General features: G+C 50.8%; 2 protein-coding genes across 9 annotated transcripts in view; both read left to right on the top strand.

Moving 5' to 3' along the window:
* RFX2 (regulatory factor X2) overlaps window positions 1–63,509 on the top strand; it is a 129,562-nt gene extending 66,053 nt beyond the window's left edge. The window contains exons 2-18 of one of the 3 annotated variants that reach the window (XM_032169386.2): window positions 8,480–8,577; window positions 10,614–10,703; window positions 12,778–12,857; window positions 15,614–15,875; window positions 29,919–29,993; window positions 39,824–40,005; window positions 42,997–43,116; window positions 45,885–46,000; window positions 47,892–48,010; window positions 48,292–48,404; window positions 48,919–49,073; window positions 51,962–52,059; window positions 53,375–53,524; window positions 54,223–54,431; window positions 59,334–59,487; window positions 61,039–61,081; window positions 61,735–63,509. In XM_032169386.2, coding sequence (XP_032025277.1) covers window positions 8,488–8,577; window positions 10,614–10,703; window positions 12,778–12,857; window positions 15,614–15,875; window positions 29,919–29,993; window positions 39,824–40,005; window positions 42,997–43,116; window positions 45,885–46,000; window positions 47,892–48,010; window positions 48,292–48,404; window positions 48,919–49,073; window positions 51,962–52,059; window positions 53,375–53,524; window positions 54,223–54,431; window positions 59,334–59,487; window positions 61,039–61,081; window positions 61,735–61,850 — 2,172 coding nt within the window. In that variant the 5' untranslated portion in view covers window positions 8,480–8,487 and the 3' untranslated portion in view covers window positions 61,851–63,509. Of the gene's footprint in view, window positions 1–8,479; window positions 8,578–10,613; window positions 10,704–12,777; window positions 12,858–15,613; window positions 15,876–29,918; window positions 29,994–39,823; window positions 40,006–42,996; window positions 43,117–45,884; window positions 46,001–47,891; window positions 48,011–48,291; window positions 48,405–48,918; window positions 49,074–51,961; window positions 52,060–53,374; window positions 53,525–54,222; window positions 54,432–59,333; window positions 59,488–61,038; window positions 61,082–61,631 lie in introns of all 3 variants that reach the window. The other 2 variants (XM_032169387.2, XM_032169388.2) reach the window with 2 other exon arrangements.
* A 14,704-nt stretch (window positions 63,510–78,213) lies between these two features.
* Window positions 78,214–139,853, top strand: RANBP3 (RAN binding protein 3). Of its 6 annotated transcripts, none has more exons than XM_032169398.2 (17): window positions 78,214–78,364; window positions 98,702–98,757; window positions 105,186–105,389; window positions 114,981–115,017; window positions 115,109–115,195; window positions 123,256–123,321; window positions 124,197–124,289; window positions 125,210–125,322; window positions 129,050–129,169; window positions 131,312–131,415; window positions 132,146–132,224; window positions 133,135–133,237; window positions 133,759–133,868; window positions 135,753–135,873; window positions 138,529–138,671; window positions 139,187–139,373; window positions 139,514–139,853. In XM_032169398.2, exons 1-17 carry the CDS (start codon window positions 78,343–78,345, stop codon window positions 139,555–139,557), a joined length of 1,689 nt encoding a protein of 562 aa, XP_032025289.1. In that variant the 5' UTR covers window positions 78,214–78,342; the 3' UTR covers window positions 139,558–139,853. The 6 variants fall into 6 exon arrangements, with proteins under 6 accessions (XP_032025289.1, XP_032025288.1, XP_032025292.1 ...); XM_032169397.2 differs by having other exon boundaries at window positions 78,215–78,364; window positions 125,210–125,337; XM_058425120.1 differs by lacking the exon at window positions 78,214–78,364 and adding an exon at window positions 90,486–90,564.
* The last annotated feature ends 1,283 nt before the right edge of the window (window positions 139,854–141,136 follow it).

The following is a 141,136-nucleotide window of genomic DNA, read 5'->3' as shown; positions in this document are numbered from 1 at the left end:
ATTATGATTTTTTTTTTTTTTAACTTTAGTTTTAATCCACTCTACTCATCTACTCTTTTGGACTCAACTTCTTTCACTCAGCGTAATGATTTTGAGATTCATCCATGCATTGTGAATTTCAGTAAGTAATTCCTTTCTATTCATGAAGAGTATTCCAGTAGTATTCCTCTATTAGCTTTTTAGCTATGCCCTTCTTTTCCATTTTTAGTGGTTGTTTTAGGGTTTTCAATATGAATCTTTAAATCATCATAATCTGCAATTTCTCATCCACTCTCCTGATGAGGAACATTTGGGTTATTTTTACTTTTTGGTAACTGAATCAAACTGCTATGAATAAGGTCGAGGCAGGCAGATCATTTGAGCCCAGGAGTTTGAGACCAGCCTGGGCAACATGGTGAAACCCTGTCTCTACCCAAAATACAAAAATTAGCCAGGTATGGTGCTGCGCGCCTGTAGTCCCAGCTACTTAGGAGGCTGAGGTGGGAGAATTGCTTGAGCCCGGGAGGTTGAGGATGCAGTGAGCTGTGATTGTGCCACCGTACTTTATCCTGAGTGAGACCCTGTCTCAAAAACAAAAACAAAAACCAACAAACAAAAAGCTGCTATGAACATGCTTATACAAGTTATTATTATTTTTTTGAAGAGATATGTTTTCATGTCTCTTGGATAAAAACTACAAGAGGAATTCTGGGTTAAAGGGTAGGTTTAACTTTCTAGAAAACCGCCAAACCTCTTTCCAGTGTGGTCATATCATTCATATCTACACATGGGGATGTGTGAGAGTTTTAGTTGCTCCACGTACTTACAACATTGGATGTTATCAGACTTGTCAGCTTTAGCCATTCTAGTGAGTATTTAGCGATATCTTGATATAGTTTGAATTTGCATTTCCCTAGTGACTAATGAGGTTGAACACTATTCATGTACTTTTGGGCATCTGTATATCTTGCTTTGTGAAGTGCCATTTTTTTTAAGTTTGGTGTCTTCTTATATTGAATTGTAGGAGTTTAGATAGATAGATAGATACAGATATATTAGGATCAAAGCCCTTTATGAGATACATGTTTTGCAAATATTTCTCCCAGGCTGTGGCTTACCTATTCATATTCTTAGTAAAATCTTTTAATGAGCAGAGGTTTTAAATTTTGGTGAAATCTAATTTCTCAAGTTTTTCTTTTGTGCTTATTTGTGCATTCTAAGAAACCTTTGTCTAACCTCCTATGTTCTCTCTGAGAAGTCTTATAGTTTTAGCTTTTATGTGTAAGCTTATGTTCTAACTTGAAATCATTTTTATGTATGGTGTGAGGTAGGGGTCAAGGTTCATTTATTTTCCCCAATATGGATATTCTGTTGATCCATCACCATTTGTTTAAAAGACTTTTCTTTCTCTGTTGAATTGCCTTGACACCTTTGTCAAAATCCTGTTGAGGAAGAAAAGAGCTGAGGCTCCCATTAGAAAAGAAAAAATCAATTGAATCTGAGTGTGGTTATATTATTTATATATTGCTGAATTTGATTTATTAATATTTTAAATTATTTTTGCATATATGTGCATAAGAGATATTAGTCTAAACAGTTTTCTTGTAATATATTTGTCAAGTTTTGGTGTCAGGGTTTACTGACCTCATAAAATGAGTTGTGAAGTATTCTTTTTTTATTTTCTGATGGCATTTGTGTAATAATTCCTTTTTCAGTATTTGATAGCATTCACCAGTAAAACTATATGTGCCTGAAGTTTTCTTTGTAGGGAAGTTTCCAATAACATATTCAATTTTTTTGTTATATGTATTACATTCACATTTTTTATTTCATCTGTGTCAGTTTTGTTATGTTGTGTTTTTTAAAAAGTGTTCATTTTATATGTTATTGAATTTATGGGCTAAAGTTGTTTGTAATAGTTCCCTATTATCATTTTGATTTCTGTAGAATCTCTAGTGATATATTTCATTTCATTCCTGATATTGGCAATTTGGGTTTTCTTTTCTTTCTTATCAGTCTTTCCAGGAGGAAGTTGTTAATTAACTTTTTTTTTTTTTTTGAGATGGAGTCTTGCTCTGTCACCCAGGCTGGAGTGCAGTAGTGCAATCTCAGCTCGCTGCAACCTCTGCCTCCTTGGTTCAAGCAGTTCTCCCACCTCAGCCACCTGAGTAGCTGGAATTACAGGTGCCTGCCACCACACATGGCTCATTTTTATGTTTTTAGTAGAGACAGGGTTTCGCCATGTTGGCCAGGCTGGTCTCGAACTCCTGACCTCAGGTGATCCACCCGCCTCGGCCTCCCAAAGTGCTGGGATTACAGGCATGAGCCACCGTGCCTGGCCAAGACTTGCTTTTTTAAAGAGCAGTTTTAGGTTCACAGCAAAATTGACAGGAAAATACAGAGATTTCCCATATACCCCATACCTCCACACATGCACATCCTCCCTCATTATCACCATCACCCACCAGAGTTGTACATTTGTTACAGTTGATGAAATCTGCATTAACACAGCATTTTCACCCAAAGTCCATAGTTTACTTGAGAGTTCACTGTTGGTGTTGTACATTCTATGGTTTGGACAAATGTATAATGACATGTGTCCACCATTATAGTGCCATACAGAATAGTTCCAGTGTCCTAAAAATCCTCTGTGCTCTGCCTACTTATCCCTCTCTCTGATCCCTGGCAACCACTGATCTTTTCATTGTCTTCATAGTTTTGCCTTTTCCAAAATGTTGTTTAATTAGAATCATACAGTATGTAGCCTTTTCAGACTGGCTTCTTTCACTTCATAGTATGTGTTTAAATTTCTTCCATGTCTTTTCATGGCTTGATAGCTCCTTTCTTTTTTTGAAAAAATTTCAGTTTTGAAGAAATATTGCTTTTGTTCATTTTCTCCATTTTTTATGGAGTTTCTAATTTCATTAATTTTGTTCTTTATTGTTTTTCCTTCTTTCTATTAAGTTTAGTTTGTTTGTCTTTCTATAGCTTTTTAAGGTTGAAAACGTTCTTAAATCCTTCTAATATAAGCATATAAAGCTAAACATCTCTTTCTAAGCACTGCTTTAGATGTAGCCACTTTTTTTCTTAATAATTTTACTTCTTTTTTTCACCCACAATATTTGCACCAGTGCCCACAAATTTTGACACAAAGTGTTTACATTATAATTCAGTTCAAAATATTTTCTATTTTTCTTTGGGGTTTATTATTTCACCCATGGATTATTTTGAAGGTGTATTTTAAGTTTTCTAAATATTTGGCATTTTTCTAACCTTCTTACTGATCTCTAATTTACTCCATTGTGGTCAAAGCGCATACATGCTCTGTATAATTACGGTATTTTGGAATGTATTGAGGCTTATTTTATGGCCCAGAACATGACCCATCATAGTGAATATTCTATGTGCATTTGAAAAGAATGTGCAGGTTTTGATTGTAGTGTTCTCTAAATGTCAATTATATCAATGTGGTTGATAATATAATTCAGATATTCTGTATCCTTAGTAATATTTTTGCTTAGTTCTTCTAACTTTGATTCAGTAATCAAAATTACTGAATGAAGGATGTTTAAAATCTCCAATTATGATTGTTTATTTCCTCCTTTAGTTTTGTTAATTTTTACTTTATGTATTTTGAAGCTGTATTACTAGGTACATACACATCTGTAATCAGTATGTCATCCTGATAAACTGATCATCTTATCATGATGAAGTTTTATCTGCAGTAATAGTCTTTGTCTTGTCAATGTCTCTAGTATTGCTAGTAATATTTCTCATCTCAGGGTCTATTTTGTCTGATTATTACAACCGCTCCAGCTTTCTTAACATCAGAGTTTGCAGGCCGGGTATGGTGGCTCATGCCTGTAATCCCAGCACTTTGGGAGGCCAACGTGGGTGGATCACGAGGTCAGGAGATGGAGACCATCCTGGCTAACACGGTGAAACCTCGTCTCTACTAAAAATACAAAAATTAGCCAGGCATGGTGGCGGACGCCTGTAGTCCTAGCTACTCGGGAGGCTGAGGCAGGAGAATGGCATGTACCTGGGAGGTGGAGCTTGCAGTGAGCCGAGATTGTGCCACTGCACTCCAGCCTGGGCAACAGAGCGAGATTCCGTCTCAAAAAAATAAATAAATAAAAATAAAAAATAAAAGATCAGAGTTTGCACAGTGGATCTCTTTTTATTCTATTACTTTCAACCTATGTGTGTCTTTATTTTTAAGGGGGGTTTCTTTTAGGGAGCATATAATGGGATCTTGATTGTTATCCAGGCTGATCATTTCTGCCTGTTCATTCAAGAATTTAGTCTATTTACATTTAATATAATATTAATATGTCTAGATTTAGCAAAGCAATTCTGCCATTTGCTTTCTATTTGTGCCATCTGTTTGTTTGTTTGTTTGTTTCTCCATCCTTTATTTCTTGCCTTTATTTGGATAATCAAATATGTTAAGTAGGATTTCATTTTATTTCTCTATTAGCTTTTTAGCTATACCTTTTTGTATTTTTTTTTGTTAGTGGTTGCTTCAGAGGTTACAATGTGCATTGTTAATTCATCACAATTTACAGAGTTAACATGTTACTACTTTAGGTAAAATACAAGAACCTTGAATGTATAACTTAATTTGTCCCCATCCTCTGTGTTATAACTGTCATGGAGAACATCTACATATGATATAAACCCCACAATGGAATGTTATAAAGTTTTTGTTAAATAGTTTTATGTATTTAAAATAAATTAAGAGAAGACAAGGAAAAATATAAAATATATAAAAATACGGTTTTTAATAATTACCTGCGTATTGATCATTTTAAGTGATATTTACTCCTAATAGATCCAAATTTGCCATCTGGTATTAATTCCTTTCATTCTGAAAAACTTCTATTAGCATTTCTCATGGTAGGCAGAAAACTTTATCAGGTTTTGTTTATGCAAAAAATGTCTTTATTCCACCTTCAGTTTTTCAGAATAGTTTTGCTGGAGATAGAATTCTGGGCTGATAGGGTTTTTCCCCCCCAGCATATTAAAAATGTCATTCCATTGTCTTCTGGTTGCCATTGTTATTGATGAGAAGCCAGTCATCATCTGTGCCCTTGTTCTCTGAATCTAATATGTAGTTTTTCTCTGACTGCTTCTTTTAACAGTTTAACTATGACATACGTACCTTGGCTTTCTTTGTATTCTTTTTAGGGTTTGTTGAGATTTTTGGACCTCTAAGTTGATATCCATCACCCAATATGGAGGTGTTTGGCCATTTTTCAATATTTTTTTCTCTTACATTCTCTTTTTCTCTTCTGGGACTCTTGTTACATATATATTAGACAGTTTGTTCTATTCATGTTTCTTCATATATTTTCTCTTCATTCTTCAGATTGGGTAAATGCTTTTTATCTATCTTTAAGTTCACTAACTCTTTCCATTATCTCTAACCAGCTGTTGAGTGCATCTAGTTAAGTTTTTATTTCAGTTATTGCTCCAGAATTTCTATTTGGTTCTCCTTTTATACTTTCTGTTTCTTGATTGAGATTCCCACATGTTCATTCATTATGTATATAATTTCCTTTAAGTTCTTGAAGTTATTTTTAGTAGCTGCTTTAGTCCTTGAATGCTATCTGTATCATCTGGGTTATCTTGGGTTTGGTTATAATTAACTGCTTTTCTTTTTTCTTTTTATTTGTTACTCTTTCTTTTGAGTGTAGGTTACACTTTCCTGTTTCTTTTCATAGCTCATGATTTTTACTGGGTCCTGGACATCATTAATGATGTACTGTAGAATCTGTAGATTCAGCTGAGTTCCCCTGAAGGTAAGTGGCTTGGCTAGATTCAAATTCTCCCTCCTGCAACAGGCAGCAGCTGAAATCTTCACTTAATTTTTTTATCTTTGCACTGCTGGTTTTTCCCCAAGACCCCTGGTATCTCCCCCACACCTTTGTGGTGTAGTTGCTTAGCCAAAGATTCAGGTGTATTTTGTAGGAAGATTTGAGGGCTCACCCCTTCTGTGGCTCTCTCTCTTCCAGAATCTCCACACCCCAGCATTCAGAACTCTGTCCTCTGACCCTTCAGGATAACGACCCAAGCATTTGTGGATTGGGGCATGCCAGCAGGCAAAAAGCCACAAACTCATTGGTCTGACCTATAGACAGCACATGGTAAATAGTGTGTTAAATTAGGGGAACAGGCTTGGCGCCGTGGCTCATGCCTGTAATCCCAGCACTTTGGGAGGCTGAGGCAGGTAGATCACCTGAGATCAGGAGTTTGAGACCAGCCTGACCAACATGGTGAAGCCCCGTTTCTATAAAAATACAAAAATTAGCCAGGCATGATGGTGGGTGCCTGTAATCTCGTCTATTCAGGGGGCTGAGGTGGGAGAATCATTTGAACCCAGGAGACAGAGCCAAGATCATGCCATTGCACTCCAGCCTGGGTGACAGAGCAAGACTTCATCTCAAAAAACAATAACAATAATTAATAAAAATAAATTAGGGGAACACATTCATGTGTACATGCCTGTGATGTGGAACAACTTGCTTTCTGGAAGGTGAATTCTGGCCATGGTGGACAGACCACGGTCCCGCCATTTATCCCCAACACTCTCACGGCCTCCTCTTACTTAAATAAGGTCTGGAGTTTGGAACAAAATTATTTCCACCTGCGGAACAATGAACTGGTCTTACTCAAGTCAGCATTCTGACTTTATCACTGGTGGACTCCTTTCACAAAGAGTTCTAGTCAAATTATATCCTAGTATCACTGATGCTACCCCACTTGACTTCAGATGGGAACAGCATGGTGGATGGTGTGCAAATTTAAACATTTAAAGGAAACTGTGAATACAAGCAGCTTGCAACAGAAAAATTCCAAAGGTCAGTTCTGTCAAAGACAGAGAGAGTGAGTTGAGGACTCAGGAAATACACAATGGGAAATTTACAATCTTTTGAAAGAGTAGAAGGTAGGAGGTGCAGGCTGTTTAAGGTTTAGTTAACGCCCCAGCCAGTCACCATGTGGCTCTGGGGCCATCTAGTGGTGAGAAGTGAGTCAGGCTCACACAGAACAGAAAAATCCCCAGGCACTGGCCATGGGGCTCTGGGTCGCACCGAAAGCATTTCGGAGGGGACGGGGGCCGGGGGGCGGTGGTGGCTGAGGAATAGTCCCCAACAATACAGATGGGATTAATCCAGCACACTCGAATTCAAACACACATATCCCTTTCTGCTTTCCTTAGGTAAATTAGTTTAATCTATTGTAAGTTTGGCTTTTCATTTTTAAAAGTCTTAAATTTTTTTTTCACTCATTCTAAGAGATAAAAACTCTGGGGGTGATAGAGAAACGTAAAAGTTCTAGCAAATGTCTATTGTGTTCTGACTATGTTGTGGGCACCGCGATGTATGTCTGAGGTTCAGTCCTCACCGCCCCCAGCAGGCAGGAGCCGTGGAGACCCCACACTGGGAGGGTGACATGCTCAGAGCTGGTGCCAGGACGGGGGACTGGTGTGCCTGATCACAAAGCCATCTCCCTACCTAAGTGTGTGTACTTAACTATGTCTCAAATGCTCAACATAGCCAATTGCTTATTTAAAAGTGAAGACTGTTCGACTTTTAGCATTTTCATGGAACAAATTTGTATCATCTGCCACGATATTAAATGAGTTGTTTTATATAGAATTTTAAAACTACCTATTTGAAAGATGTATGCCTCTGACAGCAAAGAAATATATGTTTATACTTTCTTGTGGGCAAAGATGGCTTTGAACAGAAGGCAGTTTTTACTTACTGCCAAAATTAGTGAGGGCTTTTATCCAGCCCAGGATAAAATGTACCGTTTCTTTGCTCCCTCTGCAGATCACCTTTTCTCTCCCTAGCCAGTAGTTCTCACACTGCCCCCCAGGGGTCACTTGGCAATATCTGAACACATTTGTGATTGCCACAGCTTGGGGGGGCGGGGTGCTCCTGGCATGGAATGGGTGGAGGCCAGGGATGCTGCTCAGCACCCTGCCGTGCCCAGGAAGGGCCTCCAACAGCAAAGAAGTATCCAGCTCAAATGTCAATGGTGCCACAGTGGGGAAACCCAGCCTTAAGAGTTTCTCCCATTGTCATTTGGGGTGCAGTATCTCCCCAAATGGCAGTCACCCACCCAGAGCTTTTTATTTGCTGCGTAAATGAGGAAACAATTGAGCCCTTCAAAATAGTTCAACCTGCTCAGACTTGGGCACAGAGCCATTGTCCTGGCCTTCCGTTGAGGAATTCCTGCCATTGTGTGGTGACAGAGCTCTTTTTGGGTTTTATATTTGGAAAACTTTCTCTGGCCCCTCTCTCCTTCTGTGGGACGGTTGTGCAGCCTGTTCCCGCAGTTCCTCACTTAGGCGGTACCACCAGGGTCTCTGCCTTTCGACTTTGAAGAATGTAGCTGGTTACTCCTTCCCTCCCTTGAACTTGTTAGTTGCCTCTTTGGTTTTCAGTGCTTGCAGCCCTTGCCCACCCAATCTCTCTCCGCCTTTCTTTAGACCTGAGCATGCAGAATTCCGAGGGTGGAGCGGATTCGCCAGCGTCCGTGGCTCTGCGTCCCTCGGCGGCAGCCCCGCCTGTGCCAGCCTCCCCGCAGGTAACGCGCGCCTCTCAGCAACAACAGGGTGGCCACAGTGTGGACGCGATCCCTATGGGTTTGAAGGCTACTCGGATCTGCAAAGAGAGGAATCTGTATTTTTCCAAATGGACTTCTCAGCCCCAGTGCTGCTGCCGTTGAAATAGGCACAATTTCCTTAACTGTATTTGGCTTTTTCAATATTTGTTTAAAAGATCCCATCAAGGAAACGATGACACGAATGGAAAAGAAACCACTCCCCCAAATCTGACTTGGTCTCTTCTTAGCTTTCAGTGGAGGTTTTCTTGTACTTGGAAATGACCCTTTTCCACAGAAATGCTTTATTAAGAAGGCAGGCTGGGTGCAGTGGCTCACACTTATAATCCCAGCACTTTGGGAGGCCGAGGTGGGTGGATCACCTGAGGTCAGGAGTTTGAGACCAGTCTGAGTAACATGGTGAAACCCAATGTCTACTAAATACAAAAAATAATAATAATAATAATAAATTAGCCAAGCATGGTGGCGCGTGCCTGTAATCCCAGCTACTCGGGAAGCTGAGGCAGGAGGATCGCTTGAACCCAGGAGGCAGAGGTTATAGTGAGCCGAGATGGTGCCATCGCACTTCAGCCTGGGCGACAAGAGCAAACATCCGTCCCAAAAACAAACAAACAAAAAAAAAACAAAAAAACATACAATTCAGCAAAAACAAAAAGGCAGACAGTGAAGCGGTTTATTTGATGTAGTGTGTATGGTCAGACATCTTTAGCTTTTATTTCTTGCACATATGGCAGTGGGGAGGGTGTCTTAGAAGCCCGTCTGAGGTTGGGATCAGATGCTGTCACGCTGCCAGCAGTTGTGGCCTGTTCCCTTGCCCACTTTAAACTGTCCAAGAGGAGTCAGCCCTCAGATCTTCCTGCCAAGCCCCTTTCTCAGGCTCTCCCAGGCCTAGGTGGACTCTGCCTTCCTCTGCAGCAGCCACCGTGGACAGGTCTCAGTGCCACTCATGGCCACCACGTCCGTCCCAGGTTTCATCACTGTGGTCCCTCTCTGAGGCCCTGCCAGGACCCTGTGAATTCTCCAAGCACACAGCGCCCAGCTCACCTGGAATCGGAATGCCCTTGTGCTGGTGTCCTTATTAGCACCATCTTCATCGTTAGCTCCACTCCTGCAACACAGGGGATGGCGTGTCCTCACCCATCACCCCTCGTGATGTATATATGGCAGTCACTGCTACCTGTGACTTTCAGGGTTCATGCTGGGAAATCACAGCACTGCAGCCAATGACTCTGAAAGCCCCAGCTCTCAATAAACACACAAAACACTCCTGTTCCTCCCTCGACTCGAGTTCACTTTGACCCTTCCCATTTTCATAGCTTTGTGTGGCCAATCCGTACTCCCAGAAAAATAGCAAAGCCACACTGTGCAGACTTGACTTAAGAGGCTGGAGAGCAGTGGGGTCAGAGAGCGAGGGACCCAGACACAGGGCACCTGGACTCGAGTATTCTGTAGCCAGAGGCAGTACTTGAGCCCTCTGGCTTCATTAACCTCATTAGAAAATGGAAACAAGTCCGGGCTATACCGCAGAAGTGAGAGGCGCCACAGAGTGCTCTCCCAGGCAGTGGTGCGGACGGCTGTCCAGAGGGCCTCAGCAGTCCCCTCTGTACTAAGGATGGGCAGTGTCACCTTGCTGCAGACCACAGACCCACAGAGGCAAAGCTGCCTGGGCGGGTGAAGGTGCATGTGCCTCCGTGTATGTGTGTGTGCATACGTGTGTGTGTGCCCACAATTCGTGCATATGTGTGGTGCATGGGGTGAGTGTATGTGCACACTTGTGTATGTATGTGCATTGTTTGTGTGCCTGCACGTACCTGCCGTGTGTCTGCCCAGGTCGGTGTGAGTGTGCAAGTCTGACCATCACCCCGCCGTCCCCTCTGATCAGTCCTGCCTATGTTTTAATAAAGAGCACATGAACAGACAAACAGCTTCTTACATTCTGTGTGTATCCTCAGCACTGACCTCTGACAAGTCTAACTGGCCTTCTCTCCCTTCCCTTTTAGAGGGTGTTGGTCCAGGCAGCCAGCTCCGCTCCCAAAGGGGCCCAGATGCAGCCGATCTCCCTCCCCAGAGTTCAGCAGGTACCCCAGCAGGTAATGACAAGCACCACAGCACTGTGCACACCGGGGTGCAGTTAGTATTCGGCAATCCAGAACAATCTCTGAAGGATGCATCCTTTTCTGTGGCTGCTGTTCCTTGTTGTAAGCTTCAGTTTCTTAGCCAAAGGGCTTTTCCAGAAGCTGTGCAATTAAAAAAAAAAATCATTTACTGCAGATAGTTTTGCAACAAGCCAAGAAAGCTGGTGATCTTTCATTCATTCAGAAATTCAGCAAGCATTTGGGGAGCCAGTGAGCACCCTGCGCCTGCTGGGTGGAGCTCAGGTAGAAATGCAGACAGAAACAAAGGGCTCTCGACTGGAGGAACCTTCTTCTAGTGAGTGCCATACCCTCGGATGTGGGCACAACAGAGGAAATGCTTCTTATGATTTCAATTATCTAAGAACAAAGTTTGAAAGCATGGCTGATCAGCCAAGTAGCAACACAGATCATCAGCTTGAGGACACTCTAGAAGCATGGTTAGCAAACTGTTTCCAGAAAAGGCCAAATTATACATTTTTGGGGGTTTGTGGTCCAGGCAGTCTCTGGGACAACCACTCAATTCTGCCATTGTATCGTAAAAACAGCCATAAATGATATGCAACCAAATGGGCGTGGCTGTGTGCCAATAAAACTTTATTTACAAAAACAGGCAGTGGACCAGATTTGGCCCTCAGGGCCGGAGTTTGCCAACTGTGCCCTGCAGAATCCTGAATTAAAGTTAACTCAGGCTCCTCCCTAAAAGGAGCCCTGAGGCCCTAGAGGATGCATCACTCTTCAAGAGGGTCCTGCCTAGATTGGCAGTCTGTTCACAGGCATTTGTCAGGTGACTGTGTCCATGAGAACTAGGAAAGTTTGCGGGATCACAGGAAGGAAAAGGCTCCAGACAGGCCCAGCAGGGACCCAGGGCCTCAGGCCAATGGCTCTGTCTTAGCTACTGTCTGTCAAGGCACTCCCCAGAGACACCATGGAGAGGAGACAAAGACCAATGTATGATTCCAGAAGCTTCCACCACTTTTCTGGTGCTGGGCCTGCCCCAGCTCTTTCTGTAACTTCTGCATTTCACTTGGTCCCCCAGAATTCGACATTTGACTTCCACTCCTGGGGGCATCACCCAACAGATGTTAATCCCTGGAACTTGTGATTCTGGGGGTGGTGCGTTGGACAAGTGCATACCATGCTCAGTGGTCCCGGGAGGGGCAGGTCAGCCCCATCCTGCAGCTTCAAGCACAAGAGGAAGGTCACCATGACACCATGACACCCGAGCAAACCCACTGCTGTGGCACTCCATCTTCTCACCCCAAAATTCAGTGGACGTAGGCAGCCACTAAGATGCCCTCTGGGTGAGAGTTTGAAGTCCCATGTGCAAAGCGTTTGGCTTCCACTGCTCGGACTAGAGTCCCTCGGGGCCTGTCAGCTGAGGCTCTGAACTGATGTTTCAGCGAGGGGAGGGCAGGGCAGTGGGGGTGTGCTGGGGTCCCCCCATTGCCCCATCTCTCCAGGCACGCTGCTCCTTCCCACTCTGTTCAGACCATCACATTCTCTCCCCTCCTCTCTGCCAGGGAAGGGGCACCAGGGCCACCCACGGGGGGTGTTGGGGCCGTGTAGAGTCGAATCTGCTTGGCCCCCTGTGCACTGCAGCCTGCACGCCAGCCTGAGCTACAGAGGAAGACCCTGTCGCAAAAAAAAAAACAAAAACAGAAACCAGGGACAGTCCTGTGAGCCAAGGCTGGGCCTCTGTCCACAACTCTGGTTTCCACTGCACTGGAGGGGCGCTGTCATTCTCCTGGTCCTGCCCCCACGTATACAGAGGAGCCAGGGCGCACAGACACACTAGCAGAGCTCTGGGGATCAGTCGCAGCTCCCTGAACTGTGTGGGCCTGTTTGGAATATGTCGTCTGTACATTACTGTCTCCTCGGTGTCTTTCTAGGCGTGCCAACTGTGGGCGGGAACATTGTCATTTGGTACTAAATGTTCATAAAGGCAATAGAAGACACGTGTAGCTTGAATAAACTGCAGGCAACTCACGAGGGCGGGACTGGCGGTAACACAGCGTATCCGATGTTTCAGGTGCAGCCGGTGCAGCACGTGTATCCTGCCCAGGTGCAGTACGTGGAAGGGGGAGACGCCGTCTACACCAATGGAGCCATGTGCGTGCTTCTCCCGCGGGCCACGCCCAGAACCCTCTCCCTGACTCCAGCCTTTGCCACCTGGGGAGGCATTGAGCAAATTCCTCTCCCTTATGCGTTTGGCGATGTGTTCACCAAATACTATTAAAACGCTATTAGGAGGCCGGGCGCGGTGGCTCAAGCCTGTAATCCCAGCACTTTGGGAGGCCGAGGCGGGCGGATCACGAGGTCAGGAGATCGAGACCATCCTGGCTAACACGGTGAAACCCCGTCTCTACTAAAAATACAAAAAATTAGCCGGGCGTGTTGGCGGGTGCCTGTAGTCCCAGCTACTCGGGAGGCTGAGGCAGGAGAATGGCGTGAACCCGGGAGGAGGAGCTTGCAGTGAGCCGAGATCGCGCCACTGCACTCCAGCCTGGGGGACAGAGAAAGACTCCGTCTCAAAAAAAATAAAAATAAAAAAAATAAAACGCTATTAGGAAACTGGGCAACATCTCTACAAAAAATTTTAAAATTAGCCAGACATGGTGACAAGTGCCTAGAGTCCCTCCCAGGTAATCGGGAGGCCAAGGTGGGAGGATCGCATGAGCACAGGAGTTGGAGGCTGCAGTGAGCTATGATCACGCCTGACTGATGGAGCAAGACCCTGTCCAAAACAAAAAGGAGCGGGGTGGGGGGTGAGGGATTAGGACATCATAACACTGTGGAGATTTCAGAAATCACAGACTTTTGTATTTTTTACTTTCAGAAAAGGTAGTCTTGGGGAAAAAAAAAAAAAAAGGCTAATCCTAACCCTTCATTCTGAAGTCTCAGTCTTTGAGATCCAGAAACCATCCACCTCTGTGTGTTTTTCCCTCGCCTCTGTTAAACTCCAGCTTTGTATAATGTTGATAGAACTTGATTTTCCATGTTGCAAGGACGTCTACAGTTTTTTGCTCTGTAACTGTATGATGCTTGGGGCAGGAAAGTGTGCTTCTCCCGTGCAGCTCACTTTACTTTAGACGTGAGTCCTTTTGCCTGCTTGTCTGTTTCCATTTGGCCTGGATGGCTCCCCTCACAAGTGCAGGGGCTGTACATGAGAACCTGGCTGTGACTTCAGGGTTGTGATTGGTGGAGCTGTATGATTCTCTAAAGCATGATGTTGAAGGTTACGAAACACACAGAGACACAATAAGTGCATGTAAAGCCAGTGACATTGGAGCAAGGTCTGTAAGTCCTACCAAGGTCACGGTCTTGGTTTTGATATTGTACTACAGAGATATAGACCTCCCCCTGGGTTAGGGTTAGGGTACAGGAGTGTACACCTCTGAGAGGTCAAAGGGGACCTTCCTGCCACCCAGAAGGCCTCCCCCTAGGACGCATCACAAACCTTACTCACCGATAAGGGAAGGCCACTCCTGACCACCTTTACCACAGCTGCATTACTCAAGTAAAACTTCAAATTTTCGCTCTGAACAACGTAGTCACTCCTTTAATCGTTAAAGGAAGATTAGATGAATTATTGGTATCACTTAGAAATTCTTTTTTCTTATACAATCTCATTTATTTAAACTTTTTATTTTGAAATAATCAGAGACTCCACAAGAAGTTCTGAAATTAGTACACAGTTTGTGTACCCTTCCCCCAGCTTGCTCCAGTGGTGACACCATGCAGGATAATATCAAAACCTGGAAACCTACCAGCCAGGTGTGGTGCACACCCATAATCCCAGCTACTCTGGTGGTCCACACCCCTAATCCCAGCTTCTGTGGTGGTCCACACCCCTAATCCCAGCTTCTGTGGAGGTCCACACCCCTAACCCCAGCTACTGTGGCAGTGCACGCCTGTATTCCGAGGCTGAAGCAGGAGGATCACTTGAGCTCAGGAGGCTGAGGCTGCAGTGAGCTATGATTTTGCCACTGCACTCCAGGCTGGGCTACAGAAGGAGACCCTGTCTCAAAAAAACAAAACAAAAAAACCCCTGGAAATTGACATTGGGGTAAAACTGTTAACTAGCCCACAGGCCTTATTCAGTTCTACCAGTCTGTATGCACATGCTTTTGTGTGTGTGCTTGCATGTGGAGTGCATGTGCCTTTGCATGTTCATGTGTGTGCCCTTGCATGTGTGTGTGTGTCTATTTCTTTGCATTTTTAGCCCATGCGTAGATTTGTGTAACAATACCACCGTCAAGATACAGAACTGCTCCATCTCCATACAGGAGCTCCCTCATGTGACCAATTTATCCACTTAGAATTTTAAGTTTTATTTTATTTTTTTTAAGAGATGGGGTCTTGCTCTGTTGCCCAGGCTAAAGTGCAATGGTGCAGTCACAGCTCACTGCAGCCTCAAAGTCCTGGGCTCAAGCAGTCCTCCCACCTCAGCCTCCTGAGTAGCTGGGACTACAGGCACACACCACCACACCTGGCTAAATATTTTATTTTTTGTAGAGATGGTTCTCTCTATGTTGCCCAGGCTGGTCTCAAACTTCTGACCTCAAGCAATTTTCCCACCTTAGCCTCCCAAAGTGCTGGGATTACAGGCGTGAGCCACCACACCTGGCCTAGAATTTTTAAGTGGTCACTTTTTGATGAGTCAGCCTGTGGTCCTGAAGATTTTGCAACACGACAGCTCTGAACTTGCGCTGCATTTGAGTGTCATATGCCATGTCCAGATTGCTCCATATGTCTGGCCTCTCTGGGCTACAGCTTTTACATGATGTTTGGCTGGATATCTGTGAACTCAGACAAGGCATTTAAACGGGACAGCGTCCCATACGTGATTTCTCTCTTTCTAACAGACGAACAGCCTACACCTACAACCCCGAGCCTCAGATGTATGCCCCCAGCAGTGCGGCTTCTTACTTCGAGGCCCCAGGCGGCGCCCAGGTGACCGTGGCAGCCTCGTCCCCGCCAGCAGTCCCCTCCCACAGCATGGTGGGCATCACCATGGATGTCGGGGGGAGCCCCATCGTCTCCAGCACGGGAGCCTATCTCATCCACGGGGGGATGGACAGCACCAGACACTCCCTGGCCCACACCTCCCGGTCATCGCCAGCCACGGTATGTAGGAGGCTCTTGGGACCAGCGGGGTAGGCCATGAGTATTCTCACAGCAGCGGCGGCAGGGACCGTGAGTAAGAGGCAGCCGGAGGCCCGGAGGGGCTGTCGTCTGCTCTGGGCCCAGGCGGCCCCACAATGGAATTGGGCCAGCCTCAAATGGGCCACGCAACCCTAGGCAGGCCTGCAGAGTTCTTTGAACTTCAGTTGGCCATTGGTATAAAGAGGACAAGTCATGTGTCGTGGGCTATCATGAAAAGGGAATGAGTCAAGCATCTCTCCACTGGTGGATACTGCAGCCGCCTTTGCTCTTATTATTGTTGTCGTTGTTAATATCAAGCTCTTAGAGGCGTGGATCAATCCATCCACGAGACACCTGGACTGAATCAAGCAGGGGAAGTTTCCCTGCAGCCTCTGCCAAGTTCTCACTGCCATGCTCCCATGCAAAATAACTACTTATCTGCTTTTCCAAAGTCTCCACATTTAAAACTCGATTACCCGTGTTTACTTTTCATTTATTTTCCTTCTTAAATTAACACAAAGTAAAATCGACTTTTTGGTGTGCAGCCTTGTGAGTTTTGACATGGGTAGATTTGTGTATAATCAGGACACAGAACTGTGCATTGCCCTGAAAACCCCCTCGTGGTATTTCTTGGCAGTAACAACCTCCCCCATCCCCAGCCCTTGACAACTGCCGATCTGTTCCCTATTGCTGTAGTTTCATCTTTACCAGCGTGGTGTATAAATGGAATCATACAGATTGTGACCTTTTCAAACTGGCTTCTTGTACTCATTCTGGTGCCTTTGAGATTCAGTCAAGTTGCTGCATGAATCCGAGCTGCTTTTTTTTGTTACTGAGTAATATTCTATTACACTACAGTTTGTTTATTCATTCACTAGTTGAGGGCCATTTGGGTGGTTTCCAATTTGGGGCGATTATGAATAAAGAAGCTCTAAGTTTCACATGCAGGCTTTTGTAAGGACATATGTTTTCTTTCTTTTGGATATATACCTACAAGTGGAATTGCTGCTGGCTCATACAGAAGGTGTATGTTTAACTTTATCAGAAACCACCAGTTTCCCAAGTGGTTGCACCCTTTTGCATTCCCACCAGCAACATACAAGAGTTCCTCTTGCTCCGCTCCATCAGCAGCATTTGATGCTGCCGGTGCTCTTGGTTTGGGCCATTCTAATAGATGTGTGGTGGTACCTCGTTGTGGTTGCAACTTGCATTTTCTTTATAGCTAACGATGGTAGCAGCTTTTCATGTGAGTGTAGGTGCTGTGGTCAGGTGTCACTTCAAGTCATTTGCTTCTTTTTTAACTAGGTTGGTTGTTTTCTTATGGTTGAGTTTTGAGAATTCTTTATATATTCTGGATACAAGTCTCCTGTCAGATATGTGACTTGCAAATATTTTCCCCAGTCTTTAGTGTGTCTTTTCATTCTCTAAAAAGTGTCCTTTTCAGAGAAAAACAACTTTTTTAATTTTGATGATATCCAATTTGTCAGTTTTTCTTTTGTGGTTCATGCTTGATGTCACGTCTAAGAACTCTTTGCCTATTTGCACGTTATGAAGATTTTCTCCTGTTTTCTTTGAAAAGTTTTATAGTTTTACTTTTGTTTTGGGTTTTTTTTTTTCTTGTTTTTTTTTTTTTTTTCTGAGACAGAGTCTTGCTCTGTCACTCAGGCTGGAATGCAGTGGCACCATCTCGGCTCACTGCAACCTCCACCTCCCGGGTTCAAGTGATTCTCCTGCCTCAGCCTCCCAAGTAGCTGGAATTACAGGCACGCACCACCACACCCAGCTAATTTTTGTATTTTCAGTACAGACAGGATTTCACCATGTTGGCCAGGCTGGTCTTGAACACCTGACCTCAAGTGATCTGCTCACCTCGGCCTCCCAAAGTGCTGGGATTACAGGCGTGAGCCACCATGCCTGACTATAGTTTTACATTTTACATTTAGATCTGCTTCCTGTCAAGTTAACATTTGTATAAGATGTAAGGTTTAAGTTGAGGTTCATTTTTTTTGCATATGATACAACATGTTGTTCTAGCCTCATTTGTTAAAAAGACTACCCTTTCACCATTGGATTGCTTTAACACCTTTGTCAAAAATCAATTGGCCATATGTGTGTGGGTTTATTTCAGAGTGTCCTATTCCATCCCCTTGGTCTGTCTGCCTATCCCTTTACAAATAGCATAGTCTTAATTACTATAGCTTTATAGTGAGTCTAAAATAGAAGAGAATGGTTCCTCCCACTTTATTCTTCAGTATTATGTTGGCTATTTATATAAACTCAAAGTTTCTGTATAAGTTTAGATAAATTTATCTATATCTACAAAAAAATGCTACTGAGATTTTGATTAATTTGCACTAAACCAACTTGGGGAGAATTCCCATCTTTACTATGTTGAGGCATCCAATCCATGAACATGGTATGTTTTCTCCATTTGTTTAGATCTTCTTTGATTTCTTTCATCAGCATTTTGTAACTTTTACAAAATTCTGTACGTGTTTTGTTAGATTTATACCAAAGTATTTCATGTTTGGAGAGCTATTGTAAATGGCATTGTGGGTTTTCTTGGCATTGGTCTTTAAATTTCTGTTTCCAACTGTTCATTTCTAGGATTTGAAAATGGTTGATTTTTGGCTGTTTATCTTGTATCCTGTAATCTTGCTGAACTCACTTTTTTTTTTTTTTTTTTGAGATGGAGTCTTGCTCTGTCGCCCAGGCTAGAGTGCAGTGGCGCAATCTTGGCTCACTGCAAGCTCTGCCTCCCGGGTTCACGCCATTCTCCTGCCTCAGCCTCCTGAGTAGCTGGGACTACAGGCGTCTGCCACCACACCCAGCTAATTTTTTGTATTTTTAGTAGAGACAGAGTTTCACCATGTTAGCCAGGATGGTCTCGATCTCCTGACCTCGTGATCTGCCTGCCTCAGCCTCCCAAAGTGCTGGGATTACAGGCGTGAGTCACCATTCCCAGCCTGAACTCACTTTTTGGTTCTAGGAGCTTCTTGTTGCCTGCAAATATAACCGCTTTATTTCTTTCTTTCCAATATGGACAAAAAGAAATTTCATTTTTTTTTCTTGCCATTTTGCACTGACTAGCACTTGCAGTGAAATGTTGAACAAGGGTGGCAAGAATGGACATCCTTGCCTTTTCCCCAGTCTTAAGGGAAAAGCCATCAGTCTGTCACTGCTAAGTATGTCATGTTAGCTGTAGGTTTTTCACAGATGCCCTTTTTCAGGTTGAGGAAGTTCTCTTTTTTTTTTCTAGTTTTCTGGAAGTCTCTATCATAAATAGATGTTGAATTCTGTCAAATTTTTTTTTTACATATATAAGCATATTTTTTCTTCATTGGGGTGTTAATATAGTGAATTGCACTGACTGACTTTCAATTACACAATAACTTCTTATTTTGGTGTAAGGCTAATCTCCTGAGATAGAAGGTGGTGGTCTAGCCTTCTCTGTTTTTTTGTTGTTTGTTTTTGGTTCTAGTGTGTTCTGGGGTCACCTCGGCATCAGAGAGGCCCCATTAATCTTGCTGTCCTCTCTCTTCCTATGTCCAGAGTGACCCCCAGGACCTGGCTCTGAGGACAGGCATAGTGCCCCATGCCTCCTCCCTCTCTTCTCGGGAGGAGTCACTTGCTTTCTAGAGGCTGTGAAATTATAGGGTAGTGTCTGCTGCTTCTACCCCTAGCCGCTTAGTGCCTTGGTGCCATTAGCACCCCAGCCAGGCAGCCCCAGAAGACCAGACATACTTCTCCCCCATGGGATTAGCTGGGTGGAACTAGGTTTAGTTGTTATGGAACAGAAAGCTTTCCTCACAGACTACAGTAATTGTCACAAATGTGGCACATTTGACTTAGCAAACTGCATCAACTTATATCAGTAAAATAGACTAGAATTGCAAGTTACAGATTTACTGAGAAACAGTAATGTTCTCTGTGATTTCAGAATTACCTCGTTGCAGCAAACATGCTGCTCAGACCCTGGGCCACCACCCTGGAACCGTGGTTTGTTATGTGGGTTGCTCTGGAAGAACTGAATTATTAAATCAATTAGAAATCCATGAACAGGCTATGTTTTCACAGACAGACACACACACACACACACACACACACACACACACACACACACCCCACACCAAGCTCTGGGGGAGTCATCATCTTGGATAGGAATCTGATTCCTGGCTTCTGACTGCTCTGGTGTTGTTTATTGGCTTGTTGTTGGCATAAGAACATCCAACAAGGATGCCACAGAAATTCGAGAGACTTTCCAAGAGCCAAGATCAACCATGGCCCTGAAATTGCAACAGAAATACAGCTGCTGGACCCAACATTTGATGTCTACCAGTTTGTTCATGTCAGAGTTTTGTTTCTTGGGACTTTCACTTAGTCCTAAAGACAGAGCACGAGGACTGAAGCAAGTCCTCACTGGTAGGTAGCCTCGACAAGTGATTCCAGACTCTTGGTGACCAATTTTCTCGAGTATTTATTTCTGGTTAAAATGTCATCTGTATTATAAATCTTAAAAGTTAATTGCCCAAATGGTGAGTTTTTGATACACACATTTTCTATTGTGCTTTTTTTCACTACGTGGAGCAGGGATACTAAAGTGTGAGTTTTATTCTTCTCCTTTCTGCCCAAGTGGAGCCTCCTTTTTTACTGTTTGGGTTGTGTCCAGGGGAGGCTGAAGGTCACTCAAGGGGGAACAAGAAAGAGACCCCTCCACCCTGGGAGCTGCCCTCGGTGGGCCCTTCCTCCTGCAAGACCCAGAGGCCACATGAGGCCATGCTGTGAAAACACACAGCCTCTGAGGGTCACACGGTGGGCCCTGACGAAGATAAAAAGTCTTTATCTTTTTAATCTTTTTAAAAATTTTTCTCATACTTTAATGAATCTTTTCTCATTTTATTAGTTTAAATCTGACTAATACAGCAGAAGATCAAAAAAATCTAGTGGATTTTAATTGCAGCTGAAGTTAAAATGTCCTACTGTATTTTATTAGTTTAACAAGCTAAATATTCTGCCTTTGACAACTTTCTTTTTGCCCAAGAAGGGTGTCTCATGATACACGATATATAATACCATTAAAAGAGAAACTTTCAGTAAATTAAACAAGAGTCTATCTGAGCAAAAAACAGCTCTCCAGTCAGGCAGCCCTCAGAACTAGAAAGGTTCAGAGAGCACCCCTTCCTGGTGGTCCATGGAGGTGGCTCGCGGAGGCCCATGGCACCTCCACGCAGCAGCACAGCTCATGATAGAATCATGAGTCACACACATCTCTTCTTCTGTGGCCTGGCTCTTCAGTGAAGATGTAGAATGAAAAGTCACCTGGGCACAGTGGCTCACGCCTGTAATCCTAGCACTTTGGGAAGCTAAGGTGGGAGGATCGCCTGAGCCCAGGAGTTCAAGACTAGCTTAGGCAACAGAGTGAGACCCCATTTCTACAAAAATCTTAAAAATTGGTCCAGGTATGGTAGCTCACGCACTTTGGGAGGCTGAGGCGGGTAGATCACAAGGTCAAGAGATGAAGACAATCCTGGCCAATATGGTGAAACCCCCTCTCTACTAAAAATGCAAAAATTAGCTAGGTATGGTGGTGTGCACCTGTAGTCCCAGCTACTCGGGAGGCTGAGGCAGGAGAATCACTTGAACCTGGGAGGCGGAGGTTGCAGTGAGCCAAGATCGTGCCACTGCACTCCAGCCTGGCAACAGAGCGAGACTCCGTCTCAAAAAAAAAAAAAAAAAATTAGCAGTGTGTGTCTGTAGTACCAGCTACTAACTAAGGAGGCTGAAGTGGGAGGATCACCTGAGCTGGGGGAGGTTGAGGCTGCAGTGAGCCACGATGGTGCCACTGCACTCCAGCCTGGGTGACAGAGCAAGACCCTGTCTCTAAATAAATAAATAAAAATAAATCACTTGGGTACTCCTACCATCTGCCAGAAGCCTGCTCAGCCCCTGCATAGCAGAGCTTTTGTCCAATGATCAGAGCGAATTATTTGCCAGCCAACACACGTGATGATAATTGCTCTTCCCGCTGCCTGCCTTTGACATTCCCACACTCAAGATACTGTTTGATAAAGGAATTTAGCCAATGGCACATCTGCTTTTTCTCTCACTATGATATTTATCACCACTTTTTTTTAAAACTTCATAGAGTTCCCTTCGTAGTGCAGTTTGAAGTTGTTCGTTTGTTACATTTGTTGCAGCTGATGATCCAATGTTTATACATTATTGTTGACTACAGTCCCGTTCACATTAGGGTTCACTCTTGGTGGTATGCATTCTATGGGTTCTGGCAAGTGTGTGATCATATCATCACTTTTGAAGCTGGGTTTTTTTTGTTTTTTTTTTTGAGACGGAGTCTTGCTCTGTCTCCCAGGCTGGAGTGCAGTGGCGCGATCTCGGCTCACTGCAAGCTCCGCCTCCTGGGTTCACGCCATTCTTCTGCCTCAGCCTCCCCAGTAGCTGGGACTACAGGCACCCGCCAACACGCCCGGCTAATTTTTTTTGTATTTTTAGTAGAGACGGGGTTTCACCGTGTTAGCCAGGATGGTCTCGATCTCCTGACCTCATGATCCGCCCGCCTCGGCCTCCCAAAGTGCTGGGATTACAGGCTTGAGCCACCGCGCCGGGCCTCGAAGCTGGTTTTATAAGGTTTTTTTTTTTTTGCAAAGGTGGGAAAAGTACCCAGGTTCACACTTACAAGTAACCCTTTGAAAGGTATGCCTGAAGATTTAGTCTCCGATTTGCCTGTAGTGACAAGATTAAAGACTGTCATACAAAAAGCACTATTTTTCACTTATTCTGAAGCATTTCAATTGATTTACCAGATAAGTCATCCTTTGTCTGAAGTGACATAACCTCACTTGACAAGGTGTTAAGACAACCATGGAGAAATGGATCATTGATCTAATAATCGATTAGCTACTGATGGATCTCTTGCGTGTTGACCCATTTCTTATTTTCCTATTTTCTTTTATGGTACCGTATGCAAAATGATCACAGTATGTGATCCCAGATTGGGTCCTGGCCCAGAGGAAGGACGTTAGTGAGAAAATGGATCATATTCTATAACGTCCGTGGATTAGTTAGGAGTGTTGAAGTTAAGAGTGCGCAGTGGCTCTAGAAGAATCGGTCCTGCTGAGTGCGGTGGCTGATGCCTGTCATCCCAGCAGCTCTAAGAATCGGTCCTGCTGGGCGCGGTGGCTCACGCTGGTCATCCCAGCACTTTGGGAGGTGGAAGCAAGTGGGACTGCTTCAGCCCAGGAGTTCAAGACAAGCCTGGGCAACATTGCGAGACCCCATCTCTACAAAAAATACAAAAATTTGCCGGTTGTGGTGGCACATGCCTGTATGTTCAGCTACTTGGGAGACTGAGGTGGGAGGATGGCCTGACCCCAGGAGGTCAAGGCTGCGTAAGCTGTGATCGTGCCACTGCACTCCAGCCTGGGTGACAGAAGGAGACCCTGTCTCAAAACAAAGAAACAAACAACAGAATTGGTCCAGAAAGATAGCCACAAAATATTAAGTAACAAACACAAGTTGCAGAACTAAATAGAGACTGAGGGAAAATAATTAAAGCAAGTGTGAATGTGATCTTATGCCCCACAAAGGACGTGCACGGAGATATTGGTGGGGACTACCCCTGCCAAGTGGGAGTTGGGAGGAACAGACAAAGGGATTAAAATGTCCCATCTCCCTCCCCCAGCCTCTCAGCCCTGCTGGCCTCGTCTGCCTAGACCACAGCGTTGGGCTTTTCCCTTCTCCAGGCCTAATTCTATGACTTACCACTCTGCCTTCAAAATTCGTCATTCTGCTTTTCTCTTTTAAAAACAATCTGCATTCTTGGGCCAGGCGCAGTGGCTCACGCCTGTAATCCCAGCACTTTGGGAGACCCAGGCAGGTGGATCACAAGGTCAGGCGATCGAGACCATCCTGGCCAACATGGTGAAACCCCGTCTCTATTAAAATACAAAAAAAAAAATTAGCTGGGCGGGGTGGCACGCACTCGTAGTCCCAGCTACCCAGGAGGCTGAGGCAGGGGAATCATTTGAACCTGGGAGGCAGAGGTTGCAGTGAGCCGAGATCACGCCACTGCACTCCAGTATGGCGACAAAGCAAGACTCCATGTCAAATAATAATAATAATAATAATAATAATAATAAAATAAAAACAATCTGCATTCTTTATAAAGACCCCAAAGGGTTGTTAGCATTTTAACTTTAATTGGCTTCTTCTATGGTAACATGTCTAAGTTCTGTTTTAGAACAGAGGGTGAATTAACTAGAGCAGGTTTAGGAGTGGCCCTCTCTGTCTTGTGTCTCCACATTTGGGTTTTTGGGGAATGACCTCCTCTCCCTCCCTACACCATGGCCACTTCTAGCTCCAGGAAATGAGCTATGGTCATGCCACTGCACTCCAGCCTGGGCAGCAGGGAGAGACCCCACCTCTTTTTTAAAAAAGAATGCAGAGGCATCAAACTGTCCTAGAAGTCACTGTATTTTTCATCACCACATGCTCACATTCTAAAAGATGTTTTTAACAGAGGAGAGAAAGAGGCTGGGTGCAGTGGCTCACACGTGTAACCCCAGCACTTTGGGAGGCCAAGGTGGGTGGATCACTTGAGGTCAGGAGTTCAAGACCAGCCTGGCCAACATGGTGAAACCCCACCTCTACTAAAAATACAAAAATGAGCTGAGCATGGTGGCGGGCACCTGTAATCCCAGCTGCTCGGGAGGCAAGAGAATCGCTTGAACCCGGGTGGTGAAGGTTGCAATGAGCCAAGATCGCAACACTGCACTCCAGCCTGGGCAACAGAGTGAGACTCCATCTCAAAAAAAAAAAAAAAAAAAAAAAGGGAAGGAGAAGAAAGAAAGGAAATACTAGTTTCATTTAAGAATGTCCTTGATGGAGCAGTAAAAATTATTAATTTTATTAAATTTCAACTCTTGAGCACACATCTCTTTAGTATTGTGTGTGTGTGATGAGATGGGAAGTCCACCAGAGTACATGACCACCTCCAAGAAAAGCCTGTGTGTGCTTGATTGATGTGTGGGCAGAACTAGCCATTGTTTTCCTAAAACTCCATTTCTGGTTGAAAGAATGACAAACTTTGATTATTCAGACTCAGGTATTTGGCAGACATGTTTTCAAAAATGAACAAAGCCTGACATGTTAAGAAAAACAGCTGGCCAATGATAAAATTCAAGTTTTCAAACAAAGAAATGAAAATTTTGGAGTTGTGTCTGCCAACCAGGAAGCTGACAACTTCCCAAAGTTAACGACTTTTCTGATGAGGTTGGTGGTGATATTAATGAATGTGATTTCTTGACACTATTTAATGAAATGTGACAATGTTTGGAAGATCTGCAAACTCAGTAAACTCATATTTTTCAAGTGACCAATATATGATATTACAAAACCATACCCATTAGTAAAATACTCATTCAAGTTGCAAGGGAGACTAAAATAACTTTTTGAAATTAGTTATATGTATATTTTTCATTGAGATAGAATGTATGTAACATAAAATTCACCATTTTGAAGTGGACAATTCAGTGGCGTTTAATACATTCACAGTGTCATACAATCACCACCATTATCTAGTTCCAGAATATTGTCATCACCCTGAAAGGAAACCCCATCCCCACTAGCAGCCACGCTCCATTGTCCCTTCCTCCGTCTCCTGACAGCCACTAATCTACTTTCTGTCTCTAGGGATTTGCCAATTGTACATACTTTATGGTAAAGGAATTATATAATATATAGTCTTTTGTATGAGGCTCATCCATGTTGTAGCCTGGGTCAGAACCTATTTTTTGTGTGTGGCTAAATTATTCCATTGTATGAATGGACCACATTTTGTTTATCCATTCATCTGCTCATTGACGTGGGTTTTTCCACTTTCTGGCACTTTGACTAAGTCATTTCACTGCCCTCTAGCCTCCATGGTTTCTGTTGAGAAATCAGCCATTACTCATATTCTGGATTCTTTGTTTGTGATGCCACTTCTCTCTTACTGCTTCTAGGATTCTCTCTTTGTCTTTGCCTTTCAACAGTTTAATTATAATGTGTCTTTGGTGTGGATTTCTTTGAGTTTATGCCACTTAAAGTTTGTTGAGGTTTTCGAGTGTATAGATTCATGTCTTTCATCAAATTTGGGAAGTTTTCAGCCATTACTTATTCAAATATACTTTACCACTTTCTCCCTCTCCTCTCCTTCTGGGACTCCTATTATGTGTTTGTTGGTAAGCTTGGTGGTGTCCCACAAGTTTCTTAGGCTCAGCTCATTTTTCTTCATTCTTTTTTCTTTCCACTCCTCAGACTGGATAATCTCAATTGACCCATCTTCAAGTTCCCTGAGTCTTTCTTCTGCCTGCTCAAATCTGCTATTGAACCTCCCCTAGTGAAGTTTTCATTGTGGCTATTATACTTTCAACTCCAGAAATTTTATTTGGTTCCTTTTTACAATTTCTGTCTCCTTGTTGATATTCTACTGGTGAAACATCACTCTTGTGTTTTTTTGTTGTTGTTGTTTTATTTTGTTTTTGTTTTGATGTGGAATCTCACTCTGTCACCCAGGTTGGAGTGCAGTGGCGTGATCTCAGTTCACTACAAACCCTGCCTCCCAGGCTCAAGCAGTTCTCAGGCCTCAGCCTTTCAAGTAGCTGGAATTACAGACACCCACCACCATTTGGGTGGTGTACCACCACACCCTAACTAATTTTTGTATTTTTAGTAGAGACAGGGTTTCACCATGTTGGCCAGGCTGGTCTCTGAACTCCTGACTTCAAGTGATCCACCCAACTCACCCTCCCAAAGCACTGGGATTACAGGTGTGAGCCACCATGCCCAGCCTGTCATGGTTTTTTATAGTGCTTTGTACATGATTTCCTTTAGCTCTTTAAGTATATTTTATATAGTTGATTTAAACTCTTTGTTTCATAAGTCCAATGGCTGGATTTTCTCAGGGACAGTCCTATTTATTTATTTCTACATATGGGCCATACTTTCTTGTTTTCTTGCATGCCTCATAATTTTTGTGGAAAACGATATTTTGAATAGTATAACATGGTGACGCTGAATATCGGATTCTTCTGTTCTCCCCAGGGTTTGCCATTGCTGCTTATAGGTATTGTTGATTGTTTGTTTCATGACCTTTCTGAACTAATTTTGTAAAATCTACATTTTTTTTGTTTTTTGAGACAGTCTCACTCTGTTGACCAGGCTGGAGTGCAGTGGTGTGATCTTGGCTCACTGCAATCTCCGCTTCCCAGGTTCAAGCGATCCTCCTGCCTCAGCCTCCCCAGTAGCTGGGATTACAGGCATGTACCACCACACCCACCTAATTTTTTTTGGTATTTTTAGTAGAGACAGGGTCTCACCATGTTAGCCACGTTGGTCTTGAACTCCTGGCCTCAAGCAATCCACACACCTCAGCCTCCCGAAGTGCTGGGATTATAGGCGTGAGCCACCGTGCCCAGCCAAAATCTCCATTTGGTTACCTAGTGGTCAGCTAGTGATTTGACGGAAATTTCCTTAAATGCCAAGTTTCATCTTTTTTTTTTCTTGATTAAGGGTTCACCTGTTTGCCATAATCTTTTAATTCATTTCCAGAGTTCTGATAAAGTCGATTCTGCAATTTTTGCCCATTTTTTCGCTGCTTTTGTGAAGGGATGGGTTTTGGAGTTCCGTACTCTGCCATTGTCATGGATGTCAGCTCAAGATTAATGGATTTTAATGTAACTGAGCATGAAAAGCTAGTTGATATGGTTTCAGATTCCACATTGCAGCTAACCTTTAAGAAATTACCAGTTGTCAAGTGTTGCTATAGTATCAAGTAAAAATATCCACAATTATCTGAAAAGGCTATTAAAACAGTGCTCCTTTTCCAACTATATATCTGTGTGAGGCCAAGTTTTTTCAATGTACTTCAACTGAAACAGTATACAATAGCAGATGGAGATACAGAGGCAGATGTGTAGAGCTGTCTTCTGTAAGTCACGCACTCTACAGATTTGGGAAGATGTGGAATCATTCCACTCTTCTCCTTTCATTTTTTTGTTTTTTTAAATTTGTAAAGTGTACCTATTCTTTAAGTGTTAACCTATAATGGGTTTATTATTTTTTAATGAATTAATACATCTTTTAAAAAATTGTCTATTTTGATTTCTAATAAGAGAAATAATAGATTTAACTTTTAAAAAGAAAAGCAGGCAGGGTGTGGTAGCTTATGCCTGTATTCCCAGAACTTTGAGAGGCCGAGGCGGGTGGATCACTTGAGGCCAGGAGTTCAAGACCAGCTTGGCCAACATAGAGAAATCCCGTCTCTGCTAAAAAATACAAAAATTAGCTGGGTGTGGTGGTACACGCCTGTAATCCCAGCTGCTCGGGAGGCTGAGGCATGAGAATCACTTGAGCCTGGGGGGCAGAGGTGGCAGTGAGCCAAGATCACATCACTGCACTCCAGCCTGGGAAACAGCGCAAGACTCTGTCTCAAGAAAAAAATAAATAAATAAAGCTCTTTTTCAGGGGTGGGTGGTGAAATCTCAAAATTTTGTAATAGTGTATTTTTTAATAGACCAAATGATTGAGACCCACTATGTTGGAGAGGCAGTGTTTTCTTCTCCTTCCCAGTCTGCTGGGCACGGGACAAGGCCCCCTGAGATTAGGGCAGACTTCCGGAGGTCATGCACTCTGCTCTCCCAGCACCCATAGGTGAGCGATGTCCCACAGGGCAGTACTCACCTGCCTGCCCAAGCTGCAGATCAGAATGGCCCCAAGACATGGGGGTGGCATGTGTGTTTTTTCTTTCTATCATAGAGGTGGCGATTGCCTTCTCATCGCCTGCGCCCTGAGGCTGATGGGTGGGGGAGGTCTCACCATCCTACTTTCTCCTGGTCCTCCACTGTACCTTCTGCACTTCTTAAAGGTGACCCTGATGTCCTCCTTGGCTTGAAGCAAGGGTAGCTAATGAGAGAAGGCAGAACCACAGTGGTCGGAGGCCGTAGGAGGAGCAGTTACCCTCTCATTCTTGAACTCAGCTCCGCGAGCCTGCTCTGAAATACACACTCAACCTGCTCTTTGCAGAAGTGTCAAGTCTTTGGCCTCCCTGGGTGTTTTAGGAAAGGAAGCGTATACTTCATCTATCTCCTCCTGCTTCAGTCCTCTGGTCGTCGGGGTGGCTGCAGCAGATTTTACATCGCTGTTTTCCGCGTGCGAGTCTAGGACAAACCAAGTGCGTGTGAATGCCTTGGTGGTCACGCACAGCTGGGTGCCTCCTCCATCCCATGGACCTGCCGCCCACCTCCCTCCCCACCTCCATCAGGTCCTTCAGGATCCAACTCAAAAGTCCCTTCCTCCAGGAAGTTCTGCCGTTAGCTCCCCAACTCTTTCTTCCAAAACTCTTTTCTCTTTTCCAAAAACCTTCTCCGCACAGCTCCCACTAGGTAAACATTTGCCAGACAGTGTCCAGTGGCCCTGGATCCTACGGCCTCCTGGTGGCAGGGTCTGAGTCTTTGGCCTCGCTGGTATTTTCCCAAAGCCTCCAGCAGTGGGGAGACCCTGGGCTTTGCAACAGGACAGCCTGGCTGGGGAGTCAAGGCTGCCATCTCTCCTTGCTTTTGTTCTGGTTCCCCATCGATGTGGCGTGGGGAGAGGAGCAGGTGACTGTGATGCTGGCTTGGCTGACACTGGAATGGATGCAGCAGCTACATATTAATGCTATGGCGTGCACATGCATATGCCAGGTTAAAATTCAGCAGCAAGTTTTTACAACATGATTTCTGCTGCTTCTGTTGGACTGGCTCTCGGGCTTACCTACGTGTGCGAAGCAACACTCCCTACCGCAGCTTTCATGCACAATTTAACTCACCCCTGCCCTGCCTGCGTGGAGCCTCATCTTTATTTTGTAGGAGCTCGAAGCATTATTTGGATATTAATAAAAACAAATCTTGGCTGATGCTAACCATCTGATTTCCTTTTTTTTTTTTTTTCCATTTTGTTTTGTTTTGTTTCTGCACACATTTTCTTTAGCTTGAAATGGCGATTGAAAACCTCCAAAAAAGCGAAGGAATCACATCACACAAAAGCGGTTTACTCAACAGCCATGTAAGTGTGTGTCTGACCTGGCAACCTGTCCCTGCTCTGCTTGTAACCTGCATAGACATTTTTAAAACAAACAAAGGCAACCAGGCGCGGTGGCTCACACCTGTAATCCCAGCATTTTGAGAGGCTGAGACAGGCGGATCACTTGAGGTCAGGAGTTCAAGATCAGCCTGGCTAACATGGTGAAACCTCCTCTCTACTAAAAATACAAAAATTAGCTGGGCATGATGGTGGGCGCCCGTAATCCTGGCTACTTGGGAGGCTGAGGCAGGAGAATTGCTTGAACCCAGGAGGCAGAGGTTGCAGTGAGCCGAGATCATGCCACTGCACTCCAGCCTGGGCAACAGAGTGAGACTCCATCTCAAAAAAAAAAAAAAAAAAAAGAAGAAGAAGAGGATAAAATGACACCTTTAAAGTGTCATTTGTGACAGGTGGTTGAGGGGGAAGCCAATCTAGAATCCTACATCCAGCAAAAAATACCCTTCAGCAATGAAGGAGAAATCAAGACAGATTCTTTATTTGTAAAAGGTAGATAATAACAACACCTACCTCCTCGGGTTGCCATAGAGAGTAAATTATTTAATGTACGTAAAATACTTTCAACAATACCTGGCAGGTGATAAGCAGTATAGTTATATATGAAAAATAAAAACAATACAAAAATCAGCAACAGCAACGAAAAAGAGAGAAAATGACATGGGGTCGGGAATGCCTTAGACTCTTAGCTAATTTTCTTGAGGTCCTCTCTTGGAAAGAAACAGTAATTTGAGAAAAGCATAAAGCAGCTAATTCGTACAGATTTTAGCGTCTAGGATTTTTCTCCTCCCCTTGTCTCTTGGGAGAAGACCGTGATCACAGGCCCCATGACGGGAGGTTGGGGGCATCTCAGCTCTGCACAGCCCTGTAGCAGGATGGGACTGGGGGACGTGGCCGGCTCCGTCTTTATTTCCAGGGACAACAGAGAAGGAAAGCTCTGGCCCCCTCAGACTCATCGCTTTCACTTCTCCCCAAACGCTCTCAATTCGGCTTTGCACATAGCTGGAAATGTGTTCGGCATCTTAACACTGGGACGGGCCATTGAAGTCAGAATGTCCTTCTAGCAGTTGCTCTCCAGCACTTAAACTGGGCTCTGACGTTCTCTTGAGAATTCAGATATCAGAGAAGAAGTCCCCTTCAGTGGACCCCAGTCCTCCCTGTGATCCCGTCCTGACTCCCGTCCTCACTCTGATCCCGTCCTGACTCCCGTCCTCACTGTGATCCCATCCTCACTCCCGTCCTCACTCTGATCCCGTCCTGACTCCCGCCCTCCCTGTGATTCCATCCTGACTCCCGTCCTCACTGTGATTCCCGTCCTGACTCTTGTCCTCACTGTGATCCCGTCCTGACTCCTGTCCTAACTGTGATTCCATCCTGACTCCCGTCCTCCCTGTGATCCCGTCCTGACTCCTGTCCTCACTGTGATCCTGTCCTCACTCCTGTCCTAACTGTGATTCCATCCTGACTTCTGTGCTGGCCGATGTGTAAAATGAGGCATTACTCAAAAGGCAGTGAGTAATTCTGGGGGCGCAAAGTGACATAGGACAGGTCCAGAAACCTGGGTTATGGGGTAGGCACAGGTATGGTCACCTGCTCACCGCAGCCCCTGACGAGGCCTCTGCCCTTTGCCTCAGGGGGCTGGTCACTAGAAGAAATGGCAGAAATATTTCCTTCTGCCGATTGTCTTGAAGCAAAAAAGACAAAACAAAACAAACACCATGCCGGACCCCTGCTCAGTGCCCCATCCCTCTCCAGGCTCGGTAGGACGTGGTCATCCTGTCATCTGTCACTGCTGGATGACATCCTCCCTGTAGATGAACTCAGGGAGAAGGGAGTCTTCGCACGTGCTTGGAGAGAGGATCTCCCTAGCCCTGAGTCTTAAACTCAGAACACATACATGGGAAAGTGTGCAGAATAACATTCCCCATTCAGCAACAATCAGGCCATCTTCAGCCTGAACGCAAACCCATGCGGGCCCAGGGTATCAGCCCTAGGCGAGAGGGCTGCGTGACCCAGGCAGGATGGGGGCGCAGAGCCTGGACAGGCAGCGTGTCCACGGGAGAGTTAAAATGTCTATGGGAAAATGGGCTGGGCGCGGTGGCTCACGCCTGTAATCCCAGCACTTTGGGAGACCACGGCAGGCAGACCACTTGAGGTCAGGAGTTCCAGACCAGCCTGACCAACATGGCGAAACCCCATCTCTACCAAAAATACAAATATTAGCCAGGCATGGTGGCACATGCCTGTAATCCCAGCTACTCTGGAGGCTGAGACAGGAGAATCACTTGAACCTGGGAGGTGGAGGTTGTAGTGAGCTGAGATTGCGCCACTGCACTCCAGCCTGGGAGACAGAGCAAGACTCCATCTCAAAAAAGAAAAAATGTCTATGGGAAAATGCATGAGCCGCTTGTCTCTGGCTGCTGGGATCCTTCCTGCTTTCTAACACTTCATCTGAAAGGCAGACTTTCTCGGGTCTCTTCCCCGCAGATTCACATTCCCAAGCTGAAGGTAAAATCTCCCGTTTCTTTTACTCACTGATGATTCGCTGTTGAGTTGTTTCCTTCTGTCATGAGCTGTGATCAGTAAGATTCCGGGCTTGGTGACTGGAAGCAAAGGAAGTAAAATAAGATCTTTCTAAAAAGTTCACCACACACACGGGTAGAATAAACCTAGATCTTGTTTTGGCAAATGTGAGAGCCAGAGAGGAAGAGAGGAGTTAAAGCACGTGATCTGCTGATGGATGGGGTGACGTGCCCTCGCAACGGTTGTCCCCAGGGCTGCCTGTGGCTGAGACTGAGGTTGTGGTGGGCAGCGGCCTTCCGCAGGTCAGGCGGGGGCACAGCCACAGTCCCACCTCCCTTGCCAGCCTGGCCCTGCAGCAGATAAGCCAAGTGTGTGGGAGCAGCTGGGCCCTGGAGACCCATTTTCCCAGTGGCCTCCCAGACCTCCCTTCTCAGACAGCCCCAGGCAGGGTCCCCCCAGCAGCAGGGCCTGTGTGCCTCTTCCCTGCTGCCAGCTGGTGACGTCAGCCCACCGTCTACCGTGTGCAGGGTTCTGGCCAGGTCAGTGCCGAACATAGGGAGTAAAAAAGGAGGAAGAAGTCACTCCAGGGAGCTTAGCATTTGAGGGCAGGAGGTGGAAGATGTGGGAAACCCCCCCCCCCAAGGGAGCCCCTCACAGAGCTCTCTGAGCGGAGCTGGCCTCGTGTTCCTCGGAGCTGGTTCCCTCTGCGCTGTCTCAGGAGGGAAGGGGTATTGAGGTGCTGGGAGCCTGGTAAAACGAGACAGCATTGTCCAGACCCAGCCAGTCAACAGGAGCTTCCCAGGCCTCCCCTCTAGGGGCTTGGACCCAGGGGGTGTGCAGGGCCTGGAGGTCTGCATGTTGGAAGAAGCTTCCAGCCAGCTGATGGTCAGCCTGGCATGGAAACTCCCAGGGAGGAGGAGGCCCCCTAGCAGTGTCCAAACTGGAAAAGGGCAGGATATGGCGCCGTGAAAATGGGGATTCGCTCTTCCAGAGGGAAGGGGACGGAGCTCAGGCTGGGGATGAAACATGTCTTCACCCGACTGGGTGTGGCAGGCCGCGGAGTTGAGCAGAAGAGGAGCCCTCAGCCCTGGGGGGCACCGGGCTGCCCTCAGGCTACCAGCCGACTGGGACCCCACAGCAAGTTCACCGAGTCTCTGCCACCATGAGGTGGCGCTGTCTACTAAACTAAACGCATCACTTGCGCACCCTGAGGGAGAGAGCTGCGTGTAGAAGAGTCGTATTTGGGTTATGTGACTTTTTGCTTTGAAATCAAGAAACACACATTGTCAAAGGTCATTTAGCTTTCAGCTGGTGACCTGTGTAGCCTGGCGCCATGGCCGTGCTGTCCTGCAAGTCACAGTGGGGTTGCTAGAGCCGGCAGCTCCTCAGAAGGGGCCTCTGTCCAGAAGTGCCGCTGTTTTCCCTTGGAATTCCTGCCTGCTTTGGATTAGTGTCTTAGCTCAGTGCGCGGCCTCCACCCTCAACAACCCCTGTGCCTCCCACAACCCCTGCGCCTCCCGCCCACGGTCCCATCCCAGGCAGGGGCAGCCAATCTTCCAGGCACTCAGCCCCCAACCCCACTGCGTCCTCGCCTCCCTGCTCCTCTCATGCCCACCCCCAGATGCTCTTCAACCTCACCTTCAAGAAAGATCCAGAACCAGGTGGCACCCCCCACCTCCTCCACCTCGACTACTTCCCGAGCCACCACTGTCCCTGTGGATTCTTTTGGCCACCTCCTAGCCAGCTGTCAGTGCCCACCCCTACCCAGCCTCCAGCCCCTTCTCACAGCAGCCGCCAGAGTGGTCCTGCTAGAACCCAGGTCAGATCACCGCACTGCTCTGCTCGGAAGCCTCCGGGGCTCCCCTTGGCCCTCCAAGTAGAACCGAGTGTTGTCAAAATGGCCCACAAGGCCCTGCAGGACCGGCTCTCTCCCACTCCTCACTCTGCTCCAGCCACACGGGCGTCCTCGCTGTTCCTCCAATGCACCAGGCTCGGACCTGCCCCAGGGCCTTTGCACTGTGGGGCCCTCTGCCTGAAGCTCTCTTCCCCAGCCTCCCCCTCACCTTCTTTGAGTCTTCACTCAGTGGGCACTTTCTCAGTGAGCCCTGCCTGACACCGCCACCCCACCTCCACTTACTATTGCAGTCCTTCCTCCAGTCCCTCCGTGGCAGCGACCCCATCCCCTTTCCCAGGTGAATTTCTCTGACGGCACTCGGCACCAGCCCTCATTCGGTCCATTTTACTTATTTATTGTGGGTCTCTGCCAGACAAGAATGGACGCTTCCAGGGGGCAGGGGTTTTTGTCTTGTATTCGCCGTTGCATCCCCAGCACCTGGAACAAGGCCTGGCATAGAGCCAGCTCTCGTAAATATTTGTGGGATGGGTGAAAAGGTGGGTGTTCCAAGTCCGATTATGTCAACACAGAGCACACATGGATGGTCGGAATAGCTGCCCGAGCTGCTAGTGTATGGCCTGGCGAGACTCTAACTCACCAGCAGGAGCCAGTGTCAGGCAAATTTGCCCCCAGGAATAGAAACAAGTATCTTAGGAGACAAAGGGGGCCGGGTAGGTGGGCATGATCCCCGCCTTCCCACTGGCAGGTGAGGATATCTGTCCATAGGGGCTGTGCCTGCAAAGAGCCCAGAACCACAGGCCTTTGTTGGGGGGCAGGGGAGAGGGAGGCACTGGCATTTCGGGATTTTTTTTCCTTAAAAGGAAGGATTTGATCCATTTCATCAAGAAGTGTGCTGTCCTGACAGATTGTGGCAAATGTGGATACACATGTACATTTCCTTGGAAAGTGTTCTGCTTATTTGTGTTTGATATGGACACAGAAAGAATGCAAATAACAGCAGACAAAGCAGACTGCAGAACATGCCCAAACTGGAAAGATGACTCCGTCCAGCTGCTGCCTTTCCTGGCATGAAGGTACCCGAGCCCTCAAGAGCAGGGGAGGTGGGCGAGGTGTGGTTGGAGCGGCTGGACCCTCGTGGTCGGTTTCACGGAACTGACCTGTGATGCTCGCCCCAGTCTGATGTGCCGCCAGGTGTGGACTCCGGCACTGAGTGATGGGAAGGCCCTGTGCATAAGTGGCTCCCAGCCTGCTGGTGAGGCGTAGACCCTGAACAGAGTCTGCAAGCCCATCACACTTCGGTTCTAACCCAGTTCCCCTCCCAGAAGTTCATCAACACAGAAGAGGGAGGAAATGGACCCGACTGTTCCAGCCACTTTAGTCTTCTCTGTGGTTTCTTGATGTTGAGCAAGAAGGACTTGTTGTCAAGACAATTATGCATCCTTTTAGTGTCAATGTCAACATAATTACCCAAGCAAAGGATTCTACTCTTAAATAGCCTGGGGGGTCAGGGGCAAACTGCAGAAGGATCATCTGTTCCAAAACTTTCTTTTTATGTGTGAGCCAGTATGTCCTCTTGGTGGATGGAGTCTTAGACTCTAACCTCTCAGGACTCCTAGTCCAGTGCTCCTTCCAGCTCACCACCTGCAACATCTGGCCTCACACCTTTAGCCTGAAAATCCGCATTGTCATTTGGCTCCTTGAGATGTGGTGTCACTGGCCCTGGCTCCTGCTGCCTGTGGAGGACAGTCTAAGAAGTGGCACCTGTGCCCCCAGCCTCAGAATGACCAAGGGAAGCCTCTGGCTTCTTCACCCAGACACCCTCTGTTTGCTCCCCACTACCTCCTCGAACAGTCTTGCTGCCAGGCTTGAGACATCTCCAGGATCCTGCAGATGCCCACATGGGCAAACCTGGCTCCATCTCCACCCTCAGGGAGAGCACACTCTGGGGGGAACAGGTGATAAATCAATCAGCACACATGACAAATCCAGACGGTGAAGCCACTGTGAAGAAAAGCTTCAGGGCCCACACTGCGGCTCCCGACTGTCATCCCAACACTTCAGGAAGCTGAGGCAGGAGGATCACTTGAGCCCGGGAGTTGGAGGCTGCATGAGCCATGATCGCACCACTGCGCTCCAGCCTGGGGTGGTGACAGGATGAGACCCTGTCTCTAAAAATATGTATATATCCCTGTCTCTAAAAAAAAAAAAAAAAAGTATATATATATACTCACACACTAACTTCAACATCAAGGTTGTGGTTCATAGTATTCATAGTATTAAATACAGGGAAGACTCTGGAGCTCTTCAGCTCTTAAGGGTCCAAGCACTCTGCCAGAGCCGGACTTTGGAGGAGAAAAAAGCAACACTGCCTCCATCATATCAGAAAAAGTCCAGTCCAGAAAGTTGGAAGATGAAGGGTGTGAATGACTTGATGGAAAGTGAAAACTCTGATGTCCCTTTTCCCAAAGAGGCAAGTGAGGAAGAGATGAAGTCTCCACTCCGGGGCCCTTCTCAGGGTCCTTTGTTTTAACTGTCCCTTATTCAAAGGACAAGAGGGCAGGGGTCCCTCCCTGTGGTTATGGGCACAGCCGAGCACATGGCACCCAACGCTGGATGGATGAAATTGGCAACTGGTAATCGATCACCTGCACTCATGGCCAGTGGCGGACACTGCACTTCACACAGGCCCTGCAGGCAGCAGGAGGCAGACTTTGTGGTACCAAGAGGGCGAGGGGTCCCTGGTGCTGAGGAGGAGGTGATAGGCTACTTGAGTGATTCAGGGGCTGCCAGGGAACTGGAATCCAAGCTCAGGGATTGCGGCAGGAACCATTCCTGTCCCTTGGGTAAGGAGGGATGTTTGGCCGCAGGACTTACCTGCAGGAGCAGGGCTGGAGGACAGCTTGTGGTCAGGAGGTCTGAAGCCCTCCTGGCTTGCCCCAGAGGCAGCACGTGAGGTTGGACCCACACTTCAAGGCTTAGGCTTTGCTCCTCTTCGTCCTCAACACCCACGTGGGCAGTGCCCCTGCCGGGTGACTCTTCCCACCACTTGGAGGTTTTGTCCTCAGCTCTTTGGTTGCAGAGTAACACCTCTGGTCCCAATCTCTACCCTGAACTCCAGCCCAAGACTTAACCTCCCCCTTCCTAAAACGGAACTCAGCCCCGCAGCTCACCTGCGATTCGGCTTAAGAGACCTCCGCGTTCAGGCCCCACACACCCCTTCACCTGAACCTTTGACCTGTTTGTCCTCCTGTGAAACGTTCTGGAACCCAGGGCAGGTCCTCACTCCACTGTGGCCCTCGGTCAGCCCCCGTTAGGGCTGGAGGGGCCAGGACAGGCTGGATCGGGTGGGTCTTAGATAAGAGGGGTTCTGAGGTGCTGGTCACTGGTGCAGGGCTCGTCAGAACCACCCCATAGCACCATTTCATAAAAAGGAGATGAAGCCCGGGTGCGGTGGCTCACGCCTGTAATCCCAGCACTTTGGGAGGCCAAGAAAGGTGGATCACCTGAGGTTAGGAGTTCGAGGCCAACATGGCAAAATCCCATCTCTACTAAAAATACAAAAAACATAAGGCGGACATGGTGGCACATGCCTATAATCCAGCTACTCGGGAGGCTGAGGCAGGAGAATCACTTGAAGCCGGGAGGTGGAGGTTGCAGTGAGCCAAGATCGCGGCACTGCACTCCAGCCTGGGTGACAGAGTGAGACTCCATTTCAACAAATAAATAAATAAATAATAAAAAAGAGATGAATGCTTACTTCCTCCCCAGCTTCCAATGCTGAGTGTGGGGGAGGGGGGGCAAAAGACAGGCAAACGTTGACGGTGGGGCCGGGGGCGCCGTGGGTACGCTGTGGTGAGTGGACAGATATTTCCCAGGGGCCACACCTACTTTGTGTCTTGTGTGTTGTGCGCGGCACAGGGCTTCCCAGGCCAAGGGCTGTGCAGGAGCCCAACATGCCCAGTGGGGGAGGGCTGAGGACCCAGCACTGCCCACTCTGAAGGGCCCAGACAGCAGGAGCCCTTCAGACCTCTGGAAGGGGGGCTCAGCCTAGACAAAGCAGCCGACAGCCTTACACAAAGTGGACCAGGTAGGGACAGCCGGTTTCCCCTGACGCTCTTGACACGGAATCTGGACTCAGGCCTCGCTTCTGTGCGTGGAATTCCTGTCTTTCTCCAAATCGCAGGCATCAGTGAAAGCCTTTTGTATTCACATAGCAGACCTCTCTGGATCAGGGGACAGATGATAACAGAGGGAGAGGAGGAAACCAGAATTAAGCCGCAGTCTTTAAGGCACCTGGCTGAGGGCATCAGTTGGTGGGTGGGCCACCTTTGCGTCCATGCCCAGTGTGAGGACTGAGCTCTTCATGTGGACAGTTCTCGCAGCCCTTCTAACTGGATGTTCACCTCTCGAGGCACAGTCCTTGGCTCTAGACTCATTTAGCCCGTCTTTTTGTTTTGTTTTGTTTTTTGAAAGAGACAAAGTCTTGCTCTGTTGCCCAGGCTGGAGTACAGTGGCGCGACCCTAGCTCACTGCAGCCTCAACCTCCTGAGCTCAAGCAATCCTCCCACCTCAGCCTCCCAAGTAGCTATGTCCTGCCTTTTGACTTAGACACAAAACCGTGCATATTAGCATTTGTGTATTTTACTGAATTTACATTTGTAACTCCCTCAATAAGGGATCTCAGTACATGTTAGCTCACTGCTCACTACAGAACACAGGGCTATGGGGCCCCCGAGTCTTCTTCAATCTTCCTGTTTAGCATCAGAATTTCTCTCCATTCCTGTATGTTGAGGAGCTATTTGGTGTTTAAATCCTGTGTGGTGGTGTATGGGCATTTAAGTGACTGAAGACAGAATCTAATAGTTCTTGATCACACCCAGATTTTTACAAATTAAGTCCAGGAACCTGAAAACCAGGCTAAACATGGAAGAATCAATAAGTGAAAGAAAATGAGCGATTCATTAATCTGCTTAGAGAACTCAAATCAGTGACCATAAAGATGGATTTCTGGCTCACGCCTGTAATCCCAGCACCTTGGGAGGCTGAGGCAGGCAGATCACCTGAGGTCAGGAGTTTGAGACCAGCCTGGCCAACATGGTGAAACTCTGTCTCTACTAAAAATACAAAAATTAGCCAGGCTTGGTGTCGGGCACCTGTAATCCCAGCTACTTGGGAGGCTGAGGCAGGAAAATTGCTTGAACCCAGGAGACAGAGGCTGCAGTGAGCCGACATTGCGCCACTGTACTCCAGCCTGGGTGACAGAGCAAGACTCCACCTCAAAAAGAAAGAAAGAAAGGATGGATTTTCTCATCCCGTTTGGTAATACAGGGAACGCAAGTAATTCTCTTAACGAGTCCACGTTGGCACGTTCGCGTTCCTCAGGCTTCTGACAAACGCAGACGTGTCTTTCTTTTCGCAGCTCCAGTGGCTGTTGGATAATTATGAAACGGCGGAAGGCGTGAGTCTCCCCAGAAGTTCTCTGTACAACCACTACCTTCGGCACTGCCAGGAGCACAAGCTAGACCCAGTGAACGCCGCCTCCTTCGGGAAACTGATCCGTTCTGTGTTTATGGGGCTGAGAACGCGGCGGCTGGGCACCAGGTGGGTAGACGATCCCTAGCCCACCTGTTCTTTCTCTTCCTTTCCCAAGAAATGGAGCTTTTGGGAAAATGCGAGGCTCCCTCCTCCTTTCCAGGTAGCCTGATTCGCAGCCACCTCTGGAGTGCTTGCAGTTACTTTCAATTGGCAGCAGCCTTGGCTGTGGCCAGGTGTAGCCTGCGGTGTTGGCTTTAGAAGCCGTTGATGGGACATGGGGATCACTCTGGTTTTCTCTCTCCTTTTGAAAATTCCCAAACAATACTTTTCTTTTCTTTTTTTTTTTAGAGCAGCCTCTGGGCCAGGTGTGGTGGTGCACACCTGAAATCCCAACAGTTTGGGAGGCCGAGGCAAGAGGATCACTTGAGACTAGGAGATCAAGACCACCCTGGGCAAGATAGCAAGACCTCATCTCTACAAAAAAATTAAAAATTAGCCAGGCATAGTGGTGCACACCTATTTGCACACCTGTAATTTCACCTATTTGGGAGACTGAGAGGGGAGGAGCACTTGAGCCCAGGAGGTGGAGGCTGCGGTAAGCCGAGATGACACCACTGCACTCCAGCCTGGGCAACAGAGCAAGACCCTGTGTCAAACAAACAAACAAAATGTAGCCTCTGGTTTATCCAGCAGAGCTGGATTTACCATTTCTCGGTGTTTTGTTTTTGTTTTTGTTTTTGTTTTTGTTTTTGAGACAGAGCCTTGCTCTATCACCCAGGCTGGAGTGCAGTGGTATCATCTCAGCTCACTGCAGCCTCCACCTCCTGGGTTCAACCGATTCTCCTGCCTCAGCCTCCCAAGTAGCTGGGATTTACAGGCCCCCACCAGCACGCCTGGCTAATTTTTATATTTTTAGTAGAGACAGGGTTTTGACATGGTGGCCAGGGTGGTCTCAAACTCTTGGCCTCAAGTGATCTACCTGCCTCAGCCTCCCAAAGTTCTGGGATTACAGGTGTGAGCCACTGTGCCCGGCCTCTTGGTGTCTTTTGCTGTACCTGGACCAATCCACCCTGCCTTCTCTTGGCCTATGGCAGCCCCAGGACATCACAGGCCACAGATTTATTGCAGGCAATTATGCCAACTCTCCTCTAACAGAAAAAAACAGCAGCATCTCCAACCCAAAGCTGGTGGCCCAGAGAGTGCAGGAGGCTGCTGCCTGCTGAGGCTGTGATCCTGTGGCCAGCGAGGCTCAGCATCTGCTTTTGTGGGGTTGGGGTTGACTCACGTGCTCTCAAAGCCTGTGTCCTGGCTGTCTATAAACGGCGTGGCGGTGGATCCACGAGGACCAGAGTCCCTTATTCTCTGACACTTTTTGATCCTTCACAGGGAATGTCCTTAGGGAATGTGGATGCATAGAGGAGGGACAGAAGCAGGAGGAAACCACAGGGCAGCCTGGTCTCTGGGGACACAGCCCCTGCTCCCGGAGGGGCCTCCCCTGCAGAGCATCCCAGCTGCTAGCTTCAGGATTAAGGCTGATTTCCCCCTGTTTTCCCCGCTCCGAGCACCTGGCTAAACATGTACCTCATCTAGAAAGGGCCCAGGCTGTCTGCTATTGCAATGAAATTTAAAAAGGAAAAGAAGGGCCAGGCATGGTTGCTCATGCCTGTAATCCTAGCACGTTGGGAGGCCAAGGCAGGAGGATCACTTGAGGTCAGGAGTTCGAAATCAGCCTGGCCAACATGGTGAATCCCCGTCCCTACTAAAAATACAAAAAAATTAGCCAGGCATGGTGTCACATACTTGTAATCCCAGCTAATTGGGGAGGCTGAGGCTGGAGAATTTCTCGAACCTGGGAGGGGGAGGTTGCAGTGAGCCGAGACCGCACTACTGCATCCAGCCTGGGCAACAGAGTGAGACTGTGTCTCAAAAATATAATAATAAGAGAAAAAGAAAGAAAGAAAAAGAAAGGACCCAGGTGCTTCCTGCATGTCCCTGTTGCCAGCTCTGGAGAAATGGCATCCTGTGAGCTGGGTGTCTCCACAGCCATGTCTGTGGGTTAATGCTTCCCTCCTGTGAGGACTCTGTGAGCTGTTTTCTGAACTAAATTGTTTAAAGCCTTCTGATCATCATTCTCCCGTAATAAACTAATGTAATAGTTCCCAAACAGTGCCTTTTTCCAAAATGTGTTACTAGATGATTGAAGGGGATGGGGAAGGGTTGTTAATAATAATGGTAATAATAATAGAGCTAGGCCACGCGGAGCTCAACAAAGCTGACCTGGTGTTCTCAGCACAGGACTTGTCCGAGACTTTATTATACTAGCCTGTGAGAGAGGACTCTCCATGACAATGGCATTATGGACAGAATTCCTTGATCACATTCCTCACACAGTTCAGGAAATGCTGAACCAGAGAGGCCAAAGTGAAAGGCCAAGATCCAAGTGTCGTGGCACACACCAGCTACTCAGAGGCTGCGGCAGGAGGATCACTTCTACCATCCGAGTGTGGTGGCACATGCCAGCTGTCCCAGCTACTCAGAGGCTGAGGCAGGAGGATCACTTGAGCCCAGGAGGCCAAGGCTATAGTGAGCTGTGACTGCACCACTGCACTCCAGCCTGGGTGACAGAGTGAGACCCCGTCTCTAAAAAAGAAAAAAGAGAGAAGAGGCCAGGCACGGTGGCTCACGCCTGTAATCCCAGCACTTTGGGAGGCCAAGGTGGGAGGATCACTTGAGCCCAGGAGTTTCAGACCGGCCTGGCCAACATGGCAAAACCCCATCTCCACTAAAAATACAAAAATAAGCTAGGTGTTATGGCCCACGACTGTCATCTCAGCTACTTGGGAGGCTGAGGCAGGAGAATCTCTTAAACTTGGGAGGCGGAGATTGCAGTGAGCCAAGATGGCACCGCTGCACTCCAGCCTGGGTGACAGAATGAGATTCTGTCTCAAAAAAAAAAAAAAAAAAAAAAAAAGAAGTAGGAAAGAAAAAGAATCCCAACCTGTCTTGTTGTTCAGGACGTCTGCAAAGGGAGCTGACCCTGGGATGTTTGGTTTCCAGGGGCAACTCGAAGTACCATTACTACGGGATTCGTCTGAAGCCAGACTCTCCACTGAACCGGCTGCAGGAAGACACGCAGTACATGGCCATGCGGCAGCAGCCCATGCACCAGAAGCCCAGGTGAGTGCCGGGCCAAGCTGGGTGGGGCTGGCTCTCCCCTGGAGCATGGAGCGGGAGATGTTTCTCCAACATGAAACAAACTCATCATAACTCCCCAGTCTCCAGCATCCTGGGAAAGCCATGGTATACCCCTCTGCTGAGACTGAGGTGAGTCTAGCAGGAGACACACGAGGCTGGGATGCAAACTCCTCCAGCTAACTTTTCAGACTTTTTTTTTAACCGTTTAAAACTGTTTTTAACAGACTTCATTTTTTAGAGCCATTCTAGGTTCACACCAAAATTGAGTAGAAAGTACAGAGAGTTGTTCTACACCCACAACCCCGCTCCCCACCGCCTCTCCCACCATCCGCCTCCCCCACACAGCAGTGCATTGGTCATGACCCATGACCCTCTGCGGAGCCAGCATCACCCCCCAGAGTCCACAGTCAACATCAGGGCTCGCTCTTGGTGTTGTACATTCGATAGTTTGGACAAACCTATAATGACATGTGTCCCCCATCACAGTGTCACACAGAGTCCTTTCACAGTCCTAAAAATCCTCCATGTTCTGCCTACCCAGCTTTCCCTCCGCACCCCAGTCTGCGGCAACCGCTAATCCTTCTGCCATCCCCACAGTTTCCCCCTTCCTCAGTGTCATATAGCTGGAATCACAGACCCTTAATTTTTAAAACTTGGGAAGTAAAAAGAGAGAGGACACTGCAAATAAGCCAAGAAGCCAGGAGAAAGAAGCAGATGTGCTCAAGTCACGACTTCTTATTCACCTTTGGATCCAGTGGCTGGAAAGCCCTGGTCATTTTCTGAAATATCCTCTTCTCCATCCATCACAAACTTTCTCATCTTCTAAGGCAGGGGCCAGTAAACCTTTCCTGTAAAGAGCCAGAGAGCAAATATCTTAGCCTTGCAGGCCGGACAGTCTCTGTCATGACTGTTCAATTTGGCTGCATCCTGAAAGCAGCCACAGACAGCATGAAGATGATGGGCGTGGCTGTGTGCCAATAAAACTTTATTTACAGAAACAAGCAGCAGAATTGGCCTTCAGGCCATAGTTTGCTGGCCCCTGGTTTAGGGCCCATTCAAATATCGCTGCCTCCCAATGTGCCTCCACAAGTGCCCACCCTGAGGGCAGGGGCCGCATTGCAATAGCCCCACGTGGCACCTTCACGCCTGGTGCTGGGCCCTCTGCACAGAGCCACCAATGTATGCCTGGTGCTGGGCCCTCTGCACAGAGCCACCAATGTATGTGTGTGGCTCAAAAACCCATTCCAGCTGCTCTGTGTAACCCATTGACTCCTGAACAGAGAGCCACTCCCAGGAGTTGGAGGTTCCAGGAGAGAGTTTCCAGAGCATTCCTTCTGTACCTCATTGTCTGCAGACATGGACTCTGGAGTTCACTGCTGTTGTTCAATTTGGGCCCCTGGCAAACCCCTGTGAACCTGTGCTCCAGGCAGTGTGTCATTTTAGGAATAGTGACACACATTTCAGGGGGACAGGCTGATGCCATTTGCATTTGGAAGCCACAGCCTGAGCCTGTGTCTGTGTGATGCCCACGGCCTGCCCTGAGCCAGGCGGTTTACACACACCTCGCCGGCATGTCTCCCGCCTCCCCGTAGGCCTGGCCCCGCTTTGTATTTGAGGAGGGAGGCTCCCTGTTGATGCTCCGGCTCAGGCCAGCTCCCTGCCTGCCTCCACCACACCACACACCGGGCTCTGAGGAGTCCAGCACCTGGAAAGCCTTCCTCTGTGAGTGTTTCTCAGCGCTGCCTGCACAGGCTGACCACCACTGTCTGGCTCAAAATGAAAGTCTCAGAACTTCTGAGATTGCACCAATAATAAGATGTTTGTGATTCACGCAAAGAATCTCCCTTTTATTTTATCTTTATTTATTTATTTATTTATCTTGAGACCGAGTTTCGCTTTTGTTGCCCAGGCTGGAGTGCAATGGTGTGAACTCAGCTTACTGCAACCTCCGCCTCCCAGGTTCAAGTGATTCTCCTGCCTCAGTCTCCTGAATTGCTGGGATTACAGGCATGTGCCACCACGCCCAGCTAATTTTGTATTTTTAGTACAGACAGGGTTACTCCAGTTGGTCAGGCTGGTCTCGAACTCCCGACCTCAGATGATCTGCCCGCCTCGGTCTCCCAAAGTGCTGGGATTACAGGCGTGAGCCTCTGTGCCCGGCCAAGAATTTCACTTTTTTTCTAAAAGAGAAATGTTAGGGGGAAAATATATATCTATTTTCTCAAGTGTCCATTAACAAACTGTGGTTCATCCATATGATGGAATATTATTCAGCCTTAAAAAGGAGAAATTCCAACACAGGCTACAACTCGGTGGACCTTGAGGACATAACGCTCAGTGAGAGAGGCCAGTCGCAAAAGGACAAATCCCGTGTGACCCCACTCCTAGGAGGTCCCTAAAGTCGTCAGATTCACAGAGACAGGAAGTCGGATGGGGGGTGCCAGGGGCTGGCTGAAGACGAGGATGGGGAGTGAGTGTTTCATGGGGACAGAGCTTTAGTGTGGGAAGATGAGCAAGTTCTGGAGATGACAATGGTGACAGTTGCACAACCACGTGAATGTGCTTAATGCTGCTGAGCTGTGCACTCAAAATGGTTCCGATGGTAACTTTTGTGTTATGTGTATTTGACCGCAAATTGTAAACATCATACACACACATGCCTGACTGAATCCTGCCCAGCCCCCCACTCCTTGGGCCCACCCCCAGTAGGGCTGCTGGGCCTCACGGTGGTATGTGTGTTCCCGGCCTAGGTACCGGCCAGCCCAGAAGATGGACAGCCTCGGGGACAGCGGCTCCCACAGCGGCCTGCACAGCACTCCAGAACAGACCATGGCCGTGCAGAGCCAGCACCACCAGCAGTACATAGGTGAGAGGCCTGGTCAGGCCCCGGGGCGGGGCTCCCATCTGCTCCCCACACTCCTGGGTTTCAACACCAGCAGAACCAGTGGCGTCTAAGTGTCCGCTTCCGACAGTTTTCTTATGAGACACCTTTTCGGTCAAATAGAAAGTTCTCGATAAACCTTCTTTCTGACATCCCTGAGACTTTAGAATAATCAGCACATGCCAAAAATATTAATATATAAAATGACCATCAGAAAAATGAGAAAATAAAATCAAATGACCATCAGAAAGAACACTAGAGGACAGGCGGCTCATGCCCCTGGTCCCAACACCTTGGGAGGCCAAGGCGGGAGGATCACTCGAGCTCAGGAGTTCAAGACCAGCCTGGGCAACATACTAAAAAATTAAAAAATTAGCCAGGCATAGTAGCAAGCTCCTGTGGTCCCACCTATTCAGGAGGCTGAGGCAGGAGGATCACTTGAGCCCAGAAGTTTGAGGCTGCAGTGAGCCGTGATCACGCCACTACTCTCCAACCTGGGTGACCTAGCGAGACTCTGCTTTTAAAATTAAAGAAAAAAAAAAAAGAAAGAACGCTAGATATCCTTCTCTACTCAGGGTGCACCAGGATTTGCCTGCCATCTGGGCTTTCTTCCTTCTTGCCTGGAGCTTTTGGGGTGCTTCTGGTTCCCCAACAAGAGGCAGTCTTGGCCTCCTCCCTGGGGGCTGCTCAGGGGACAGCGTTCTCCCCCAGCTGGCCTAGTGGTGGCACCATCTCTGCCCCGGGAAGGCCCTAACTCAGAGCCTGCCATGAGGGAGGGCGGCCAAGGAAGGCCTACTGGTGTATCATGATTCAGGTGGGCTCCGTACACACTCAGTGGCTTCCATGTAGTTTATGATCTTTTTTGAGCCCAAACAGAACCCTCCTGGGTTGAGTCTCTTGCAGAGATTGAGGTGGGGTCAGGCCCATCTCCAGGAGGTCACTGCAGGGACACTATGGCTGGCCTTCTCCCTGAGATGTGCTGCCCTGAGCTGGCTCTGCAGGTACTTGCTGTGTGCCAGGGCCTGGGCTCAGGGCTTTCTCTGTGTCTGCATATTTAATGTTCCTGGGAGGTGACAATATCCTCTCCATTTTCTACCTGAGAAAACTGATGCTTACAAATTCTCTGACTATGCCGGGCACGGTGGCTCACACCTGTAATCCCAGCACTTTGAGAAGCCGACGCAGGCAGATCACCTGAGGTCGGGAGTTTGAAACCAACTTGGCCAACATGGCAAAACCCCATCTCTACCAAAAAAATACAAAATTAGCCATGCGTGGTGGCACACACCTGTAATCACAAATACTCGAGAGGCTGAGACAGGAGAATCACTTGAACCCGGGAGGAGGAGGTTGCAGTAAGCCAAGATCATGCCACTGCACTCCAGCCTGGGTGACAGAGCGAGACTCCGTCTCAAAAAAAAAAAAAAAAAAAATGACCAGGCACAGTGGCTCACGCCTGTAATCCCAGCACTTTGGGAGGCCGAGGTGAGTGGATCACCTGAGGTCAGGAGTTCGAGACCAGCCTGGCCAAGATGGCAAAATCCTGTCTCTACTAAAAAATGCAAAAATTAGCTGGCATCGTGGCACACACCTGTAATCCCAGCTACTCGGGAGGTTGAAGCAGGAGAATCGCTTGATCCCAGGAGCTAGAGGTTGCAGTGAGCCGAGATCGTGCCACTGCACTCCAGCCTAGGCAGCAGAGCAAGGCCCTATCTCCAAAAAAAAAGAAAAAGAAAAAAAAGAAAAAACAAATTCCCTGACTGCATGGGGTGGGGCAGAACATCTGTTTCTGGGCCCCCATCCACCATGGCCTTCCAGTTGTCCACGGTGTCCTAAGAGCCCCGCCGTTTCTGATGTTCCCGTGTTCCTCCCCCAGATGTCTCCCACGTCTTCCCTGAGTTCCCAGCGCCCGACCTGGGCAGCGTCCTGCTGCAGGACGGCGTCACACTGCACGACGTCAAGGCCCTGCAGCTGGTGTACAGACGGCACTGCGAGGTGACCGCCCCAGCCCAGGCAGGCAGCTCCTACGTGTCCCTCCCGGGATACGCCAGCGCTCAGGCCAGGCGCCCCTGGGTGATGCTGAGGAGATGGAGCCCCGAGCCCCCCCACAATCATCCTCTCTGAAGCAGCAGCCCCTCCGCATCCATGTCCATCACCTGCTCCTCTCTTCTCTGTGGCCTCCCTTGGGATTCCAGGGCACCCTGCTGCAGCCCGGATCACGGCTGCACATGATGGGCACACGCACCCGTCTGTCTCACCGGTCCCTTCATTCCTAGGCAACTGTAGATGTGGTGATGAACCTCCAGTTCCACTACATCGAGAAGCTGTGGCTCTCCTTCTGGAACTCTAAGGCCTCCTCCAGCGATGGCCCCACCTCTCTTCCTGCCAGGTGACTGCCACACCCTGGCTGGGTTCACAGCACCCCCAGACTTAACCCCCTGCTGACGTCCACCAGTAACCCACAAACAAAAGCCTCAGCTCTCCAAGAATCAGGGCTCAGACCCCTCTGCCTTCGTCCCTGTAATTTTTAGACTTGGTAGAGTCGACTTGAAATTCACATTGCCATCCGCCCCTTTTCAAGGTCAGACTGTTTGAATAGGGAGGATTTTAGAGGTGACCATGATGCAATCCCAAGTAGAAGTGACCCCAACCCATAGCTGCAGTGAGACGCAGTATGACAGTATGACCACTGGCAGCGGGGGACAGCGTGGACCCTGGGGGAAACACGGAGGCGCCAGGAGCAACATGGAGGGAGGGGACCCATCGAGGCTCAGGGATGGGGAGCAAAACCCCAGCCCCACTGTTGGGCAAAAGTCCTGCAGCCCGGCTCTCTGGTCACTCCCGTGGCTGAGTGAGCCCACCTGGGCCAGGCCACAGCTCACCTGTCCCCTCTCCCTCCACAGTGACGAAGACCCCGAGGGCGCCGTCCTGCCCAAGGACAAGCTCATCTCCCTGTGTCAATGCGACCCTATCCTCAGGTGGATGAGGAGCTGCGACCACATCCTCTACCAGGCGCTGGTGGAGATTCTCATCCCCGACGTGCTGAGGCCGGTCCCCAGTAAGTGACCCACGGCCCCACCCGGCGCCACTCCATCCTCTCTTCCTGCCTCCTCTGTCCTTTCTTACATGTACATCTTCAGCCACCTCAGACCATCGCTTTCACAGAGAACCCACACTGGTTCATGCCAGTGATCCCCACACTTTGGGAGGCTGAGGCAGACAAATCGCTTGAGCCCAGGAGTTTGAGACCAGCCTGGGCAACATAGTGAGACCCTGTCTCTAAAAAAAAAAAAATTAACTGGGGCCAGGCAAGGTTGCTCACATCTGTAATCCCAGCACTTTGGGAGGCCGAGGCGGGCAGATCATTTGAGGTCAGGAGTTTGAGACCGGTGTGACCAACATGGTGAAAACCATCTCTACTAAAAATACAAAGATTTAGCCGGGCATGGTGGCACATGCCTGTAGTCCCAGCTACTAGGGAGGCTGAGCCAGAAGAATAGCTTTAACCCAGGAGGCAGAGGTTGCAGTGAGCCAAGATCACACCACTGTACTCAGCTTGACTCTGTCTCAAAAAAAAAAAAAAAAATGAGCTGGGCATGGTGGTGTGTGCCTGTAGCCCTAGCTACTCTGGAGGCTGAAGCGGAAGGATCACTTGAGCCCAGGAGTTTGAGACCAGCCTGGGCAACATAGTGAGACCCCGTTTCTAAAAAAAATACAAAAATTAGGTGGATGTGGTGTTGTGTGCCTATAGTCCCAGTGACCCAGGAGGCTGAGGCAGGAGGATCACCTGAGCCCAGGAGGTCGAGGCTGCAGTGAGCTATGATCGCACCACTGCACTCCAGCCTGGGCAACAGAGTGAGACCCTGTCTCAAAAAAAATCCCTAAGCAAGAGCCGCTGTGGGCCGTAGAATGTGTGTCCTCTGGCATGCGTATCTATCCTTGTCTCTGACTTGAGAGGAAGGTCACAGTGGCTCTGGTGAGCTCTACTTGCTGTCAGGACACTGCCAAGAGTAGCTGGGCTGGGCTCGGTGCTTTCTTTTTTTTTTTTTTTTTTTTTTTTTGACTACAGGCGCCCGCCACTGCGCCCGGCTAATTTTTTGTATTTTTAGTAGAGACGGGGTTTCACCGTGGTCTCGATCTCCTGACCTCGTGATCCGCCCGCCTCAGCTTCCCAAAGTGCTGGGATTACAGGCTTGAGCCACCGCGCCTGGCCTGGGCTCGGTGCTTTCTAGAAGGTTCATTGGGGACATGCAGGCCGGCCTCTGGGAGTAGCCTGCTCGCAGCCCTGGAGCCGCCACTGTGCGGAAGGCCTTGGCCCAGGGCCACGTGGGGTTGCTGCCCACTCTGGCCCTACAGACAACCACAGCCACCTTCCTCCAGCCTCCCTTAAGCCCCACCGTGACACTTCCTGAGTGCCACCCCCTGTAGGAGGGGCAGGGACATAAACTTAGAAGAAGAAGCTGGGACATGGCCCTGGACTCCTGCAGCCTGTTTGGGTAGAGGCTGACCTTTAACCCCCAGCCAGACCCCACTTCCCAGCACCGTGGGATTCCAGGAGACATTTACACCCCAGCGCCCCGCCCTGTGATTTCCCACAGGACTTGGCGGGGGTGGGGAGAGAGTGACAGACACAGTGAGGAAAGAAGCCAGGCCCACAGCAGGGCTCACTTGTGCTCTTGGGGACCTCCCAGGGCCTCCAGCTCCTGAGGCAATGACAGCACCCACCACGAGGGGCCCCTCAGGCCAGGCCCATGCCAAGCTCCCCAAAACCCTGGGGGTCGTCAAGGAAGCTGGGCACAGAGGTCTCTCTTCATAAATCACAGCATCAGGACCACAGGCTGTGCCCCGCAGTCCATCCACAAACATCCGGGCCCGTGGGCCGTGCCCCTCAGGCCATCTACAAACGTGCGGGCCCGTCAGTACCAGGCAGCTCTCCGTCCTGCTGAGTAAACTCTATGCTCCCTTTGCTGGAAGATGGGAAACAGCAAAAGTATTGCATTTCTCATTTGGCCTGGCCTTGCCTGTCTGCCTGAAAACTGTTCAGGGCAGTGCCTTGTTCGAGTTTCTACGTTATGGTGGGAGTTTGGGGTATCTTTCCTTTTGCATTTTAAAATATTTTTCTGGGTTTTTTTTGTTGTTTGTTTGTTTGTTTTGTTTAGACAGTTTAGCTCTTGTCACTCAGGCTGGAATGCAGTGGCACGATCTCGGCTCACTGCAGTCTTTGCCTCCTGGGTTCAAGTGATTCTCCTGCCTCAGCCTCCCAAGTAGCTGGGATTACAGGCACCCACCACCATGCCCAGATAATTTTTGTATTTTTAGTAGAGATGGAGTTTCACCATGTTGGCCAGGCTGATCTCGAACTCCTGACCTCAGGTGATCCACCCATCTCAGCCTCCCAAAGTGCTGGGATTACAGGCGTGAGCCACCTCGCCCGGCTTTTTTTTTTAACAGTCTTATTATTTGCTTCTTATTCTAAGCCACTTTAAAATAAATTAGGAAGTTGGTAGAATGTATTTACATGTGTGTGTGTTTCTGTCAAGGCCTCTTTCCCTTGGCACTGTTGATATCTGGGGCTGGATCGTTCTCTGGGGTGGGGCCCTCCTGGGCACTGCGGGGTGCTTAGGAGCATCCCTAGCCTCCACCCACTCCATGCCTGAGGCACCCCACAGTCATGACAACCATTAACATCCCCAGACATCGCCCAGTGTCTCCTGGGGCAGAATCGCCCCTGTGAGACCCACATAGGCAGTGGGTGGTGACCAGCAGCACTGGGCCATGCCCGGTTCTTCCCTTTTCTAAGTGTCCTCGGTTCCCCATCACCTGTGTGGCTTGTTCTTCATGGTGGTCATTTTCATCGCACTTGGGCCAGCTCTTACACCGAATGCTGATTTCCAGGGTCCAGTCACTGCCTTTCTCCCTGGTAATATCATGGTCTGTATCCCCCAGGTACCTTGACACAGGCCATCCGTAACTTTGCCAAGAGCTTGGAAGGCTGGTTGACAAATGCCATGAGTGACTTCCCACAACAGGTTATCCAGACCAAGGTACGTCCGGGGTGGGGCCTGGGCTCCCCAACTATGGCTGGGAGGGGCTCCACTCCAGGACAGCATGAGGATCACTGTGCCCCAGAGAGCGCTGGCTTCTTCCCTGTGTCATGAGAGTAATCGATCCCTTCAGGAAGCCCCGAGCACACTGCCGATGACGCATCAGTGCTGGCAGGAAGGGGAACAACAGAAGATGTCATTTGATGTCATATCTTTGGGTCAGTTCAGAACAGACTGAGTGTTTCTGTGCTCATCTTATTCGGGAAAATTAATCTCCTTGCTATGACCCTTATTGCTACAATCTTGGCCACAAATCAATCGAATCTGAATGTAGACCCTTGGCCGATGTGTGGGAGAGAGTGATTACCCACCGTTCTCACGAGCGTTTCTTTTTTATTATTTTTTTTTGAGACAGAGTCTCACTCTGTCACCCAGGCTGGAGTGCAATGGCGTTATCTCAGCTCACTGCAACCTCTGCCTCCCGGGTTCAAGTGATTCTCCTGCCTCAGCCTCCCGAATAGCTGGGATTACAGGTGCCCGCCACCACACCCGGCTAATTTTTTTGTATTTTTAGTAGACACAGGGTTTCGCCATGTTGGCCAGGCTGGTCTCGAACTCCTGACCTCAGGTGATCCACCTGCCTTGGCCTCCCAAAGTACCGGGATTACAGGCATGAGCCACCACACCTAGCCATCATGAGCATTTCTTGAAGGGCTCTTGGGTGAGAGGAGGCAGCTGCAGGGCACCCGCCTGCTCTTCGGAATTGATCTGTTAGGCAGTGATGCAAGCATTGATCGGGTCATTGTTAAAAATTCAGATTCAGGGCTAGTGCAGTGACTCACTCCTGTAATCCCAGCACTTTGGGAGACCAAGACAGGAGGATCATTTGAGGCCAAGAGTTTGAGACCAGCCTGGGCAACAAGCAAGACCCCATCTCTTAAAAAAAAAATAAGATTCCCAGGCCACACCCACTAAAAGTCTGATCCTGTAGCAGCCAGGAATCTGTGGTCTCAACAGCCCCTCCAGAGAACCACAGGGACTCTAGAAGTGGACATGGTGACAGTTGTGAATTCTAACTCAGCAGCATGCGGGCTTCGGTTAGCGACGCGTGTGATGTGCTGGCGAGGTCTCCTCTTCACTGATTCTCACTCACTGGGTCCTTAAGAATAGCAGGGGGTTCCCTCTTCCCTGCCCAGGTTGCTGTTTCCTGCTCCCTCCTCCCTGTGTTGTCCCTGAGCCCACGCACCCCTGCAAAGAGCGCAGCGGAACAGGCTCTCCCCGCGAACCCCTGCTCACCACGAGCCCTGGCTTACAGGTGGGCGTCGTCAGTGCCTTCGCCCAGACGCTGCGGCGCTACACGTCCCTCAACCACCTGGCACAGGCGGCCCGGGCGGTGCTGCAGAACACGTCCCAGATCAACCAGATGCTCAGCGACCTCAACCGCGTGGACTTTGCCAACGTGCAGGTGACCTCCTCCACACCGTCCCCAGGGCCTGGGCTTCCCGCCCTCCAACAAAACCAGCAAACCCACCAAGTGGAGCCCGTGGCACAACCCGGCCCGTGCCCCGCGCCTGGCCACGGTTCTGTTGCATGACACGGGTCCCAGGCCAAAGCCCACCCACAGCCCCCAGCTCTCTCCACTCCATCATCTCTCAGGGCCCTCTGGCGTCCAGGTGCTGTGGCCAACACTTCTGCTCATTTTCCTCACGAAGGCTCCCAGCTTCCAGGATCCTGGCACCACGTTGACTCTCCCCGTGGCCACTTTCCTGGCTCTGTCTCCTGTGCTTGGCAAAGTGCTGGCCCACAGCAGATTCCGAGCTATGCTTATTTCAGGCCCTGGGTTTATCCATTAAATAAATAAATGCACACACACACATTTAGAAGTGACCCCTTTAAAACAAAACTAAACGAAGACCTCGTATAGCATGAGCTTTGATCCAGAAAGACCCGGGTATGAGTCCCCGGAAGCCACGTAGGATCCCCCTTGGCTCTCTATTCTGCCCATGTGACGGGAGACACAGGGCTCGGCTTGCAGCTGTCAAGGTCAAGGGTGAGAAGGCTCAAGCACAGTACGATGTCCCGCCCTGAGCATGGCTAGGTCTGGGGAGGGCTGCCGTGGCTGGGGGTCCGCATTGCTGACGCTGGCCTCCATCCTGCCCACAGGAGCAGGCCTCGTGGGTGTGCCAGTGCGAGGAGAGTGTGGTGCAGCGGCTGGAGCAGGATTTCAAGATGACCCTGCAGCAGCAGAGCTCCCTGGACCAGTGGGCCAGCTGGCTGGACAGCGTGGTCACCCAGGTCCTGAAGCAGCACGCCGGCAGCCCCAGCTTCCCCAAGGCCGCCCGGCAGTTCCTGCTGAAATGGTCCTTTTACAGGTTAGTCCCGCCAGACCTCCAAGAGAATTCTGGCAGGTGGGGGCTCTGAGAGAAACTTCTAGAGGGTAGGGGGCTTGGCTGGTGAGCTCAGAGAAAAACAGGGCTCAGCAGAGTTGCAGCAGTGCCTGAACCTGCAAAAAACAACTACCTGGCTGGGGGCCTCACTCATGACCAGCGGCTCCCAGGGGCAGGCCCAGAAGGCCACCATGGCCTAAAAACTAAGTTGCAAGTTCTGCAGACAGAAATCATCACTGGGGGCTGGGCATGGTGGCTCATACTTATAATCCCACCACTATGGGAGGCCAAGGCAGGAGGATGGCTTGAGACCAGAAGTTCGAGGCCAACCTGGGGAAAATATCAGGACCTCTACAAAAAGTAAAAAAACTTAGCTGGACATGGTGGCATGTGCCTGTGGTCCCAGATACTTGGGAGGCTGAGGTGGGAGGATCTTTGAGCCCAGGCGGTCCTGGCTGCAGTGAGCCAAGATTGCACCACTGTACTCCAGCCTGAGTGACAGAGCAAGAACCCATCTCTAAAGGGGGGAAAAAAGCTATCTCAGAACTGCCAAGGGCACAAGGAGGCTCCTGGTGAAATTTCAAAACACCAAGTTTGAGAAACAACCATAAAAGCTTCCAGAGAGAAAGCAACAGGCTGGGGATGGGAGCACCATTAGACTTCCGAACAATGTGCAGAAACCTAGAAGGCAGTAGAGCGAAGTCCTGAGAGTTCTGAAGGGAAATCATTTCCAAGCTACAAACCTACTTTGTGCAGAGCAGGGCAGGGGAGCCAAGGCTTCCAGAGGGATCGTCCCCAGGAAAGGCACCAAGATGCCTCCTACAGTTCTGTCAGGGAGTTTTAGTCTTGCTGAGTACATGGAAAAGTGTGCATTTTTAAAAAAAGAGCCAGTTATTACCCCAGGAAAAAACAAAGCTGTTCTGTGGCTGACAGGCCCCATATGACCCAGCACATGGATGAGCTATGGCCACAGGGCCAAATTGTTATCCCCACCTGTATTAGTCCATTCTCACGCTGCTGATACAGACATACCCAACACTGGGTAATTTATAAAGAAAAATAGGTTGAATGGACTCACAGTTCCACCTGGCTAGGGAGGCCTCACAATCATGGCGGAAGGCCAAGGAAGAGCAAAGGCACATCTTCCATGGCGGGAAGCAAGAGAGCATGTGTGGGGGAACTCGCCTGTATAAAACCATTGGATCTCGGCCGGGTGCAGTGGCTCACGCTTGTAATCCCAGCACTTTGGGAGGCCAAGGCGGGCAGATCACGAGGTCAGGAGATCGAGACCACGGTGAAACCCCGTCTCTACTAAAAATACAAAAAAATTAGCCGGGCATGGTGGCGGGTGCCTGTAGTCCCAGCTACTCGGAGAGGCTGAGGCCGGATAATAGCGTGAACCCAGGAGGCGGAGCTTGCAGTGAGCCGAGATTGCGCCACTGCACTCCAGCCTGGGCGACAGAGCGAGACTCTGTCCCCAAAAAAAAAAAAAAAAAAAAACCACCATTGGATCTCATGAGACTTATTCACTCTCAAGAGAACAGCACGGGAAACATCTGCCCCGTGATTCAGTTGCCGCCCACCAGTCCCTCCCACAACATGTGGGGATCATTACAATTCAAGGTGAGATTTGGGTGGGGACACAGAGCCAAACCATATCACTGCCCCAGCTCATTGTGCAAATGAAGTTTTATTGGAACCTCAGCCACATGCATTCATTCACAGATCAGCTACAGCTGTCAATGCAAACAGAACAGTGTGACTGTTGGGTACAAAGCTGAAAATATTTACTATCTGGCAAGTGTTAAAACGAGTTTGCCTGGCCGGGCGTAGTGGCTCACGCCTGTAATCCCCACACTTTGGGAGGCTGAGGCAGGCGGATCACTTGGGGTCAGGAGTTCAAGACCAGACTGGCCAACATGGCGAAACCCCATATCTACTAAAAATATAAAAATTAGTCAGGCATGGTGGTGGGCACCTGAAATCCCAGCTACTTGGGAGGCTGCAGCAGGAGAATCGCTTGAATCTGGGAGGTAGAGGTTGCAATGAGCTGAGATTGTGCCACTTCACTCCAGCCTGGGCAATAGGAGCCAAACTCCATCTCAAGAAAAAAAAAAAAAACAAGAACAAGTTTGCTGACCCCTCAGCTGGCCAGCCAGCACCCCTGTTCTCAGCTCTCTCCTTACGCACTCCCCTGGCCACGCTGCCTCAGGGCCTTTGCACCTGCCCCCCTTGCCTGGAACATCTTTCCCCCATACAGCCACGCAGAGAAACCCATCATCTGCAGAGAAACCCCCCACCCCCAGCCTCTGTAAATAAGACAGCCCATTCCTCCCCACTTTGCATGCCCCCTGCCCCGCCTTTCTCCTGGCATTGACTGTCACCTGTCATCTGTTCACTTGTCTGTTGTCTGTCTCCTGCATGATCAGGCGCGCTACCCAAGTGCCGGGACCTCACTTCTGTTTAAACGCTGGCGGAGTGAATGAATGAGGGAACCACACTAATAGACTGTGCGGCTCTGCCATGGACCTAGCACATCATTGCCACATAACAGAAACACCAGTGTAGCCAGAAATTACAATAAAGCCACACTGGGGTAATGGGGGAGGAAGAGCAAGGGAAGAGACAGCGTAGGGATGCCGATGCCAGTCTCCATGGACAGAGGGAAGATTGCAAGCGGAAGAATCGAGAAGAGCAGAGTTAGCGCAGGACTGAGGTACCTGCCAGCCAGAGAAGAGCTGGAGGGAATCGGGGTCACATCTGCAAGGTGGGGGTGCTCTTCATGGGGCAGACCGAGACAGTGTTCCACTTCATTCTCATTTGTTTGTTTGTTTGTTTTCTGAGACAGAGTCTTGCTCTGTCACCAGGCTGGAGTGCAATGGTGCGATCTCGGCTCACTGCAGCCTCCCCCTCCTGGGTTCAAGCACTTCTCATGCCTCAGCCTTCCGAATAGCTGGGATTACAGGCGCCCACCACCAGGCCTGGCTGATTTTTGTATTTTTAGTAGAGATGGGGTTTTGCCATGTTGGCCAGGCTGCTCTCAAACTCCTGACCTCAGGTGATCCACCTGCCTCAGCCTCCCAAAGTGCTGGGATTCCAGTCGCGAGCCACCGTGCCCGGCCTGACTTCATTCTTATGCACGTGCAGTGCCATCATAAAAAATAAAAATTAGGTTTACGGGATTTATTTCTGTAGCACCCACTAGAAAATGGTAGCATGTGGGCTGAGGCCTTGGCTGGTCATCCCCAAGCTCTGGCTGGGCCTCCCTTGGTGGTGGTCGGCCGATGCTCCTACCCTCTGGGAGCTGTGAGCCCATTTGGGAACCCAGAGATACCGAGGTGACTGCAGGCGATGTTCTGGAAATACTTTGGACTGAAGCATCGCACCAGATACCGGGGCTGTGGGGAAGCTGGTTGCAGAGTGCCAGCACCTCATCTGCGTGTGGGAGGTCTTTGGGGAAAGGGGGCTTGGGAGCCAAGCTGGGTGGGCCTGGGGGAACAGGAAGGGGCTGGGGGCTTTGCAGCTATGCTTAATGCCTAAGGATAGACAGCCTTGGTGGTCTTCATAGTGCGGCTGTCTTTGCCTTTCTCAAGCCTGTGTCTTCTTTTTATTGCTACAATACCAATTAGATGTAACAGAGTTTATGAAAATTTACTTCGAGCCGGGGCAGCTGGGCATTGGGGGCCGCCTGGCTTGTAGGCCAAAGTTTTTAATCAGGTGCCACTGTATATAAGTCCTTTAGGTCTTATAGGAGGACTGAGACATCGTTCCACTTCATTCTTTTTTTTTTTGAGACGGAGTGTTGCTCTGTCGCCCAGGCTAGAGTGCAGCGACATGATCTCGGCTCACTGCAGCCTCTGCCTCCCAGGTTCAAGTAATTTTCCTGCCTCAGCCTCCCAAGTAGCTGAGATTACAGGCATGTGCCGCCATGCCTCGCTAATTTTTGTATTCTTAGTAGAGATGGGGTTTCACCATGTTGGCCAGGCTGGTCTAGAACTCCTGACCCCAAGTGATCTGCCCACCTTGGCCTCCCAAAGTGCTGGGATTACAGGCGTGAGCCACGGTGCCCAGCCTCTTTTGGTCTTATACTGATCCTTTAGGTCAGGGGCCGCCTCTCCTGGAAAGAACCAGGTAGTATTTGCAGCCATCCTAGGGAAGACAACATAGGAACGGGCATGACGTGTGCCAGTGAAACTGTCTGTGGACACCAGAATGTGAATTTCATGTAATTTCCACATGCCACCGAATATAATTATTCTTTTGACTTTTTCCAACCATTTCAAAATGTAAAGCATTGTCAGCTCACAGGCTGAGGGCTGGATGCAGACTGGATCTGGGCTGAAGTCTCTGAAACCCCTGCTTTCGCTGACAGAGACTAAAGCACCCTGGCTTTTTGTCTTATTTTTAGGTGCCTGAAACCACAGGCTGAGGAATGGCGGGAGGTGGCAAGGATACGGGGAAGGTGGGGAAAGGCGCCTCCTGCTGGGGAGACAGGCACCAGCTGCCAGCCTGTGTTCTGATTGGGAGTCCGAAATGTCACTAGAAAGACTCACTAGCTAAGAGCCCGTCCAGCGCCTGTGCTAGCACCAGCCACAGTTGTGTTTCCAGCAGCCTGTCGCTTTGGGGCTGACTGCCCATCTCCCTCTCCTGTCCCCCGGGTGGTCTCTGGAACTGAGCGGGAAGGCCTGCCCTACCTGTCCATCACGTGGGCCCAGGGTCTCGGCAGCCCCGTCGGCCCCCCGTAGGCCGGCGGGTCTTAGGATCACTCAGCCTCTGGGTTCCCCAGGGAACGTAGAGCCGGGGGCGTGTAGCTGCCATGAAGTCTGGCCCGGGGCCCAGGTTCCATGCTCCCCTGAGGGTCCCCAGCCTCTGTCCGCTTGTCGCCAGCTCCATGGTGATCCGGGACCTGACCCTGCGCAGCGCCGCCAGCTTCGGCTCCTTCCACCTCATCCGCCTGCTCTACGACGAGTACATGTTCTACCTGGTGGAGCACCGCGTCGCGGAGGCCACCGGAGAGACGCCGATTGCTGTGATGGGAGAGGTGAGGACCCTCCTGGGTGGGACGGCCGGGGCTTGGCCAGGCCTGTGGGGAGAGGGCGGTGTGCTCTGAGCAGCCCAGAGAGAGGACACTCGCAGGTCCCACTGCTCTGCCGCCGGGACAGATCTGTAGCTCGATAAAGAACAAGCCATAGAAACGGCCCCACTCGTGCCAGGACACAGCAGTGACTTTCAAAACATCAAAACCACAAGTCTTATCAGCACCGGGAAGGATCTGGAGCTCTGTCCAAGTTCGCAGTCACCATCAAACCGCTGGCTCTGGAAGGAGGTTGTCCTTGGGCATTCTGCCACGCAGGGGAGGCCTCGGACACCCCGCCCAAAGTTTTCTTTTTATTATGGTAACATACACATAGGGTGATATTTCCATGTTAAAGCGCACAATAAAGTGGCGTTTAGCCCATTCACAACGTGCAGCTGGCACCACTGTCCAGTTCCAGAACATTCCATCACCCCAAAAGGAAACCCCATCCCCAGGAGCAGTCATTCCCAAGCCCTTCCTGCAGCACAGCACCCACGCAGCCCCCTCCTGCCTCAGTGGATCAGCCTGTCCTGGACACTTCATAGAAATGGGATCACACACTGTGTGGCCTTTTGTGTCCGGCGTCTCTCACTGAACGTGACATCTGCGCTGTGGCCCGGGTCAGAGCCTAGTTCCTCTCCTGGCTGAGTTGTGTTCCAGTGCGTGGCTGGCTGCACTGTGCTGACCCCTCGTCCCTGCGTGCTGCATGGTCGCTCCCTCTCTCTGACCGTCGTGAACGGTGCTGCTGCGGGCATGTGTGGGCGGGTGTTTGTGTGCACGTGCTCCCTCTCTGTGGCCGTGGTGAGCGGTGCTGCCGTGGGCGTGTGTGGGCGGGTGTTTGTGTGCACGCGCTCCGGCAGTCTGTGGCCGTGGTGAGCGGTGCTGCCGTGGGCGTGTGTTTGTGTGCATGCCTGTGTTCAGTTCTTCAGGGTCCACACCTTGGAGTGGACTTGCTGGGCTGCATGGGGTGGCCTGGAGGAAGAAAGGAGATGATGCCTGATGAATGGCGGGTCCCCGCACTCTTACTACCCAGAGGCCACAGCACTCTAATAAGAGTCGGTGGCCAGGGCCCCACAATGTGTGCAGAAACTGTGGAAGCTGTCTGTTCTCTGCACGTTTGCGTGGACCCCGGGCTCTGGGGCAGCCAAGGAGTGGTTTTCATGCTGTGTACAGACTTCAGGGAGCAAAGATAACTTGGCCCATGGCCCTTCCATGCCACCTTAAAACCCGGAGCAGCCGCACCCAGAGGACCTTGGGAGCCAGCTGCTGTCCCCTCGCTGCCCCGAGCAGTCAGCACCCTCCACCCCCAGCAGCTCCCAGAGGTGGCCTGGACAGGGCACAGGGACCCACCCAGACACCTGGCAGCATCAGAGCCACATTTCAGGGCAGGCCCCAGCTGCTTCACTGTGAATGGAGGACGTGGCTCAAGGCAAGGTTGGGCCGGCATCCCCAGAGCCCCCAAACAGCAACTGCCGCCCCTCTGCAGGCGCCCCTGACTCCAGGTTTCTCTTTCAGGTCAACGATCTCGCCTCTCTGTCGCTGACGCTGCTTGACAAAGGTGGGTGCGTCTGCAGCTTTCCCACCACGGCCCTCCCAGGAGGGTGGTACTCCTGGCCGTGGCCTGTCTGCCCCATCTCATGATGAGCAGGTGGAAATGGGGGCAGCCCCTTGTTGGGTGAGGGCCCTGGGATCTGGCATCTGGACAGTGGGTGATGCCTGGGCAGCAGGCGCCACTGCAGACTGGCTCGGCTGGGGCTGAGAGTGCCGCCGGCCTCTGGGTAGGTCCTGCCCAGGGACCTCAGCACCAGGTCCAGACCAGGAAGCCCCTGGTCTCCTGTGCCCACGCCCAGCAGGAGAGTGGGACAGGCAGGCCAGAGGGACCCCTGGGCCCCGTCTCTGCCCCACGCGGGTGGGAGGACCCCAGAGGCCCCAGCCCTGTGGGGAGCAGGCCCCAGGCCCGTTGGCGCTGGGGAAGGGAGGCACAGGGCAGAGGCTCTTTCACCTGGCCCGACCTGGGGGCACCCCTGGGTGACCAGGCAGGTGGGGGAGGACAGGTCAGCCTGGAGCAGAGGCCGAGGCGGGGTCCACAGGCTGCCATGTGTCCTCAGCGCCCTGCCTGGCATGCTGGAGCAGTTCTCGGAACATGCGCTTCCGTCTCTCCCTCTCGTGCCCTCCTGATGATGGACACTGACCCTACCCCTCCCTCTGCAGAGGACATGGGCGATGAGCAGCGCGGCAGCGAGGCGGGCCCGGACGCCCGCAGCCTGGGCGAGCCCCTGGTAAAGCGGGAGCGCAGTGACCCCCACCACTCCCTGCAGGGCATCTAGCAGCCCCGGCTGGCGCCTCCGCAAGGTTCCAGAAGATGCCGCCTGGTCACTCTGGGAACCTGAATTTCACCGGCTCCACCAAATTAGTGCCTCTTAGACAATGTGATGTTTACTTTGACTCAAGCGGGGACTCCCGGGGTTAGCGTTCAAGAAGGAAAGCAGTTGTTGAAGCTACGGAAGCCCAGGCCGGGGCTCCCACTGGCTGTAGCTGTGCTCTGGGTCCCCAGGTCCCTGCGCAGCCACCAGGGCCACACCAGACCATGGGTTCCTTGTTCTGGACAAACTCTCCTCTGCTGGAACTCTGGACTTTGGCCCCAGTCCCTTTAAGAGCTGAAGGGGCTGTGCTGAGAGCACTGGCTTCTGCACTCAACTGGAACCAACTTTTACCATGACTTAAAAAATTAAAAAAATCTGTCAGAGCCCGAATAGAAAGGGATGGGCTCTCCCCTCCTACCTGCCACCGCTGGGGAGGCACAGAGCTCACCAGCGTCCCTGGAGTCCCCTCAGGAATGGAAAGTGGAGTGCCCTTGTCTGGTAGCACCATGTGGGAGGGACCCAGCTGGGCACAGTGCCCTGTGGCCTTTTAGAGCCAGACCTCCCTGCCCGATGCCCCGAGGCAGGAGGCCGGCCGTGCTGCAGGAACCCATCTGCAGATGCCAAAGGACTTGAGGGGCAGCTGACAATCGCTGTGTCCCGGCAGATCCACAGCTCGAAAAAGAACAAGCCACAGAAATGGGCGCACTCGTGCCAGCACGCAGCAGTGTCTTTCAAAAAATCAAAACCAGAAGTTTTATCACCAACGGGAAGGATCTGGGGCTCTGTCCAAGTTCACCGTCACCATCAAGCCACTGGCTGTGGAAGGAGTTTGTCCAACAGGGTCAGTGTCACAGCCGCAACTTCAGAAAGCAGCCATCCCACGTGTCGTCCAAACAGCAGTGCCTGCGTCCTGCTCCACGGAGTCTTCCAGAACACCTCCCTCTGAATTAATCCCGGAGCATCCCACCCCCAGTGAGTCCCACCTGGACCTCTTCAAAGTCAAAACTCTTCTCTGGGGACAAATATTCGGGACTTTCGAAGCCCTGAACTTGAAACACCAAGTTTGTCTCCATGGAAACACACAGCCCTGCCGTTGGACAGCTGCGTGCTGGAGTTCTGTCCCCAAACCAACTGCAGAGAAGAAAGACGAGCCTCGGCCCAGGATGCGATTTCTAACGAAATGCAATAGTTTTCTCTTTTTGGAAAAATGTTTATACCAATAGTTTTGTGCGCTGTTATTAGAACGTTTCTTATGAATGTGTACATTGCAGTATATTCAGTCCCAAATATTTTGTTCTCATTCACACAGAAGGTACTAGTGTCAGCTCATGTGGCCTTTAAAAACCTTACTTCCCCCGCCGCAGGAGCTCAGAGCATTGCTCGGCCTGCGCCAGAGTGAGGGATGCAGGAAGAGAAAGACGCGCGCTCACTTTAGAAACGAAAACTCGGGAATAATCACACTGTCTGGTCGTATAGCCTAAACCTTAGTTGAAATCAGACAGAAAGAATGTCTTTAAAATATACATCTCCTCTCCTTGGAGACACTGAAGCTCACAGTTAACTGATTGTAATGCCCGGCTTTTCCTCACTCCTGGTAACCAATACAAGCTGGTTTCTGCCTTAGGCTCCGGCCCGTCTTTCCGATCCACGAGGAGGAACAGAGGTGGCAGCGAAGCCACAAGCCTCTCAGGCCTGGTCTCGTTTTTCATAGCAGTAAACACACTGAGCATGCCCATTTTTGGACTCACTGTCCACACTCCAGGCCCTGTCCCTCCTGCCCTGGGACACCAGCCTACCAGGCTTGTGCCACTCAAGACCCAGAGGGGAAGCCACAGAGGTGCCCCCTGCAATTGCCTGTGGGCTCCCTGGGGATGTTCTAGTGCCTTCCGGAAGGAGCCCTTCAAGGCCCACCCTGAGCCAGTGATGGAGCAGAAACTGTTCTTTGTCCGGGATGGTCAATGGCTCCTGTTTACACCTTGGGTTTTTTCTTTTGTTTGTTTGTTTGTTTGTTTTTTTAAGAGACGGTGTCATTCTATCACCCAGGCTGGAGTGCAGTGGCACTATCATAGCTTACTACACCCGCAACCTCTTGAGCTCAGGTGATCCTCCCACCTCAGCCTCCTCAAGTAGCTGGGACTATAGGCGTGTGCCACCACATCCAGCTAATTTTTGTTTGTTTGTTTGTTTAGAGATGGGGGTCTTCCTATGTTGCCCAGGCTGGACTCAAACTCCTTGGCTCAAGTGATCCTCCCACCTTGGCCTCCCAAAGTGCTGAGATTACAGGCATGAGCCACCGCCCCGGCCTCCTGTTTACATTTGTTACAGGCTAGACCCACTCGGATCTAGCGGAGGAAGCGGGTGCACCAGTCTCGGATGCGAACCACTGGTCCACCCGGATCTAGCGGAGGAAGCGGGTGCATCAGTCTCAGATGTGAACCACTGGTTGTCTGCAGGGTTTACTTGGTACAGTCAGGGCCAAACTTCAGAATCATTGAGAATCAGTGCATGAGCTTGCTCAAAAATGACCGATTCCTGGAACCATTCCACGGGGAGCCTGACTCAGTGGGATTCGGGTAGGGGCCAGGAAGCGTGTTGTTGCTGCCATTCCCTCTCCGGGGACTGTGATGCCGGGCTATAGGACTTTGAAGAAACCCTACAGAGGAGAGCAGTGGGCTCAGGAACCAGGCAGGGCCCACCTGCGGGAGAGAGGGTGGCCCCCAGAGGCTAATACAGTTCCCGGTCAGCTGCCCCTAAATCTGTTTCCCGAGTGCCAGGCCAGTGCCCCGTATGCCCCCAGGGATACTCAGTCTTTGCCCCAGCCCAGGCCTTTCTGTCCCAGGCGAACCAGAATCGCCCCTAACTTCCCTGGGCTGGGACTCCAGGACCCCAGTGTGTCCTGACAGTGCCAACTTCAGCCAGGAAATCCACCTGCCCCACCCCCTGCTGGGTCACAATTTCAGACCTTCCTCCAGCTGAGACCCCTGAGCCAAATTAGGCAAGTGCCAACTCACCCACCTCCCCAGCCCCTGAAGAGCCAGGCTCAGTGTGGACTGCAGGGCCCAGAGTAGGAGACCCAAGCCTTGCCTATGGGGACTGAGAGGGTGGGGAGAGCGGGAGCTCAGAGCATGGGGGATGGCGCCCCAGGAAAGAGGAGCCTGCTTGAGGTCCTCAGGCCATCATGTGCCTCCAAAGCCCTCTGGGTAGGTCCCCAGGGTGCAGGTGCCTCAGAAAAAAAGGGGAACCTTGGTCTTACCAAGCACCTATAGGGAGTACTGGCCGTAATCACAGCAGGCTCCACGCTAGACACTTCTGTCCCGTCTCCTCTTGTTGATGACCTAAGGTAGATGTAATCCCCATTGTACACGTGGGAAAAGCAAGGCTGCTGGCTGGAATGCAGATGTGATGGCTGGAGCACAGCAGCCACAGTGGACCTCAAGGTGGAAGCCCCATGATAAGGATGGGAAAGCAATGAGTCAGAAGGAGCCTGGGTCCCTGGTGATGATGGAACTGCCATTACAGCCCTGACCTCCAGACAGACATCAGCAAGGAGGGGTGGGGGCCCCAGAGATGTCCCTGCCTTCACAAACTTTCTGGTGGCAGGAACTCCCTTGCAAGATGGGAGGGGACCCCAGACACTGCAGCTGCCAGCGTGCTAAGAAGGGGGAGATGTGGGCCAGGCCCGGTGGCTCATGTCTGTAATCCCAGCATTTTGGGAGGACAAGGCGGGTGGATCACCAGGTCAGGAGATTGAGACCATCCTGGCTAACATGGTGAAACCCCATCTGTACTAAAAATACAAAAATTAGCCAGGTGTGATGGCACACGCCTGTAGTCCCAGCTACTGGGGAGGCTGAGGCAGAAGAATCGCTTGAATCCGGGAGGTGGAGCTTGCAGTTAGCCGAGATCATGCCACTGCACTCCAGCCTGGGCGACAGAGTGAGATTCCATCTCAAAAAAAAACACAAACAAACAAAAAAGAAAATAAAAGAAAAAAGAAAGGGGAGATGCTCCAGCTAGAGTGCCCCCCACCCCCACCAACCGCCGCCACCCCTGTTTTCCTCCTGCCTCTGGCTGCTGCCCCTCTGCACCTGGGTCCTGCCCACTCCTCTCCTCCTTCTACCCCCTCAGTCACCTCAGCCACTCCCACGATGGAAATACCCTCCACGAGCTGCTGACTCTACCTCTGCCCAGAGCTCCTGGGTGCCTGGCCCTCGGCAGAGCAAGACAGCAGCCCGGCATCTGGTCGTCCAGACCTCCTCCCCATGTCTCCATCACAGCGTGGGCAGCACCGTCAGTCCCCGCATTGCCCTGCCCCGCCCCTTGGCCCTGCTCCCCAAAATGGCCATCATCCAACTGCTTCTCCCCTTCCTCTTTGCTACCCCCCAGCTCCTCCTCGGCCAGGAGAGGCACAGTGGCGGGGATTAGACTGCACAAGTTTGAGAGTCAGCTCCACGGTCATTCACTGTGCCCTCAAGTAAATTACCTTCATCAGTTTCTCCCACTGGAAAAAGAGACAATAAAAATACCTCACGGTGTTGTGAGAAAGGTCAATATACAGAAAGCACTGGACTAAGCCTTTAAGAGTTGTTTCTACCCCTTGGCACTGCAGATACCGCAGATGGTGGGGTGTCAGATAATTCTCTGGGGTGGGCCCATACTGGGTACTGCAGGGTGCTGAGCAGCATCCCTGGCCTCCACCCACTCCATGCCAGGAGCACTCCAGCCCAACCCTAACAACCAAAAATGTCTCTGGACACTGCCAGTGTCGCCTGGGAGACACCTTCCTCTTTAGCACTCACCTTAATTGGCGCTTCTTCTGGGAAGCCTTCCTGGATGCTCCCTGGGTAGATTATGGTCACTTAGACCCAACTTCCCCTACCATACTTTATAGTCATTGTTTGCAAATCTATCTTTCCCACAAGCTCTGCGAGTGAGTAGCTATCATTTGCCTTGTTGAAATGGACTTCCCAAATCTATCACAGGGCATGCTCAGCAAACATTGAGGGCGTGAGGGAGTGAGGAGGGCCTCCCAGAGAAGGCGTTCTTTACGGTGATCATGGGAAGGATTGTTCTGTGCCATGGAGGAGAAAAAAATATCCAGAGGAATGACGAGGAATTCCAAAGAAACTGGAATTCAGGCAGGAGGCCACCAGAGGTTTTTGATGTAATCAAAGCTGGGCTTTGGAAAGATGTATTCAGGCAGGGTGGATCCACAGGAAGAAACAGAAGCAGGGGGGTCAATTAGGTGCTTGTTAAAATCGTACAAGTGAGGGGGAGAGTTGTGGCTGTGGGGTGGAGCAGGGGCACACAGGAGCCCTGTGGAGATCAAATTGGTGAGTTATATCCAGTTTGGTTTGCTTTTGTGTGTGTGTGGTTTGGTGTTTTGTTTTGTTTTGCTTTGTTTGAGACAGAGTCTTGCTGTTGCCCAGGCTGGAGTGCAGTGGCACAATCTCAGCTCACTGCAACCTCCACCTCCTGGGTTTAATCGATTCTCCCCCTCAGCCTCCTGAGTAGCTGGGATTACAGGAGTGTGTCACCATGCCTGGCTAATTTTTGTCTTTTTAATAGAGATAGGGTGTTACCACGTTGGCCAGACTGGTCTCAAACTCCTGACTTCAGGTGATCCGCTCACCTCAGCCTCCCAAAGTGCTGGGATTACAGGCATGAACCATCGTGCTTGGCTTTTTTTTTTAATTCTTTTTCTAATGAACCAGGATAAAAATCTAACTAAAACATCAGGAGTGATGATGTAATAAAGATAAATATAGCTTTGCAAAATTTTCATTTCAGCGTATGTGTGAGTGCACATATACACATGCATTTATGGTATTAGGCTGCAATGTAAAATGCATATGCATAGGTCTCCAAAGCCACAGTACCATATATGCATGAGTATATGTGCACTCACACAGAGGCTCTCAAGAAGGCTGAGAGTTGTTCTCAGCCTATTGTGAGATCATGGGCCCCTCCTGGAATCCTGCCATGGACGTTTTGTGGGATTTTGCTATCCAGCATCCATCCTGCCTTCTTTTGGAATAACACCCTGATTCTCTTGGAGGAGTGACTGTCCTCTTGTGGCTTTAAATACTGTCTCTGTGTGGGTGGCTCTCACATATTGAGGGAGGCTGTTCCAGGTGGGAAGGGAGGGAATGAGCTCAGTGTGTTGGCGGTGGGGGGAGCAGTGAGGAGGCTGGTGTCACTGGCACAGAGTGAATGGCAGGGCAGGAGGTTGAGGAAGGCTGCAGAGTAATGGGATGGGGGCTTCCTAGGTCCCTGGGAGGAGCTGGGATGCCTCCACTTGGATGTCTCAAATGGCATCTCACACCACTGGCTGGGCACACAGACCCCAATATGTATTTATTGCTCATTAAATATTTGATGGAAGGGCCAGGCATGGTGCCTCAAGCCTGTCATCCCAGCACTTTGGGAGGCCAAGGCAGGCAGATCACCTGAGGTCAGGAGTTCAAGTCCAGCCTGGCCAACATGGTGAAAACCCCATCTCTACTAAAAATACAAAAATTAGTTGGACATGGTGGCGGCGCCTATAAATCCCAGCTCCTTGGGAGGCTGAGGCAGGAGAATCGCTTGAACCCGGGAGGCAGAGGTTGCAGTGAGCCAAGACTGTGCCACTGCACTCCAGCCTGGGCAACAGAGTGAGATTCCGTCTCAAAAAAAAAAAAAAAGAAAAGAAAATATTTATGGAGGAATGAATTTGATTGGGGGTGAGCACAAATTAACGTACCGTACCCTGCTGACCCCATCCAACACTTTCTCCTTAGTCTCTGAACCCTGAGCTGAAGGGTGAGACTGAAAGCAGTCAAAGTTCAGGCATCCTGGGGGAGACACCCAGCGCATTGTCCTCAGTGATTTTTGCTTCTAAGACCTGTTGAAACTGCCGGTTGCTTCTCCTTTCTTTTTGGTCTCATGAACATCCTCATAACCTTCCAGCAAATTCCTCCTTGGCTTACATCTTCCAGAACTGCCTTCGGGGGGTTGCAGTCAGTCTCCAAACAGGTACACCCTCAGCACCCAGGAATTTTCTAGCCAGTCTCAGAAAGGGATTCTCAGACCTCGTGAAGCCCTCCCGAGGTGACAGCCCGGGTTTTCAAGGTGGGGCGTCCATACGGCTTGGCAACGGCAGCAGCAGGCTGGGAGCGAGGTGCAACTAAGACTCCCTACCTCCACTTCCATGACCTGGCTCATGGAAGACGCCAGAACCCCAGCAGAGGCGGAGCTTACGTCCGGGTTAAGTTTAGTTTCCCAGAAGGCAGCCAACTGTCCTTTTTCCTGGAGTTGAGTTTTGATTCCTCTCAATCTTCTGCTGCCTCCCAGTGGTCACTCTGTGACACAGCCTCTTCCTTTTCGCAGGGGATACAGAAAGTGATTTTGCCCAGAAGCCTGGCTGATTTGTTTACTTATTTGCAACGATGCATGATAAGAAAGATCGAAAACAAGGGAGTGAGTGAGCTAATTTCCTTCCTTCCCTTCTCCTCCTCCTCCCCTTCTCTTCCTCGAATATTTCCTATTTGTTTACAAAGGCCCAAAATATCCCCCCAACATAACAATGGGAAAAAGTCACCTGGCAGATACCATTTAAAACAAGCGACTGGACGGGCGCGGTGGCTCACGCCTGTAATCTCAACACTTTAGGAGGCCGAGGCAGACAGATCACTTGAGGTCACAAGTTCAACACCAGCCTGGCCAACGTGGTGAAACTCCATCTCTACTAATAATACAAAAATTAGCCTGGCGTGGTGGTGCGCACCTGTAGTCCCAGCTACTCAGGAGGCTGATGCATGAGAATCGTTTGAACCTGGTAGGCAGAGGTTGCAGTGAGCCAAGATTGCACCATTGCACTCCAGCCTGGGCAACAGAGACTCTGTCTCAAAAAAAAAAAAAAAAAGTATAAATCACCATTATGTGCCCTTGCTAGGATGCACTGACGCAGACACACATCGCTTCTGCATAATCCCTGCCAAAAACGCTTAACCTGAGTTTCACTGTGAGGAAACATCAAACAAACCCAAAGTTAAGGGGCATTCTACCAAATAATTGGGCAGTACTCGTTAGAAACGTCGTTGTCAAGAAAAAGCATATAAAAAACAGAGGAAATGATCCAGACTAAAGGAAACTAAGGAGAAATACCTAAATACAAGACAAGATCCAGGACTAAATCCTGGAACAGAAAAGGGATGCTAGAGCTGAACAGAGGAAATGTGAATAAGGTTTGCACATTAGTGAATAGTACTGTATCAGTGCGAATGTCCTGATTTTGATCAGGATGTGAATATCTGAGGAAGCTGATGGAGGTCATATGGAACTCTTTGTACTATTTTTGCAACTTTTTTTAAGTCTGAATTTATTTCAAATGTATTTATTTTAAAATTTAATTTATTTAATTTAAAATAAAGAGGCCGGGTGCTGTGGCTCATGCCTGTAATCCCAGCACTTTGGGCAGGCAGATCACTTGAGGTCAGGAGTTCAAGACCAGCCTGGCCAAGGTGGGTGGATCACTTTAGGTCAGGAGTTCAAGACCAGCCCGGCCAACATAGTGAAACCCAGTCTCTACTAAAAATACAAAAATTAGCCGGGCATGGTGGCAGGCACCTGTAATCCCAGCTACTCGGGAGGCTGAGGCAGGAGAATTGCTTGAACCCGGGAGGTGGAGGTTGCAGTGAGCTGAGATTGTGCCACTGCACTCCAGCCTGGGTGACAGAGGAAGACTCCATCTCAACAAAAGAAGAAGGAGGAGAAGGAGGAGGAGGAGGAGGAGAAAAACCAGAGTTGATCAGGAGATAGGAATGTGTCACCGAGCAAAGCGAAGGCTTGGGAACCCGACTGTGGCGCCCTGGGCTCTCCACCTCTCAGCACTGCTGACCTGGTTGCAGATCAGGTCATGTGAAGGAGAATGTGGCCCTACCCCATGTTAATAGGATCCAGCCCAGCTTTCTTCCAGAGAGAAGCAATTCCAGTCCCAAATCCCTGGCTGATGTGCATAGTTTTTGGGTCAGGGGTTCCTGCTATCATGGGCAAGGGGCCACCGTTGGTCACATCCAACATCCTGTTGTCAGGAACTTGAGGCCATGGGATGAGGGAGAACGGGAAAGGCAGATGAACTAATAAGGCATTCACGATGAAGTCCCTCCAACCCCACCCGTCTCTGAGCTCCTTAAGGGCAGAAATTATACTTGATTGATCTCTAGGTCCTCAACCTCAGTGTGGGCTGTGCACAGAGCAGGCACTGAAGCACTGCCCCAGGAGTTAAAGAAACCTGTGACTAATAGAAATTCCTGAATTTGCTGGATAAGAAAAGAAACAACTTACTGAAACTCCCTCTGCTTGTAAGATAACAAAACTGGCTGAAGTCAGTTGGAACAATATGGCAGACTGGAGTTTACACAGAAAGAGCTTGCTGATGTCATAGCCTCAATTTCCACCGCATGTTTTAGACTAACGCTCCCCGAACTTGTACATGTGATCCATGAGGAGGGATGAAGAGATAACTGCGCATGCCAGAGGACTTTCCAGACTACCTATTTCCTTCTACCAGTCACCTACCTACTAATGCCACAGTGTACCCCCTAAACCTCTTCTAATAAAGGTATTGACTGCCTTAGGGTGGGCGTAGTGTCTCAGGCCTACAATCCCAGCCCTTTGGGAGGCGGAGGGAAGAGGATTGCTTGATGCCATGAGTTCGAGACCAGCCTGGGCAACATAGCCAGACCCCATCTCCACACATGCAAAGTACAGTCTTAAAGCTAGCACGGGGAGACAGCTTTGAGTTGGACTCCCATCTGCTTGTTAGTCAACTTGCAATAAAAAGCTTTTCTCACAAACCCCTGTGTCCTAGCATTGGCTCCTAGCACGTTGGACAGTAAAGCTCCTTTTGCTCCGTAAAAACATGACATGCTCGTTCCCTGCCCATGGTGGGAAGATGAAAACTCAACTGCAGCTGTGAGGCCCTTTTCCTGAAGCCCAGCTGCAGAAGCCATCATCCTCCTTGGCTGCAGAGGAGAGAGGGACATAAGTCTTCAGAGCTCAGCCTGGGCTCAGGGGATCCTTGGAGACCTGCATCCTGGTGAGCCAAGGAGGAAACAGACAGCAGGGAGGCCAATCAGTAATTAAGGGCAAGTCATTTGAAGCCCTCCCATTTCCTGCCTCCAACCCCTGCAATTAGGAGAAAGCCCTAACTCCTCACTGCAGCCTCCAAGGCCCTGCACGCTCCCTCCCTGAGCTCATCTCCACCACCTCTCTTTTTGGTCACTTGGCTCTAGCCACACTGAGCTCCTCACTGTGTGAAAGTATTCCCTCAGCCGGGTGTGGTGGCTCATGCCTGTAATGCCAGCACTTTGGGAGGCTGAGGCAGGCGGATCACTTGAAGTCAGGAGTTTGGACCAGCCTAGCCAACATGGTGAAATCCCGTCTCTACTAAAAATACAAAAATTAGTTGGGCATGGTGGCATGCGCCTGTAATCCCAGCTACTCAGGAGGCTGAGGCAGGAGAATCGCTTGAACCCAGGAGGCAGAGGTTGCAGTGAGCTGAGATCCTGCCACTGCACTCCAGCCTGGGAGACACAGTGAGACTCCATCTCAAAACAAACAAACAAACAAAAAGTATTCCCTCTTTCTGTCACTGTGTCATAGCATGCTGTTTTATTTTCTTTGTAGCACCCATCACTATCTCAAATTATTTTGCTTACCTGTCTACTGTTAGTCTCCCCACAAAAGGACGCAAATCTCCTTGAAGGCAGGGCCTGTCTAGTTCATCCCGGGAATCCAACATGTGCCTGATGCGTTGTAGGTGTGATGGATACATACTGCTGTGTAACGAACATCCTAAAGCTTAGTAGCTGATAATGGCAATTCTTTATCTTTCATAGTTTCTGTGGGTGAGGAATGGGAAGGGCTAGGCTGGGTGGTTCTGACGGGGCTCAGGGTCTCTCATGCAATTAGTCAGCGGCTGCCGCAGGAGCTGTTGGGGGTTGGCTGGGCATCTCTTGGCCAGGGCCTTGCCATGAGATCTGTGTTTCAGCTTCCTTACAGCATGGCAGCCGCAGGGCAGTTGGACTGCTCACGTGGTGGCCAAAAGCTTTCAGAGAGACTGTTCCAGCAATGCTGCATCTCTGTCCGTTATGTCCTAGCCTTGTCAGTTACACGGTGTCATTTCGTGTGCTCTGTTGATCAGCAAGCCCACCTACATTCAAGGGAAGGGAGCTGCACCCTCCTCTCTTGCTGGGAAAAGGGTCAACGAATTTGGGGCCATATTTTAAAGCTACCACAGTAGGTAACTGACAAATATTTGTGTAGGTGAATGTTGACTAAGTTAATTTGCTACGAGAGGCCAGATGAGGAAAGCTGGCAGCCATCAACACTTGGAGGAGGCTTGCAAAACCACTGGAAACGTCCTTGGCTCATCAGCCTGACAGGTTTTGTGTGTCTCAGTGTCCCCTGAAAAGCCACGACTGAATTATATTTAGCAAGTGATTACATGGTGCTGCGAGTTTCCCAAAGTGTGGGATGAATGTGGTGTGTGACGTTACTTTAGGCGACATGTAGACATGGCGTTAAATGACAATGAATCACATAGATTATGTTAGCCCGTTTTCAATTCTCTTTCACTCCTTCTCATCACGTCAGGAAGAAAGTTTCCGCCAAGTGCTGAAGCGTCTTCAATAACGCTCTAATACTTTGCTAATCTCCCTTTGTATCAAAGAAAAAGCAGGCCCAACACCTTGGCAGGCAACAGTATCTACTTTGAGTTTGAAAACATTGTTTCATTATCATGTTTGCTTTTACAATGGTCTACTCGTGGCTTAGCGGTTTTCCATTTTAAATGGTGATACAAAGTATCTGTTTAATGTAAATTTAAACCAAAAGAGAAGTATCAAGTTCATTAAAGGTCACATCGTGCAGATACGGTAAAGGCTGAGAAGACCTACCCAAGAGAAGTTTGGGGAAACCTGAAAATAATGAAACCAACACCCTAGGAATGAGAGATGACTTGAATTCTACACACTGTGGGTGACCAGGGGGACTGACATTCGAGCTACTCTTAGAGAAGTTCTTTGGTTTTGTTTTTTTTTTTGAGACGCAGTCTCACTCTGTTGCCCAGGCTGGAGTGCAGTGACGTGATCTCGGCTCACTCCAGCCGCCATCTCCCGCACTCAAGCAATCCTACCTCAGCCTCCTGAGTAGCTGGGACTACAGGTGTGTGCCACCGTGCCTGGCTAATTTTTTCTATTTTGGCAGAGACAGGGTTTTGCCATGTTGCCCACTCGGGCTGGTCTTAAACTCCTGGGCTCAAGTGATCTGCCTGCCTCAGCCTCCTGAAGTGCTGGGATTACAGGTGTGAAGTTTCAAATTAACCATGTTCTTTAGAGACAAGGTCACACTCTGTAGCCCAGCCTGGAGTGCAGTAGTGCCATCCTACCTCACTGCAGCCTGCAACTCCTGGGCTCAAGCGATCCTCCCACTTCATCCTCCTGAGTAGCTGGGACTACACGTGAACACCACCACAACTAGCTAATTTTTTGCATTTTTTGCAGAGACAGGATCTCACCATGTTGCCCAGACTGGTCTTGAGCTCCTGGGCTCAAGCAATCTGCCAACTTCAGCCTCCCAAAGTGATGGGATTACAGGTGTAAGCCACCACGCCTGGCCATATTGTGTATTTTTTTTTTTTTGAGACAGAGTCTCACTCTGTTGCCCAGGCTGGAGTGCAATGGCACGATCTTGGCTCACTGCAACCTCCACCTCCTGGGTTCAAGCAATTCTCCTGCCTCAGTCTCCCAAGTAGCTGGGATTACAGGCGTGTACCACCACACCTGGCTAATTTCTTATTTTTTTAGTAGAGACAGGGTTTCACCATGTTGGTCAGGCTGGTCTTGAACTCCTGACTTCAAGTATTCACCCGCCTTGGCCTCCCAAAGTCCTGGGATTACAGGCATGAGCTACCGCACCCAGCCCAGATTGTGTATTTCTAATAAGCTTCCAAGTCATGCTGATGCTGCTGGTGTGGGGACACACTGAGAAAGTAGCAGGTGTTTGTTGTTGTTGTTGAGACAAGAGTCTCATCTGTTGCCCAGGCTGGAGTGCAGTGGCGCTATCTCAGCTCGCTGAAACCTCCACCTCCCGGGTTCGAGTGATTCTCCTGCCTCAGCCTCCTGAGTAGCTGGATTGCAGGCGCCTGCCACCACATCCGGCTAATTTTTTGTATTTTTAGTAGAGACGGGGTTTCACTGTGTTGGCCAGGCTGATCTTGAACTCCTGACCTCGTGATCCGCCTGCCTTAGCCTCCCGAAGTGCTGGGATTACAGGCGTGAGCCACCGCGCCCGGCCAAAAGTAGCAGGTTCTTGAAAAAAATCTGGTGTGTGGCCGGGCACAGTGGCTCACACCTGTAATCCCAACACTTTGGGAGGTCGAGGTGGGTGGATCACTTGAGGTCAGGAGTTCGAAACCAGCCTGGCCAACATGGTGAAACCCAGTCTCTACTGAAAATACAAAGATTAGCCAGGCGTGGTGGTGAGCGCCTGTAATCCCAGCTACAGGGGAGGCTAAGGCAGGAGAATCGCTTGAACCCGGGAGGCAGAGGTTGCAGTGAGCTGAGATTGCGCCACTGCACTCCAGCCTGGGCAACAAAGAGAGACCCTGTCTCAAAAAATAAAAAAAAAAGAATCTGGTGTGCTACTACTGTGCATCTCCTCCCGACTCTGGTGCTAGTGATATCACACTAGTAACTTAATATAGGCCATGGCTGAAGTATTCACATCAAGAAAATCAGCAGACGCTACAAATCAGGGTTCAATTTGTTTTATTAATTGTCTTGTGGTCTTAAGAAAGTGATAGAAAAATAAGTAAAATTTACAATAAGCTATATACACACACATAAATACATACTAACAAATACATTCTCCTCCAGAGAAGCTGTTGTTAAATATTTACCATATCCCACTGGCTGTTCAGAAAAGCATAACAACCATGTAAATACATGTAAATACAGTGTCCTGGATTAGGAACTGGCAAACTTTTTCTGTAAAGACACAAACAGTAAATGCTTTAAGTTTTGTTGGCCAAAAAGTTTCTGTTAAAAAAAAAAAAATTAGCTCTAATGTCATAGCTCAAAAGTAGCCAGAGACAATATATAAATGAGTAAGCATGACTGTTTTCAAATAAAATTTTATTTACAGACACTGAAATGTAAATTTCACACCATTTTCACATCAAGAGATATTCTTCTTTTGGTATTTTTTTTCCCAACCAGCTAAAAATGTAAAAAAATCAGCAGGCGCGTGGCTCATGCCTGTAATCCCAGCACTTTGGGAAGCCAAGGTGGGCAGAGCACCTGAGGTCAGGAGTTCGAGAGCAGGCTGGCCAACATGGTGAAACCCTGTCTCCACAAAAAAACACAAAAATTAGCTGGGTATAGTGGCACACAGCTGTAATCCCAGCTACTCAGAAGGCTGAGGCAGGAGAATCACTTCAACCCGGGAGGCGGAGGTTGCAGTGAGTCGAAATTGTACCACTGCACTCCAGCGTGGGCAACAGAGCGAGACTCCAAAATAAATAAAAGAAAGGGAAGGGAAGGAAAGGGAGGGAGGGAACAAGGGGAGGGAGGGAGGAACCATTTTTAGCTCATAGACTATATCTGGCCCACAGATTGTAGTACTCCTCACTCTCTTTTAGATCATAATCAAAAAAGTGCAGAGCTGGGACTCAAACCTAGGTAAGACCTGAAACACAAGGTCCCAGGCAGAGAGATGAGCAAGTGCAAAGACCCTTAGGTTGGAACGAGCTTGTGCTCCAAGGATGGAAAGACCCATGCGGCTGAACAGCAATGAGCAAGGGGGAACAAAGCGGGGCATGGGAGCCAAGTTCAGGGGACTTCATAAACCTGAATAAAAGGTTTAGGATATTCCAAGTTCAGCTGAGAGCCCTCTGGAAGCGCTGAGTGGTCTTGATATTTCCATTTTCAGTCTATGTATATATATACACACACACACACATATATATGCACACATATGTATGCACATATCTGTGTGTGTATATATATATATAGATAAAAACAAAGTACATATGTGTATATATATGGGGGAGGTTCTTGCTCTGTCCCTAGGATGGTGGCAGTGGCACTGTCACAGCTCACTGCAGCCTCAACCTCCTGGGCTCAAGTGATCCTCCTGCCTCCGCCTCCCGAGTAGCTGGGACCACAGGCTTGCACCACCATATCCGGGTAATTTTTGTGTTTTTGTAGAGATGGGGTCTTGCTCTGTTGCCTAGGTTGGTTTTGAACTGAGCTCAAGCGATCCTCCCACCTTGGCCTCCCACAGTGCTGGGATTACAGGGGTGAGTTACCGCGTCTGGCTGATTATATTTTTAAAAGACTCCTCAGCCTGCGGCCATGTGCAGAACAGAGCCTGGGGCTTCAAAAGAATGCAGCAAAGGAGAGCTGAGAGGCGGCTGTCCAAGTCTTCCATGAGATAGATATGGACGATGTGGCCTAGGGTGGTGACAGCCTGGCTGGTGACAATGGGTGGATCTGGGCTGTATTTTGGAGGCAAGGCCAAGTCCGAAGGATTTGCTGAGAGATTCATAGCAGCTGAGTAGAACAACTCCAGGGTGTCCAGGACCCTCCCGTGAGCCTTGTGAGTGAGGCTGATGGTCCCATTTTACAGATGGGGAACCTGGAGGCGCGCGGGGTCCAACACCCTCCCATGAGCTTGTGAAGTTGATTCTCGTAGCTCCGAGGGATCCAGTCCCTCGCGCCGGGTCCCCCCGCCCCCAACGCCAGCATCTGGGTCCCAGGGCTGCGCCCCCTCCTAGCGCCTGACCACGACCCCCGCCCCCGCCGATGAGCTCTGATTTCCCCCACAGTCCCAAGCACCCCGCGCCCTCTCGCCACTTCCCCCGTGGTTTCAGGAAAGCGTTTGCCGAAGGTACCGGCTCCTAAGGCGGGTAAACTGAGGCAGGAGGTAACGCGTCTCCCGCCCGCGCGTGTGGGAAGCCCCCGCAGGCCTGGGGATTTACCTGGAGGAAGGCCTCGACTGCGGCGCCCTGAACTGCTCACTGCCCCACCGCGGGGGAACCCCGGAAAACGAGCGGGAAAACGAGTGCTTCAAGACCCGCCTCGCGCCGCGCCGTGCCGCCTCACTAAACCTTAGTCGCTGCCACTGCGCATGCGCCCTTCCCGGCCCTTTCCCCGCCCCCTCAGTCGGCGGGAAAAGGAGGCGGGAGACGGCTCGTGCGCAGGTGCGTGCTAGGAGCGCGGCTCGGCAGGGCAGGCTGCTCGGCAAGGCAGGCGATCCGCAGCTCGCCTCCGCGCGGCATTCAGCGCGCAGGCGCGAGCTGGCCGCCTCACACGGAGTCGGCTTGTTAAGTGCGCACGCGCTGGAGTTTCTGGCAGAAAGCAGGCGAGCCTGGGCCGGCGCGGGGCCTTGTGGGAGGGCTTAAGGAAGTAAAATGGCGGACCTGGCGAACGAAGGTAGGGGAGGCGCCGTCGGGGACCGGCTGACGGCCGGGGAACGGGCGGCGGGAGGACTAGGGGCCACAAGCCTTTGGGGGGAGCATCGCAGAGTGCAAGGGTTTCGTCCGCTCCAGGCTAGCGCCCTGGCGGGCCCTGCAGCCGCCCCCTACTGCGTCCCCTCAGGCCGGGCTCACCGGCCCGGCCCATCACTCCCGGCAACACCGGCCCCTGCAGCCGTCTGGCTAGAGGAGCCGGGTGGCCGTCGGGATCGCAGCCCTAAGGCCCCTCTGCGTCTCAGCCAAGCTCGGGGTTGAAGGGGGCGGGAGGCGCGGCCCCAGTGCTTCGGCCACGGATGTAAATAGACCTTGGGGCCTGGTCGTGGCCCGGAGCGCGCCACGCTCCCTCCCCGCCCCCTCGTCCTCCGCCACCCGGCATCTCCCCTTCCCCGGCCTGGCTGCCTGTCTCCTAAGCCCGTGAGGCCCTCGTTCTCCGCGGGCCAGCCGCACACCGTGAACGGAGGAAGCCCAGGCCGTTTTCACCCCGTCCCCGCCCCGAACCTCGGCCCCCACTTCCCGCCAGTTCCCCCCGGATCCTTCGGGGCGCCTCGTCTCCCCCTCATTTAGGCCCCGCCGCAGGATCTGGGCCGCCGAAAGCCCTGGCTGCTCTTTGGCCCTTTTTGCTGCACTTCCAGACAGAGACCGTGCGAGTCCCTCCTCTGTGGAGCGCTGACAGCCCACCTGAGTGTTTTTGACAAGGTTACACTTCCAGATCCCCCGAGAAGGCACGATAAGGCTGATGTCTGCTTCCATCCACAGTCGTGTTGCCATCGCTGTAGCTTCAAGACTTCTGAGGCCTATTTTTAGCTCCCCCCCTTTTCTAGTTGCACAAATGCAGGCAAGCTCTCTACCTGTCTGGCTCTGATTCCCCCATTCGGTACTCCCTGTGACTGGAGGGTTTTCCCTACCGAATTGCACTAATGAATGAATGATGACAGGAAGTGCTCGGTCTTGTGGAGCATTTAGGGTAGTACCAGGTATGGTGCAAAGTCTTGACATACTGTTTTCCCTGGTAGGAAGTATAGATACTGTTAGCCCCATTCACTTGATGAGGAGACTGAGTCAACGTGCTTAAGTCGCTTATCCAAGGCGTGTCACACAGCTGGGAAGGAGCAGCGATGTGAACCAAGATGGCCTGGCTTCAGATGCCAGACCACGGGTGCTCAGTCCCTGCAGATTCTGATTCTGTGTGGTGTTGGGCGGGCGCTAGGCATCTGTACAGGAAGCAGCACAGGTTCTCTCCCTGATTCTTGGCCATTTTATTTTATTATTTTTGGGGGGACGGAGTCTCGCTCTGTCGCCAGGCTGCAATGCAGTGGCGCCATCTCGGCTCACTGCAATCTCCGCCTCCTGGGTTCTGGCGATTCTCCTGCCTCAGCCTCCCGAGTAGCTGGGATTACAGGCACGTGCCACCACACCCAGCTAATTTTTGTATTTTTAGTACAGACGGGGTTTCACCATGTTGGCCAGGATGGTCTCCATCTCCTGACCTCGTGATCTGCCCGCCTCAGCCTCCCAAAGTGCTGGGATTACAGGCGTGAGCCACCGCACCCGGCTGCTACATCTCTTTTTTTAAGATAAAGGAGCCCGTGGAGGGTTGCAGCATTCTAACTCATGAGATCTAGTTACAGAGGGACTGGGTAAGTGGGAATCAATACATATTTTATGTATTTACATCCTGAGCCCATATAGTTTCTTGAACTCAAGACTCATGTCTAGCATCACATTTCTACATCTCCATTTGGATGTGTCATAGGCAAGTCTAGAGTGTTTCCAAAACAAAATCCTTATCTCTCCCACCACACCTGCCCATCCCATGGTCTTTCACCCGTTGTAGTTAGGCAGGTCCATTCTTTGAATTCCTCAGGCCTCAAACCTTGAAGTCACCCCTGGTTTCCCTCTTTCTCATACTGCACAGCAAATTCTGTCATTTCTACCTTAAAATTATTTCCAAAGGGGGACCACCACTTCTCCCACCAACACTGTCAATGCTTAGCCCCCCGTTCCCTCCACCCTTACCCATCTGAAAACTTCTCAGCCCATAGTGGGCCCCAATACCTCCCTGTCCTTCTCTCTCGCCACTCCTCTGCTGACTTGCTCTGTGCTGACTACTATGGCTTTTTCAGTTTTCCTTGAATGTTGCATACACTCCCCACTTTTAGCCTTTTCTCCTGCTGATTCCTCTAACTGAAACAGTTTTCCCCCAGATAACCCCATGGCTCACTTCTTCTGGTTTTTACTCATATGTTACTTTATTAATGAGAGCTTCTCTGGCCACCTATTTCAAATTAAATCCATAGTCTCTATTCCGTTCTCCCAGCTTGATCTTCCTGTATAGCTCTTACACTCTGGCATGCTAGATGTTATGTGCATGTCTGCCCCATGTAACCTCCATGAGGTCAGGGATTTTTATGTCATGATCACTGATTGCCCCCTTGCATCTAGAACGGTGCCTGGCACAGAGTAGGTATACAGGAAATATTGGTTGAATGAATGAATGAATGAATTCACCAATGAGGACCCTGTTGTGAGGGATACATTTGAGCACAAAGGGGAAATTATGGATTGCCCTTTTCCAGGGGATACTGTTTCTAGCATATGCTGTCCACATGAGCTATTGGTTGTAAATGGGATAGTTGAACTGGTAAGGGCCAAAGAGAGAAATGGAATGTTTTGAACTTCACTTTTTTTCCCTTGTAAGTGCCACACTCACCTAGCACGTTGTCCCTGACACTAGTTCTGGGATAGCTGTCCTCAGGAAATCAAACCTTGGCGGACTTTGTGCCTCAGATATCCCTGCCGTCCTTTAATCAGTCATTGTGTGTTTCTTGAACACTCCATTTCTGGTTTTGGCTTGTACAGCCTGCCAGGATGTTTAATTTCTTGTTCACTGTAAAGTGGGGCCTCCTTGCCTGTACGTTTTGAAGCTTTAGGGGCTGCCCCATGGTCATGTGTTTGCTCTTGCTGTTTAAGCTCTAGTCAAACACCTTCTTGGCTTCTGCCTTTCCAGACTGAGATCATAAGTTGCTCCACCCTCACACCCAGTCCCTCCTCCATCCATTTGCCATCTCTCTTCTCTGGGCCAATCCCACCTCTGTGTCAGGCTGAGTAGTGGCTGTCCACCCGACTGGGCATCAGTATCACCTGGGGAACTTTCCTGAAACCACAGATGCTCAGTCCCCACGCCCTGCAGATTCCGATTGTCTATGGTGTTGGATGGGTCCTGGGCCTCTGTACAGGTGGCAGCACAGGTGATTCTCATGTGCAGCCAGGGTTGAGACCTGCTGGTTTGAGTAGTAGAGGGTAGGTGTCCTCTGCTTGTATACGAGGAAATGTTTTCTGTTGTGTAAAGCATCTTGTTGGCCCTTGTCACCATGGTGAATGCCTCATGGATGGTGACAGCAACTCTCACAGCCCTTCCTGTGGTCTGGGACTTTTAAAGTCCACCTGAGTGCTTTTCCTCTCAGAGAGTGTGTGTGCATGTTTCACCCTTGCATCCAGGGATAAGTCTCCCCTGCTTGGCATTTCCCCATTGATACCTCCCAGACTCATTACTCATCCTGTCTGTAGGGTTATTCTGCATTGTAGGCTGACATCAGGATTTGAAGGCAGAGTTTTGTCCCTGGCAAAGGTAAAGAAGACTGGGAAGAGGGTGAGCAAAGCACGTTTGAACTCCAGGGAATCTTGGATTCTAGATCCTGACATGAAAGGCCCTGTTGGCCTGTGGACATGCGTGGTGGAAACCCGGGAGACGGCGTGAAGAAGAGCTCTCACCTTTGTGTGGTGCAGTTGACATTTTGATCGTTCTCTTTGGCGGGAGTGGGGCTGTCCTGTGTGTTGCAGGATGTTTAGCAGCACAGTAGCATCCTTGAACCTACTCACTAGTTGCCAGTAGCACACACCTCCCCTCACTCCTGGGATCATCATGACAGCAGAAAAAGTCTCCTGACATAGCTTCTGGGGAGTGGGGGTGGGGAGGTTGCAGAATCACCCCCAGGTGAGAGACTCACTGGTATTGATGGTGGGGACACAGCCTTCGGTCCTCATAGAGAACTGGGTTTGTGTTTTAACTCCGCTGTCCACTCTGAGTCATTTGGGGCAAATTTCTTAACCTCTTTGAGCCCCCATTTCCACACCAATAAAATGGGAATAATGATAACCGTACCCACCTCGTGGTTGCTGTGAGCATTGAAGGAATGAGTGCACATACATTATTTAGCACCAATCTCTGCTCATAGTAATAAACACTCAGGTCACTGTTTTTACTACAGTGCACTCTGCTCTGGACACATTCATCTTAAGGGTTCAGCAAAGTCTCCATTGTGTGGGTGAACCTGCCCCACTCAGAGTTGGCCCTGGGCTGAGCCCCTGGCAGGAGACCAGCAGGGCCTGGGCTCTGGGTCCTCCTCAGTTCTGTCCTGCCTGTCACTTAGTGATCTCAGGGATCCCAGCCTGAGCACTACAGACATCTGGGGCCAGGTAATTCTCTGTTGTGGGCGGTTGCCCTGTGCACTGTAGGATCTTAATCAGGATCCCTGGCCTCTACCCCACTAAATGCTAATAGCACATCCCCCTCCTCATCCCCACCAGTCATGACAGCGGAAATGTCTCCGTCGCCAGTGTCCCCCCAGGGGCAGAGTTGCTTTCAGTTGAGAACTACTGATTTAAAATAAGCCTGACCAGGTATGAGTCGAGAGATTTTCAAGGGTGGTTTGGCTTCTGTCAGTTTGCACCTTGTTGACTTAAAACCTAGCCTCTGAGAGGATGAGGTGCAACTGAATTTTTATTGGTTAGCTAGAACTGGAATAGTTGGAACCTATCCTAAACAACTTTTGGAAAATTTCTTGTGAATTTATGATGAAAACTAATTCTGGGATTTTTGCTGAGAGCAGAATGTGTGCTTTCACCTCCACTGTGCCTCCTGTATCTGTAGCAGAAGGGGCCTGATGGTACCCAAGGGGTGTCCAGGCTGCAAAATCTTACTCTGTGAAGAGACTTTCCATTTTGTCCAGGATCCTGCGTATAGACAGAAAAGCCCTCACTGGGCTTCTGCAAAACGTTTCAAACAAGTCTTCAGCCTGCCTCTCCGTTTACCAGAAAATGGAATTTTCCCGGCACCCTCGTTCATTCATTAGGTGTTAGGGTCAACCTGGGTCTGGTGTGTGCTCCTCCTCTGAGGTGGTCGGAGTGAGCAGAAGCAGCAGGAATGGGGTGAGCTTCGAGTGGCATTTGGAGGAGCTTGGGGTGGAGAAGGGGGGTTGAATTCTGCCCTCCTACGTGAGTTCAGACAGTGAATAGGCCTGGGTGTAGTGGGAGATGAGGGCCATTTGGGGAAAGTTGAGATGCATTTGGGGAATCTGAGAAGATTCCATTCCTCAAAGCTTACCAGAGGACCACAAAACTGCAGAGTTGGCTGGTATTGGCTTGGCTGGGCATTTGGTAGCTCTCCATGGTACTTTGAAGCAATCGTGAGGCAGTTGGGCTTGCATCATTATCTATTCAGGGTCTAGTGGTGATGTTTTCTTTGTTTTAAGGGGTGCTGGTGGAGTGGTGTTCTGTTTGACTCTGCACTATGCAGTAGAGAATGACGTGGCCTGGGACTTCAGGGTAAAGCTCCTCACCACCACCTTCCACATGTCCACAGTTTGCTTCCCCCTCAGTAGTCTTGGCACTTAGAGCTGTCACACAGCACTAACTATGGATCTCAGCCCTGGATGGGCTTCACACTTGTTTAAGGAGGTTGTCAGGGAAAATCAAAACTGCTGCCTGGGCTGCACCATTGGAGATGGTTCCAGGAGTTCTAGGGTGTCTGTAGTTTTAAAGAGCTCCACAGATGTTTAACAACATGAAGCCAGAGTTGAAAACCACAGGCAGAAGTTGCAAACTTGCTTGAAGGGCAAGCAGACATATTTACTTTGGCCCATTTAGGTTTTTGTTTGTAATTAGGAGCCAACACTTAAAATTCTGAGATTTCAGAGGGGAAAAAAATTGTATTTCTGATTTCTCTCAGAAAACAGCAACCACCCTTGGCCTGCATTCTTGCACAGCAGTGATTTGTCAGTGCTAAGGAACAGCTGCGCCTGTGGATAGATTAGATTGGATACTGTGGTCTCCGCCATGTTACTTGGGGCCTAGCCCACTTCCTTCTCTTCCAGTGCCTGTGACCTTGGTTGGTATTTGGGTTTCAATCCTATTTTACAAACTCCTAGACTCTGCATTCTCTACACTTAGCGTGCTCTTTAGCTAGAACCTTAGCATAAAGCACCTTATGGTCTGTAATTTAGGATTTAGTGTCCTTGGAATGCTAGAACTCAGATAGCATATGGCAGCGGTTCTCAAAGATGGTCCGGGGCCCTGCAGTCCCCAAGACCTTTTCAAGGGGACTGCAAGTTCAGAACTATTTCATAACAACACAAAGACATTATCTGCCCTTTTTTTCACTCTCATTCACTTGAAAATGGACAGTGGAGTTTTTTTCCAGAGGTTATTAGATGTGTGATATACCAACAGATGAACTATAGAAGCAGATAAGAGAATTCACGCCGGGCACAGTGGCACACACCTGCAGTCCCAGCTACTCGGGAGGCTGAGGCGGGAGGATCTCTTGAGCCCAGGAGTTCAAAGCCAGCCTGGGCAACATAGCAAGGTCCCCTCTCTTTAATGAAAAAAAAAAGAGAGAGAGAATTCAGCTATCTTCTATTAAGCCAGATGTTAAAGAGATTTGTCAAAATGTAAAATAATGCCACTCTTCTTACTGATTTTAAGTACTTATTTTTCATAAAAATATGTTATTTAACTAAACCTTTCTGGAGTTTATTATAATCTTAAGAGGTCAGGAGATCGAGACCACAGTGAAACCCCATCTCTACTAAAAATACAAAAAAATTAGCCGGGCATGGTGGCGGGCGCCTGTAGTCCCAGCTACTCGGAGAGGCTGAGGCAGGAGAATGGCGTGAACCCGGGAGGCGGAGCTTGCAGTGAGCCGAGATTGCGCCACTGCACTCCAGTCTGGGCGACAGAGCAAGACTCCGTCTCAAAAAAAAAAAAAAAAAAAAAAAAATCTTAGGTATTTTGAAATTGTCTTAGGTTTGATTTCTAATATGGTGTCAATAGTAGCTACATCCTACATTTCCAAAAGCTCTTGGGGATGTTCAGTCATTGACAAGCGTGGAAAGGGGTCCCGAGACCAGGAAATTTGAGAACCACTGGCATGTGCTAGCAGAGCCTCAGTGTACAGTGTGGGTTTCTCTGCTGCCTCGCCAACATTGGGAGAATTCTAAAGCAGGGCTGACCAGCAGGTTCCCGTTGGCAACTTGTGGCATGGTTGGAAGCACCTGGATTGGCTGTCCTTGGTTTGTGTCTTGCCTTCTGCCCTAGAACCATGGGCAAGTTGTCTGACATTAGCTCTTGCATCTGTAAAATGGGAATGATGATACGCAAGTCTGAGGATTGTGGTGTGAGAGAGAATAGACTTCTGGTAATTGACCTACTGGAATGTGGAGGTGCATGTCAGTTACTCCTAGCCGTGATTCTCCTAATTGGATGCCTGAGTAGAGAGAAAGCACCCTGTGAGTTATACCAGGGTTTTTCCACCTCAGTATTCTTGACATTGGGGCTGGTGGTGGCCATCTTGTGCATTGGAGGATGTTGGGCAGCCCCTCTAGCCTCTACTCATGTGATGCCATAGCACCCACTCATCCCACCCATCCACTCCCAGTCATGGGAAGATAAAAGGTCTCCAGACACTTTCCAGTGTCCCCTTAGTGGCAGAATTGCCCCCACTTGAGAACCATTGGGTTATGGGATTTCATTGACACCCAAGAGACTTTGTGTTCCATAGTTATCTAACCTACTGAGGTCCTAGGAGCCTGTACACATTTAAAGTCACAGTCTGAGTGGGGAGGGAGAGAAGTGGTGAATCCCAGAAGCCAGGATGGGGGGGTCACCCTGGTTTGTGCCATCTAATCTTGGGGATTTATTTTGGTGTATAATGTGAGTTAGAGATCCAGCTCAATTTTTTTGCCCAAGATTAATGCAAGGTTTCTTGCCCTCAGCTCAGTTGACGTTTGGACTTGGGTCACTTGGTGGTAGGGCACTGTTCTGAGCCTCCTAGGATGTTGGTCAGCATCCCTGGTCTCCATCCACTAGATGCCTGTAAGTTTCCTCCCCACCCCCACAAACATGACAGCCACAATGTCTCCAGACTTTGACCAGTGTCCCCAGGGAGATGAAGTTACTCCTGGGTGAGAACCACTGGTCATAGGATCAAAGGAACCTACCCAGGAATAAATTAATTGCCAGCTAGAGTTTAAGGCCCCTCCTCCCAACCTTATTTTTCTATTCTGGCCTTTTGGCAGCTAAGTAGGCTTCAATGGACATCATATCCCTCTTGAGGAAGAACCATCTTTTCCTTGACCTTTAACACTGCCTCTGGTCCAGGGTGAGGACCTGACAGAATGTAAGGGCTGGGAAGAACCTTCAGGGATGCCTGAGTCCTGGCTGCACCATTTCACAGGGGCTGAAGCCCAAGGCTGTAGAAGCAGGTAGGGCTGGCTAGGGCCAGTGCGCCTGTCTCCAGCCATGGTGTCTAGGAGTTCATGCTTGTCCTTCTCGGTAAGTCAATAAACTCGAGGTAATGGGCACTCGTTCTCCCCTGAAAACTGACCCGCATAGGGCACTGCATTTCGCTGTCACTGTTTATGGTGTTCAAAGAAAGGGAGGAAATTCTAGAGACAGTAGTAGTTACTCCATACACATGTTTAGAAGGCAGGCCTTGCCTTTTGCAGTAAGTTGAAAATGCTTTGCTAAATTAAACTCCCCCAGGTTTGCCACAGAGAATTTTGGGAACTTGTTTACCCAGAATTAATTCGCGCGTTGCATCTGTGAGAGCAGAGCGTGAGTGGAAAACGGTCCTTGAGAACTTGCCTTTCTCCAGGGGAGAGGGTGAGAAAACAGGCGGTTACCCTCTGCTCAGAGGAGAGAGGATGTTTTGCAGCATTGATGGTGATGGCCACTGGGTCCTAAGAGGCCAGAGCCTGGGCCCCAACCTTTACACTGGATAAATCCAGATTCCTCAGCATGGCCTGCAAGGCTGAACGTCCTGTGGGCTCCACCCAGCCCTTCCTGTCCTCCTCCCCTCCAAACATGGGCCTCCAGGCTCTTCCTTTCCTTAGAACTTTTGACTTGGGGTCTCCTCTGCCTGGGATCCCCTGCCTTCACCTGGCTCATCCCTGCTCACCCTTCATGTGTGAGCTTCAGTGAGTCCTTCCCCATTCACTCACTCTCTCCCACCATCCTGTGGTATTTTCTCTGCAGCACCCAGCTCCAGAACCACCCAGTTATCTCTGCACACAGCAGGTACTTGTTTGTTTTCTCTTTCCCAGTAGAGAGCTGCGGCCTTGTCTGCCATTTCTTTCCTGTCTCCAGTGGCAAGCTTGGCGCCTAGCACAAGTCTGTGCTTGGTAGATCCTGCTGGCGAGAGCAAGGCTTGGCCGCTTGGCTCGGCCTGCCTTCAGATCCCACCTGTTTCCTGTGACCTCAGAAGGGCTCAGGCATTCCGAGCACCTGAGCGTTTGCCTTGAGTGTCCCAGCCGTGCAGGCAGCTCTTGGATCCAACCATTCCACCCCCTAAAGGGGGTCAAACTCTGACGCATTTGTCATTGCCGGGCACTGGCAGCTGTCCTTGAATCCAAGGCCCATGCTTTAAGGTGGCATCAATGTGTTTGCAATCTTCCGAGCATAATAATGCTACCAGTGCCAGTGTGGAATCATCCTTTGTGCCAGCTACTTCCCCAAACACGGCATGTGCAGCATTTCATTTCATCCTTGCCGAAGCTGCCTGGGGTAAAATAACAGCCCTGATATGCAAATGAAGACATTGTGCTGGAGGTACATTGTCTTATCTGGGATCCCAACCACAAGTAAGTGGCCAGGGCAGGTTTGAACACACCCAAAGACCAGAGCCCGCGCTCTCCAGTATCATCAGTTTTGCTCTGCTGCCTGAGCATAAATTCTGTAGTTCTTGGATTTCCTTCTCGTAAGCTTCCGTGTAGAGAGGAGGGGATTTCTGTTGTCTCTACTGGAACTTTCCCCGAGTCTTCAGCCACTTACATGTTACCTCAGCTGTGTTGGTGTCACACCACCTAGTGGCGGAACAGAAAAGTGCCGTTAAAGCTGGATCCTCCATCTCTCTATACAGTTTTTTCTTTTTTCTTTCTTTTCTTTTCTTTTCTTTCTTTTTTTTTTTTTTTTTTCTTGAAACAGAGTCTCACTCTGTCGCCCAGGCTGGAGTGCAGCGGTGCTATCTTGGCTCACTGCAACCTCCACCTCCCAGGTTCAAGTGATGCTTGGGTCTCTGCCTCCCGAGTAGCTGGGATTACATATCCCACCAGGCCCAGCTAATTTTTGTATTTTGGGTAGAGACAGGATTTCACCGTGTTGCCCAGGCTGGTCTCAAACTCCTTTCCTCAAGTGATCCACATGCCTCGGTCTCCCAACATGCTGGGATTACAGGCCTCCCACTGTGCCCAGCCATCCATACAGCTGTAGGCAGAGTTGCTGACTTTGTATAACTTTATGGGGTTTCTGTTCAGAAGTGCAAGTTCTGCCCCCAGGGGCTTACTGTCTGGGTGGCGCAGGAGTGGAGGCTTAGAAGGGTTTGGCTGCAGGGCTGATAAAGGTAGAAATAAAGAAGGCGGAATGTAGCTTGGCCCTCATAGGGTGGAGTGGGATATGAGGAGGATGTCATGGGGATGTGCCTATGATAAATGAGACTAGATATGTCAAGTACCTACCTCGGAGTCCAGTAAAGGCCTTTTAACAAATGCCTGTTGCCCCTGCAATGCTTGTTGGAAGTGTAAGTATCTGGTGGTGAGATGAGAGTGGTGGAGATTGGCTTGGAGTTCGGTAGTTGAAGGTAATGCCAAGATGATGAGCATTCCAGAAAGAAGTACGTAAAATGTAAGATATCATCAGCTCCAAAAAGTGTGTCCCCATAATCTCCATGAGACCAGTTGAAAGTTATAGAAATATATTCGAGTATTGAGAAAAGAATGGAGTCATCCAGGGTCCCACCGCCTTCCACTAGCTGGGCTGGAGAACCCCAAGCATGCTATACACGGAGATCCGCAGAGGCATCACCTAGCAACTGCATGTTTGAGATCAGTTCCATTCTGTACCAAAGAATCAGTTGGAGGACAGACCTGACACGTCAGTGACAGATTTACCTTTGTGCTGTGGCACAGAACTGTTTATAATAGTTTCTGAAAAAATAAATGACTTGAAGGGTTGTGATCATGTCACCAGATTACAGGAGTTGCCACATTTTAATAGACTGTTATTTGTGTTGGCAAGATGCTTTCCATATTTTTTTCACAGGTAAGAAGATTAAGACATATCAGCCCAGGATTAAAGCTAATTTTATACAGGTACCTTGCTGACAGTTTGGTCAGGAGTCCTAAGTCGCTTTCTAGATGAGGGCAGTTTCTTGGCAGGTATTGGAGTCATCAGTCAGGAGGCGAATAAACAGAAAAAGCAAAGATATTCCAGATTCTCTCCTATATGTGTTTTCCCAGCCTATGTAGTTTCTTCTATTTAGTTTTAGCGGGAGATCCAGCCATGGGCTGGTGGGGAGGCAAAGCTTACTGCTAGGCAGGGCTGCCCATGCTTCTTTGTAAATTATTCTCTGCAGCAGTGAGGAAAGAAAGTTTATATGGAAGAGGAGAGAGGCGGAGGCGAGAGTGTGTGTGTTGTCAGCTTAGATTCTGAATACATTACGCAAAGCATTCCAAGGCCGAACATTTGACAGACGAAGACAGAAAGCAGCTTGTGTCACCATTGAGTGTGTGCCTTGGAATATGTCTTTGATCCTTGTCTTGACAACCTTAAAGGATTTCAGTCTTGTCGGGAATCAGCCATTGGGATAATCACACTGTGTTGGCTGAGGCAGGTGGTCATGTGACCTGCGGGAAGCCTTGCACTGACCCCGGAACTCATGACTAGCCCCCTAGTTTGGTTCGTGCTCCTCCATAGGTGCTTATCCAGAATAGCAATTAACAGCTACTTTATTCCTGCTGTCATTTCTCTAAAGGGAAGAGTGTATGTGTTGTAGCTCTGAGGCCTACCTGCGCAGAAAAGGTGAGAGGAAGCAAACTGCAGTCCCAGGTAACTCCTCCCTTTTGCACACGTAGTTCTTGGCCAGCAGTGGAGTGGAGCGTGGCGCTCAGGAGCCTGGACCCGGGCTTCAGAGTCGGCCCACCTGGCCCGAAGACCCAGGCCCACCTCCAACAGGTCGCTTGACCGGATTATCCGTTAACTTTCCTGTGAAAGGATGTTGGTGTAAGCCACCTCCTAAGGTGGTTGTGGAGATTCAGTGACATGATGCAGATAAAACCTAACATATAAAGAAGTGCTCAAAGAACGCTGGCCACATATATGAAACCATCACGCATCTGGGATACCCCATTTGTGGATGTCTTTGCTGTGCATATCATAGCAGAAACTAAGATAAGTCTAAGAGGTAGAACAGGATTCTACAACCCTTCTTCATCTGGAGGGTTGGGAAACTCACCTTTCTCCCCTGGGCCACTGCTGGGGTTCAGCCCAGCTCCTTGCTTTCTCCTTTCCTTGCTTGCAGTAGGCTGCAGAGACCTCACTCCTTTCCTTAAGTCTGGGAAGCCCCCACCACCCACCCTGTCCCAAGGGGCTCTACAGCACCCTCTCCCCTCCTTGCTGCCTCTGAAATAGACACAGAATTCATTTTGTCATCAAAGTTTTGCCACCAGTCAGTCTCTTGGCAGGAAAAATACAGATGAAACCTTTGAGTCCTGGTCCCTGGAGGCTGCTTGTAGAGGTGCTACCAGGAAGCCTGCTATTTAACTCTCACATGTGGGCTGTTGAAACCGCCCTCCTCCTTTCACTCTCCTTACTCTTTGAAGAGGCAGTATCTGGGCCCTTTCCCTAGACAAAGATGCTATCCACCAAATTACAGAGGTGACTTCATCAGGGTTCAGGGTGAGGGTTTTATGGACTTCGCACACACACCCTCAAGCCACCTGGGTCCCGGGTCGGTCATTTCTGCTTTAGAGGAAGGGCCCACCTCCTCAAGCTCCCCACCTCCTCAGAGACCTACTGCCCCCTGCAAGGAGAACAGTTCCTCTAGGGTCAGGAGGAAGCCTGTATCCCTCCAGGGGAAGAGACCCCCTTCCACTGGGACCCCCCACCTTCATTGCAGCGATCTTTGGCTCTTTCCTCGAAAAAGCTATCATAGGAACTGCTTCAATTTGATTGGAGTTTCCTTCCTAGGAGCTTCTACACTGACCCATGCAGGTGTAAATGTGCAGACCTCAGACCCCAGGGAAGGATAGAGGTGCCCCCCCCCCCCACCGCCTCCACTTAGCTCCTTTTGCCCCAAGCTGGCCTGTTTTCCAGTCTGTCCCCAAGACATGTCCCAAGCACTAGCACAGTACTAGGCTTGCTGCATGTGCTACCCTGACGTGGTTCCTCCAGCACTCCTCACTCTGCTGCTGTGTGCTTCCCTGTTCCTGGTCACGTGGCCAAATACTGCTTGTCCTTCTGTCCAGACAGCCCCTCTCCCAGCAGCCTTTCCTGATTCACTCCCTTCACAGCCTCACTGGTTTGGAAGCCCCAGCTCTATGTTCCCAGGGCCTGCTGTACCTCCCCTGTGTCATATGTTCACATAAGGTGTGATGGGCGCTCTAGACACAGATAGGGACATATCTCCCTGTGTCACTGCTGTGTCTCCAGAGGCCGACGCAGTGCTTAGTGCACAGTGGGTGCTGGGATGTGTGGAATTGCTGAGCGAATATTAGGATTGAATCTTCTCATCCTCTGCAGCTGGCTGAGTGGTTCCCAGGCTCAACTAGGTGGGACAGAGCACCCTGACAGCCATAGCCACATGAGGATGACTGGGTGGAGGTTGGGGGACAGGGCCAAGCAGGTCTAAGGGGTTCCCAACATCTGGCAGAAATTGGGAAGGAGAGCAGAGATGGCCAAGCTTCCTGTGCTGGGGCTGGCTTGCTTCTTAGCCTGTCTGTGCTCATCGCTGGGGCTGCAAAGACCAGGACCAGGACACCGGCCCCGTCCTGGGGAATCCCAGCTGGTCCCATTTTGCATCTGAGCCTCACAAGTGGGTTAAGGGTAGCAGGGGACGGGAGGGAGAGCCAGCACTGTGGGCCCGGATGCCAGCAGGGGCTCATTCCTTTCAGTTTCTGGCCAGGCCATCTTGCCTTGCTGTTTTCCTGGGGGACCAGGGGCAGCAGGGGACTCTCCCTGGCCCGGGTCTGTGATCGTCACAGGATCACAGTTGTTGGGCTCAGGCTGGGTGCCGTCTGGGCATGTGAGCTGAGGAGGGTTGCAGGGTAGAGGATGCTGGATGGGACGAGGGTTTTGAATTCAGCAGTAGCCATGTGGGACTTGGTGCGCAGTGCCCCAGAAAGCCATGGTGAGGCCAGAGAGGAAGTATGTGGTGGGCCAGAGCAGCACCTCACATGTTGTTTGAGGTGACTTGTGTCCAAGGAGGAGGGGCTCAGAATCTCCCCTACTTCACACACCAGTGTTGTCCACAGTGGTCCATGAAACGTCATTCTCAGGCCTCATCATGGATGTCCCTGGAAATGGGGGGACTCCCTGGTCAAATAACTTTGGGAAGCATCTGGTCAAATGAGTTTGTTAACTTTCTCTCTGTTTTTGAGACAAGGTCTCACTTTGTCACCCAGCCTGGAGTGCAGTGGCACAATCATGGCTCACTGCAGCCTCTAACTCCTGGGCTCAAGCAGTCCTCCCACCTCGGCCTCCCGAGTAGCTGGGACTACAGGAGTGCGCCACCATGTCTGGCTATTTGTTTATTTTTTGTAGAAATAGGGTCTCATTATGTTGCCCAGACAGGTCTTCAACTCCTGGGCTCAAGTGATCCTCCCTCGTCAGCCTCCCAAGTGGTGGGATTACAAACATGAGCCACTGTGCCTTTATTGGTTTTCTAATCTCTTAATATACTGATGTGTAAAGTCAATCTCCAGACAGACTGCATTTTTACAAACTAGGTTTCAACAGGGAGCATGTTACAAGACCAAAAACAAAAACAAAACCTAACCACTTGGTTGACAGATTCTGGGTCAAATAGTCTGCGTTTGATTCCTGTTTTAATATTAAAGGTCTTCATGGTGGGTCTCTGGAAATCTCCAGTGGTGATTTTCCCTTGACCTGTGAAAGAAACGCTGGGCTAGGAATTGAAGCAGGTTGTTGAAGGCCTCCCTACTTCTGGCTGCCTGCCCATTCCCCAAACTTGAGTTGGAGGTAGCTGAACACATGCTGCTTCCTCACTGATATAGCCAGAATCAGCCTGGTGATAGGGAATGGTTACGAACAGCAACCCATGCCTCTGGTGGTCGGGGGCAATGGGGCGGTCCTGCCTGGAATGGGGCTTGTGTGTGTTGTCTGTTTGCAATAGCCGTGCTGATTTGCAGTTGATCAACCTTTGGTCTGAGTAGAAATGCAGCGTGAGTAACTGACGCTCTGTGTTTTGGGTGGAGATGTGACTAAAGCTCATTTCTACCTGTTAGTGCAGTAGCTGGATCATCATGAATGCCAGACCTGCCATCAGCAGGGGTTCCAATGGGCCGAGATGGGCCAAGTTCATCTCCTATTGCTGTATCCTCTTGGTTCCGTTCCTCTGGAAAGCCCTGACCATGCCTCCCTGGGTCCTAGTCCTTGTGACATGTGACATTTCATTCACTCCCTAATTGCCGGTTGACTGCCTGTTAATTGTGAGGCTCTGTGTTTGGCACAGAGAATACAGAGAGAAACAGAACAGACGAGGCCCCACTTTCTAGAACTTACATCTGGGGTAGATGCTGTCACCACACACCCGTCTGGGAGTGCCAGGGCTCCGCAGTGCCTGGTCACCAAGTGCAAACACGTCCCTCCCTTTCAGTCAGATGTTTTCCCCTGAAGCGTCTGCCTTCAGCTTCCTGTTCTCCACTCTTCCTGTGGCGCCCTGCACAGAATGAGGGCTTAGTAAATATTTGTGAGTGCATAGCAGCTGGTGTTGTGTAGATGAACGACAGAGAGAGGGCCTAGTTCAAACACTCATTGCAGGGTGTTGATGCGGTGTGCGCTGGGTGATAGGCTGTTCCAGCTGCTGTGGCCATGGTCTCTGCGTGCCCTGTGGCAGGATATAAGGCCTGCTCGGGAGGGAGTGCAGCAGGGCGGGCACGCCTCTCACAGTGGGAGCTTCCTGAAGGAGATGGTGTCCGTGCAGGAGTAAGCACTGGCCACGGAAAACAAGGTGAACCACGGGCTCTTGGTAGTGGGACTAAACCAAGCAGAAGTCCAGAAGTGCACCCTAAGTGTGGGACGTGCAGGGACAGCGGGCTTTTCAGTGCCACCACAGTGGGAGGTGGAGGGTGAGTGGCTGGGTGTGGCCTGTCTCAAGGCGCTCAGCCTCTAGTCTGGGAGACACTGCAGTTTTGTTTTGTTTTGTTTTTCTTTTTTTTTTTTTTTTCGAGACGGAGTTTCGCTCTTGTTGCCCAGGCTGGAGTACAATGGCACAATATCAGCTCACTGCAACCTCTGCCTGCCAGGTTCAAGCGATTCTCCTGCCTCAGCCTCCTGAGTAGCTGGGCTTACAGGTGTGCGCCACCACGCCTGCTCCTGGCTCAGTTTTTGTATTTTTAGTAGAGATGGGGTTTCTCCATGTTGATCAGGCTGGTCTGGAACTCCCGACCTCAGGTGATCCGCCCACCTCGGCCTCCCAAAGTGCTGGGATTACAGGCATGAGCCACAGTGCCCAGCCGACACTGCAGTTTTTGTTTTGTTTTGTTTTTTTGAGACGGAATCTCACTCTGTCGCCCAGGCTGGAGTGCAGTGGCGCACTCCAAGCTCACTGCAAGCTCAGCCTCCCCAGTAGCTGGGAGTACAGGCGCCCGCCACCATGCCTAGCTAATTTTTTGTATTTTTAGTAGAGACAGGGTTTCACCGTGTTAGCCAGGATGGTCTCGATCTCCTGACCTCATGATCTGCCTGTCTTGGCCTCCCAAAGTGCTGGGATTACAGGCATGAGCCACTGCGCCCGGCCAACACTGCAGTTGTAAGTGTGCATTTCATGATAGTGCTTCTGGCTGCTCTGTGGAGGCCAGATCTAAGGGAGTGAGAGTAGAGGCAGAGAAGGAAAGGAGGGCCGAATGGTGGCAGGGATGGATACAGGAACAGGAGATGGGAGGCAATTGCGGAGGATCTGATTGGACATCACCCTGGCTTTCTGTTCTCTGGGGGGTTCCTTTCAGAGCTCGACCCTCACGTCCCCTTCCATAGCCTCCCTCTGTCTCCAGCTGGGTCACATGTCCAGGCACAGGGCGGGGTTGTTGCTCCATCAGAGGGTCCCTCTCCTGGCCCATGCACCCCAGCCCTGCTCTGTGTCCAGAAGGCTCCAGGCAGGACCTTGGCACCACAGCCAGCCTAGGCCTCCCATAGTTACTCAAATAGCTGCAGTCCCTTCCGTGCACCTGCAGATCCACTGACACAGTTCTCATCACCAGCAGGCACTCCTCTCCCGTCCAAATGGTGCTCTCTGTTCTAGCCCTTCCTTACTAGCCTGACAACAAGTGTCTTCGCCTCACATTTTCACTAATGTCCTCCTCCCCTCCCCCTTCATGAAGTGTTTGTTGAATCCATATAGTGTGCCAAGTACTGTTCTCAGGCCATGGGGTACCCAGGGGAACAAAGCAGTCTCTGATCTCATGGCGTTTATATCTTAATGGGTGAGACAGACCATAAACCCATCAATATGGAGTGGATCAGGCAGTGACACTTGCTATGAAGAGAAAGAAAGCATCTTAGTGTCACTTTGAGGCCTGTCCAAGGTCTCTTCCACAGATGCTGGAGCGCAGCATGTGTGTAATTCAGTCTGCAGTGGCTGGACCGCGCCTCTCTCGGGGCGGAGTCTGTTAGTGTCAAGTGGCAGAAATCGAGCTCAAACTGGCTTAAGCAAAAATCAGCACGGATTGGCTTCACTGAAAAGTCTGGGGGCAGAGTTAGCTTTGGGCCAAGCTTGACTCAGGGCGGAACACAGGCCAGATTTTGTCTTCCCCCTCCCTCTGTGATTCTGCTACCCTCTGGTTGGCTCTGGTCCAAGGCCCCTCTCGGTGATATGGGATTGCTGGCAGCCTCAGGGCCATTCTCCAGCAGCTCAGCAGCCCCAGGACCTCCAGCGAAAAGGCCTGGCCTTGTTAATGTGCCGCGTGTTTGCCGATGCATGTGGGGCTCTCCTTGTCAGGCCTGGAGCTGGGGCTGAGCTTGGCTCCATCTGGGGGGTGGGGGGGACAAGGGGTGGGTAACTCCCTGAAGAAAATGGGGTTGGAGAGTGCCGAGCTGGCTCAAACCCTGGCTCCTTCCTGTGCATCTTGTCACCTTGGCAGCTGGCAGGGAGGCAAATGCAGAGGTCAGGGCTGGGCTTGTGGAGTACAGGCGCAGCACCAGAAGACCTCTAGGATCCTGGTGGCAGACATGGTGTGGATACGCTGCTGCTCTGTCCCAGAGTCCCCCGGCATTCCTTTGACATCATTTATTGCCTGGTATAGGTGCATTCATTCATGTTTGTCAAGAAGCACCTGTGCGCTGTGTTGGCAAGAGGTTTGCTTAGGGAAACCTGGAAGTCTGGTTGGAGACCCATCTGACCCCCACCTGCTCCCTTGTAGCCCCTGGGTCTTGTGCACGCCACTAACCCCAGTGTTCGCCTTGGCTGTACACAGTGAATTGGACCCCGGTGTGCCGAGGCTTTGGGGAGCATTGGGGGGTGGAATGTCACCATCAGTGGGCTGCCTGGCTGTGGACTGTTGCCCCAAGGTCAAGACCAGAGTCTGTCCTGCTTCTGCAGGAGTGGGATGGTGTCTGTTTGGTCATCTTGGTGCTGTCCCTTTCTCTCCACCTCAGTCACTACCCACCTGGTCTCCCCACAGCCACCCTCACTCTCCCTTCCCCAAACTGTTCGCTTTCAACCTAAACCAACCCCAGGCATCCCCTTGCCTTTTATGACATTTCCCCAGGAAGTCAGCATGCCTACCGCCTGCCCCCGCCCCCATCACCCCACAAGCTGTGCCTTCAAGCTGCTGCTGCTCTCCCTTCCAGCTCTTCTTGAGACCCCAGCACAGCCCCCTCTTCTCAGGGACCTCCCCTGGACTCCAGAGCAGACCAGGTGAATGCCCAGGCAGAGTGCGTTCGTCGTGATCACGGGCAGCGCGTGCTTCCTAGCTAATGTCTGGCTTCCCACGAATGGGGAGCTCTGTGAAGGCAGGGCTCTTCCCAAATCCTGCTCACTGCGGAGGCACCAGTGCGCAGCCCGCAGCGGGCACTCACCAGAGTCACAGCTGCTCTTGCTTGGCCTCCACACTGGGCCCTCAGTGCCCTGAATGGTGAAAGAGGCCCTGGGAGCACCCCCAGGGTTCATCAAAGCGCATGCAGGCCCAAGGCCATGAGGCAGGTTGGTCTGCGCCTCCTCGTGGGGTCGAGGCAGTCCTCATCTGTGCTTCCCGTGCAGGCAGCAGAAGCTGGGCTGCCACGCACTCCGGGGCTGAGTGGCACAGGGCTGTGGATCTGGCTGCCCCTGGATAGGAGACAGATGGTGTTGTGTGGGCATTACAGGCCGCCTTGCTCTTGTCCTATCAAGTGACAGAACACCTCAGAGTGTTTCTTCCTTCAGTCGCTGTGCAAGATGGATTCTCAGACCTGTAGCAACTCCAGGCATCCTTTCCTCCCAAGCAGCACTCACTTAGAGATCCAGGTTGGGCGTTAGGATTCTTCTACCAGAACTGTCTGCAGAGAGCACGAGCAGCGCGGCCCTTTTTGGTTGCCCTCTGGCCTGTAAACTTTAAAAAGCCAAATTAGTCTCTAACATTTGCAACTCAGGAGGTGCCACATAAAAAGCTGGTGTCTCTGCACCACATTCCTGCAAGGCCACGGTTGATGGCACCAAATAGCGCTGCCACACTCTCCACTGCTCTCCCACTCCCATTTACACGCCTGCTCTCAGTGAGTCTTGAAAGCTCCTTATTGATGATAAATACATACAGCAGAGGGCACATGTCACATCATTCTGGGTGCGTTTCACAAACCCAGCACACCTTTGCATCCAGGCATCCAAGTCAAGACACTCTTCTAAGCGATTTGATGTTCTCCAGAGTTACTAGTTTTATTTATATATATGTTTAACATATTACAAACAAATGTAGCTTTGTTTACTGTATGCATATAGTGTTGGGGGGAAAAAAACTAATTTTTCTTTTTGCAGAAAAGCCTGCCATTGCTCCGCCCGTCTTTGTGTTTCAGAAGGATAAAGGACAAAAGGTAAGGGGCCGGTACGTTCTCTCTTCACTTGGTTACTCTAATTTGTTCTCTCTTTACTGAGAGTCTCTTTTCCAGGTCGCGTTGCCAAGGCCACTTCTGCCCACAGACGGGGAGACCTAAGCAGAGGCCTTTACACCTTCACATTGAGCTTGGAGGGAAAAGGCCTGGTGGCTTTAGGTTACCATGGAGAGAGGTTAGGATGGGTCTGTTGTGGAAAGGGCTCAGAGAGTACCGTTTATTGAAACAGTGTTAGAAAGCGTCTTCCTAATTCGATGATTTGTTTGAGAAATGCCCCTGTACCTTAGGAAAACCAACAGCAGAGGGACAGTAGGGGGCAAAGGGAGGAAGGAAGGTGGGGAGGGAGTCAGGGAGGGAGGGAAAGGAGGAGAGCAATGGTGGTTACGGGGGAAACAAGACCTTTAAGGCTGGATTTATTGGCCCTAACCAACTCGGCATACGTGCATTTAGAGTAATTGTTCATTTGTTTGCATTATATTTATCCCATGTCTATGAGGCTGCTTCTCCCTTGGATTCCGGGTGTCTGGGTCGCAGTGTGGTTGGAAATACCTCACCTGAGTCATGGCAATGAGCTGGCAGCCTGTGGAAGGTCTGATTGGCACGGCAGCAGGGTTCTGTGATAAGACAACGATGGATGCTATTTACCGTGAAGCCATCGGCTTCTCTCCCTGACAGATCAGTGTGGAAGGTCAGAGTTGTGTCAGAAGTTAGTCGGTGCTGTGTGGCAGTGACTCAGCTTGCATGGGGACCCCCACTGTTTATCCAGAAATAATGTATGGTCCCTCCCCACTGATGCCCAGTGACGGCGCTCCCTACCTGATACCTGCTGCAACAGTCCCACTGATGCCCAGCGGCAGCACTCCGCACCTCATACCCATTGCAGCATTTTAGAGTGACCAAGTGTTGTGCTGAATTCGGTGCATTTTGAGGATGTCTGCATCTTGTTGGTAATAGCAGCATTTGAGAATCTCATCAACTCCGTTCTCCTGTGGCTTCTGTCCCCTCCTAGGCTGGAAGCCGCTCTCACGATCTGGGACTCACGGCTGCTGGTCTTAGGTCCTGTCCCAAGGCCAGCGTTTATCTTGATGTGGCCCAGTTTTCCTGAGCAATGTTGAAGTGCTCTGTGGGGATCGGGTGTGTGTTTGTGGGGGTTTGGGGAGGAGGGGAAAATGGTTCTAAACGTCTCCCAACACACCCCTCCCAGGATACCTGTGTGTTAGCCTGGACTTACCTACTAGGCTTGTAACTTTAACTCGTGAAACCTTCCCATTGTTACTTTTTTTGCTGAAGAAGCAATCCAGAAACATGAAAACTTTCTTCTAGTTTTGTTTTGGTTCTCCAGGTATTTCCAAGATAAATCTGCCTCTGCTATCTCCTCTCCCTTGGGCCCTGACAAGTACAGCTTAGTGACGTGGTTTTATGATTTGTCTTTTGGAGGTTCCGTCAGTACCAAAGGACTGGTGCATTTCTCTAGTTTTAGAGAATAGTAAAGTCTCAGGAGTTGGGTGTATTAGAGCTCTGTTGGAGATGTTATAGTCATTCCTCAGGTGTTCAGTAAAATCAGGATTTTCTAGAATTTTGCATTTTATTATTATCTTTTGAACCATTTTTGGTTTAAAACAAAGGTTAGCAAATTAAGGCACAGCACTGCCACCTGTGTTTTTTTGTTTTGTTTTTTGCTGTTGTTTTATTTGTTTATGTTTTTATCTTTGAGAGACAGAGCCTCACTCTTTGGCCTAGGCTGGAGTACAGGATCGTGATCATAATTCACTGCGGTCTGGAACTCCTGGCTTCAAGCAATCCTCCCGCCTCAGCCTTCTGAGTAGGTGGGACTACAGGCACTACCACCACAGCCGGCTAATTAAAAAAAAAATTTTTTTTTAGAGATGGTGTCTTGCTGTGTTGCCCAAGCTGGTCTCGAACTTATGGCTTCAATCAGTTCTCCTGCGTCAGCCTCCCAAAGTGCTGGGATTGTGGGCATGAGCCAACAAGAACAGAGCCACAGCTATCCCCTTTGCGGTAGCCTGTGGCTGCTACAGCAGTAGTATTTGGACAGAGACCGTGTGGCTTGCAGAGCATTAAGATATTTAGTATCTGACCCTTTGCAGAAAACGGTTTGCCAACCCCTGGTTTAAAACAAATAATAGGGATCAGAAATTCTTTAAATCTGAATACTTTAGGGCAACCAGCAAGATGAAATAGTAACGTGTAATATTTGCTCAGATGAATTTAAAGTGCTTTTAAAGTCACTAGCTGCTGTGTCAGTACTGTTTTCACAGCTAAGGGGGTTTTGTTGCTTTGTGATTTGCAGGCTAATTTGCATGTATGACCGTCAAGGAGTCTATGCCAATTAGATAAACACGTTGGAGTTGAATTGGAAGGCTAGCCTGGAAGGCATTTTTAAAAATGCCAAGTAGGCCAGGCACGGTGGCTCACACCTGTAATCCCAGCACTTTGGGAGGCCAAGGCGGGCAGATCACAAGGTCAGGAGTTCAAGACCAGCTTGACCAACATGGTGAGACCCCATCTCTACTAAAAATACAAAACATTAGCCGGGCATGGTGGCAGATGCCTGTAATCCCAGCTACTCAGGAGGCTGAGGCAGGAGAATCACTTGAACCCGGGAACCGGAGGTTGCAGTGAGCTGAGATTGCACCACTGCACTCCAGCCTGGGCAACAGAGTGAGACTCCATCTCAAAAAAAATTAAAAATAAAAATTAAAAATAAAATGCCAAGTATAGTTCTTATCAAAATATTGGCTCATAGCCAATTCTAAATGGACTTCTAAAAATAACTGCCCTCCAGCCTTGGGAGTTGGGCTGCCCACTACTGTCACTCGCACTTCTGTGGCACCGTCGCCGAAGAGGCATGTGGGAAACCTCTGTGCTGAGGCCAGGAGCGGGAGGAGCGTGTTTGCTTTGCTGTTGGAGGACAGTGTCCACATGGCCCTGGAGTCCTTTCTGCAGTGAGTGAGGTGGAAAGTAAACACACAAGGCGGGTGACTGGCTTTGTTTCTCTTTGGCTTTCTGGTTCAGGGCCTGCAGGGAGCAGCTGCAGTGTGTGTCAGAAGTGAGGGTTTGAGAGCCCTTCTGGTTTCATTCTCTCTTGTGGAGGTCATCAACCCATCCTTGTCTTGCTCTCCAGAAGCCGAGCTGGGAGTGAGCTGTTAGAGCTGCTGCCGTTGTTTTACTGAGGAGGTTCCCCCCCACCCTTTTTGCTTCAACATTTTATTTTGAAAATTTTCAAATCCTTGGAAAAGAGTGATACTGCAAACACTTGGGTATCTTGCCTCTGACCTCTCTGTTAACATTGCTGCCCTCAGCTCTCATACTGGAAGTTAAGCCCATGTGACATTTCTGCCCTAAATTATTCTTCCACGGGTGTCTCATAGGGATAAGGCCATTCTTCTGCATGGCCTTACTACCATGTTACTCCTACGAAAATGTTAATTCAATAATATCCTCCAATATATAGAATATATAGTCCATTTTTTTTTTTTTTTTTTTTGAGACGGAGTCTCGCTCTGTCGCCCAGGCTGGAGTGCAGTGGCGCAATCTCGGCTCGCTGCAAGCTCCGCCTCCAGGGTTCACGCCATTCTCCCGCCTCAGCCTCTCCGAGTAGCTGGGACTACAGGCGCCTGCCACCACGCCCGGCTAATTTTTTGTATTTTTAGTAGAGACGGGGTTTCACTATGGTCCATGTTTTAAATTGTCCTAATTGCCCCTCATATGTCACTTATAGTGACTTTAACAACTTCTTGATCCTCAAAGATCAAGAAGTCTCATCAGCTGTGGGACCAGCTGACTTACCTTTCCGTAAACGAGATCTCAGACCACCCGATGGAGTACAAGTAAAAGAGCCCCTTCCTCTCCACCATCCCCCTCACGCCATTCAAAGGAGACAGCTCTGTATGCTCAGGTTTTATTGCTGAATCATGGTTCAGCATGATTTGGAGTTGAAAAGAAAGATATGAAGCTGCCAGCCTAGGAATTTTTTGTTTTTGTTCAGTGGCAAAGCCACAGAGCGGTTTTCTGTGGGTCTCATTGATGTGCCAGATTGCACTTTAACACACTGCAGATTGGGACCGTGGCCTGCGTGTGGGTGCCGGTGGCATCACTTAGCCTTGGGTGAGGTTGCCAAATCCTATCGTTCCAGGGTAGAAAAAGCCATGTGTGGTTTTAATTGTAGTCCTAGCACCTAAAACGAAGCCATGGCCAGATTGGCAGCACAGGGATGTTACTGCCTTCCCATGCCTGCGCTTCCTGGGGAGGGCTCTGCTGTCTCGGCAAAACGCCTGCATTTACATGCATCATTGTTTCCAGGGCAAAAATGAAACCTTTCTTTCTTAACTGCCTTGGATGGAGGTAGAGTTCTTTCTTTTTCTTTTTAATGTGAAGAGAATTCAAATATCCTTATGTAGACTGTTCCATTATTTGTAAAGACTAAACATTTCTTTCAGTTGCTCTCTCTCCAGAGCATTTGTTAATCTGAAGCGGGGAGGCTTTGAGGTTGTACTAGCAGAATAATGCCCATTTGGTAAAAAGAAGGCAGTTACAGAATCACTATTTAGCAGAAAGTACAGTATCACTGAAAATGTGGTCGTAGGGTGTTTAGACCTGCTTTTGAGGCTTACTGTTGGTGTGATGAGCTTAGCCCTGGTGGACGTGGTTTTTGCCAGCCATGTGTATTTTAGGGTGAGGTCAAAGGCTGGCAAAATCTTGATGTCTGATTTTATCAGACATGTTGAAAAACTCCAGGCTTCACCTTTATTCTTTAGAGCTTACGCTTCCTGCCCAGGAGAAATGCTAGGACCTGAGTAGAAAATGCTGGAATGACATTGTTAATTCTCCCTTCTGAGAGAGGAAGTGATGTAATACTTCTCAACACTTGTACGAATCATTCATCTTAACCGAAGATGACAAATTTGATCCTGTTTTGATGTCTTGATTTCCATGTTTATGACTTACTTCTTGGTCCTCTTGTTTAGCATTTTGAATTGCCATGAGGATGTTTGAATATTTACATTTCAAAAGCAGGGATTACAAAAAATTCAAGTGGTTCTAATTAGAGATAGGCAGTCCCCCACAGAGCTCTGGGTTTAATTTTTCTCTTGTGAGGTGTTAAGTCTCTCACCATAAAGTAGCAACAAACATGGGTGGCTGGACCAACCACGGTGTCCTGTGTAGGTTTAGAGAGCGGCTGGTCTGTGGATCTGCCCTGGATACAAAGAGGCGACAGTGTCCCCTTGATTACTTTTGAGATGTGAAGATTGCTTTTGCTTTCTTACGAATTTGTGCACATTCTCTTACATCCTCTTTCTGTAGCTCCTTTCCTCCTCCCAGATCACTGCTTTTTAAGTAGTGCCCAAACCCCGTCTAAAGAGGTCAGCCACTTCACACCCAGAAGAAACACAGCCACGTCCACAGGGAGACGGGGCAGCCCTGTAGTCATGTAGGTCACCGAGTGCGAGAAATGGCTCCATGTCGTTGGACGATGCCAAGAGGGAGGTTTGGGGACTGGAGGGACACCAGGTGTTTAACCCATTTCTCAAGAAAAGTCTTGGAGTTATGGCCACAGAGCTCTCAGCCCATGGAAGCCCTGCCGGAGTCCCAAGAACCACCTTAAAGGATGCCGGGTGTGTACTGTGGGGAGGAAGACTTCCAGAACCGGCTACTCTCACCTTGGCAGCTTTCCAAATGAGCCCTTGCCCAGGGTGTTGAGGATGCACCTGGGAGAATCCTAGGCCGAGGGGCTCTGCGGATGTGCCCCCCTCCTTCATCTGAACTACCCGCCTGCCACTGATGCAAAAACCAGCTCTCAGTGTCTGTGTCACCCCAAACCTGCACTCACTGAGGTGGGAAAGCACTTTCTGGATCCTGGGTGTAAGCAGAACAAATGGAAAGTGCTAGAAGAACTGTAGCGAGAGGCAGAAGCCCTTGACCCCGGCCTCCCTGGTTTCTTCCTGTGGGGTTCCAGGCCCGCCTCCCTCTTTCCTAAAGCACAGAAATGGTGCTGATGGCCAGCTCCCCCACTTCAGTATTTTTGAGATCCTGAAGGGGTTTTAATATTTTGCATGATCGTCCCTGTTCCTTGATCACCAAGGCCCATAAGCCAAGTAGCTCCTTGCCAGGCAGCCCATAGTTTTGGAAACGAGGGTCCTGCTTCTCATACACCGTAGAGCTCCTTGCAAAGTCACATGGCACGTAGTCCACTCTCACTTCCGTCAGCCGGGAGAGCTGGTTTTGTTGAGCAGAACCCAGCAGCAGGTGCCTGCTCTCCCCACCTTCCTGCCAGGCGCAGGAGCTGCTGCAAGCTGAGCCAGCTCCAGCCTCTGACCCCTGCCCGCCCTTCCTGCTGTGTGGTGCAGCCTTTATTCACATTGAAGGAAAATTGTCTTTTTTGCTCCCAGTCCCCTGCAGAGCAAAAAGACTTGTCGGATTCGGGAGAGGAGCCTCGGGGGGAGGCTGAGGCCCCCCACCATGGCACGGGTCACCCCGAGTCAGCTGGCGAGCATGCCCTAGAACCTCCTGCCCCTGCTGGCGCCTCAGCCAGCACTCCTCCGCCTCCCGCTCCTGAAGCCCAGCTTCCTCCTTTTCCGCGAGAACTGGAAGGGGTAAGTCCACACCTGCCCGGCACTCCTACTGCCCAGGGGGAGCCCAACCCAGACCATCCCCTTTCCCTTCGGGTCCCTCGGATCCTGGCCCTAGATAATTGTAAGCAGCTAATGGTAACTTAAAAGATGACAAGGATTTCTTCCAACTCGCTTTAATTCATGCTGCTGAAAAGTCGGGGAAGATCGAATCCCCTTTTAGCCTTTTCTAAGTTGGGGGAATATATACCCACAGCAAGAGGTGAATCCTGTTTCCCGAAAAAGACACGAGGGGTCAGGAGGAATTGAGTCATGTGAAGTAGAACTTTCCAAACCTGATTTGACCCCTTCACCCTGCTTCCATTTTTCTTTCTTGTTTCCCTGAATGCGGGCATTCAAGTTTAGCGTCTTAGAAACCCAAGAAGCTAAGGCTTCCTTTGATATCTAGGAAGAGGCGCTCACCAACACAGATTGCTTTGCAAGACTGATTGTGTTTGGACTGTGGTTAAGGCAGTGAACTGATTGTCTTCAATCAAAGCAGGAAGAAGAAAAGACTCTTCCTTTGAACCCAGAAGGAATCCCCTGAGCCCTTTATCTTTGTATTAAGAAGCCTTTTGAAGATTATAGGTGGAGAAGATTGTGAACTCTCAAGAACAAGAAATGTCTTGGGTTTTTGAAGTTTGATAAATTGGGAAAGGTAAACATTATCCTACATTCAGGATTGAAAACTCCATCTAGGTAACTCATGACAGAAGACCCCTATTCTCAGGACAGGGAAAAAGGACTCTTAAGAAGAAAAGAAGGGACCCAGCTCTACCTGCCTGAGCACGAGGCAGCCTTCCAGGCTGGTACAGTCCCAAACCTTACCCCAGACCTCAGCGTTCCTTCTAGCACACACCAGTCCCCGGTTTTTAAGGAAACTGTTAACATTCAGCTACAGCCACCAAACCCCAGGACACTTAGGAAGCACTGTTCAGCCAGGGGTGGGTTGGAGTCTTGTGTTAACATTTTGGAGGAGTCAGTGTGTGATGGAAAAAGAAGCAACAGTCTTGTGCCAGAGGCTATGGGTGTGGGGGAGGTAACGGCGGTAGTGGCCTTTGTGGCACAAAAGTGGGCTTGGGGTAGTGAGACATAGGAGCCGCGGGAAGGAGTCCAGCCAGGAGGCACCTGACCCACAGTGCACTGGGAGTACAGCCCTCCCACGAGCGCACGTGACAGCCACCGGAGCAAGAATTAGGAGGTGGCTGCGCCCTTCTTTTGTTGGCAGAGGGGCTGCTGGAAACTTCTCCTAAGTCACGTATGGTGAGTTACTGCACCTCTGGTCTTTGAGGGCACATGAAATGGTGTTCTCAGGTTTCCGTCTTTAGCTCTCTGGGAACAGATGGTCTTTAGGGTCCCCCCCAGAGGCCTTCCGCAGGTGCCTGGGTTTGAAAAATGCAGCCCACATAGGACTCTCCAGCTGCAGAGGTGACAGGTTCTAGAATGAGAGTAGCAAACAAGTGCATCACAGAGACTTGTGGTAGCATGTGCTCTTCAAGAGCACACGCGCTGTTCTGTGCCCTGCGTACTTCTCACAGAGGCCCATGCTGGAGTGTCCAGAGGGGCCTCACCTCGTCCAGATGTTCATCTGTTTGGCCTGGCCAGCCCAGGTAGATCTCAGCATCCTGATTCTCATGGACTTTAGGTCTGAGGCTCTGATCCTGAGAAATTCAAGCAGTCCCCAACACTGGCAGGTGGAAGGTGAAGCTGTATGGCAGGGAGCCTTGGGATGAGCTTGTGATCACCGTGGGAGAGCCAGGATTGGAGGCTGCATAGAACAGTATGTAAATGTTCCAATGTAGCGCTGGTGGCCATGCGCATAACATGCACCTTGTAGTTTTAGCACTCGTAACTTTTGGACACCCACTTTCAGGAGCCCCAGGAGAGCCATTGTCAAGCCCCTTGTGACAGCTCTGAGCCAGCCAGGGCTCTTCCCTCAGGCTGTCTGCAGAGAACACCCTGACTGGTTGCTAAGGACTCCTGTTAATTGACTTTCTCTACTAATCGGGGCTGCTCAGAGCAAAATAAACTTTATTTTAGGTTAGTTAGGCCATAGATCAAGTCAGATGGAACCCGATGCCAACCGCTTCTTGGCCTGAGACTTTTTTGTGTGTGTGAACTCAGACTGTTTTTGTTTGCATCAGAAGAAATTTGGGTCTCACTCTGTATCACACTGGTGTTCAGGAAACCACCCCCATGTTACCCGGCAGGTCTCATCCATCACGTCTAGTCTATTCACTTTATTCCATGGTCTCTGGGGGGAATATAAAGCTGAGAGTTCTTGATAGTAAATAGTGGTGCGCCGAATTGTTACTTGTAAAGGGCCCTTATCATCTTTCAGTCTCGTCAGAACCCTGGCCATGGAAGAGTCAGTACCAGGAAAAAGTCTCTATATATCAGACTTCCTGGCTTTCAGAAGACAGTCTGAAGAAGACCAAACCACATCCCGATTAAGTTCTCTGATGCGGAGAAAGCAGGCAGCTCTGGGCACTCACTCCGAGCCTGGTGGAATTGTACTGGGCTGAAGCTCCCTGCCAAGGACCTGCCGAGCTTCAGATATGTTTATTAGACCCACCAGGGAGCTTAAGGAGGTTCTGGAATGAATCCCTCTGGCCAGACAGCTTCCCCCACCTTCTAGCCCCTGCACAGGATTTGACCCTCAGCACCCCTCAACATTCAGACCTTTGGAAGCTGCCTCTCACTTGCTTTTCTCAGGGCCTGCCCTTTTGACAAGAATTTCTGAGCTGGTTGCCTCTGCCACAGAATAAAAAGCATTGAACTGGCCCATCATTTATTTTGTATCCCAGGCATCCAGCCATGACCAACTAGGTTTTCTAACTTGCCAGACTCACTGAGGCACTGGTATGCCGCTTGGTTGCCACAATTTTCTAGGGGGAATTTATCTTTTTTTTTTTTTTTTTTGACATGGAGTCTCACTCTCACCCAGACTGGAGTGCAGTGGCCCGATCTCAGCTCACTGCAAGCTCCGCCTCCCGGGGTTCATGCCGTTCTCCTGCCTCAGCCTCCTGAGTAGCTGGGACTACAGGCGCCCGCCACCACGCCCAGCTAATTTTTTTTGTATTTTTGGAAGTGACAGGGTTTCACCGTGTTAGCCAGGATGGTCTCGATCTCCTGACCTTGTGATCCGCCGACCTCGGCCTCCCAAAGTGCTGGGATTACAGGCGTGAGCCACCACACCCAGCCATCTAGAGGGAATTTTTCTGACATGGCCTTGCTTTCTGGCCTTTCCTAGGGGATCAGGTAGACAGTGCCATTCCTTCCTGCTTCTTCCTTGTCTTTGTGTCAGTGGAGTCGGCTTCTGAAAGCTTTGTCCCTTTCCCTGGGCCGCCTTGGCACCTCTGTCCTCCTTGAGGCCACACCAGGCTGTCTGACAAGACCTGTGTTTTTTGGACAGGGCAATTCTTAATAAATGTGACAACCGTGATTTTCACTGTTTCATTCCTTATGCAAAGAACAAACTTCCCACCCCTGCATTCCCATTCCAGATGGGATGTGCCCCCCTGTCTTGTATTTAGTGACAGGGACTCATGCGCCTCACAGAATTGAGCTACTTCCCGCAAGCTCCCTATGGCTCCTGGTGGGGAGCTTGCTGCGCCGCCAGCCCCCACCCCGCCGGCAGGGACACGGGGCACATGATCAGCACTCACCGTGCTTGCTCCCGACCAGCCTGCAGCCCAAGCCGCGGGAGGGCTGCTTCACCTTTTCTGAGCCTGCTCCATTCGCTCCTGCTGTCCCAATGCCAGAGAGAGAAGTCAGAGGGCCCTCTGGTCTTCTTTCTCTTCTGCTTCCTTATTATTACTCTGGGATGTTGTCATCGTGGCGTTGAAATGGATGCTGACCCAGCATTCCCAGGTGTCATCCTGAAGCCCTGCGCCTCGAAGCAGTGGAGTCTCGTTTGGGAAAAGCGGAGGAGGAGAAGGAAATGGGGCTCTCATATCCTGCTTCTGTCCTCTCTCCTTACCATTAAGCTCGAGTCTTCAGAGCTTGCTCTTTTTGTTGTGTTTTTTTTCTTTTTTCTTTTCCTTTTTTTTTTTTTTTTTTTGAGACAGAGTCTCACTCTGTTGCCCAGGCTGAAGTGCAGTGGCGCCATCTCAGCTCACTGCAAGCTCCGCCTCCTGGGTTCAAGCGGTTCTCCTGACTCAGCCTCCCGAGTAGCTGAGATTACAGGCATGCACCACCATGCCTGGCTAATTTTTGTATTTTTAGCAGAGACAGGGTTTCTCCATGTTGGCCAGGCTGGTCTCGAACCCCTGACCTCAGGTGATCCACCCGCCTAGGCCTCCCAAAGTGTTGGGATTACAGGCGTGAGCCACCGTGCCCGTCCTGGAGCTTGCTCTTAAGATCCTCCTGAGCTCTGGTTGCAGACCTCTGGGGGCTGACCCTGAGTGTGTCCCAGGCATTGTTTGGGACCAACCCCTGAGGACCTACTGCCTTGTTTGGGGGGAGGGGTGGCCCCAGACTGCCTTGACACCAAACAGGTCCAGACTCCTGGGCTGCTGAGTCCAGGAAATGGAAAATGTGGAGCTGGCATTGGCTGTGTGCGGGGCTGGGTGGCTTAAAGGAGGTTCCTTCACCCCAAACCTTTTCCTGCTTTGGAAAAGGCAGCACAAGCCAGCTGGACAGCAAGTTCCAATGTCTCCTGAGAGGAGAGGCCCTCCATCCCAGCAAGGTGCAGGGTTTGGAGGCCTGGACGGGGCAGAGGGCAGGCGGTGCCTCACATGGCCAGCGGGTTAGGATTCTAGAAGAGCTCTGTCCACAGGCACGCGTTCTGTCTTCTTGCTTCCCTCCGCTGGGTCTTAGTGGAGAGTTGCTGGCAGGAGGTTCCCCCATCAGTATCTTCCTGTGTTGTTCCTTCCCAGGCCTTGGCTTCCGAGCCTTTCCAGGACAAAGAGGCCCCCCCACTTTGCTGCAGGCAGGTTCTTAGAAGATATTTGGGGCACGGATTTGAGGGTCTCCTGAGGTCAGGGGTCAGGCAGCATCTGAATCTTGTCTGCCTAGGCACCCATTCTTCTCAAGGTCACTGAAGGGGACATGGTGGAGGACACGGACTCCACCCATGCAGCAGGTCCTCAGCAAGCGCCCTCTGTGCAGGTGTCCCGGGTGTCTCCTGATTGAACTGTGTTGTAGGAGACACCTCTGAGATCATTTCCGTCTGTGATAGAACAAAACAGGGTAGCTCCCGAGAGGGGATGGGGTAGGGAGTGAGCACGAGCTTACCCTAGAGGTGGTGCTCACAGCATCTCAGACATGCAGGGACCTGGAGGTAGGGCGCCCATGGAGAAGCAGCACTCAGTGAGGCAGGAGCAGCCAACATGTTCAGAAAACAGGAGGCCACATGGCCAGAGCCTGGTGGCAGAGGGGACCCTGTGCCTGAGGAGGCCACCAAAGCAGGAGGGAAAGGTACGTTCTTGGGGGGCTAGAGCTAACGGGACTTGCTGGCAGGTTGGAGGTGGTGGGTGAAGGGGAGGACAAGTCCAGAATGCCTGGGGGCACCACAGTGTTCCCGGGGCTGCTCCTAGAGCTACAGGTAGACCCCAAGAGACTGTTGGGAGCCCCGGAGCCACACTCTTGACCTGGACATGCTGCTCTGGGGAGAGCATCCATGGCATCCACGATCCCTGAGAGGCATGGGGTATCGTGAAAAGAGCCCCCAAAATACTCAAAGCAAAAACGGACAGAACTGAAGGGAAAAATAGTCGAGTCAACTGTAAGAGTTGGAGGCTTCAGTACTGCACTTTGAGTAATGGATAGAACATCTAGACAAGATCAGTAAGGAAACAGGACTTCAGCAACACAAAAACCAACCAGACCTAACAGACATACAGGACACCCCACCCAAACAGCGGGGTGCACGGCCTTCTCAAGTGCACATGGAAAATTCTCCATGGGAAGCCATTTGTTGGGTCACCAAACACATCTCAAATTTCAAAGGATTGAAATATGGAGTATGTGCTCCAACCACAAGGATATAAAATTGGAAATCAAAAACAAGGAAACTAGGAAACTGACACGTGGAAATTAACCTAGATAACCACTGAGCCAGAGAGTTAGGTGTGGAGGTGGCAGGAGAAACATCCCATGCAGGGGTGAGGAGACATGAGGGAGCTCGGGGACCAGCTCCCTCCGTAAGGCCAGACTCAGGTCTTCGGCTTCTCCATGGCCTGCAGGGGGCCTGGGACGCAGTGTCTTTTGTTGAACAAATGCTAAACGGGCTTCTACCGTGAGGTCCAGTTCCTTCCTAAGTCTAGTGGAGTCCTTGACACAACTCCCAGGATCAGAATAAGCCACAGAGAAAGAGTATGAGGGGCCTGGAGGTCATCTCACCAAGGGGTTCATTCTTGCCTGAGGGAAAAGGACATCACTGGATGAGACAGCAGGTCGTCTACAGAGGCCAGAGAGGGTATGGCCGTCTCCTGGTCCCAGAAGTCATTTAGGAAGGGACAGATCCCCCAGGACCAGGGAGGACACCGTGTAAGGGTTTTGGTACAGTTGAAATGCTCGTTGGATTAAAAGGGGAGAGAAAAGTCTAGAGCCACAGGATAGGACTTGGGGGCGGGGATGTCCTGGACCTGCTGTTAGGAATGGATAGGAGGACTGGTGAGGCCAGGGAAGCCAGAGGTGAGTCGAGCAGTGCAGTGTCCGAGGAGATCGGGCTGTGCAGAGGCAGCTGGCCTCAGACAGGGACCTGCACAGATCGTTTGGAGGCCAAAGCCAGCCTACAGGGCTCTGAAGGGCATGGGTTACCCAGAGGGCAAGGAGGCTGTGTCAGGTGTCGTTTCTCACAGCTGCCTGTGCTGGGAGGCTGATGTAAGGACCCGTCGAGGGCAGTAGCTGCCCCAGGCATGAGATGCCCAGGCTTGGCTGGATGAGCAAAGGTTTTGGCTGCCCAGGTGGGCAGATGCTGCTGCTCTGTGTTTCTGTCACCTTTGCTAAGTATGAGGGTGAGCGATAGCTGGAGCCTGTACCCACCCCACAGGTGTCACCCAAGAAAAGGGATGACAAGGTGATGATGACAGCTCAGCACTATCAGATGCAACCCCAGGCTCTGGCATTTCTAGAAAGGTTCCCAGTCCAGGTCCCTCGCCTCCTGGCTGCACCCAGGACTCACTCCACACCCCTGACTACCCATTCATGCCTGCCTTGAGCTCTAAGACTCACTCCACAGCCCTGACTACCCGTTCATGCCTGCCTTGAGCTCTAAAGCCCTGCCCCCAGCGTAGCCTCGGGGTTTTACATGGGTTGGGAGTTTGGTCTCATGAGGTGTGGGTCACGAGCATTGTAATCATCTGCTCCCAGCATGCAGGGCACCGGGCTGAGCACCTTACCTGCCCTGCCTGTCACCTCACGCATCCCTGTTTTCCAGGTTTCCATTTCCTAGAAAATGGCAGAGCCGGAATAAACTGACAGTTCTTCCGGCCTTCAAGAGGCAGCAGGGACCAAGCAGCCTCTGCACCCCTCGTGCTGTTGTCCTGGCCGGAGTTGGTACTGACTCTAGGGCCAGGCTGCTTGATGGCATTGCGTTTTGAATTCAGTGGTACTTCACAATTGCCCCAGTGACTAATAGAACCCACTGTTGTGTTACAAGGATTTTGTGTTTCCCACACACTTTGATGATGTCATCTCGTGGGGATAGTGATAATCAGCCCTCACTCATACAGTCCCCTGGGAGCATTTCCAAAGCCGTCTCAGAACACGGGCCTAAAGCAAGAAGCTCAGGCTTGCTTTTCCCACACAAACCCATGCTGTCAGCTCACACGGGAGGAGAAAGTCCAGGGTAGCTTTTTTTCTGACCGTCGTGAACGAGCTATGTGACTTCAAGTCAACTTCCTCCCTTCCCTGGGCTCTCACTGCCACACGCTCCAGTCCTGGGCCTGTAAGCTAAGATGATGTTTACATTTTTAAAGGATTATAAAAGCAAAAACAAGAATATATGACAGAGACCAAATGTGGCCCACAAAGCCAGCAGTACCGACAGTCTGGCCCTTTATGGGAAAATGCACTGCCCCGACTTGAGGGGGGTCTCCCTTGGCTCCTGTGCTCCTCGGTTTTATTTATTGCAGTTTGCTTTCCCAGGCACTCTGCAGTTTGCAAAGCACTTTCACATGCATTACCTCCCGTACGCCCCAGCAGCTCATTGAGGCAGGCGGGCCTCACTTGGCTAAATTTGACCTCTGAGGAGCATTTTTGAAAATAAGAAAATTGGCTTTTCTCCTTGCTCTTGCAGGGAGCACACCAGGAGGAGCGGCCCTCACTCATCGGTGCGCTTTGGGCTGCTAAATTCTGAGACAGGACATAAATGAGGGATTGTGTTGGGGGAGAGGATAAACACTACTCATTTTAAATTTTGAGTTTGTTTTGATTTGTTTTGTTTTTTGAGATGAGATGTGTCCTTCAGGCTGGAGTGCAGTGGCATGGTCATAGCTCACTGCAGCCTCAGACCCCTGGGCTCAAGTGATCCTCCTGCCTCAGCCTCCCAGGGAGCTGGGGCTGCAAGCATTCACCCCCGTGCCCAGCTGATTTTTTGTGGTTGGGTTTTTTATAAAGACAGAGTCTCACCATGTTTCCCAGGCTGGTCTCAAACTCCTGGGCTCAAGCGATCTTTCTGCCTCAGCCTCCCAAAGTGCTGGGATTACAGGCATGAGCCACTGCACCCAGCCCATTTTAAGTCTTTTTTTTTTTTTTTTTTTTTGAGACAGAGTCTCACTGTGTCGCCCAGGCTGGAGTGCGGTGGCATGATCTCGGCTCACTGCAATCTCTGCCTCCCGGGCTCAAGCAATTCTTGTGCCTCAGCCTGTAGCTGAGATTACAGGCGTGCGCCACCACGCCCAGCTACTTTTTTTTTTGTATTTTTAGTAGAGAGAGGGTTTCACCATGTTGGTCAGGCTGGTCGTGAACCCATTTTAAGTCTTGGTTGCTAGTTGTTCACACTCTAAAGCTAAAGTTTGTGGAATAGGGAATTCTTCAGGCCCCTTCCTTCAGCCTGTGACTGGGCCTTGTCTTTGATGGTTCTGTTCTAAAAGCTTTGCAAGTGGGCTTTGGCCCAAAACATCCAAGCTCTTGCTTGCTCTGGGAATAACAGCCCACCCTGAGACAAGGATGTGCATGGTAGAATGTTCCAGGGCAAGGAAGGGAAAACCGCTCCTATCCAGTGTGACGCGACCGTTTTACACAAGTCCGCTGCCCTCGGGTGGAGAGGGTTGCTTTTCAGCTCTTGGCAGGATGAACGGGGGCCAGATGAGGTTCGGCTGTGTTTGAGTTTGGGGGTGGCAGGCCAGTTAGCGTAACCTGTGGAGAAACAAGAAACTAATCCGGGTGCTGTGGCTGCTTTCCCAGCCACTGAGAGAATTCTTTGGCACGTGTTTGTGAAGCTGGGTGCAGAGGTTCATCGGGGGGATTTTTGAGCTTTAGGCTGAAATCCTGGCTCTCATTCGGGTGCTGGGCTCTGGGAGTTAGCTGCCCGTGGTGCATGTTGGGATATTTGTTACGGAGCTGAGAGTTGCTCGGCTGCCATGAGCCTGATGCCCTCTGACCCCGGCTGTGTGCTCCTTGTTTCAGAGGTCAGCTGGCGGCTCCAGTCCTGAAGGCGGAGAAGGTAAGGAGCTCTCTAACACCTTTGACCATCTTCAGTTTTAAAGACAGAAGCAACCTGATTTTTCTCCTCCTCTTCTCATCATTTTCTGTAGATTCTGACAGAGAAGATGGAAATTACTGCCCTCCTGTCAAGCGAGAAAGAACGTCCTCTTTAACCCAGTTCCCACCCTCACAGTCAGGTAAAATATGCAAACTTACCGAATGGTGAAAGCGTTTATGCTTACAAACCTGCCATTCCCCTCAGTGCCGCGCATCGTCTCCTGTGTCCTTCCTGCCCAGCTCTGGTTAGAGTCGATCTGAGGCTCGGGCGGTCAGGAGTGAGGTGAGAGCTTGCCCAGAGTGCAGCACCAGGGGTCCTCGTCTAGAATCAGTGACACTGGTGGCATGGTGAGACTTGGTGGCCTGAGGAAGACTGTGAAGAGATCGTCCCTCTGAAATGGAGGAAAGGGGTTGACTGCTGAGAGCCCTGTTGGGGCCTCTGCCTGTTAATTACATCTCCTCTTTCCAAGGCTGGGCACAGACTAGGGGTTTAGGGGTGGGGTGTTCTCTTGACCCCTCAGCTGCACGCCCAGTGCGGGCAGTCCAGTGCAGTAGCCCAGACACGCACATGCATGTACACACAAGCATGCACACACACGGTAACCAGCAAGCCAGGAGGCCCCAGCAGAGGCCTGTGTGTGATGCTGTGAACTCCCAGAGGAGAGGAGCTTGCGGGGGCCTAGGAGGGTGGGCCAGGCTCGAACTGTGGAGCAGGGCAGGCTAAAGGGCTTGAAGGCCCTGGACGTGAGGCCTGGTCTGAACACAGGCATGGAGGTCGGCCTGGGGACTCATGCAGGCTGGTACAGGAGAGAGGTTCCTGAGGCAGATAATGCCATCAGCACTACTTAATGTGACACTCAGAAAGCCCGGCCTCCTGCCATGGGCACAACTCTGCAGATTTGAGGGTAATTGCCACCGCAGGGCTATTCTCTCGTCCCCGTCTTGACTTCCCACTCTGGCATTGTCTCGTGGCCTCTGTCTTAGCTGTCTGTAGCGCCAACTTGGACATACGTGAGTGTTTAGACAGGTTCTCCGGTTACCCAACTGAAATCCATTCCTGGAAAGTTCATGTAAATCATTTTACAGTCCTGAACCTTCAGGATGTTAAGTTGTTTCTGCTTACAGAAGTCACCCATGCGTTACAGGAACACACAGCGTAGGAAGCCAGGGTCCTTCCCAAGTCACCCCTCCACACCCTTGTTTTCATGCCCTTTTCTCATCACGTTGGTTTTGGACAGGGCCGCGTCTTTTTGCACAGCTGCATTAGGTTTTCCAGTGCTATTACACAGTCATCTGCTGACCGGATATTGCAGAACTGTCCAGATGGCTTGCAGTCCAGGATGCAGTTGACATCCTTTATTTAAGGATCTTTGCGCCCATGGATAGGTGTTCTGTGGAATGAGGGAGCTCCGCTTCCTGGTCATTGATTTTATTCCTTCCCACTCACTGCCCACTGCTGAACCATGCTTGCTGCATCGAAAACTAGCATAGAGAAGAAGAGGTGTTTGGGCTGTGAATGTAGGCTAAAGAGGCGAGGGACAACCATTCTTCTCCCCTGGCCCTCTTCAAATCACCTCCCATCCAGCGCAGCAGCCCCCAAGAGACACTCAGCTCTCCAGGGTAACTGGAGGCATGAGGGGCACCAATAATTTGAACTGTGTTGTCTTTGGTTCCATTCTGCGTAGAGTGAGTTCTTCCCCTACGAATTCCACTTCATTTGTGGAAACCTGTTGGCCGGCCCACACCCTGGGAAGCAGTTGCCTTGGTGAAGGAAGATCTTAGATGGGGGAGGGGGAACCCCGTGGGCAAGCCTTGACAGGTGAGAAGGAGTCAGGGCCTCCAATGTGGCCTGGAGCATCCGGCACCTCCCCTGCCAGCTGCCCCTGCAGGGGTGCAGGGACAGGGGGTGCCCCCAGTTGACCAGAGTTGACTGTAGTCATCAGACAGATGAAGGCCGTCGGGCTGGAGAGCCTCGTAGTACTGTAAAGAGTCTTGGGGTTTGCTTTTCTGGGGAAAGACTGAATGCCCTGTTCGCGTGCTGTTCCGTCTCCTCCCGTGGGACATGAGAATCCACCCCTCAGGTGGGAGAGGTGATCTCTGAGGGTCCATCCCACCCATTCATGCTGTTTTTCCTCTTGTTCCCTCCCCTACCTGCACCTCCTTGCCGACAGTTTCAAAAAACAATGTTTTTATGCCATCAAGCTTCTGCGAGCCATCTGCAGGCAATTCCGACTCAGAGCCAGGTGAGCCCCCGCCCCTCTGCCTTCTCGCCCGGCCTAGGGGTTCTCCTGGGAGGAAAAGCAATCGGTGTTGGAAAATCAGATCTTCAGTGGGCATTTAAAGTCAGTTCTTTTTCAGCTGTTAAAATTTTTCCCCCAACTCTTCAGCTCATAGTCTGGGGATCTGGCATCAGATGAGGTTTCATAAGCTCTCATGTTTGTTTCTGCAAGCAGGGCCTGGTTGCATGGAGCTCTAAGTCCTCTAAAAACAACCTGTGAAGAAATGTATCACTCATTTTTCAAAATTTTATACAAGTAATGCATTCATAATTGGGGTTTTTTGGTTTTTTAGACAGACTTTCACTCTTTTTGCCCAGGCTGGAGTGCAGTGGTGTGATCTCAGCTCACTGCAACCTCTGCCTCCCGGGTTCAAGTGATTCTCCTGCCTCAGCTTCCCGAGTAGCTGGGATTACAGGCACATACCACAATGCCGGGGTAATTTTGTATTTTTTTAGTAGAGCCGGGGTTTCACCTGTTGGCCAGGCTGGTCTCGAACTCCTGACCTCAGGTGATGCACCCATCTCGGCCTCCCAAAATACAGGAATTACAGGCATGAGCCACCGCACCTGGCCCATAATTGTTTTTTTCTTTAAAGTAAATCAGAAATATTTCAAGTAAAAAGAATCCCTGCCCCTTCCCCACTCACCCTGCCATCCCAAAGGTAACGCCTGTGAAGTTGGTGAATTTCCAGACCTCTTTTTTGTGTATTAAATTCTCACATTAATTTTGCTTAGACCTACCTAGATAAGTATGTTTAATCACAGCTTCAAAACTTTTTTGTGTGTTTTGGAGATGGAGTTTCGCTCTTGTCCTCCAGGCTGGAGTGCAATGGGGCGATGTTGGCTCACTGCAACCTCCGCCTCCTGGGTTCAAGCAATTCTCCTGCCTCAGCCTCCCAAGTAGCTGGGATTACAGGCATGTGCCACCATGCCCAGCTAATTTTTTGTATTTTTTGTAGAGACAGGGTTTCACCGTATTGGCCAGGCTGGTCTCGAACTCCTGACCTCAAGTGAGCTACCCGCCTCAGCCTCCCAAAGTGCTAGGATTACAAGCATGAGCCACCACATCTGGCCCCCAGCTTTAAAATTTTAAGGAAAGCCACTCCCCCTTTCTGAAGAATATGGAGCCTGCCTTTTTGGTCTTTCACTGGAGAACCAGCTCCAAGGTTTCCCGAAAGTTTCTCCCACGCGGCTGAAATTCCTCATAAAAGATTTAACAAGCGAGTTTAACAACCTGAATTCTGTAACCCAACCTACCATATATAAATTCATTGCCGACTTCAAAAGCATTGTGAGATAAGTTAGCTGCTGGCGTGATGTCCGTGTCGAGGGAAGAGGGGGGTTTTTATAACTCTCAGCGTTGAGCTGATGGCCCCGTTTCAAAGAGACATTTTGACTCTAAAAGCAAACTGTTTTGAGCCGACCGCCTGGTCTCATCATGCAGAGGGGCTTGGTGTTTCCGGGTCCTCAGGAAGGGCACGATGTTGGTTATTCCTGGGGTGTCGCTTAGCAGGTGGTGGTTGGATGGGGGCGCAGAACCTGCCTCACCACGGCAGGTTCTGCTTTAGGTGATCAGTTACTGAAGCCATGTATCTGGACCCATTTGTGCTGCTGAGCTCTGTTACAAATCTCATGATCGCTTCTGAGGTCTGTGAGCGACGGCCTCCCTCCTGTCTCTCTCCCCACAGACCTTTCCCCTCCAGCCTCAGGAGTAGGGCAGCTGTTTCGCAGGCCCCGACGTGGCATGGTTTGAAGCCCCAGTGCCCTAACGCATGAAAAGGCAGTCATATTAGCCACACATCAGTTCCGCAAAGCCAACGTCACATCCTTGTCTGCCTACCTTCTGCTTTTTAGCTTTAATTTTGAAAAGCTTTAACACTTAACAGAAGAATTTCTCTGTCCCTTATGTCTGGAGACCCCATTTAGCTTTCTCCAGTCAGCTCCATGAGTCCATTAGAAAAGACTCAGGCCCTGGTCCTACCTCACATACCTCCACTTTCATTGGGAACGGATCTTCAGGCTTCCCTTGACTTTCATGACCTCGAGGATTACAGGTCAGCTGTTGGGTAGAAGTGTCTCAGTTGGGGCCTGTCCAGTATGTCCTGGTGGTGAGACCCAGGTGTGGCATCTTGGATGAGAACGTCACAGAAGCCATGCACAGTACTCACTTGTCCCCTTACTAGCACGGGGTAGCTGTGCTCCTCGATCAGGGTGCTGTCTGCCAGGTTTCGCCACTGTAAAGCTACTTTCCCCTTTGTGCTGGATGGTTTCTGAGAGACACTTTAGACTCTGGGACTGTGTGTACCTCGTCACACTCCTGCCCTCCAGTGCTCACGCCTAGTGATGTTTTTGGAGTGATGTTTCCCGCTGACGACTGCCCCGTGGGATTCTCTTCCCTTTTGAGACAGAGTCTTGCTCTGTTGCCCAGGCTGGAGAGCAGTGGCACAATCTCAGCTCACTGCACCCTCTGCCTCCTGAGTTCAAGAGATTCTCAAGCCTCAGCCTCTCAAGTAGCTGGGATTACAGGCACGCACCACCCGTGGGATTCTCTGAGCACCATCCCTGCCGCGTTGATTAGTGGTGTTCACTGGAAGGAGGAGCTTGCCCTTCTCCCCACATGCTTGTTCCTTGATTGATTGTGTCAACATGGACAGGTGAGCTTCTGTTGGCATCAGTGGGTGACTATCTGTGGTTACTGGTTTTTATTTAATGTTTAGGTTGTCCCAGATTCGGCCAGTGGAAGCCCTGTCAGGCAGGTCCCCATTGTTCATTTGAGCACTTCCCTTACTTTGTCACAACAAGAGCCTCCTGGCTCAGCTTGTTTTCTCATCCCAGCCCTGGAATCTGCATTTCTCAGAGGCACGCTGGTTCTTCAGAGAACATGGTCTTTAGAAACCAAGGTCTGAAATCACTCCGTGCGGTACTGCGATCTCACTGCCTCAGGTGTAGCCCTGCTCCCGGTCCTCCGCAGACGGAGCTGGGGACACACACATCTTTGTCCACATGATGTCTTACTCTCTGCCTGCCTGCCTGCATGTGGAGATGACGCCAGGGGCACGTGGGTGCCTCCCTTGGTATATTCCGCCCCTCTTCTGGCACTAAGAAACCGGCGCCCTCTGTCCTCTGTGCATCAGGCATCACTCCCTGCCCACTGCATGGCTGAGCCTCCTCCCCACCCTGCAGCAGCGCCGTCCACACACAGACCCCAGCTCCAGCCAGGCTGCCTTCTCAGCATCTGATGCACACAGTCTCATTCCCATCCCTTCCCTGGTTAAATCGGGGCTCCCTGGGGGACAAGCATGGCTTCCCACAGACATCACTTGGGGCTCTCTGAGGCAGGCGAAAAGCACCCTCAGACAGGGAGCCTGCCGGCTTCCCAGGAGGGCAAAGGCTGCCAGCGGGAGGGGTCCTCTTCCTCTCTGGAGTGATGCGCGTCCCTCAGAGACTGGTGCAGCATCCTCTACAGGCCCACACCCCCTTGGGTATGCGGCGGGCGTCGGGCTCTGGCCATGATTCAGCAACTTGTGTTGCGACCTGTGTTGCAGAAGAAAGTTTCTGGAAGGAATGAGAAGAAACCACCCTTGTTTTCATGGAGCAGGGCCTGTGACAGGGACCTCCAGAGTTTGGCTGCCCCTGGAGCGCACCTTGTCTGTCTGCAGCTCTGGAGAGGGCCACGCTCTGGGCCTAGCACTAGTGGCAGGTTGGTGGCAGAGATTATCCAAGTCTCCCACTTCCTCCTGGCAGCTTGGGCCAGCCCCCAGGCTCCTCTCAGCGTTAGCGCCAGCTCTGCATGGAGCAGTGTGGAAGGGCAGTAGTCAGTCTGTGGCCAAAACATCAGCGTGGAGAGCCAGCTTGAAGAGCCTGCTAAAAACTGTCTAAATTGTGAATTTGACCTTTTAAAAACGTATCTAAATTGCCAGTCTTCTCCTGCATAGCTCCGTGCTTTGGAAATGTAATTGAGTGTTTCCTTCGGAAAAGGAACATCTGGCGGCTCACTCCGGTATCCTGCAGGATCTGGCTCTCCTGAGTTTGTTTTTTATGACCAGTCTGTTACAGGAGAGGCACCAGCTCTGCTAACACAGGCTGCCAGAAGCCCCTGGGGCTCGACTGCCTCATACAACTATTATAGTAAGAAGGGTTGCTGCAATCCTCTTGCTGCCCAGGCACAGCGGCGCCTCCGGGACACAGTGGGAGAGAGGTCTTCCTTGGCCTGCTGAATCTTGATTTGATTTTGAGTCTGAAAATTTGAGCTGACAAGGTGTTTTGGGTTTTGTCGTCATCGTTTTAGTGTACAATTGAGTGGTTTTAGTACATCCACAGAGTTGTGCGAGCATCACGTGATTAATTTTAGAACATTTCCACCATCCCAAAAAGAAACCTCATCCCCTAAGGTGGTGAGACCTGCCCCCAGGTGGTCACAGCCTGCCCCCAACTTGAGCCCTGGTAACCACTCAGCTCCTTTCTGCTTAGTCTGGCATTTCACAGAAATGCAATCAGACAGCATGTGGGGGTGTCTTTCTATTGATTTACACCTTTAATTTCTTCCAACAATGTTTTTGTTTTGTTTGAGACAAGGTCTCACTCTGTCGCCCAGGCTGGAGTGCAGTGGTACGGTCGTAACTCACTGTAACCTCAAGCTCCCAGGCTCAAGTGATCTTCCCACCTCTGCCTCCTGAGTAGCTGGGACTACAGGCATGTACCACCATGCCTGGCTAAGTTTTTAATTTTTTGTAGAGTTAGGGTCTTGCAGTGTTGCCCAGGCTGATCTCAAACTCTTGGGCTCATGCAGTCCTCCTGCCTCAGCCTCCCAAAGCACTGGGATTACAGGCATGAGCAACTGCACCTGGCCCTAACATTGTTTTATAGTTTTATCTTGTGAAATGTATTCCCAAGTATTTTATTCCTTTTGGTTTTATTGTAAATGGAATTATTTTCTCAATTTTGCTTTTGGGTTATTCACTGCTGGTATTAGAAACACAATTGGTTTTTGTATATTGATCTTGTGTCCTGTAGCTTGACAAGGGGGTATAGCTTAGCACAAATGCAGGGCCACCTCCAGGAGCCATAATGCCACAGTCTCTGTGCCTTGCCCAGGAACAGGCTTGCCTGCCTGAGTCACAGGCCTTTTATGACAATCCTTCCTGTTGTGGATCAGACTAGACCACCATCCCCACTCCCTGTATGGGCACAGTTGCCAAGACACACAGATGAAGGGGTCCATGTGGACAGGTGGCTGGGCAAGGCTGGGCTCTCGAGCCATCCCAGGAGCTCCTGGGCATTCACCTTTCCCTCTAATTTTGTGAATTTGTCAGCCCAGACTCCAGCCTAGGGGGAGCTGGCCTCCTCCACGGCGGCCAGAAGTGCTCCCTCACTGAGACAGGGAGCTCTGCAGGCACATCTAGAAAGGGGAGGCAGGCTCACTGTCTGCCACCTTTGACCTTTTCATCACAAAAACCTGTCTCACTTCCCAGACATCTGTAGTGGTGCCAAGGTTCTTCCTGGCCACAGACGCATCCTCTGACAGACAAGCCTTCTAGGAAAGGGAAGTGGGGCCTGGGCGCCTGTGTTCCGTGGCTCCCTGACATTCTCCAGAGCCAGGTACAGGGCCGCTGAGCAGCTCAGCTCCTAAGCCTGCAGCAGGTCATAGGCAGCTGGGAGGGCGGCTGATGTCCCACCTGCCCCCATGGTCAGCAGCTGGCCCAAGGGCCATCGTTCCTCCTGTCCTTGCCTCTCCCCTCCTCCAGGCGCCTTCCAGGCCTGCTGATCGCACGAGACTTCTGTTGTAATTTGGAAATGTTCTCCCTGGTTCTCCAGGCCCGAAGTCACTGAGGCCAAGACCACGGTCCTCTCCTGCCCTTGCCCCCCAGGCCCAGCCCCCCGCCCAGGCAGGCCTGCTGTTGATATTTTGTGTTGTGCTTTTAGAGGAAAGGAGCAGTGGCTTCCGGTTGAAGCCACCAACGCTGATCCACGGCCAAGCCCCCAGTGCAGGTAGGTCGTCTACCTCCCTGGGGCGGGGGGTGGCTTCCTGACGTTTTTCAGACCTCTGCTCGGCCACACCAGCACACTGCGGGCTCAGCCTGCTTTCTAGAAAGATCACTTGTAACCTGACCCACGAGCCCTGGAAAGCTCCTTTAAAGAGAGACTGTCTGAGCTGGGAGGTTGGGACCCCTGACTGTGAGCCTCGTGTGTTCAGAAAAGTGGGCGGTGGTGGCACGGGAGCAGGCTAGGCGGGGTGCATTGGGCGGGCTCCATGCCCAGCAGTAGCCCACCTGGTTCAGCCTGTCTGTCCTTCATGTTCTGGCCCCCACGTACCACAGTGTTCACCCCAGTTAGCAGGGTGGCTGCATTCCAGCGGCGTGCTGCTAGTGAGCCGGCTGCTGTTGAGGCTGCCGGGGATGCTGCACAGGGCAGGGCACATGCAAGGGTCCTTGCCCCATCTGCCTTTGGCAGAGGGACTTCCTCAGCATGGCCGTTTTGAAAAACAGGTGCAAAATGTGCCTGTAGGTGACCCTACACCGAGTCCTGAGCCTCCGGGTAGCTGCCTGTGAATTCACTGCTCTCCCGTCACAGTCTCCACTTGACTGTTGAGTCTGTCGACACCCGGTCACGTTACTGTGCTAACTGGATTAATTCACAGACATCGGTTACTGGGAATTTCACTTAATCACATATAAAAATAACAATAGCCAGATCTGCCTGTCCAGTTGTTAAAAAAAAAAAAGACCTCAAGTTTTTAAAAAAGTGCTTCCCTGCAAAGTCTAGCCTGCAAGGGGCATGAAATGGGTTGCCAGGGGTCAGTCTCTGAAGCACCTGGGGGCAGGCAGTGGTCCATGGGCACTGGGAAGGCCATCTTCTGTTCCTAGGTCTGCCAAGCCAGAAGCCCAAGGAGCAGCAGCGGAGCGTGCTTCGCCCGGCAGTGTTACAAGCTCCGCAGCCAAAGGCGCTGTCCCAGACCGGTAAGAAATGGCAGCCCTGGCGCCCAGGCCCAGACGGCAGGGTAGAGTGTTCCTGAAGTCGCACCCGGGACAGCAGTGTTGCGACAGAGGTGACTGCTGAATGCACCAGAAATACAGAGAGATCAGGGAAGATGATCCTTTAAATCACCCCCCAGCCGTCTGCAGCCCCAAGCCTCCCGAGCCCTGGCAACGGAGGAGTGAGAGGCGGTTCCACAGCTTCCTCACAGCCCTCGGCCGAGTGTGACTGTGTGGGTGAAACCTGCTTTGTTCATTCACTGTCTTCATAAAAGCAGGCCGGCTCCTGGGAATGAGATTTATCCCTGTGTGTTTGCAGATAGAATTTCAGCCTCAGTTTTCACAGGTTATCTTTAAAAAGTTGAAAGGTCATTTTATTTATTTATTTATTTATTTATTTTAGAGATAGGGTCTTGCTCTGTCACCCAGACTGGAGTGCATTGGTGCAATCATAGCTCACTGCAGCCTCGAAGTCCTGGGCTCAAGCGATCCTCCCACCTCAGCCTCCCAAGTAGCTGGGACCACAAGTGTGCACCACCACACCCAGCTAATTTGTTTTATCTTATTTTAGAAACGGGGACTTGCTCTGTTGCCCAGGCTGGTCTCAAACTCCTGGCCCCAAGCAATCTTCCTGCTTCAGCCTCCCAAAGCACTGGGACCACGGGCATGAGCCACAGTGCCCGGCAGGTTTCTCTTTTTTGTTTGTTTCTCTTATTTTTTTTTTTAATCCAAGAATTTTGGCTCTTTGTAGAGATACCAGGTCCTTCCTTAAAAAGGAGACGTGGTGTGGGGCTTTACCATGGGTGGGGCCCTAGACTAGACGTGGCCCAGCCCCTCAGCTACGCGAGTGGGGGTGGGAGGGCCACCAAGCACCTGTGATTCCCCACTCTCCTTCCCTCCCACAGTCCCCAGCAGCGGCACCAACGGGGTCAGCCTCCCAGCAGACTGCATGGGGGCAGTGCCAGCAGCATCCCCCGACACTGCTGCACGGAGAAGTCCTTCCGAAGCTGCTGACGAGGTGTGTGCACTTGAGGTCAGTGGGTCCTGGGGCAGGGAAGCGCTGTGTGCTGGGCCCCTTGGGAGCGGGAGGGCAGCCTTCCCAGCACGCAGTGGAGTCCACGCGCTGTCACCTGTTCCAAGCAGTTTCCATGTGGGCCTACTGTCAGGCTCTCTGGATTTGCTCAGTAGGCTCTGAATAACAGTACCTGACAAACCAGATCTAGATTCCCAAGGGTGGTCTTGCTGGTCAGGCAGAAGAAGAGTGTCTCCCAAGCAATCTCTACCGGAAGGGCCTGTTGCCCAAAGTTCTGCCGGAAGGGCCTGTTACCCAAGGCTGACCGCCATGTGTCTCAAGGGAGTGATCCTTGAGGGAGGACCTGAACCACTGCACTCTGGGGAGTCACTAGGGCCCGAGGAACGGCTGTCACTGATGGGTGTCTTGCAATGTTTAACATGAGAAATGTCTCCCCTCTTTGTGTCCACACCCAAACCACCCCTCAGAGACTCCTATCTGTGTGGTTCCAGTTGAAAATTTTTCCTTGGGAGTCATCTCAGAAATAGTTTGTTTGGGCCGGACACAGTAGCTCACACCTGCAATCTCAGCACTTCGGGAGGCCGAGGCAGGTGGATTGCTTGAGGCCAGGAGTTCAAAACCACCCTGGGCAACATAGCAAGACTCTGTCTCTACAAAAAATACACAGATTAGCCAGGCATGGTAGCATGTACCTGTAGTCCCAGCTACTCAGGATGCTGAGGCTGGAGGATTGCTTGAGCCCGGGTAGGGGAGGCTGCTGTGAGCCGAGGTCGCACCACTGCATTCCAGCCTGGGCGACAGAGCCAGGCCCTGCCTTAAAAAAAAAAAAAAAGAAAGAAATAGTTCCATTTAAGCGGGGGTGTGGATCGGATTATATGGGCCAAAAGCTTTGTGTTTCACAGCCACTGTGAAATAAGGGACGTTGATGAAGAGCCTCCTTTGAAGTTGGCAGAGATGGGTTTGAAGTCAGAGTTGGGGTAACACCATGTGGTATCTTCCGTGTAAAAGCCAGATTGGATCTTTGTGTTTATTTTCCACTCTGTGTCCATGGCCTGCAGTTTTATACCCCCCATCCCCAGTAGATGTTCTGGCTCAAAGGGTGAAAATGGCTGTCCACATCCCCATGCCTTTTTTCAAACGAGTTTGCTGAATTGGAAATAGGGATCATTTCCACTGCATACTGCAGCTTGGAAGCTTTGACTGCTGAGGTCTCCTGAGCAAATCAGGTGTACAGTTCTGAGTTGGAGAAGGACTTAGAAGTGACCCAGTCCATCCCGCCATCTCCCAGTGTCTCTGATTGTCCCCGATGGTGAGCGCACAGGCTGACCTGGCGGCACCCGCTACTGAGAGCTTGTTCCTCACTGGAGAGGCCTTTGCTCTGTCCCATCCCAGGGGACGAAGTCCGTCTTCCTGCCGGTTCCAGCCCCTTCTCAGCAGTGCACACAGCTTGTTCCCAAATCGTTGAGCTCAGAAGTTGTGATGTGCTATCTTCCCTTCAGCAAGCTGGGCAGCCGCAGTAGCTAAAGTTGATCCTTGGACCCCATGGTCTGCTGGCTGCCATTCCCAGCTCCTGCGTCTGGTTCCAAAGCCACTGCTCCATGTGGGTCTGGGGTGGAGCCACGCGGCCACACCCACACTGCCCTCTGACCACACCCAGTACTGTTGAGATTCACTGGGCTCGCCATGTGTATTCTTCTCTGGCCCTGCAGCAGGAGCCCGAGCTTTTCCAAGCCGCCCACGAACATGGCACACAGTGCTCATCGGGAACGTGAGCTATGAGGCATCTCCTCTAAGGAGGGCTTAGATGTTGGGGGCGACCCATGGGGGAACTCCTGGTACCGTCTTTGGGAAAGTGGGGAAGAGGCTTCCCCTCGTGCCCCACACACATACACAGTCTCAGACTGGTTACAGGCCTCGGGATTTGTTTATCAGTTTAAGCCAATCCTCTAAGCAGACCCTGCCAGGTCACAGACATACCCTGTGGTCAGAAACATTTTGCTGTTTGCCTGCCCCATCTCAGGTGACTCTGTGGGCTCTGCCCACCCGGGATTAGCACCAGTCGGTGTGAGCAGGGGGCACACAGCGCACAAAGCCAAGAGCCAGGGAGTGTTTCTGCCGGAAGTGCATCCCCCACAGTCTGCAGGCAGCCCCAGTGGGGCTGGGGACTAACCCATCCTCTGAGGACTTCCAGGTCGCCAAACACGGTGTGTGTTTAATTTTAAAAAGCCACGTTCACTCTTGCACAGGCATAAGGATGCAGCGTGAAGTCAGCAATAGTAGAATTTCTAGGGAGCACAGTAGAGAAACGTTTAAACTCTTCACTTTCTTCACAGTTGGACCAGAAAGTGCCCTCAGCGCTGTGATCCGCTGATTCTGGGCCTGGCATTGTAACTCCAGGCTTCCCTGCCCGCTGGACACGCTGAGCCAGTCAGAAGCTGCCTGCAGCCTTTCTCACCTCCGAGTTCACGGTTGTCAGGTCCCTTCACGACATCTCCCAGGAAAACGCTCCCTGCCTCACATTCATGTCCACTGTACACATCGCCAGAGACTCCAAAGATCTGCCAAAAGCCTTTTAAAGTTTCTTTTCAAATTCTACAACACCTGGCCGGGCGCGGTGGCTCACGCTTGTAATCCCAGCACTTTGGGAGGCTGAGGCGGGCAGATCACGAGGTCAGGATATTGAGACCACGGTGAAACCCCGTCTCTTCTAAAAATACAAAAAATTAGCCGGGTGTGGTGGCGGGCGCCTGTAGTCCCAGCTACTCGGAGAGGCTGAGGCAGGAGAATGGCGTGAACCCGGGAGGTGGAGCTTGCAGTGAGCCGAGATTGCGCCACTGCACTCCAGCCTGGGCCACAGAGCAAGACTCTGTCTCAAAAAAAAAAAAAAAAAAAAAAAAATTCTGCAACACCCTTTTTATCATGTGGTATAAGAAAGACATATACAAATTACTAGCAACTCCATATTCCATTATCTCAAGATAAATGCATTTGGTCTTAGGATATTTAGTTACAAAAGTCATGCCTACATGTTGAAAATGTTTACACAAAATGGAAATCCTAGAAAGTAACAAGCGGGAGCCACCCTCCAGCTAAGAGGTTCCTGGGTAACCTCTGTCAGTAGTTTGAATTCTCTTTCCTGGCTTATTTTCCTGGGCACTACTCAACACACACACACACACACACACACGGGACTGGGTTGGCTTTAACAGAAATGGAATCGCACTTCCGTGTCCCACAAGCTGCTCTCTTCTCTGATCTGTGTATTGTAGGCATGTCAGAGGCCTACCTCCCTCTCAGTGGTAACAGCTGTGCTGTACTTTTTTTTCCCCATATTTTCTATCGTAAATTATTTCGTTCCTTGGCTAATGATGAGCATCCATTATGCTAATGATGCTAATGATAAGCACCCAGAGGACATTTCCTGTCCTCTGCCAGCACTAAGGCTTCTGCAGGGCACAGGTGTTTCTTTTTTGTTGTTTGGAGACAGGTTCTTGCTCTGTCACCCAGGCTGGAGTGCAGTTGTGTGATCTCAGCTCACCACAACTCCCAGGCTCAAGCAGTCCTCCTGTCTCAGCCTTCCGAGTAGCTGGGACTGCAGGCACGTGCAGAGGAGATTGTGGAGTACATGATCTGGTGTGGGATTGCTGGGCATCTGTCTGGGCCAAATGTGTCACTGGTTTTGATTACTCTGTTTTGTTTTGGTTTTTCATAGGAGAAAGAGCCCCAGAAAAATGAGTCGAGCAACGCCTCTGAAGAGGAGGCCTGTGAGAAAAAGGATGTCACCGCACAGCAAGCCTTTGTGTTTGGGCAGAACTTGAGGGACAGAGTGAAGGTATGTGAGCTGCTGAACCAGCACATTGACTTTTTATGCCTTCCCCAGGTTCAACAGCAGGCAAGTCGGTAGATTTTCCTTTTAACAGGAGAGGGGAGCGTGGGACAAAGAAGGTATTAGCGAGGCAGCCCCATGGCTCATGGCACCGTCCGCTGCTGGTGTGCGTGTGCTGGTCCCTGGCACTTCCCCACCAGCGGCCCAGGCTTCGGAGGCCTCACCTGCAGTGACTTCTCAAGTCAGGGTCCCTGGTACTCATGGTAGCAGGGGACAGGGAAGGTGACTGAACCTGAGGCCTCAGGCTTTCATAGCAGAGAAGAAAGACAGCACAGTCCAGTGTTCTCAGCTCTGCCCAGAGGTTTCTGTTCCCGTATTTCAGGGTTTCTCTGTTTCAGCACTAGCAGCATTATGGCTGGACCATTCTTAGTTTCTGAGGAGTCGCCCTGGGCACTGCAGGGTGCTGAGCAGCATCACTGGCCTCCACCCCCCCAATGCTCCTGACATCTGACAACCGCAAATGTCCCCAGACGTGGCCAGTATTCCCAGTGGAGTAGAATCACCGCCATTAAGAACTGTCACCTTATTTTTTTTTAAGTGGGGCAGGGTGGGGTGACAACACTGTCTTCTCTCCTGAAAGGGAGCAAAGCGTCTGCCACCTCGTGGCTGCCCTCCAGGCATGTGGTCCTAGTTTGGAGATTGTGGGGTGGGGAAGGGCTGGCAGTGGTTGGAAACGGTGGCCCTGGACCATGCACTGGGACAATAGGAAGACCAGGTGCAGCTCCACTGACAAGAAGCTTCTTTCAAAGCCCGAGAGGCGGTATCGGTGGCTCTGTCTAGAGACATTCGTGGTTGTCACAACTGGGAGGTACTTCTGGAGGCCAGGGATGCCACTCCACCCCTTGCAGTGCTCAGGATAGCCACACCACAGGGAATGTTCTGGGCCCAGTGTCAACATGGGGAGGGCCCAGAAATAAACAAAAACCTCTCTAGCATGCAGAAAGCACCAGCTTGTGTTTTCCGCTTTCCTTTCTGTTACCGTCCAAGAGAAGCCCAAGTCGAGAAGCGTGGAAAGTTGATGTTGCTGTCACCATGGCTTTAGGCAAAATAATGAGTCCCTCAGGGGCTGCTCCCTCCAAGGAGGAAGGGAGGGCAAGAGGTGGGGAAGGGCTTGGCCTGTGGAGTTCAGGCCCTATGGAATCTCTGCCTTGAGTCTGGGGAGACAGCTGCTTTGAATTTGGTGGGGTCGGCTTCTTGCAGAAGTCAGAGGCTTACGTGCACTTCGCAGTCTCAGTCAAATCCTAGCCTCTCCTTCCAGGGCAAACGTGAGCCATGGATTCTTTTTTTTCCTTTGGACACGAAGTCTTGCTGTGTCACCCAGGCTGGAGTGCAGTGGCATGATCTCTGCTCACCGCAACCTCCACCTCGTGGGTTCAGGCGATTCTCCTGCCTCAGCCTCCCAAATATCTGGGATTACAGGCGCCCACTGCCACATCCAGCTAATTTTTTGTATTTTTAGTAGAGGTGGGGTTTCTCCATATTGGTCAGGCTGGTCTCGAATTCCTGACCTCAAGTAATTCCCCGCCGCCTCAGCCTCCCAAAGTGCCGGTATTACAGGCATGAGCCACCGCGCCCAGCCAGAGCCATGGTTTCTTAACCCTCTGAGCCTCTGCTTCCTTGTTGGTCAAACAGGGTTCCTAACATCCCCCTCCCAGGCCTCGTGAGGATTAAAGCAGATCGTGCATTTGACAGACTCAGCATAGCAGCTGGTAGGAAAGAGGCCCTCAAGAAATGCTGCTTCCATCATGTTCATAGTAAACCCCCCAAAACACCAGCTTTGTAACATTGTGTTCTTGGTATGAAGCGTTGACCGAGAGGCCAGCTTAGGCATGGTTTTATAACAAGGTGGAAAAAGCTCCTTGAAGCTTCATGAGCTCTCCTTCCATCTTAACTGTTAAAGGAAAAGGTGGTGGAGTTGATTATAGCCCTGCCCCCCAGCGCATGCACGCGCACACACACAGGGGGGTACAGGAGAGGGTTCATGGCTCTGAGCAGCTCCATGCAGCTCAGGGGGTCTGCAGACACTGAGCTGTGGAACTCCAGGCACCATCCCACCCCCGATTACTGAGCACTCTGTCTCATTCCCAGCTGATCGATGAGAGCGTGGACGAAGCCGACATGGAGAATGCCGGACACCCCAGCGCAGACACGCCAACTGCAACGAACTATTTCCTCCAGTATATCAGTTCCAGGTGTGTGTCTCGGTCCCAGCGGCCAGCCCGGCATGGCGATGCGGGTGGCTGTGAGGGCTTCTGCCACAGAGGGGTCTGTGGTCCCCATGCCTGACTCAGGCCCAGAATCCAGGTTGCTCTCGGGCCCCTCTCTCTCATTCCCCACTCTGGGCACAACCTTGGGTGGGCCAGGGTGGTGGGCCTTGTCCTGAGATTCACTGGACGCCTGAGACAGGACCAGAGTTCTCTGCGGTTGTCCAGGGGCCCATGGAGGCTACAGCCCAGCCCTTGGAGTGTGCCTTCTGTCTTGTGGACCTCATGCCCAGAGCAGAACAGAGCAGGCCAGAGGCGACTCAGGCACCCCCTTATCCTGGGTTTGGGCACCTGGGGCAAAGACCTTATCATGCCCTTGATTGACATGGCTGGGGGTGATGCTACCCACGGCCCAGCTGCCCCTCCAGGTGTCTCAGAAGAAAGCATGTCCCGCCTGGGAGATGGGCAGGTAGAGCAGGTGGAAGGTGGCTTCCCTCATGCTGTGGGGCCCCTCCATCAGGGCGAGCTAAGGGTTGATGTTTCCAATGGCACAGGGAGGTGTGTGGCTTCCTGCCTCTGACACGCCACCCCGTGCACGGTGGGGAAGGTCCCCTCCACTGTGCCCTCTGCGCCAGTGTGTGCTCCATGGGTGCCCACACATTTGCCTGGCCACGTTCCCACGTGACACCCCCACACTCATTGCACGTCTTCTCTTCAGTTTAGAGAACTCAACCAATAGTGCTGACTCCTCCAGCAACAAATTTGTATTTGGCCAGAACATGAGCGAGCGAGTTTTGGTGAGTGGCTGTGTTGGGAATGTTCTTAGGGACCAGAGGCTCTCGGCGCCAGCCGCAGGTCAGGGGGACGTGGAGAGCGGGGCTGCTGCGTCATCCTGTGTGAGATGGGGATGCCTTCAGTAGCAAGTGAGAGAGGGAAGACCTTGCTCAGACTCAGCGTGAAAACTGGCCAGGGCCACTGGCTGCCTAGGAACTGGCATTCGCTTTTCCCAGCTCCTCTGTGCTGACCAGGGCCAACTTCATCCCAAGATGGGCTTCCCTGGAGCCTGCAGGGTCCTGCTGGCAGTCGGGGTCCACGGTTCCTCCCCACCAGGCCAACTGACAAAAGTCCTGTGGGACCGGGCCAGCCGTGCCGGCAGACAGGGCTGCTGGCCTCCCTGCTCCTGTGAGCATAACCGCAGCCAAGGCCTTGGGTGCATGAAAGGCCCATCTCTGTTCCCAGGAGCCCAGCCAGCCTGGGAGAGGGTTCTAGAATGGCTTTCCTACCTCTTTACACGTGTTCCTTTTTCTTCCTGATTCCACCCAGCTCCACTGCGACTGCGTGAGGGCCTGTCCTGAGCCGCCTGGTCACTCTAGCTCTGTCTCGAGTTATGCTGCATTAAGGACTCTGCAGCTTCTCTTCCTTCCAGGCCACGCTGTGCTTTTTCTGTTTCAGTGAAACCTTCAAAGTCTTGCCTCACCCAGACGGAGTGACCATTGTGGCTCGAGGGGACTGTCGGCTGGTGGCACTCACCCCCTAGTGATGCCTAAGGGACCACGTGGGGAGCTCCCAGGCAGTTCAGGGTGTCACCGGGAGCGGGCAGGAGTGCTGGGGGCAGCGTGGTGTTGGGGGCCAGGCAGAGGTGCTGAGAGCTGCCGCTGAAGGACCACACAAGTGCCCTCTTCTTTGTATGCTTTTGTGTCCCTCCAGAGCCCCCCAAAATTAAACGAGGTCAGTTCAGATGCCAACAGGGAAAATGCAGCTGCCGAGTCAGGGTCTGAGTCCTCATCCCAGGAGGCCACCCCTGAGAAAGGTATGTTAGCGTCCCACCGCTGCATGGGGCTCATGGTAGGTCATCTTGGGGGATGATGAGGGGATGCTGGGTCCATTCACACCCCCAGCCGGGAGGGATAAGGGGCCCAACTCCCACAGCAGTAACGACCACATGTGAACCAGCTCCAGGGCCCTGCCTTGCAGTGAGCAGAGACAGGGGTTTGTGTTAAAGAATTCAAGGGCCTGTGTCGCCTTGTGGCCGTGGGGAGGGTGGGGAGGCGCAGGCAGCGGGCGTGGAGGAGTCCCTCACTGTCCCCCTGTCCTCTGCTCAGCAGGAGCACGAGAGTCTGGGGCCACACTTGGCCCCCAGATGGTCTCCCTGCAGCTTCTGTGGCCACGTGCCCTGGCTGTGTCTAGGGTCCACTTGGGTTGCCGGGGCAGGCCAGCCAGGGGCAGCAGGCATCCTTGAGACCAGAACCAACCCTCTCATCTCCTGTGGGATGAGGGGAGATGGCTCTCCTCTCACCAAATAGTCAGTCTTTTTGGCCAATAACTTTTCAGAGTCCCTGGCTGAGTCGGCAGCCGCCTACACCAAGGCAACAGCGCGGAAGTGTTTGTTGGAAAAAGTGGAAGTCATCACCGGGGAGGAGGCGGAAAGCAACGTGTTACAGGTGAGGGGCCGGCCCCTCCTTGGTGGCCCTGGGTCTTCCATGCACCTGGGGGTCCAACCGCAAGGGCTGGGTCCACATCCTCTGAGCACACAGGCCTGCCCCTGAGATGACAGAGGGGCCACTGGCCCCACACTCTGGGACTTTGTTGGTGGCGTTTGTAGAGAGAGCTTAGGCTCAGGGGCTTCTCGCATGTCTTTGGTTTAGAGAAGGAGGATCTGTTTGAGACATTCTTTGTTTCTTTTTTTGTTGTTGTTGTTGTTTTGTTTGTTGTTGAGACAGTGTCTTACTCTGTCACCCAGGCTGGAGTACAGTGGCACAATCTCGCTCACTGCAACCTCTGCTTCCTGGGTTCAAGGGATTCTTGTGCCTCAGTCTCCTGAGTAGCTGGGATTACAGGCATGCACCACCACGCCAGGCTAATTTTGGTATTTTAGTAGAGACAGGGTTTCACCATGTTGGCCAGGCTGGTCTTGAGCTCTTGACCTCATGTGATCTACCCGCCTTGGCCTCCCAAAGTGCTGGGATTACAGGCATGAGCTACCGCACCTGGCATGAGACATTTTTGGTGGTTCAGGAAATGACAAAGACTGTCATAACAAACATCTTCTCTTGTCACCCAGAGCTGGCAACTGTAATTACTTGTCACCTGGCATCCTGTGGTGTCTTCGTAGGGAAAAAAATCAGGTGCAGCCAGAGCTTCCATCCCACTGTCCCCTGTTGGCGTCCCCCGTCCCCTCCTCCTGAGGCCACACCACCCAGGTTGGGCAGCATCCATCTGCTTCCTCTCCTGTGGCATATAAGCATGTGTCTGTGTCTGTAAATCGGATGGCATATTGTGGGGTTCTTAAGAGCACTATTCTTTTTTCCCAGTTACCATTTTGTCATCTGTTCATGTTGAAAGAGACTTAGGGGGTATGTGGAAAGCCATGTAGGGGTGTCTGTCTCGTATTTTTCTTTGTTTATATATATAAAACTGCTGTATTGAAATATAGTACACATGCTATATAATCCATCCATTTAAAGCATACAATTCCGTGGTTTCTAGTATATTCACAGAGTCAGACAACTTTCACCACAATCTAACGTACAACATTTTTGCCCCCAAAAAGAACACTGTCCCATTCCCCCAGAAAGAGCATCGTCCGTTCGCAGTAACTCCTCCCTCCCCAGCCCCTGGCAGCCACGAATCCACTTCCTGTCTCTGTTTTTTGCCTGTCCTTGACATTTCATATACATGGTGTCAACGCACTATATGGCCCTTCGTGTCTGGCTTCTCTCGCTGAGCCAGAGGTTCATCCACGTTGCGGCAGGGGTCGGAGCCTCATTCTTTATTAAGACCGAGTGAGATGCGCTGTAGGGGTGGACCATGTGTGTCATTCCATTCCTCCTTGAGACTTGGCTACTGTGAATGATGGTGCTGTGCACGTTCATGTGCGATCTGTGTGTGAACACAAACAAATGTTCCATTTCTCTTGGGTACATACCGAGGAATGGAATTGCTTGGGCGTGTGGTAATTCCTTGTTGAGCAGTTTGAGGAGCTGCCAGACTTTTCCACAGCAGTGGCACCATGCGGCCTTCCCACCGGCAGTGTGTGAGGGTTCCAGCTTCCCCACGTGGGTATAGCCATCCTAGAGTGCGTAGAGGGGTTTCTCACAGTTGTTTTGCTTTTCATTTCCTTAGTGATTCTTTTAATTTCAGATACCCCTTTTACAACGTAAAGCCTGTTCTAGCTTGAGGGCAGGACAAAAAACTGACCAAGCTGGCCCCCAGGCCATCGTTGGCTGACCCTGGCAGTCCCCACAGGCTAAAGGGCGACTCTCAGGGTGTGGCTGCAGCAGGACACCAGCTGGGGTCCCTGCTGACCGGCGGCCACTGTGTTCCAGATGCAGTGCAAGCTGTTTGTCTTCGACAAGACCTCACAGTCCTGGGTGGAGAGAGGCCGGGGGCTGCTCAGACTCAATGACATGGCGTCCACCGACGACGGCACACTACAGTCCCGACTAGGTGAGCTGCAGAGGGCGGGGGCTGTGGCCAGGTCCCCATGGGGAGGGCTGGGGACTGTGCAATTCCAAAGGGAATGAAGTCAGGGGATATCCTGACCCTACCCTTGTGAGAGTAAACGCACAGAGTCGGTCTCCCATGAGAGCCGCCCCCCAAACCCCCTCCCTGCACACAGCCCTCAACACCACCCTCACACACTGGCTCCAGTTGTCAGCTCGTCCGTGACCCTCTTAATGTCAAAATGGACAAAAGTCTATGGAAGTTTTTAAGCTGATTTTCTGACAAAGTGGCAGGTTTATGATAGAAAGGAAAATGAAATCAAACATCAAGTCTAATCTCTTGATAAAGAGAAATTTTGGCCAGGCCCAGTGGCTCACGCCTGTAACCCCAGCACTTTGGGAGGCCGAGGTGGGCGGATCACTTGAGGTCAGGAGTTCAAGACCAGCCTGGCCAACGTGGCAAAACCCTATCTCTACTAAAAATACAAAAATTAGCCAGGCATGGTAATACATGTCTGTAATCCCAGCTACTCGGGAGGCTGAGGCAGGAGAATTGCTTGAACCTGGGAGACGGAGATTGCAATGAGCCGAGATTGAGCCACTGCACTCCAGCCTGGGCGACAGACCAAGACTCCATCTCAAAAAAAATAAAATATATTGTTTTTGAAAAACTTTTATGTTAATATTCCATTGACAATCAATGGACTTTTCCCTATTGGTGGACATTTAGCTTGGAGTACCTGCATACATACACCCACTTAAGGAAATCAGCCTGTGTGTGTGCACATTTGAAATGTGGGCATGTCTTTTTTTTCCTTCTAGAGGTGATTTCACTCCATCACCCAGGCTGGAGTACAGTGGCATGATCGTCGCCTCAAATTCCTGGGTTCAAGTGATCCTCCCACCTCAGCCTCCTGAGTAGCTGGGACTACAGACGCACCACCACGTCTGGCTAATTTTTTTATTTTTGTCTTTATAGAGATGGGATCTCCCTGTGTTGCCCAGGCTGGTCTTGAGCTCCTGGCCTCAAATGGTCCTCCCACCTCAGCTTCCCAAAGCGCTGGAATTACAGGCGTGGGCCACTGCGCCGGGACCATCTTTTTGTTTTATCTTCCTGGCCTCAAATGGTCCTCCCACCTCAGCTTCCCAAAGCGCTGGAATTACAGGCGTGGGCCACTGCGCCGGGACCATCTTTTTGTTTTATCTTCCCGAATCAAAGTGTCTTCTGGCCTTTTCATAAATATGGGTTTCAGGCCCAGCAGTAACTCAAGCGGCCCCCTTGAAGGGTAGTGTTCATGCACTTCGATCAGAAACACTGCCCTGGTCAGAACAGACAGGGGTGTCCCTGCAGGCTGGGACTGCTCTTTTGTTCCCCATGGACGTCTTCTTTTTTTTTTTGAGACGGAGTTTTGCCCTTGTTGCCCAGGCTGGAGTGCAATGGCTTCGTTTCGGCCCACCACAACCTCCGCCTCCCAGGTTCAAGCGATTCACCTGCCTCAGCCTCCTAAGCAGCTGGGATTATAGGTACCCGCCACCAAGCCTGGCTAATTTTTTTATACTTTGAGTGGAGACAGGGTTTCTCCACATTGGTCAGGCTTGTCTCGAACTCCTGACCTAGGTGATCCACCCACCTCGGCCTCCCAAAGTCCTTGAATTACAGGCTTGAGCCACTGCGCCTGGCCTTATGGATGTCTTCTTGTGTTTTTCCTTTTGTCTCGTGGAAATATTCAAATGTCAGCGGAAGGAGAGGGCATAGACCCCTGAGCCCCCAGGTCTTCCCCTCTGCCTGGGTCATCAGCCTGTAGCCCTGTGGCAGCAGTGCCCTCCCCAGCCTCAGAGAGAGCAAAATCACCCCTGTCTTTCTCCTACTCAGCCTCTGAGGTGGGCACCTGGGCTCAGGGAGATCTGTTCGCTGGGCCAGGGCAGGGGGACAAGTTTCTGACCCTCTCCGGGCCTGCTCCAGTGGGGAGAGGAGGCTGGCAGGAAGGTAGGGGCTTGGCTGAGTCCATGGGGTGGGCCCAGGCCAGGCGCAGGGGTGTTGCATCATCTAGAGAGTCAAGGCCCTCCCATTTTCCTCCCTAATCTGCTGCCCTCAATCCTCTCTTCCCCTCTCCATTGGAAACGCTAAGCTTCGGTCCTACTCTGCCTTCTCCTAAGGAAACCAGAGGGCAGGGCTAGCCCACTCAGGGGAGGCCAGTCAGGAGGGCGTGGACTCCCACGGAGGCCAATGTCTCGCACACACAGGAAGCGCATGCACCTTGAGTGTCAGCCCCTGCCTCCCGCAGCCCATCCCGTGCTCCTCTCTAATCCCCGCTTCTCCAAGGGAACTGCCATCCTGGTGCCCACCTGTGTGAACCAAACACAACCTCCCACAAGCTGCATGTGGCCTCTGGCCACTGATCTGCAGCACCAGCCTGTGCGGCCACCTGCAGTTGTGGCCTTCAGTGGTCCAGGCTTGGGGAGGAGGAGCCCCTCCCGGGAGCAGGTGTGCCAGGGCTGGCCTCAGGGAGAAGTCTTGCTCTGTGGGTGGGTCCTGGGAGGATCATGGGCTTTTGCGCGGTGATGTTGCTTTCCATCTGGACTGTGTTGGCTCTTGGAGCTGGCTGTTTGTAAGAGGGCCGGGGTGGGGGCCAGGGCTGAGTGGCCTTGTTGGTTGTAGTGATGCGGACCCAGGGGAGCCTGCGACTGATCCTCAACACCAAGCTGTGGGCCCAGATGCAGATCGACAAGGCCAGCGAGAAGAGCATCCGCATCACAGCCATGGACACCGAGGACCAGGGCGTGAAGGTCTTCCTGATCTCGGTGAGCCAGCCACGCGGGTGCATCTGGGACCCCTCATCCTGCCAGCCATGTGGGGGTTCCTGGGCACACAGATCAGGCAGGATGGTGGGGAGGGGTAGGGGGAGGGGCTTCATTTGCTGCCTGGGACACAAGAAGCACTATGGGACCCGCCAGTCCCAGCCTTCAGTAATAGAGATCATGGTCCTTGTCTTCTTCTCAACCCAGAGAAGCCGCTGGGGTTTGGCTGAGGGGTTGTGATGTGTTCAGGGCCAACAGCCCTGTGGGGCGGTCACCTCTGTCCTGTGTCATGGTGTCACAGTCGAGTCCACCAACCCTGACCTCTGGGATATTCCCAGCCACCTGGGAGTGGTGGCATCCTTTCAGGGAGAGGCCGGCAGGCCCAGGGCCAATGGCCTCCCCACAAGGCCTTGTGGCAGTGTCACCTCTGAACCTTGGGACTTGGCACTTGTGTTCTGCAGAAGGCAGGAGAGGGTAGGACTGGGGTCTGGGGGTCTCATACCCTCCTCCCTTCCCAGGCCAGCTCCAAGGACACGGGTCAGTTGTATGCAGCCCTGCACCACCGCATCCTGGCCCTGCGCAGCCGCGTGGAGCAGGAGCAGGAAGCCAAGATGCCCGCACCTGAGCCTGGGGCAGCCCCATCCAACGAGGAGGACGACAGCGACGATGACGACGTCCTGGCTCCTTCAGGGGCCACCGCAGCTGGTGAGTTGGGTGGTCCCTACCCTGGGGGGGATAGAAAGAGCTGCCCGCTGTCCTTGATCCAGTGCTGATCTCCCAGCGGGGGTGGCCAGACCTGGGAAGTGCGGGCTCCATCCTGACGCGGGGCTGCTGCTTCCCTGCAGGTGCTGGTGACGAAGGGGACGGGCAGACGACCGGGAGCACATAGCGGCCGGGAGCCCGGCTGCACACCAGGCTGCTGCTTTGTCCGTCTGTCCGCCCGCCCACCCGCCCCCACCCCGCCGGCAGTGTCCAGGTGCGGGACTGGGAACCACACACCCCGCTGGGCCGGCCACAGTCTGGACCCGCACATCCTGTTCAAAAGCAGACTCGGGAACTGCCTGAATGTGGTTTGGGACACGAGACCTCATCATATTGATGAGCGAAACAAACAAGAACATTTCCTCCCTCCCCTCCTTTGAATTGAAATGGCACATTAAGACTTGTCACGGCTTCTCACTGGGACTGGAGACCTCGTTCCTTCACCCCGCGTGTCGCCAGCCTCTGGGTCCAGCCAGAGCCCCTGGCTTCTCCGCCGCCCACACCCTTCCCACCCTGCTGCGGGGCCCCGCCCTTGTGGGGAGCAGCCAGCCCTCTGCCCCTGCCCGGGGCTCCCCAACTACGGGCCTGGGACCCCCGCCCAGCCTGGGGGGCTGCTCGTACGAGTGTAGACACTGGGCCTATTGGACGTGCTGTTAACTACTATCTTCATTTCCCACTTCCCCTCTCTGATTGGGAGTGTATATTTTACATTTTTTTCTTTTTATTTTCAAAGGCTTTGTTTTGGTTTCTTAGGTTAAGATGCTCTCGAGCGTTGAGCAGGCACAGCTCTGTCGAGGTCCCTGTCCCCCACCTGTGGTTCTGGCCTCTGAGGTTGGGGGGCCACTTGTTTCCCACCCCAGGTTCCTCCAGGCCAAGTCATGGGGGTGATGAGTTGGGGCCCTGTCTGTCCTAGGCCTGGAGAGTGCCTGTCTGGGAAAAGGTCACTGGACCTGGAAGGGTCCCCAGGGTCCCCTGACTCCCGTCTCCATCTGTCACGTGCTTCACCATCATCAGGCACCAGGCACAAACTGCTTCCCGCTGTTGGCCATCCCTTCCCCAGCTGCAGGTATCCCTGCCCCCAGGACAGTACAGGGCCAGGGGCCTCTGTGAGAGGCAGAGGGGGATCCTCACCAAGTCTTGGTGGAAGAGCCCGGGGACTGGTCCCAGAACAGGCAGTCTCAAAAGCACGCAGCACACTGGAGTGGACGCCTGTGCCCACCCGACCCTGGAGCGTGGCCAAGAGCCAGCTTGCACCACCAACCTGGGGAGGCCGAGGAGGAGGTCCCCTGGGCACAGGGCCTCTTTGGGACTTCAGAGGAAATCTCCCAGCCCCACTCTCGGAGGGTTAAGAGAAGGCCTCCTGCAGCTGTGCTGCCCACACCTCTAGGTTGCCAGAGCCCTGGCCCCCAGCCCCCAGCAAGCCTGAGCCCGGGAAGAACCAGAGGCCCTCCCGAGAGACCCAGTCACACGTCTCTGCTTTAAGCCTTAGCCAGCTAGTGACGAGTACAACGAGATAACGCCCATGTGTTTTGGAACATTTATGTAAGATTGTCATATGAAATGTATTTGGGAACTACATTAAACTTTTAACTAAAACCCTGGCCTCTGCATGCCCCAGGGGCCTCAGGAAGCCCCTGACCAGGAACGGCCTCCACCTCCCCGGGCGAGGACCTCCAGCAGCCTGTGGCCTCATGCTCCCACCCAAC

This window comes from Hylobates moloch, unplaced genomic scaffold (genome assembly GCF_009828535.3).
Source record: "Hylobates moloch isolate HMO894 unplaced genomic scaffold, HMol_V3 SCAFFOLD_12, whole genome shotgun sequence".
Lineage (NCBI taxonomy): Eukaryota > Metazoa > Chordata > Mammalia > Primates > Hylobatidae > Hylobates > Hylobates moloch.
This window is presented reverse-complemented; position numbering and strand designations above follow the sequence as displayed.

Excerpts from the sequence above, each read along its gene's own strand:
- RANBP3 (XM_058425119.1), top strand. The coding sequence starts at position 90,501 with ATGTGTTGTAGCTCTGAGGCCTACCTGCGCAGAAAAGGTGAGAGGAAG. Across the intron at positions 115,018-115,108 it reads CAGTCCTGAAGGCGGAGAAG|ATTCTGACAGAGAAGATGGA; the intron begins GTAAGGAGCTCT and ends CATTTTCTGTAG. Across the intron at positions 129,170-131,311 it reads ACTTGAGGGACAGAGTGAAG|CTGATCGATGAGAGCGTGGA; the intron begins GTATGTGAGCTG and ends TCTCATTCCCAG.